This window comes from Drosophila willistoni, chromosome 3R (assembly GCF_018902025.1).
Source record: "Drosophila willistoni isolate 14030-0811.24 chromosome 3R, UCI_dwil_1.1, whole genome shotgun sequence".
In the NCBI taxonomy this organism is placed as follows: domain Eukaryota; kingdom Metazoa; phylum Arthropoda; class Insecta; order Diptera; family Drosophilidae; genus Drosophila; species Drosophila willistoni.
In genome coordinates, this window is record NC_061086.1 from 31,844,373 (window position 1) to 31,980,888 (window position 136,516).

General features: G+C 36.9%; 10 protein-coding genes across 20 annotated transcripts; 4 read left to right on the forward strand and 6 right to left on the reverse strand.

The window, feature by feature from the left end:
• Positions 1–5,052: 5,052 nt before the first annotated feature.
• Positions 5,053–5,404, reverse strand: LOC6649509 (metallothionein-3). The gene is made up of 2 exons (XM_002072182.4): positions 5,354–5,404; positions 5,053–5,287 (listed from the first exon to the last, which is right to left on the reverse strand). The coding sequence occupies exons 1-2, from the start codon at positions 5,376–5,378 to the stop codon at positions 5,175–5,177; spliced, it is 138 nt and encodes a 45-aa protein (XP_002072218.1). The 5' UTR covers positions 5,379–5,404; the 3' UTR covers positions 5,053–5,174.
• A 15,036-nt stretch (positions 5,405–20,440) lies between these two features.
• On the reverse strand, positions 20,441–25,357 carry LOC6649510. Its single transcript, XM_047009426.1, has 10 exons — positions 25,283–25,357; positions 24,996–25,213; positions 24,784–24,937; positions 23,457–23,914; positions 21,933–22,065; positions 21,695–21,875; positions 21,396–21,632; positions 20,966–21,338; positions 20,773–20,904; positions 20,441–20,715 (listed from the first exon to the last, which is right to left on the reverse strand). The coding sequence occupies exons 1-10, from the start codon at positions 25,332–25,334 to the stop codon at positions 20,506–20,508; spliced, it is 2,148 nt and encodes a 715-aa protein (XP_046865382.1). The 5' UTR covers positions 25,335–25,357; the 3' UTR covers positions 20,441–20,505.
• Positions 25,358–36,097: 10,740 nt separating this feature from the next.
• Positions 36,098–37,727, reverse strand: LOC6649511 (NAD-dependent protein deacetylase Sirt2). The gene is made up of 3 exons (XM_002072184.3): positions 37,465–37,727; positions 37,194–37,388; positions 36,098–37,127 (listed from the first exon to the last, which is right to left on the reverse strand). Exons 1-3 carry the CDS (start codon positions 37,538–37,540, stop codon positions 36,247–36,249), a joined length of 1,152 nt encoding a protein of 383 aa, XP_002072220.2. The 5' UTR covers positions 37,541–37,727; the 3' UTR covers positions 36,098–36,246.
• A 357-nt stretch (positions 37,728–38,084) lies between these two features.
• On the forward strand, positions 38,085–41,343 carry LOC6649512 (zinc finger protein 501). 3 transcript variants are annotated; one of them, XM_023179614.2, is made up of 3 exons: positions 38,085–39,260; positions 39,385–39,879; positions 39,971–40,102. In XM_023179614.2, exons 1-3 carry the CDS (start codon positions 38,570–38,572, stop codon positions 39,979–39,981), a joined length of 1,197 nt encoding a protein of 398 aa, XP_023035382.1. In that variant the 5' UTR covers positions 38,085–38,569; the 3' UTR covers positions 39,982–40,102. The 3 variants fall into 3 exon arrangements, with proteins under 3 accessions (XP_023035382.1, XP_002072221.1, XP_023035381.1); XM_002072185.4 differs by having other exon boundaries at positions 38,087–39,260; positions 40,037–41,343; XM_023179613.2 differs by lacking the exon at positions 39,385–39,879 and having other exon boundaries at positions 38,087–39,260; positions 40,037–41,343.
• Positions 41,344–44,171: 2,828 nt separating this feature from the next.
• On the reverse strand, positions 44,172–59,582 carry LOC6649513 (oxysterol-binding protein-related protein 8). 7 transcript variants are annotated; one of them, XM_015177037.3, is made up of 10 exons: positions 58,984–59,582; positions 52,743–52,844; positions 48,810–48,859; positions 48,182–48,328; positions 47,248–47,479; positions 46,951–47,187; positions 46,061–46,236; positions 45,816–45,994; positions 44,575–45,756; positions 44,172–44,500 (listed from the first exon to the last, which is right to left on the reverse strand). In XM_015177037.3, the coding sequence occupies exons 1-10, from the start codon at positions 59,438–59,440 to the stop codon at positions 44,275–44,277; spliced, it is 2,988 nt and encodes a 995-aa protein (XP_015032523.1). In that variant the 5' UTR covers positions 59,441–59,582; the 3' UTR covers positions 44,172–44,274. The 7 variants fall into 7 exon arrangements, with proteins under 7 accessions (XP_015032523.1, XP_023035615.1, XP_002072222.2 ...); XM_023179847.2 differs by having other exon boundaries at positions 46,579–47,187; XM_002072186.4 differs by lacking the exon at positions 52,743–52,844.
• A 6,047-nt stretch (positions 59,583–65,629) lies between these two features.
• Positions 65,630–67,214, forward strand: LOC6649860 (thioredoxin domain-containing protein 9). Its single transcript, XM_023179699.2, has 3 exons — positions 65,630–65,694; positions 65,875–66,078; positions 66,147–67,214. Exons 2-3 carry the CDS (start codon positions 65,902–65,904, stop codon positions 66,618–66,620), a joined length of 651 nt encoding a protein of 216 aa, XP_023035467.1. The 5' UTR covers positions 65,630–65,694; positions 65,875–65,901; the 3' UTR covers positions 66,621–67,214.
• A 1,161-nt stretch (positions 67,215–68,375) lies between these two features.
• On the forward strand, positions 68,376–73,492 carry LOC6649861 (nascent polypeptide-associated complex subunit alpha, muscle-specific form). 2 transcript variants are annotated; one of them, XM_002072189.4, is made up of 2 exons: positions 68,376–68,512; positions 71,185–73,492. In XM_002072189.4, the coding sequence occupies exon 2, from the start codon at positions 71,204–71,206 to the stop codon at positions 72,932–72,934; it is 1,731 nt and encodes a 576-aa protein (XP_002072225.2). In that variant the 5' UTR covers positions 68,376–68,512; positions 71,185–71,203; the 3' UTR covers positions 72,935–73,492. The 2 variants fall into 2 exon arrangements, with proteins under 2 accessions (XP_002072225.2, XP_046865217.1); XM_047009261.1 differs by lacking the exon at positions 68,376–68,512 and adding an exon at positions 70,925–71,030.
• Positions 73,493–74,243: 751 nt separating this feature from the next.
• On the forward strand, positions 74,244–77,976 carry LOC6649862 (serine/threonine-protein kinase greatwall). Of its 2 annotated transcripts, XM_002072190.4 has the most exons (6): positions 74,244–74,647; positions 74,717–75,580; positions 75,642–75,803; positions 75,868–75,984; positions 76,107–77,121; positions 77,183–77,976. In XM_002072190.4, the coding sequence occupies exons 1-6, from the start codon at positions 74,477–74,479 to the stop codon at positions 77,446–77,448; spliced, it is 2,595 nt and encodes an 864-aa protein (XP_002072226.1). In that variant the 5' UTR covers positions 74,244–74,476; the 3' UTR covers positions 77,449–77,976. The 2 variants fall into 2 exon arrangements, with proteins under 2 accessions (XP_002072226.1, XP_046865218.1); XM_047009262.1 differs by lacking the exon at positions 75,868–75,984.
• Positions 77,977–78,142: 166 nt separating this feature from the next.
• Positions 78,143–86,918, reverse strand: LOC6649863 (ectopic P granules protein 5 homolog). The gene is made up of 15 exons (XM_002072191.4): positions 86,769–86,918; positions 85,993–86,708; positions 85,368–85,659; positions 84,834–85,300; positions 84,552–84,779; positions 83,272–84,492; positions 83,069–83,212; positions 82,824–83,001; positions 81,792–82,759; positions 81,272–81,725; positions 80,456–81,212; positions 79,690–80,401; positions 79,316–79,636; positions 78,681–79,256; positions 78,143–78,625 (listed from the first exon to the last, which is right to left on the reverse strand). The coding sequence occupies exons 1-15, from the start codon at positions 86,796–86,798 to the stop codon at positions 78,313–78,315; spliced, it is 7,377 nt and encodes a 2,458-aa protein (XP_002072227.2). The 5' UTR covers positions 86,799–86,918; the 3' UTR covers positions 78,143–78,312.
• Positions 86,919–87,726: 808 nt separating this feature from the next.
• Positions 87,727–97,360, reverse strand: LOC6649864 (sodium-coupled monocarboxylate transporter 1). Its single transcript, XM_047009263.1, has 10 exons — positions 97,183–97,360; positions 96,854–97,068; positions 96,639–96,786; positions 90,456–90,630; positions 90,256–90,391; positions 89,525–89,684; positions 89,241–89,459; positions 88,802–89,180; positions 88,617–88,732; positions 87,727–88,550 (listed from the first exon to the last, which is right to left on the reverse strand). The coding sequence occupies exons 2-10, from the start codon at positions 97,062–97,064 to the stop codon at positions 88,091–88,093; spliced, it is 2,004 nt and encodes a 667-aa protein (XP_046865219.1). The 5' UTR covers positions 97,065–97,068; positions 97,183–97,360; the 3' UTR covers positions 87,727–88,090.
• Between the last annotated feature and the right edge of the window lie 39,156 nt (positions 97,361–136,516).

Consider the following 136,516-nt stretch of genomic DNA (forward strand, 5'->3'; position numbering starts at 1 on the left):
ACACAACAAAAAATATATTTTAACCCCATATGTTCTGTTTTTAATGACTCTGTATAAATCTTTGATGACCCTCAAGTAGTTTAGGTCTGAAAGAGTGAGAAATCTACAATATGCTTTCTCTTCCCTTTTAAGGACTACATAATTGACGTATTATTAGAGGAATTTCAAGATAGAGTATATTCATGCAAATACCTTAGTAGTCGAGACGAGGTACTTTAAAGTTACCTTGGCAATTAAAAAGGTCAACTTCTAATGATGTAACAAAAAAGGAACGAAAAGAAAAACATAAACTTATGTACTTCACACACACACACGCACGAAAAGAAAGAGATAGAGACAATGCCTGGAGCATCGTCGGGCAAACGAAAGGGAAATTTTCATAAATGAACAAGGGGGGATTGAGCATCAATTTATGCCATAATGATGTTTGAGTGGGGCAAATTGTGTTAGCCCGACGACCCCCTGACCTTCTCATGGGCCATGGGCAAAGCCAACCTTTTTGATATGCTTGTCCCTGCCTTTCGAATCTATTTTATGTAAATTATGGGATTATGTTGTTGATTTAGCATCGCTTACAATTGGCTTAAGCCAGAGCATATTAGAGGCATCTCTTGGCTTGGCTATTATTGCATTTACTGTTGGACGTTGCCGATAAGGTGTTGATGATGATAATGTGTGATTGTGTCTTATATATATTTGATTGTGTGTGTGTCTGTGTGTGTGTGTGTGTGTAGGATTATATGGTTATGGGAATGTGCTACGACGATAAGGTTTAACCATTAAATTGAACAACATTCTTTTTGTAAGCCACTAAATTCGCCACAATTCCCCCGAGCACATTGCTGGCCACAATGTGATTAATAGCTTAAAAACTTGTTTTCTAATTATTTAACACACGCCCCCGAAAAACTACGACAATTAATTATATGGCTCAACAATGAAATGCTCTGATGGACATTGTGGGACACACAAACACACAAACACACATACACAAATTACAACAATTGCAACTACAATAATAAATTTTATTGTCCTATGCATCTACATAGTCGTATGCATGTGTATGTGTGTATGTTTCTATGTAAGTGTGTGTACAAAGATGCATATATTCTTCTTTAGGGTGGACACAACCAACTAGAATCCATAATATACACACATTCATTCATGTAATATCTGTTGGGCATAAAATTACGTATACAACATGTTGACAATATTATTTTTCATTCTAAAATAAATGTTTTTTGCCATGCTACCAAACTCATTGAACAAACACTTTATCAAATAGCCTTTTTAATTCATATAAAACAATCAAATCGATTCACAAGACCAACAAGATTTTCAACTATTTTTAAATCAAAAGTTATGCAAATAATTATTATTTTAGTTTTTATTTTTAAAGCTTTGATGCTTTAAATTTGCATTTCGTGCAACAAAAAAGAAACAGCCAAAAGGTACATACATATGTATGTAGATACATACAAATTTAGTGCATTTTGCATAGGAAAAATGTTCGGCTCTTGTTATGGGACAGGCAAATGAATTTCTATAGCCCATACTAAATACTAAAATCCACTATATGGCAATGGGAAAAACCCGTAGAAACACACTGAAATTAAATTGTTTACAACAAGTATTTACAAAAAAGAGTCATGAGAGAATCAAAGTTGCTCAATTAATTTAAAGTATACAACTCATTTTGATATTCCTTATAAGTCTTTTCTGTTCCAGCAACACTTTAAATCCTTCATTTATCAGAGCCTTCCAGAGCCTTTTTTGATACCGAAAACCTAATATTACTTTGCTCACAAGATCCCTCCTGAAATGGAGCTTCCAAGTAAAGCACTTTTTTTTTGTTGGCTTTACATTTATATGGTATATAAATATTTGTATATATATAAACGTATGTTTATGTATGTTGCAGTTGTGTTAATTATTTCCTAGGCGCATGGTCATTGCCAGACGAAAGAGACTCATTTAATGGCATCACACATTCATTTAAAACTTTTTAATTAAACACCATGCTGTGACAAATTATTTTAACGAGATTCCCCTCCCCTCTGTGTCCATAACCCTCAAACGAATTGCCAGAATATAAATAGAAATCAGCTTTAAGTTAAATGTTAAACACACCCAATAAACTCAAGCAAAAGTATATAAAACTCAAAAAAAAAAAGTAAGAACAGAGTCGCATAAGAAATCTGCTTAAAACAATTATTAAAGCATAATTGGCTTTAATTGCTGGCAGCAACGTCATCACCGTTTTGCCATCGTAATACCCGGACAGGGAAAACTTATGCCCAAGTGTAGGTCATAATGGCATCTATCAGTGGGCGACGACAACCAAGGAGTAGGCGGAAACGGAAGCAAGTAATTTTGTTGAGCAAAGTTACGAGTGCGACACAGACAACAGACAACAGAAATTTATATATACGACCAAGAAGAACCCAAGAAATATATGTTTAAAGTGTACAACTTTTATTTCATTCTAGTCAACAGGTTTTACATCTTGGTTGGTTGTCTTCACAATTAGATTGAAATGCTTGTCACATAAATTTTAAAAAACAAAGAATATATATCATGTTTCACATAGAATTTAGACTATAACTCTATATTCTTATTTGGAAGAGATTAGATTTCACTTTGTTTGTCTTAAATTACCTTTAGCTTGAATTTTTAATTCATAATGAACTAATTTACTTGGTGGTAAGTTGTTTTGATTCAAGTCCAAAAGAATATTGAAGAGGACTATAAAAGGAAAACAATCCAAATTTGATTGGCTCTTAGAATGGCAAGAAAAAATTGAAGCACATAGAAATTGTTTAATTACAGAAACCTTTTTAGTTAATATTTTAAAAAGTTGAAGTATTTAAGCTTGGACCCTTTAACAAATTGTGCTTTAGTCATGCAGTGGATAAACCACAGAGTCGGAGTCAAAAAACAGAAAATGAGAGCTGAGTAAATAAAATAGTGCTTGGAATGGAAGGGGCATGTGGGGGGGGGGCTCATTAAACTGTGGCTGTTGGTTGCCAAAAAGTGTTGGGTTGAAGTGTTGCAAGTGCGGTTTGTTTCTGTTTGTTTGCCTACCCAACTAGATGTTGAGATAATAGCTTGATTGTTGATCAAGTAATGGAAACCACCAGGCGGCTGAGTTAACTTCATTCGTTGACTCAGAAGTCGAGTAAATCTCAAGTTGAATAATGAGGGAATTATAATTTAGGCATTGTTCATGAGCGGAAGGACATGGCACTTAATTAAAAATGTTTGCCTAAATTATATACAGACAATTAGAGAGGCAGACTTGCCACAGACACCGACTTTGTGCGGCGGGAGGGAGACCAAACATTTCCTTCCTTCATGGCTTTTCATTGTAAGTCTCGTTTTTTTTCCCCCTCTCTCGCTCTCTCTCACTCATTTCTACACATAAATACAACCTATTAAGGATCTGGGGCTTTCTGTAGAGCTCTTCTCACTGTTCTTCTATTGTGCAAAGTTGCAAGTGGCCAGCACTTTATATTCCTGTTTTTTTGTCTAACATCTTCATTGTTGTTCGCATAAATGTGGTGCGCTCGAGCACCGCTAATTAATTGTTTAAGCAATTGCGCTCTAATGGGCAACATCACCACCATCACATTGTCAGTGGCCATAAAAACAACACAGGGCCAACAGAAAATTGTTTTACGCGCATAACACACACACACACACAAGTGTCACAACATCAAGTTTAGTTTTGGTGTGCGGATTGGGAAATGGGAAGGAGGAGAAGTAGAAGCTCTCTATGCCAGCCAAATGAGACCGCATAAATTTTGCACTTCGCCATGCCACGCGCTTCAGCCTGATGCAATAATTGCGCATTTGGCCCTAACCCTTTAATATGTGTGGCATTCTCTACGCACTAGGATACCAAAACCAAGTGTCACGTCCTGCCAGTTAGCAAATATTTGCCTGACATATGTATGCGATAGTTCATTTTTGCCCTTTCAAACACAATTGTAATTAAGCGTATATCATATCTGACTGCCCAAGACAGGCTAGCGTGTGGGGAAATTGTGAAAAACCATCAAGGACTTTTTGCGATTTTCAAGAATTCAGTGCACCAAAGTGTCACAAATTTTTGGTACTCTTTGAATTTACCATCAAGGACGGTTATGTCACAAGTGCAGACTATTACAACTTCTCTATATTACTTCTACATATACAAAATATAGAATCGTAGATTAAGCAGTTTGTGATTTTAACTTTTGAGATTTTTCGAGATAATCGATTAAGATACTCGTAAGTTGGATAAGAAGATTCTTCTGTTTTATGTCAAACACCTATCCATTTCAACAAGTTTGAACAAACAATTTAATATTGTATTCAAAAATTGATGAAACTTTACCTATTATTGAAAACTTCACCATTCCAGCGAAATAAAAACAGTTGTCCTGTGGTCCTTTGGTCGATAAAAATTCACTTCAAGACTAACACTTATTCATATTAAATTTCATATTTAAATATTCTACCATCCAATTTGAATATTGAAATCGGAATCTATCATTTAATGTGGGACCCACAAAAAAACAATTATTATTATAAGAGATCCTTATATAAAGTATTAACCCTCTAATGCTCGTGAGTTTTTTATCGATTGTCATAAAATTATGTAACAAACAATGAACACAAACTATTTTGAAAAATTTGAATTTCATTAAAGTTGGGAATAAACAAATGAAACTTTTTAACATAAATTACCTTCAAAATGGTTTAAAAAATGGTCAGTATCAATGATTTTATAAAGTATCGATATGTGTCTTGAGACACTCTTGCGCATTAGAGGGTTAAACATTTTTATTCCATTCTAATTTAATAGACAAATTCTAGGGGATGAAATTCGTCGGTTTTAGGGAAATGAATCTTTTTAAATCTACTTTCTTCACCATTTAGATAGGTCAATAGTTTTGACGTACTATAAAAAGCCTTAAGTTGGCCTTAAGTGCATTGAATTTCTAGTTATTTTCTCTCTAATTATTGCCTCTGAACACAAAGAGACACAAATAGAGACACTGAATTGTATCAATTTCCAATTAGTGAAACCTTTGTTTTGTTATATTATCATTTCATTAGAATTCGTCTGACATCAATTCCATTTCTAATAGGAAAAGCATATATATATGAGTTTCCACTTATTGTCAACTTTATTTGGCCTTAGTGGCGCAACATTGATCCTTGGTGCCAGTTTTGCAGACACATTTGCAGTCCTGACTACATGAGCAATTGTCACCGCATTTGATTTCGCTGCACTTGCAATCTATAAAAAATTAGTTTTATTTTAAAATTAAATTAACATGTTTATAATTAAATTATTACAACTTACTGGTACCACAGCCCTTGCAAACCATTTTACAGTTGTTGGTTAATAAACGAATACTTGTAACTATTGAAGTGAGCCAAGTGTTATCTTGGTATTTATAGGTCTAACCGGCAGCCAAGTGCCTTTGGCGTAGAAGATTTGCACTCGGACTTTTCGATAACAAAAATAACGTGTGCAAAATCAACAAAAAACAGACGAACCGTCGGTTAATTGAGGTCGTTGAGGTAAGCTGGCCGAGATAAGATAACAGTGTGGTCACTTTGTGATGACTCAATTGTTAGAGTCTTGGGGCTTACCTCTTCGTAGGAGGAATACGCAATGGGTTAAAGTCAAATTACCGCAAATTGCCAAAGTTTTTAATTGTTTATCTCTCTGTAAGCGAAACATAAAGGCAACGTGACTGCGATAGACCGAGACCAAAAGATGTTTGTCTTTGTGGCAATCAGCCAACCCAAATCTTTTTAAGCGGATGCAAAAATTAGCCTTCGGTTGAAGAGCAGCAGCAACAAACAGAGCAATGGGCCAGCAAGTAGCAGCTTGCAGGATGAGGTCAAATTATTAATTTAATATGCATCCGCTTGGACTTTGGACTTCCGTTGCCGCAACAGCGTCAACTGTGCGGTTTTTTGATTTTGTTTTTTTTTCGGATGTTTTGTTGGGAAAGTTAAGCATAATTCGTAGCAGCCGACTCTCAAAAACACACACACACACACAACCACAAAACTGTTGCCATCAGAATCTATGACACAGAATGGCCACCATTTCCGTTGCGCCTGGGCCACTTCCTTTCTTCCGTTGCTGCTTGGTGCTTGCTTTTTGGCCTGCCTTTGCCTGATTAACGTTTAAACTCATTAAGATAACGCAATTTTTGGCATTCTGCTTAATTTCTAGCATCTTTCCAGCGGCAGCTGGACCAAACCCTTTCCCCCCCACCATACTCTTCATGGACATTAGGCATGGCTTGTCCACAATTGCTGCTTCGGGGCCAAAGGTCAGCAAGCTGGAAGTCTGTTGCCATTGTTCTGTTTAGTTCTCCCTCTCTTCCTCCGACTGTCTCTGTCTTTGGACTTGTAATTGGTTTGTAAACAATTTCGCCGTTTTCTTTGACAATTTGCTTGGCCATTTCATTTTTGGCTAATTGCAAATTTGAAACTTCCATTACGAGCTTCTTATCAAAATCAAAATTAAAGTTCGCACTGGAAAAGCAGCCTTCTGGCGTGTTCACGCTCAATTAAAGTTTGCGGCTGCTGGTACATTTTTTCGTGTGCCACTTTTTGGCTGCTTTTGGCCAACTGTACTCCGTGACTGTTTGCACGGCTCATTTGGACGAGTCGTAGGCGGAGACCGAGGCCAACGGTCTGGCGCGTGTTTACCCGCCAATCAATTCAATTTGTGATTTGTTTGCCCGCGGCTTGGTTTTCATTTCGATTTCGTCAATAGCCAACAGCCAGCAGTTCGTTTATTAAATGAGCAAATATTTTTTTTCCCCATCTCACCGCCGTTTTATTAGATAAATGCAGTTATTATTTTGGCCTAAATCATAACATGGTTGAAAATAAAATCGCACAGACTTCTGTATGTAGGCCTTGAAATTGCACATTTCCCATTAAGTTACTGGGCTTTTGATTTCAAAATTGATATTTCTCTTGTCATGAACACAAAAGACTCAAATTCATATTACCAAACTTTCAAGTTTTAAATGGAACTAATCAGTTAAACATATTTGCTTAAATCTTCTTTAATTGGATCGACTAGACAGCGCAAGGACTTTTTTACTCTATTTTGGTCTTGTTAATTAAAAAGGAGACAAATAATTTTCATAAATTTAAAAAGAGTACAAAAACTTTAATTTGCTAAAAGTTTTCACAAATTTGATTATTTTTGAATGAATTGAATGAAAAATAAGAAGTCAGTGCTCATATCCACACAAAAAAGAGAATAGTTTTGTATATATGTATATATAGAAAATAGTTTTTCATATTTATCAAATAGTTTCGTATGTTTTCTTCATTATTTAAAAAAGTAAAAATCTTCAAATAGTTTTTGGAGAGTTATGATTTTTTTCTTCAGAAATCTTAAAAATTTGTTGAGAAACTTTCATGTAAAGTTATTTAGTTTTCCTTTAGAAGAATCTACCAGCTTTATTATTAAAATTCTGGTTTATTTTTTAACTTTAATCCCAAGAAGAATGTGCCAATTCATAAATTCTTTTGAAAAATCAATTCACCGAAATTGTAGGTATTTTTGTTTTATGGAGAAAACTATGCAGATAGTTTTGTGATTTTCGTGCCGTTCTCTAAGCCTTTGGGCATTCTGCTGACTACTTAATAATTTCAACAATAAACCATTCACACATGTAAAATCGTATTCAAAAATTTGCTAACAACACTAGAAACGGTTTCGTCCATATGTACATACGTACCTACCCTACTAGGCCGTAGGCGGCAGGGATATCAGCATTTTGGACTACGACTACGTCATGTGGCCGAACAACGGACAATGGCAACGACAAATGGACGAGTGACAAACGGACAAGCAAAGTGACATGGAACTTCACGCACAAACCGAGAAAAAAGGCAAAACGTTCAAACATCTGCCACCCGTTTTCTCTGGATGGGCATCCGACTGCCTGTTCCTGTGCCTGTGGTTGCAGTTACCAGAATCCGAATCCCAACGACATACCAGTATTTGCAGGAGACGAAGTGAAGGTGAAGGGGAAAGGTCTGTGAAGAGAGGCGTTGAAGCCTAGGCCGAATGGACCCAAAAATGTTCTGCAATATGCGTCGAGTTGGAAAATTCATCATAAATTCCATGCGACAACATGGGAGCCGAACTTTTCATATGCTGTTCAAAATGCCGCAACCATTCCATCCATCCATCCATCCATCCATCCATCCAACCATCCAACCAACCAACAGTCCGTCTGTCCAAGTGTCCGTCTTCCCTTTTGTCCGACAGCTGCTGCTGGCGATTTTTATTTATACATGGAGCAGATTGTTGCAGCAGCTCAACAACTTGACAACACCACGTCCCTCTCTTGCCCTCGCCCTCGGCCCTGCCCCTGCCCTTGATCCAGGGGTCTGGGGTGTTAAATGCACATTTGTAAACTTTAAATGACAATAACTGGCAGCTTGGTAGGAAAATTTTATTTACTTTCTGTCTGGAAAATGTAGTTAACCTAAATTTTGATTTGCAAACAAACAAATATAAATGTCATAGACAAAAAAAAGGATTTCATTGTTTTTGTTATTTCTTTTTGTGGTTTCTGCTCGTAACTTTTTTTTTATCGGGACTTTAAAGTTGAATAACTTTTGCAGTTGCAATTACAACTCTCCGTTGAATACTTTACGACAACTCTTTAGAGACATTTTATGAATAGTAAAAGGGATTTGCATTGGGGCAAAAATGCAAACTGATGCAACCATTATGTCTTATCCTTATGGTAATTGCTATCATCGTCGGTGTCATCAATTGAAATTGCTTGGCATTAAAAGTTATAAGTTTTCATCACTTGCTGTCGTTCGGATATATCAAAAGTTTGTCAATCTGCCAGCAAATGACAAGCATTGTGGGGCAAAGGGATGATGCCACACAGTAGACTGTTATGCAACGCGATGCTGACGTGCCAATGTCACAATTATTTAGAGATACCCTTTCCCTCTCCCTCACCCACCCCCTTCACACCACCTCGCATGAGGTTGCAGCTGCTGCTGCTGCAACTTCAGAGGTGAAAGGTTGACGGAAATCACTCGAGTAACTTTTTTAATGGAATCAAATCAAATTGTTCGGAAGCTATAAAAACCGATTGCACGGAAGCATTTTGAGTTGTTGACAACCACCTAGCACAGGTGCAGAGGAGTAGGTAGTAGGCAGCAACCATATCGAGTCGAGCCGGGTGACAGGCGGCATCATCGGCTGTCATCGAGGTGCAAACACAGAAAACTTGCCAAAGTAACAACAACAAAAGGAACTAAGCTATAAAAAAGTGGGAAAAATTTGAAGAAGATGACATAAGTGCACTCTGGAGAGGTACCAGCTCCGTTGCCATCAATGGAGCTTCAAGTGAGTCCTTGTCCACGCCCATTTAAAGCTCAGCCCAGCCCACCAAAACCAAACAGAGACTGCAGCAGCAGCAGCAGCAGCAGCTTTGCTCATGTAATTGGGCAAATGACAATGTGCATAAGGTGCAAAAAGTTTGACACTGTGCAGAAATAAAAGAATTCACTAAACTAAACAGGCAACTAGACAAAAAAATACTCTATAAATCAGCCTTAGATGAGGAGGACAAATTAACCTAGAAGATGAAAACCTTCAGAGAAATCATAGCTTGGGCTGAAAATTATAAATCTATTGACATCTATATAAGCAGAATCATTGATTTCATTGTCACAATCTTATATAAATTAGTTTAACTGGCACACTGTGCGTATACTTAATCTGACTGAAAAATAAATTTGATTTCAGCCTTACCAACTTTGTCCCAATTTAATTGAAAGACCTTCCAATCCAATCAAAAGATAAAGACAAGTTATTCACATCGAATATCATATCATATCGATTTTGAATCCCTTAGTGTACCCAATACACCTATATACCTATGTATTTACAGGGTATACCAAGTTGAAGACTTAAAATTGCCAAAACTGTGGTTATATGGCGCATAAGTTTCCGTTTCCGTATGCGCTGCACTTGGAAAGTTGCAAAGGCCTCATAAAAAATCGACCATAAAGAGCCCCACGAATCGACCGAAGGGAGATCGAGAAAGAGAAGAAGCAAATAAACGTGCAAGAGATAGAAAAACTAGAGAAAGACAGTAGACAGACAAACTGGTTGTAAATCAACTTAACAGTCACATCCTGCTAATAATTCTCGTTGACATCACAAGTTTGAGCATTTTCCCATTGTTTTCGAGGTAGCGGGGGGGGGGGGATAAAGAAAATTAAGTTAATCAATTTAGGGACCGCCCTTAAGTAGCAGAAGCAGCAGCAGCAGCAGCAGCATCGGTAACGAGGAATGCAAGTAGTAAATTGCAATCGAAGGGTAAATGGAATAAATGTTCACTCCACATTACATTTGTCTTTACCAGCAAACAGATTAATTGCCAATGAGAGTGTACAAGTTCGAGCTGAAAGTTTTTCAGTGAACACGCTTTACTTCTCTTCGTGCTCCATTGCGTCCTTTTTGTCTCGAGCAAAAAAAAAAAAAAAAGACAGAAAACCTATATACAACCCACAACCTCGTATCCATTCCCACTCCCCCTGCCCCTTCTTCTACTCTCGATGCCATCTCATTGTGTGTGACACCCAGAACGGGGCCACGTACATTTTATCTCTCCACATGCTGCCCAGACCGCCGTCCCACAAAACTCTCAACACAATTCGAGGTTTTTGAGGTGAAACAAATTTCCGGTGACATAAACTTAATTAGCTTTTGTTCGGGCTTTTGTTTTATGGTTTGCGGGTGCAAGTGCCTCTGCCCCCGCCCCTGCCCTGCCCTGTCTTTGTCTCCTGCCGCCTTATTTGCCTTTTGGCAGCCTGCTTGTCCCGACTTTCTCTGTAGCATCGTTATTTTTTGTCTCTGCTGAAAGGCAGCATTTAGTTTTGATTTAATTGCAGCACTTAACAGATTTTTATCTTTAAGATTCATCTTTGTCTCATTTGTGGAGAAGAATATTTAATTAATGGTTAGCTTATATAAAAGCCGATTAAAACTTTACCAGCAACTTGCTCTTCAAATTTAATAAAAGAGAAAACATTTGCCGATGGTATCACAAAACACAATGTTAACAACAACAAACAAAAGGATGCTCACAGCAAAGCACATACATGAGTTATATACCTACCTATATTTGTTCTCAATATACACACAAACACACACATAAGTTGTAGTTGTAAGAAAACCAGCAGGAGAAAAAGTAATGAAATTGAAAACTGAGATGACGGTAAACATGCTGCCGACTTCCCCTCTCCCTTAGTAGGTAGGTAGAGGCAAACTCAAATAAAAGCTAAACAAAACAAAAGTGGTTTTTGGGATTGCCAACAAAAAAGGGTATTCTTAAGCATGCAAAGGATACGGTAGAAGTATTGCAGAAATAAAATGAATGCTCCAATGGGTGGTCTTGGAAAGCAAAAGAAAACTGCGTACAACAACAACAACGGCAAGTCAAATGGCAAAGAGCAAAAAGAGAATTAAGACCCGTAGGAATTGAAGGCACCCCATAAGAGTGCAAAGTTTATAAGCACACTTTTTCAACATAACTAATAAGAAATGAACATATAAATGAGTGTGTCTGTGTGTGTGTTCTTAAGTGTGTTGTGCTAGATTGTAATTGGATTAGTTCAATAATTGCATGCAAAAGAAAAGAATTGCTTTAGATGCAAAATAATAACTCTCGATTGACAAAAGTTTAAATTTAATGAAATAAAATTAATAATTAACCACTTTTATAACCATATTCTTAAATTTTCTACATAAATAAGTTAAATAAAATATCAAATGAGGAGGTTTTGCATAATAAATTCAATGTAAACCAATAATAAGTATAACCAAAACCTTTTTATTACCATTTATATAGCATACTTTTTAGGGCCAAAAGTATCAAAATCAAAACTTTCTTATTATTATTAAAGCCTATTTCAACTTATTTTTTGAGTTCCCTTACTAATGTTTTTCCTTCGTAAGCTTAATTATGAAAATCCCTAGAAAATTCCTAGCCTCCTACAACTAAAAAGAGCTGCCAATATCCGCGTGTGAATGTTTTAGTGTGTGTGTGTGTGTGTCTCATAAATACTTTAGCAGAACACAAGACGCTGGCTAAGACGTCAAAAGGTACAAAAACTTTTGTATATCAAGGCACAAAACCAACGATGATAATGATCTCCCCAGAGTGTCAGGGGCATAGACAGACACACGCAGAAGATACAAAAGAAAGCTGATTAGATACCGAATTGAGATTCCAATAGCATTCCTTGGCATCACCTTAATCGGCTGACAAAGTAACTTATAGCTGCCTCTGCCGCATGCAACTCTTACTCTTACTATACTTCCCGGACAATATTAACAGGAAGTGAAATCAAAAGGTTGCCTTTTACTTGATTTTCTCAATTCGAAAGACCCAGCGCGAGTCCGGAGTCTGGCAAACCCACGAGCCAACCAACCAACCAACCAACCAACCAACCAACCATTGTTCATGCCGGTTGTAGTTTAACTTCATCATCTTCACTTGCTCATGCTCGGAATGGTGGCTGGATGGGGATGTAGGGATGAATGAGTGAGTTCTTACCTCGACTTTGGGATGGCTTTGGGCTTGCCTGACTTTATTTCTTTCCCCCATGTTTGGTTTCCGTTCGTTTCAATCGTCATGATTTTCTGAGAGTCTGCAGAGTTGGTAAGTTGTTATTGTATAAGCTGCTCATCTGCGGCTGAGCACATTTTATTTGCTTCAAATTGAGTTATGCCTAATGAAAATCAAATAAGCCGCAATCGAGCCGGAAATGTTTTATCCGATCTCTAGAGATGGGTAACTCCATCAGCCAACATGATGATAATGAAAATAATCATAACGATAATGATGTTGATGGCCCTTCATTTTGGCCACGATAGCCTTTTGTGTCTACATTAGCTTGAGTAAGCTTCAATTCTTGATTATTCACACTGCATATTTTAGGTTATTCCAGGCAAATACAATTGTGAGTATCGAAAAGTGGCTGATGATACTTGAAAATGAAAATCAATTAAAATAGCTTTGGATGAGTTACCACTTATGAGAGGAGTTGGAAACCAGAAGAAACTTTAACATTTCATTTTGTACGCCTTTTTGGCCCACATCCACTTAGCCAACATTGGCTGAGTGGCTTCCTGTGAGTGAGTGTTATATACATGGAAATATGCATATTTCATACTTTAGTTGCTTCTCATCTTCTTCTTCTTCTCTTCCCTCGCACCTTCCCACTGTGTGTGTTCCCTGTATGAAATTGCTTTTGCTCTACAAGTATCTGTTTCTGTTTAAGTTAAATTCTCTCCTTCCTCTCTTTCTCTCTCCATCAAACCAGCACAACGACATGTTGAGTGCAAGTGTGGAAAATTATTTAATGACTTTTCTGAATTTGAAACGGAATATGTAAGTGCGTTGCGGCAGTGTGCAAAGTATCGCAATGATGAGGCCAAATATTTGCATAAACAAACATGGCCCAAAGAAGCCAGAAGGCAAAAAGGCTGCCAAGCGGTTGAGTTGTTTACAACTGTCAAGTGCCAAGTAATTTGAACCCCAAACACCCCCCACCTAGCCTACCCTAGCGTCTAAAAGCTCTGCATTTAGGAGAGAGAGAGAGAGAGGGGACCAGGGTGAACAGGACTGACGTCTCTGACTTCTACTCATATTTTTTTTGCTTTTTACAACAATTTTATTAATTATTTATGCGTCTTTGAAGTGCAATGCAGGCAAAGCGTTGTCCTCCACTTGGACAGAGCACGTCTTCGTCTAATGAAGCCGCACTCGAGCCTCAACACCACCACCAGGAAGCAAGGACGAGATGTCAACATTAATTTGTGTTCGCAGCGACACTCACAAGACAGCTGACAAGCAGCTCAGCAGAGAAGCAGAAGCAGAGTCATTGCCGAGCAAGCCGTGTTACAAGCCAGCAGCATATAATTTGTAATTAATGACCAGTTAAAGAGAGAGCAAAGCAACCTTGGGTCAGGAGTGGAGTGAAGAACTGCAAGACAGAGAGACTTTTGCGATTTACAGTGGCAAAATGGGTGACAGCCAAACGCTGATTTATGGCAAAAGACCGCAAAATTTATATGCCATCCACCATCGACTAGGCAAAAGTGACTTGACTCCTAGTGCTACCCGTTCCACATGCTGCGCCTGTTTGTCTTAACAATCGTATGTATGTATGTATGTATCCTACCTACCTACAAATTTTTCTGATTTTCCCAGGGTACATTCAAATAGAAATGTTGCACGAAACAAAGCAATAAACTTTAATATATTGAAGAGATGGACCAAGCGGAATTGCTTTAATTAAGTCTGCCAATTAATCTTCCCTTGTTCATAGAAAGAAGTTCTTAGAATCCGTGAAATAATTTACTGATCTTAAGTTGACTACAACTAAAACTAATCATATATTTTTTGGCATTGGCTTAAAAGGTTTTGAAACAAAGTCATATTAATATCAAGTGTAAACTATTGTCGGTTTTGTCTATTGTATTTCCCATAGAATTTTTTCTATCATTTGAATGTGAAACGTCAGCAGCATTTCGACATGGCTTGCCTCATCTGCCGATTTCTCTCCCTCTCTCCCTCTCTCTCTCTGTCTTTCGTGCAATGAAAGGATATGGAAAAAATTGGTCGAGTCGAGGAGCTCTGTTTCATTTTGTAGCCAAACTCGTAGATCCCAACCAAAGCGCAATTTGTCTTGTGCCAGAAGCTTCGATGCCTTCAATGCCTGAGCTCGCTTACATTCATGTTGTTACGGTTGCTTCCCAGTTGTTAGTAATCGCCTTGCTGGTCTTATTGTTGTTGTTGTAGCTAGGCAAATCCATATATACATTTTTTTCCTCTTTTCTTCAGCATGTTGTGACTTTGTCTGTGGCTGTTGTCACTCGACTGACTTGGCCCCTTTTGGAGTTGGCACTTTAAGCTGGATACTCAGTTCCCAAGACCATTCAAATTGTAATTCCTCAATTACACGATTGTCTATAACTTGCCTATGAAAACAGTTTGACAAAGTTTTTTTCTATTCGTTATGTTTTGCCATAGCTGACGACATTTTCATGCGCACAGTAAGCCGATGTCGCTCAATCTTTTGATTAATGGCCTCGATTCCGATACGAAAAAAAAACCTAACACCAAAAAAAATGAACAAAAATATCCTCAGCTAAGTGAAACACAACAAGCGAGATAACACTAAAAGCTCTTTTTCCACTGTATTTATTTTGAAACCAACTTTGAGCTAAGTGAAAAACAATTTACCCAAATAAACCGGCATATAAAACCTCCAGCCTCGCACCCCCGCTTCCCATACACACACACACACACAAATGTACATATATACGTTTGCCTAATTGTTCCAACGATGGTTACCCCCTAAAGGCTTTCTTTCTCTTGCCGTTGCCATTTTTCAAAGGGTGTGTGGTAGTTTTAGATGGGTGAAATCTGTAAATCCAAACATTTTATGTTGCCTGCATGATGAAAGAGTATATTCCGTGGAATGCATACGAATTACTCAAGTGACTAGTCAGTGCCCCCAAAAAGTAGGCTACACAATTTTGCCAAGCACTTTAAATATAAAATTTTCTGTGGAATAGTTAGGCATAATAGTTTTCTAATTGATTTAACCACTAACATTTCCAAAATGTGGAAACAGTTTTATTTTCGAACTTCAAAAACTTCAACGTTTAAACTTTGCATTGAATTTTGAAGACAAAATACTTTTAAAGTATACACAGAATACTGAAATATGTACACTCAAAGAATTTAATACTTAAGCATTAAATTGAAGAACTATTTTGAGATGCTTAAACTAAGTATTATAAATCCAAAATGTCAGCTTATTGGGCGAAATGATATACAAAAGTTTTCAGAGACAAAGTCTAAAATTTAAAGAAAGTATTATTTAGATTAGATTTTAGATTTTTCATTGCTTTATTTCCATATTATTATATTTAGCTTAAAGCCATCTTATTGATTTTTTTACAGAGTTTAGACTTAATTTATGTCTGATCAGCTGAGATATTTTGTTTACATGTTTAGAAATAAGTTGTTAATAAATTTAGAATATTAAGTATTATTTATATTAGCATACAATACAATGTTATGCTACTTCCTGATCTTTAATACAATGTTACCCTATATAATGTTACCCTATTTCCTGATCTCTGTACCTTTATCAGAGGTAAAGAATAGTCGTACTTTTAACTTTACCCTTTTCCATCGTTGTTTTATTATGCTAATGCAGGCCACGTTAAGGCACCTGCAACATCGCCCCACATACACGTTGATTGGCCACGCCCCGCTCCGCCCCACTTTAGACATACATAAACACACACAAACACACACACACACGTAGACACACAAGAGGCAGAGTGGCGTTGAGGAACATTTTGTTGAGGGTAAACAACAATAGCAGTGTTAACAAGTGAAAACTGTGCCAGCAACTTTGTCGAACAGAATGCATTTGTGTAAATGCTTTTCTAAGCAGCCGAAAGCCGCTTAATGGATGATGTCTAAAGCCAATTCGCAACACCTTAACACGAAGCCCTAGGTTTGCCAGTGCCATTAAAGAAATGTGTATTTAAATTCAAAACAGAAAAGGCAATCTTAAATACAAACCCAAGTGACGACGCGACGTCTCGTTTGGCCAGGTCGTTGCCTGCTGCTGAGAACTTCAGCAGACTGTAAAATGAAATAATTATGAGCGATAAATTTGCCGGCGTCTTGAAAAATTGTAACGACGTTGATAATGAGCCTATGTTTCCCCTTCTCCCACTCTCTCTCTCTCTCTCTCTGATGTCGCTGGGCATGGCAACTGTCAAAGTAAAACAACAAAAATATACGGGAACCAGATTCAGAATTTCTAATTGGATCGATTCGAGGATGAACCTAAAAATTCATGGCATGTCATTAAAAATTCCAAAAAGAAATTCTCTCTTTTTGTCATTGCCATCATGGCTAATTCAATTTAAAGGCTACTCCACTACTGCTTCAGTGAAGCAGCAAATCCACTTGCAAGCCCAAACTCCGTCTCCGGAAAGACTCATATATTATCAGTTCTGTCGCCGTTGTCGTCGCCCCGGTTGCAGTTGCACGTGCCAATCTGGTCCGCACGCTTTATCAAGGCGCATAAATTCCACCAACGACGCCAACAATGCCGTCGCCCAGATTTATTTTATTTACAGAGCCCCAACTCCAACTCCAACTCCAACTTTGCTATGGCATTACCCTTTTTCTATATAATTTCAATTATCGCCTCTTGGCTGTTGGCCATAAATTAACTAAAAATTCTGAGACGTTGCTTCCGTTGCACCGATTGCATGTGAAATATTCCACTTTGTCAGCAATTTAATTAAGAGCCAAATACGACAAATATTTAAAATTCAAATTCTTTAAACTTAAGCTTTGTCATCGCATGAGATACCAGGAAAATATATGCAGTTTAACTTGATTGTTAGACTGACCAAAAATGTATAATAAACTGACTTCAAATATAGGCAATTTAGTTTTTGTTCATTGTCTTGGCCTAATAACAAAAGCAGCTAATATGTAGTTCTCTTGAGGCTCGAGGTGAACTTCAGACAATGTAAGTAAATTCTCTGTATATCTTTTTCTATCATCTATTTAGTTGAAGCCCTTAAAATTGCAAAGATGTAACAATTTTTCAACGTTCAACTGGTTGAGAATTACAACTAACCGAATTGAATTGAAAAAAAAAATATCAAAGAAGCTAACATCGGCTATGCCGAAGTTTATATACCCTTGCAGTCCTTGGTAATAATAATTTTACATGTTCAAAATTTGTTTTCTGCTACTCAATTCATCAATATACAAACCAAACAATTTTACTCTCCATTTTACAATTATTTTACAATCACATATGCAAATTTCATAGCATACTCCGATTTTTATGAAAATGTTTCTTCTAGTTCTTCGTGAGCTATATGATATAGTGGTCCGATCATGATGGTTTTCATACTTTATTTTTCCCGGGTAATAAAAAACCCCGAAACAAAATTTCAGCCCGATAGCTCGGCGGCTGAGTAAAACGCATTCGCACAGACGGACGGACGGACGGACGGACGGACAGGCGGACAGACGGACATGTCTATATCAACTCAGCTTCTCATGCTGATCAAGAATATATATACTTTATGGCGTCGGAAACGTCTCCTTCTGTGCGTTACAAACATCTGATTAATTTTATAATACCCTCTGCAAGGGTATAATTAAACAAAGATCTCATGAATGAATAATCTTGATCTCATGATTATGTGCATCCGAAAATCCCTTAAAGTCAAATCAATGATTGAAAGACATTTTATATAAATAAGTATATAATGTTACTTTAGTGATTGGCCATCTATAAGCCTTAAATCCAACTAACAATAAATTACGTCTATAATTTGACTCATTTAGCTAAACATAAGTGTTAAATATGAATTGAATTACCACAACAAATTATGGTATTTTATCATAAGCAGCTTTTCATTAAATTAAATGAAAAGTCAGCAATTCAATTTCGAACTGAAATCCCAAACTTCTGCTGTATTTATGGTTTGGCAATTTGGGGGATAATATTGAACACTGGCCACTTATCTTTATGGTTGGCCGCAACAAAAGCAAAAGCGCATTGCATAAACCAAAACAAATCTCTTGCTCACGGTTCACTGACAACTTTTGGCCAGCAAAACAAAATCTGCAAATAACAAGAACACAGAACGAGGGGGGGTCTGGCTGGCTGGCTGGCTGTATGACAAACGGAAATAAACAGCTGCATTAGCAGGCACAAATCAGCAACAACACAACGCAAAAAAAACACAGAAAAGTTTAGCGTAGTCACTTAAAAATTCGAAACACAAAACGGAAATATGCAAAAGCTTTGGTCCAACACACACAGAACGACAAGGCAAACCAAAACCCAACCAAAAAAGCAACAAAAAAAAAAATGAAACACAAAACGGAAATGACACAGCCGCCATGTTTGCCATATTGGCCACTTTGTTGTTGCTACTTCAGCTCTTGTTCCTGTTGTTGTTGTTGTTGTTGTTGTTGTGGTTAGATCCTTTGAAACGGTCTGTTAACGAGCATAGTAGACGAGAATGAGGACAACATCATTACATACCTGAAGACTTATGAAATGCACTTTGATTGCGCTTAAGCCAAAAGGAAGTTCAGGTGAGGGCAATTCTGCCAGGGCCACTGGCAATGTTGCTGCTCTTGTTGTTGTTGCTATTGAATTGCCTGACTGCAGCTTATATGAGTGCCAACTTTGCTGTTGCAAATGAGTGATAATGAATTATTTTTCCAGAGATAATTAAGTGCATCATTAAAACGTGTCTTAGCAACGAAATTGAAGCTCCTCTGCAAGCCACCTGAGACTCACCTAGCACTAAACGCTTTTCCCAATTACCAGCCAGCAAGTCATCAAAGTCTAGGGTAAAAGTCATTTTCTGCCAATCTTTTCTATGATTACGCCTAGGCTTGGATTCATTTTTCACTTGGTGCATCCCCAAAAAGCCCAATAACAATGCCATCTAAAAGAGATTGCTTTCACTTTTCTGGTCCCACAGAAAAGCCTGCGGCTCTTTTGGCTATAGGCTAACAAAATGTGGCTCATGTGCACGTTCGAAAGTAGTCTAATAGAAGGACCAGATAGTTTGCCACATGATTACTCCACTGCAAAGCAAAAGCAGTTTTTAAAGTGAATTTTAAATAGCAAATGGGTAGATATTGTAGAGTGTCAACTATCACCTTTTCCATATGGAAGATTTGAAACATTTCTAGAGCTGAAAATACAGCAAAAACTTTGAAAATCATAACACAAAATTGAAGGTAATGCAAATATTGGTATACCTTCTGTATAAAAAGTACCGGGAATTTTTAAAAAAACACCGAATTTTTTATTTATTCTTCAAAATCTATTTTGTCGCCTTCAAAGTAATCCCCATTGTTGGCAATGCACATGTGAAAACGGCGAAACCAATCTTTCATGCACTTCTGGTACGCCGATTCTGGTATGGCCTTTAGGACCTGCTGCGAATTCCGTTTGAAAAAGAATACCACGGAGTGGCAATTTCATTTTCGGGAAAAGAAAGAAGTCGCACGGTGCCAAATCAGGTGAACACGGAGGATGGTCGACAGTTTTGACCGAGTTTTTGGCTTTGTAATCGGCCACAATCGTATTCCAATAGATTAAGTCCTTAACTTTGAACCCATTTGAATAATGATCTTGTGAATTAAATACTTTTTAAGCAAATTATAGATCAATCGAAATTGCTTTTGATAAAGTAAATAAAATACTTTTTGACTGTAGAATTCACTTATTAAGCCACATCGACATCAGATATAGATTTTTCCTCCCCAAAGACGTTATATTTATGAATTGATTTCGAAAAGATAGTTTACAGACTAGATCTCTACATAAGATAGAACTCAATTATTGGCTGTGCCTTGATGATAGAAACGTGTTCCAAAAAAGCTCCAATGTCATTACAACAGTGGCAAAGGTTAGACCAAAGGCCAGTACAAACATAGCACCAGATATATCCGGAATATTAAGTGGTTTTGGCTCCTCCTTTACTTTATGTCCATTGTTTAGATCCAAAAGAATCTCTTGAGTCTTTTTATCCAAATATTTCACAATGCTCTAAATGGTGAAATCAAATTAAAAGGAGCTACTAAATCAAAGGATAGGTATTGTTACCTCTAGTTCCCAATGTACATAGAGTCCAGATTCCTGGCAGATGCGTATATGCTTGTTCAAAATGTCCATTAAAGTCCAACCTCTAATGGAAACGGCTCTTGTCCAATCGAAATACAAATCATCATGTAAAATCTATAGGAAATGACTTGCAATTCCCTAATAATTGGAATTTAAAATTAAGTGCCAAACTTACTATACGATTCTCAACTGCCGCTTGGGTCACATAGTCGCCAAAGGAATATGCCCCCGAGGCCAAGCGCTCAATGCCCAAGCCATAGTTGGGTAGAAAACTGGCATTATACAAAAAATCATAGTCGCGAACTTTGAAATTTCTGGCCATTATTTGCTCGTTCACCAAATCGGAATGCTCCACAGTGTGAACCCAAATGATGGAAGGTGCTGCCCACTTCCATTGGGCATGAGCCCATTTGGCAATCGTGTCAATGGGAGCACTATAAAATGGAATCGTTAGCAGCGATTTCAGTTGGCCGCTGTAGATATTCTCCAACGTGATGGTGGCACACAGAAGGGTGGCCAAATAAAATCGTGCTGCAAACCGATTGAACCTGAAAAGTGGAAACTTGCCCCAGATTTAATTTTCTTCGCACTTACAACTCTCTTACCCAAGCGGAGCCGATGGCTGTTGTATGAACAGGGCAAATGTATCTAGCAAAGATTTCTGAAGTTTCTCTCTATGTGGAAATTTCATTGCATTCTGCTGACCCAACATTTCTTGAACATAATAATTGTAGTATTCAATTAAATACAATATTAAGCTGCAAATTAGTACGGTGAAAATGAGTAGAAGCCAAGTGCCAGAATTGAATGGTAAGATATTTGAACGCCACGAAGGTAAGGGCCTGAAAAAAGAAGCAATAACTGATGTTAAGATGGTAAAGTTTTGTTTTGAAATTTCACTTACGCCGGTGCTGGACCCAATATGGTAACCGAAGAACGAGCAATCGTTGCTGAGGTCTCTGTAATTTGATCATACCAATTGTAGATGCAACCAATTGCCAATTCAACGCGTTGTTTATAAATATCGCCCAGCATTCCATCGGCTGTCCCATTGTCATAGATGCCGCCCCAATTGTCAGCACCATCTAAAGAAATTAAGCTCTGAAAAGTATTGGAAAACAAACAATCCTTACTCTACTCACATGATTCCACACGCAGGTGACAATTATGCACCGCACAAAAGGACTTCATCAGATTCGCCTCGGAACCGTGAAAGGCAATCGAATGATTGGCCTTATGAGGATTAATTGGATCAACATTGCCTTCGCCAGCTGCCTGATGAATTGAAATGTTATTAAGTTGCATCGAACCCGGAGGAGGGCGCGAACAAGCTGGTCAACCATTTATTGTTCGGTGCCCCCGTCAAGTGTCTGTGCTAATTTGAGTAAATGGCCTTGTAATGGCCACGCCCACGCCCACATTCATGCTCATGAACATTGACACTGTCTATGGGTTCTTGTTGGAGCGGCAATTAAATGGAAACACGTAATTTAAATCAATGTTGTGCCAAAGCTAAGCCCCAAAACAAAACCACATGCACACGCCTGTGGCCAACTACATATGGGTGAGTGTATGGCGAAAACATGTAAGGATGCCAACTGGGTGAGAGTATGTGTGTGTGTGTGTGTGAGTGTGTGTGGGCTTGTGCGTTGGTTTACAAATGTGCAAAGGTCCTTAAGGCAAACAATTGAGTGCGAACAAAACTTTCTCCAAGTGACAACAAAAGGAAGTTTTTCATCTGTTTTATTGTAGTTTTAGTCAATGGCTTTTGGGAACCAAACCGTGGTGCAAGATGAAAGGACAATAAGTCCTTTAAACAGTTGAGAATTAACATCAAATAAAGCTCAGGTCTTCTTTAAGACACCTCAAAAGAGGATAATAAACTTTGTTTTAACTTCTAAATTGTCAGTAAGGATTTCTGTAAGTTTCTTCCGTAACTATTTTATAGAAGATCTGGGAAACGATCCTTTATTTCAACGTTATTCAACAACAGAAACTGATTAACTTAAAAATCAGTTCTAATAGTCTGTAGACATATAAAACATTATCAAAATATAACTTACTTTCATATTATATACCGCAATGATTAAGAAGCTTTGTAATACCCCAAGAAAAGACGCAATTTTGGTTAAGGTCATAATTTGCTAACAACTGTGACAACTTCTAAGCCGGACTGTCACATAATACTTAACTATATTAAACCACTGTGCAACAGAATGGAGGGTTGGCTTGAAGGGCTCTAGAGTCAGTTGCCACCTCCCCACAAAATAAACATGGCCCAGAACATGTGCTTACATTTTAGTTACCCAAAGCGTTGGCCGCAACTACAATAGCAAATAACTAAGCACCCACACAGACACACAAATAGACACAAACAGGCAAACACACACACACCCACACTTATCCACACACAGACCGATAGACTGGCCATTTATTCATTCCCTAATACTGAGACAATCATGAGCATGAGGTTGATGAGAGAAGAAGAGGGACAACGACCAATTGGCTTTTGCTTAATGTTGGCTTGCAAATCTCTCCAGCATTACTGGGTATGTTTGCCAAAGATTTGGGCGTGCCGACAACCACAACAGCAACAACAGCAACAACAACAACAACAACAACACTAACAAGAAGAATAAATATAAACTTAACCCACAATTACTTACCACATAATTAGTAACTGTATATGGCACATAAGTAATGGAGCCCATTCGCAGTGTACGCTGCTGCAGATTGAGCAACTTGTTGGGATAAAGTTCAACTGGAACTGAGTTCGTGTGGAGTTCAGATTGGGAGTGGTTGTGGGAGTCATTGTAGTGGGAACGAGAACTGACAAAAGTTTCATTCGGCAAGAATGCGTCCAGGCGTATAGCATCCAAATTACCAAAGGCACCCAAAAACTTTTGTGTCCACAGCTCGAAATTGATGTCGCGGTGTGGCAAAGTGGCTGTGGTAACCGTATCCGCATGGGCATCGGCATCGGCAGATGCCGAACTGCCATCCCACTCCATACCCAATCGCATCGTCACCGTGTCGACTCGACGAGGCGTTCCTGTCGCTGCTGGTCGCCCGAGGGCAATGGCAGCTGTTTGCTCTGGTCGCACCATCAGATGGTGTGGGTAGACTAAAGCGCATTACAACGATTTGCCGTTGTTGGACAAGCAAGAGAAAACAAACAGGCACAACAAAAAAAACACACAAAAATATATAAAAACAAAAAGAACAAACAAACAAACAGAAATGAAATTAAGTCGTGGCAGGCCACATAAAAAACTTTACAATTGAACAAGACGCCGTCGAGCGTTGAAATTATTGGCAAGTGCTAAAGTTTGATCAACTGCCCTCCCCCCTCCCCGCCTTACGGTTGTTTTTCTGGCCATGTTTATGTTGTCCTCCCTGTGTGGCCGTCGGGTTGTGTTAGCAAAGTTTTAAGTTTGACTTCAGTTAGTTGTATTGTACTCCCTCTCTCTCTCTCTCTCTCTCTCTCTTTTTGTCTTTCTCTAACTGCCACCATTCTCTATATGGCTTTTAAAAAAGGATTTCAGTTTTTTTCGTGAGACTAGCGAAACATTTCTAACTAGGCAAAGGCTTGAATATCTGAATCGGCAAAGGAAGTGAGTTTCTTTTGTTTCAAAAAATATTGAAGTGACTCTCTGGCTAATAGTGTTGGATTGATTTTGAGTGAGTAAACAAGATTGAAAAATATCCTTTAGTGAGTCAGTGATCATGTTCACTAAACTTCTTAGACTGTATTTTTGTCAATTTCTAACCGCTAACAACTATCTTAAAGTAACCGCAATTGCAAAATAAATATTAAAGCAACACATTCCCAAATTTAGTATTTTTCAAGAAATTCTGCAAATAATTTTTGATGATTCTAACTATTTTTCTCAGACAATTTCTGATGGAAAGTACATGTATCTCAATTTAAAGTATTTTAAAGTCAAATCTTTGAACAGTAGAAAAATATTGTAAGAAAAGAGATGCACTTACACTGCAATATTTCCATACCAAGCAAAACTCTAGGATCTTCGTGTTCACACAGAAATAAATAACGTTTGTCCTTAAGCCTGACATTGGCATTCCGTGTGGCAAAGTAACGAGCATGAATGAAGAGCGAAGTCTGTGGTAAAATTGTGATGAAACCCTTTAAGAAACCCTTTAAGATAAGAAATTGGAAATAATTTGTTATATTTTATACAGACCTCGGTCACAGTATTATTGACAGCTTTTAATATCTGCAACTCCAAGTCATTATAATCGAGCAAAGTTGCCACATTGATCCATTGCAGCAAAAGAGGACGACTAAGATTTCGCAGGGCCAATTGCAAAGAACTGAGATACTCCAACTGAAGAGCCGAGGTAAGCAAAGTGTCATTGTAGACAATGAGCACAGAGCTTAAAGAGGCAAAATATTGGGTAACTATATGAAAGGGGAAAAGAAATGAGAAGTTACGTGTACAAAGTATTATTAAGCCTTTTTATTTCATACCTATAATGTGAAGCAAATGGCTTAGATGACCCAGCAGCGGTTGTATCAACATTGTGAATGGAATTGGAACGAGAAATTCGTGCTTTTATAGGCCAAACGGAATGTCAATTGACGGAGAAATTTAATTTAATAATGTTGGCTGTAATTGATAAGCTTACCTCTAGCAAATTGTCCGAACCGGAGGGAGTTTATTTGTTTGCTTTGACATTAGTTTAATTAAGGGACATATTTACATGGTATTCTGAATAAACAAATAGGCAAATAAGTAGGTAAGTGAAACTCTTTCAGGTGACTCTTTCATTAAATTCAGTAGGTGGTTCTTATTCTCAGATGATGGCCTAAGCTCTCAAGATTGTAAAGCCGAACTGCGCTCTCTGATTTCTTGAAATTGTTGGCTTTGCTTTTGACATTAAATTAACAATCCATCAACATGGCCAAGCAAACCCTTGCACAATGCAAAAGCTGTCAGCCACCAACACAATCCAAAAGCTGGATCAAATCCCTTTTGAGCACCCGACTTAGCCATCAGTCAGTCACTCGGGCCTGGCCAACGCGTTAAAGTGAAATCAGCTAAATTACATAATACTGAAAAGCCACATTAACTGAGACATGAGCGACATGAAGTTGCAAAGACCTAAGCTTGCCACTTCAGAGCTAAAGACTTACAGACAGGTACATATAAGGAATAAGCTTGTTATGGTAATTCAATTTCCTCAATTTAAGCTTTAATTATTAGTCAATTACCTAATTTACTCTATCTTAGGATTCCATTCTTGACGCAAGGTCAATTAACCTCCACGCCAGGAAACCTCGACCATCGAACACAAACAATTTGCAAATAGAGCATTGACTTTTAGCATGAAATGCGAACAGACCAGGCCAATAAGCCACAAAGAAGGAGAAGAGGAACTCGAGTCCAGTCGAGTGTTTGGTGGGCAGAGACGAAAACCGTGCCAGAATGGCAATTGAAACAATTGAATTGGTCAATTGAACGAGGCTGCTGCTGCCGCCACCACAGACGGCAAACAGACCAAACAGTTTGGCTGAGTGCGAGTTTGAGTGTATGTGTGTGTGTGTCTGTGTGCCTAAATGTGCGAGTGCTTAACCACTGGCTTATTTGAAATTGAAAGACAGATTAAAGGATTTGCTCCAGGCAATGATAAAGCACACAGTAGGTACAATAAAAAGAAAGAAAAATGTCAATAGCATATGTTGGCAACTATGGAAACTTCTTACTCTAACCAGTAAACTGTTGCCTTCTGGCATCAGACTAATCAAGATATATGTTGTGCGTGTGTGTGGTGTGGGTACAATAGAATTTACACACCTCACTCACGCAAATATCGAAACCGCATTCAAGTGGCCCAGGCAGAAAATCACACATATACACGTGCCATTGATCTTGGCCACAATTTTAGCCGCAACTGTTGGCCAAACCATGACCAGATAGCTGTCTAGTTCAGCAGATTCAAGGACAGAATTTATCTTTCATGTTTCTGTCACTGGTTGGTGTGACATTTATTTCAAAATATTTTAAATATTGGCGCTAAAACTGCCTCTTATTACGAATTAGAATAGATAAGCTAAGCTAAGCTAATAGAGAAATATAATTAGACTGGAACATAACTAGTTTAAGAAACCAAAACATATACATATATTTCCATTTGTATCTATCCAATTTCACTCTGAATAGTTTATTAAAAACTATATGGGCAATAACTATCAGATATTGATCATTTAAGACACATATTATCTCAAATCCAAGTGTTTTCTTAAATGTTAATTGAATATCTTTTTGTTAGAAAGTGGAGCATACATCTCTGATATAAGTTCCTTAAAGTATGCTAAGAAAAACTTGCTAAAATGTGTAGTGAAATGGATTTTGGAGATTGAGGAAACAAATGGAATTTAAGATCCAAAAGGTTGGCCGAAAAAAATCTTAAAATTCTTTAAAAAAAATATTCTTGCATTATATTTTAGAAAAATAATTTGGCTTATTAAGGAACTGAAGTCCTCATCAAATAAAAAACGAACATTAAATTATTATACCTTTGTATTTGTATGTAGATATATAGAGAGAGAAGACACAGCAAAGGTTTTTTAAAGGCATTTATCATTCTGATATATTAAAAATATTTACGATGCTTGTAAAGAGTATAGAAAAAGTTTGCCCGACTTAAATTGTTTTGTGTTTTACTGACTTTGCTGGCATCTCCATTGCCTGGCAGTTGCCACAAAAACTTTAAGCTGACTTGCCTCACGCCTGGCCAGCCACATTGGCCTGTTGGCTGTTGCATGTTGAAGTTGAAATTGCCTGCTTGTAATATCAGAATAATAGTTGATTTACATATAAATAATAATCAACGCTTGTATGCTGCATTAATGAATACTACACACAATAACAATAACAACGCCAATAACAAGAAAAACAAAGAGTGCACCAAACAATACTGGATGTGTGTGTGTGTGTGTGTGTGTGTCCTTGAAAAATGAATGAGAAACAAAAAACAATGAATAGCACGCTCTTATTTAGTGTACGATATCATGCTATGGCAATGGTACACAGCACCAGCTGAAGGGCTTCATAGTAAAATTGTGCCACTTCATTATGGCTCAACAACAACAACAACAACTAGGACAAGTGCATAGCAGAAGAATGAGTTCTCCCTTTTTTTTTTCTAGCCAACTTTCACTTGACTGATATTGAATTCACATCCTATTTTTTCGCATATATGTAGACATTTGATTTGTAGTTTCAATTACTGTTCATGCGGCGTATACTTAATGCATTGTGACAGTTAATATCTGTCAAGTCATACATACGATAAGCCATGCATAGCAAGTGTGCATAGTGCGAGGATAACCTTAATAGTTTGGCAATAAATAAGCTAATTTTCTAATCACAAATGAGCAATAAGACTCTAGTCTCGACTTCTCTGGATGAGCTGGAAATAATCCCTTCTTCTACCAGTTTCAAATCTTTTTAGAGTTTACATTTTGTTATTTTACTTTATATAAACCAAGTTTTGGGAGTATGAAAAGGCCATTTCTTTCTTATCCTCTTTTAATTTCAGAAAATAAACATTTTTTAATCAACAAAAAGTCTACCAAATGTGATTTCTAAAACAAAAAACTTGCAAATGTTAAGGATAACTCTCTCATTAAAAAACTATTCAAATCAAAAGTAAAATAACATTGATTGTCACTAACTTTTGAAGTTACTCTCTCATTTGATTGCTAATTACCTGTCATATTAACATATTTCCAGACTTCAACTACAAAAGGTGAGCACTGAATATGATTGCATCATATGTAGGTCTATGTTTCTTTTTTTTTTGTTCTTCTTTTTTGTCCCACACACAATTATGTAGATTGGCATGTGTTGAGTGGAACAAATATTTGCCATTTGCTTGATGTGTCTGACTATTTTTGATGTATTCCACTTTGGAAATATTTCTATACCCTTAACCAAAATTGAATATTTGTTATTGAGTTCAATTTGCAAATATTTTTGTTATTTTTTAAGAGTTGGTAGCCAATTCAAAATCGCATTTGTTGATTATAAAGTGAGTGATTAGATATAATATTGGTTCAATAAATTATTCATAAAAATGGGCTAGGGTATAAAAATTATGGTTGAGCCGAGTAAAGACCTACCCTTTGATTTCACATTGATTTGCAAATAAACTAGACTTTGAGTATTATTTATATTTGGTTAGTTTTTTTCAAAATGAAAGTTTCCTCTGTATGTTTGCTATTTTCTTGCTTATTTTTTGTTCATTTTTTTGCTACTAGCAAACACTTGAAACATACAACTAAAATAGAAACACATTTCATTTCCGTAAGACCAGGCAGAGTGGAAAACGGAAAATGCAAGAAGACTACAAGTAGAACAACTGGCAAACAACAAGAGCAACATGAACCAAGTGGAAATAAACTTGGCGATAAACCAACGAAATCGATTGGAAATATTTTAACGAAATTGCAGCTTAAAGTGTCAAGGCAGCATGAGCATGTCGTTGCCAAACGTTGAGAAACGGCTCCATAGAAGGATATGGGTGGATCTAGAGAGGGAGGGAGGTCGATGGCGATGCAATCATTTGCTCTGACGTTGAGATGAGAGCTCGTTTGATTCAGCTGTCGATGATGATTATGATGCAGCTGCAGCTGTATAGCTGGGTATTTAGATAATGCCCAAAGCCTGAGCCCAGCTCTAGATCTCAAGTGTGCCATACCAACTGGAGCAGGAACAGTTTAAATGCTAACAATGCAACAACACTCGGTCTCGGTCTCCGTCTCGGTCTCGGGTCAAGTGTTTAGCGCCGGAAACGAAGTGTAATGAAAGCGTGTAAAGTGCAAATCGAAAAGGCAATACAAGTAACGAGTACAAAATGCTTCTGCTGGTTTCTTTCTCCTTTTCATTTTCTATTTTTCTCTAAATTACCAATGTCGAGCGATAAGGTAAGGTAAGGCAAAGTGTAAAGGAGCTGCAGGTACAGGTACACCAAAGGCATATCCTGAAGCCATGGAAGCACTGAAATTGCTTTTGCCAAAAAATAAGGTAAGAGGAAAACGGAAATGTTTCGCAAATGTACTTACATTTCTTTTTTTTAAATGAACTTTCCTTACCTCCATCTCCATCTCCATCGCCCACATGGAGCAAAATTATTTTCTTTAATTAAATGCATTTAATTTTAATGTTGTCGAGCTTGTGACTTGGCTTCTAAATAGCCATGGCACCATGCTGACTTATCAGTTCAAATAAAAATACAAATTCTTGGCAAAGTATCTTAAATGTGTGCACAAATTGTAAAAAAATCGCTAAACAACAAATTAAAAGGTTTGGGTCAAAGAGTTATCTAAAAACGCTAGAGTTAAAGTTTAGTCCTAGTAAAGTATATACCTCACATAACTGATCCACACGGATTTGTCATCTATAAACTGATTACGTAACTTCTTTGAGTCGATTGGTTTTTATGTAAAAGAAATTGTTTTTAAGGACTTTATGTAATTTATGTTGTGATTTTTAAGTAGAATTTAAGTTTTTTAACTTCATGAATTTCTTAACCAATTGCTTAATCGATTTCTAGGATATGATTTTTGTTACTAAATTCCAAAAGGTCTTCTTGCTATTGTTTTTTAAACTTAATGTGCAGTATTAGGAACAAAATTGAAGTTGTTTTGTAAGTGCAAAGATATACATACATCCAGAAGGTAAGTCATATTGAAGGACTGAAAAATCGAAAGATCGAAGTCGCTAGTGATTGAGAAGATAAACATATACTTCCCTCAGTCATGTCTAACATAAAACAAATTTGCCTCATAAATGGCACCTTTTACCTTATCTTTAACGTATTTTTATTATCATTATAGAGCCCTCATTATTTTTTCTATTATTTTATACTCAAATTAAGAACAAAGCTTGAAGTAAAAGTCTATAAACAAAACAATTTAAAAATGGAATCAAAGAACGTTTAAAAAGAAATATAAATTTATTTTAATATTGACATTTCATGTCATGTTTAACGTGTTTGTGCTTAAACATTTTTAAAGCCTCGAAAAATCAGAATGGTTTTTGAACTGCAAACTGCAAAAATAACCGCAGACGATTAAAATATTTATTTATTGACCGATTTTAATTAAGTTACAAATAAAAATACAATTTATATATTTTAGTGTACATCAATTTTATGCAATTATATAATCCGGATTCACTCATTCAGAGAGTTTTTTTTTTTTCATAGATTTATTGCATATTTTCTCATATGTATATGGCTCGCCTGGGAATTTGCCATAGGGCTTAGAATTTGAATTTTCCGAATGCATTTTAAAGCCAGAATGCATAGGAAAACAGTAGGATGAAAAAAAAATGTTTTTCAATTAACCACAAAAACCGTTGGGAGAAAACCATGGCTAAAACATTTGTCTGTTGTGCTTACGCTGCTCCGCTTTTTCCTACTCTATATATCTGTGTCTTTTTTAAATGACATTTTTTTCTATTGCTTGTAGGTGGTTGGGACGGATAGGAAGGACGGGAAGAACTGTTGGGGGAGACAAAGCGAAAATCCTTTCTTTTTTGCCACTGACATGCAGTGCAACAATTAAATGCAGTCCGCGCTACCATTGAAACCAATGACGAACCTGATGATGATGATGATGATGCACCTGACCTGCAACTGTTCTACTATACCTACATGTGGCTGGACTACTGGCTTTCATTTATTCATCGAAGATTGGCTTTGGCAATCAATTGACCATATGCCATGTGTGTGTATGTGTGCTTGTGTGTGTGTGTGCCAAGCCTATCCATCAGCTATAGTTTCCTGCACTAAATCAATGCAACATGCGGTTAGGCTTGGTTTGAGGTTGATGCCAGGATTGGGCCACGGAATTGAAACCAACCAAAATCAATGCGAATTATTTGGTTTTCCAATTCGTTACACTTTTACCAATACCGTTCAGTTAATTAATGGCCTCGTTGCTGTTTTTTTTTTGATATTTTTCATGGGATTTTTTTTTTTAGCCGTGATCTTTTAATTGTTTCATTTCTGCATCAATTTCAATGCCGTTTTTGGGTTATTGTTCATCATTCAAATGGAGTATCAATTGTTATTTACTGCTACAACTACAAAATTATTTTACCCACCAAAACCGCCAATTTGGCAGAGTTTTCCGAGTGTTGGTTAGTTGAATTGGTCGAAATACGGCAAATGAAAATTATTATGAAATAAAAATAAAATGTGAAATTAAATCAAGTAGCCTTATCGCACTTAAATAATACACAAAAAAAAAAAGAAAAACACACACATTTAATATATAAATAAATGTACGTACGTACACCCTTCCCTTCGCACCCCTACTCTAAACCCTGAGGAATATAAAAATTTATGCTCATAAAAGTAGCTATACAACATGCACATAAAATGATTATGACGATTATATTGTGTAACTGCTGCTGCTGTTGCTCTTGGATATTATGAGTATAAGAACAAGAACTCACCCAAACACACACCACCCACACACACACACACACACACACATATATGTATGAATGGGTGTATGTGCAGCCACATTTATTGACACAAATTGCTTTTTCAGAAGGGCATTTGGCAGCCTTCGTCGTCAACTGCTGCAGCTACTTCAGCTAACATCCTTTTCTCAATACCCTTTCATTAGACAAAAATGTTTGAGCTAGTATTTACACTGAAATTGGATATTTATCTATATTTTAGATGATAAATATCATATTGTTAACACTTTAAAGTCATTAAGCAACAAATTATTTAGACAAAAGATTCGCTCTGGACTAGCCAAGTCTTAGGGTCTGTAAGTGGGCGGAACGCCCTGAGAAGTTTAACTTTGTCCATACTAAAGAATGCACGATTTTAGATCATTATAGCCACAGAAATAATGAAAAGAAGCAAAGTAATTACTTGACTATAGTATTGGGAAGAACATACTAACTTTGGAAATCTGTTACTCCGACAGTTTCTAACCGTTTTTCAAAGTTCATAACTCTACTTTCTTAGTGAAAAGCGACCTCAAACTATATTTTTTTCAATTATTGCCAAAAATTATGATGTACTATAATATATTTAAAGAAAAGGAAAGAAAAAAATGCAAAATTTCAATGTTTTGATACCAAATTCAATAAATCGCGATAAAGCTCAGATATATGTTTTTAAAATTATATTGGCCAAAATTCAGCTGGAGAAAATCAGAAAGTTTAATCAAAATACAGTAAAAAAGTTTTTTAAATTTCAACAAATTCTCAATCGTTACAGCCAATCATCTTTTGCTATTGTGGAATAAGATCTCACTGATCAATTTGGAGAATTAATTACAAGATTGAATTTCACTATTGTTATTTCAAAATTTGCCCAAAATGAAACTTATAGTTGGTTTGATTTCATTAGGTAAAGAATGAATTGAATGATGTAGTAACAAAATTGAACGAAAACATAGAAAAAAAATGTTCTTCAAATGTTTCTCAAACTAAACTATTTGAAAAAAGTTAACATTATTTGGAAAGGGTATAAAGACTATGTCACTATTTGTTTTTTGTTAGCCTGAGCTTTGGTTATTCTTTTATTTTAAGCAATAATAAAATATTCATAAAGATTTAGACTATGTTATGACAAAATTTTGAAGCATATATGTTACAATAAGTTTTCATCAAACTGTTGTTTTATTTCTTTTCCCAACGAAAAACTACAAAAATTGTGAGTTATTTCTGTGTGCGTGTTTGAATTGGGTAAGGATTTCCCTTTTCCATTTTGTGCTTTTATTTCTAAATATTCTTTTTTTTTGTTCTAAATATTGTAGAATATCTTCATATGTTGGTATTACATAACTAGAATATATTCATTTCAATGGCAACATGGCAAGCTGTGTCGCGCAATCATGTCAAGAATTCAATAACAAAATTCGCGCAGCTGTCACTGATGCTGATGACTGTCATTGATGAACTGACTCTCACCCACACACCCACACCCACCCTCTCACACACACACACTTGTATAATGTGGATACACATATTCAAGTAAATATCAAAATATAAAGCATCTCAAGCATCATCAATTGCGTGCGTATGGAGTGCGCACTTAATGGCATTCGCCACATTCTGTGGGTCTGCATGAAGTCAAGTTAATAATAAACCAACTTGTGCCAATTTTAGAAATATGTGGCCAATTTTAGAAAGCGCGGTTAGAGGGGGGCTGACATGGTTGGATTTCCTAAAACGTATTTCACATCAGCGTGATTGCACTTTGATCATTTATATTAATGAATCTAAAACCAAAGTCCATTAGTTTTAATTACCAAAGTTTTCGTCGCGCTCTATAACACTTTAAACTTTCAATATTCCATATTTGTTATCTAGTTTCATTCCTGATTTGATCTACTAATGTTATAAATTTCCCGCAGGCAAACTGCAGACAAAGTTTCACATCTATAACTTGAACATCACCGTAATTACTCTAGATGGAAGGGTTGAAATCAAATTTCGAAGGTTTGCTCATTCAAATCATTAGACAATTGCTTTAGAAAATTGTTACAAATCATTTAGATTGATAGTTTAAGTGTTCAAAATAAGTTTTAAGAACTCATCAGATGAGTCTGAAACTCTTTTGGTTAATATAGTATGTGACTCTATGTTAATCAATATCTTTTAGACTACTGCGATTCTTACATACCTTATAATCAAATTTATACACTAAACCAAAAACTATTTCTTGCCAGAAGTCAACGAAAATTAGATTTTAATTGTCTTCGTGATTTCAGTTGTAAATTAATTTGAAATCGGAATATTAAACTATCTAAAGGACAAATGATTTAATGTGCAAACTAAGTAGATTAAATTATTTGGAAATGAAAGAGATAGCAGACATCACTTCCGTTTCCGTAAAATGATATCCTGTGGATGGTGTGATATTCTCACCTTAATTAGACCAAATAAAATTAAATCACACATAATACATAAGTATTTAGATAATTAAATGTTTAAACAAAAAAAATACACAAAGAACTCACTATCTTGAATTAAAATTTGATTCCTTTACAAATTATTTAGTTTTTGAGTTTTAAATTAAATAAAAGTAAATATGACAATCTTTTTGTATGTATAATGTTTTAAATTGAATACAGTTTAGTGTTAATGTGCAAAATCAAATCTAAATACTTAATAATTTTACTTATATATAGATGTAAATTTACTTGGACTTAATTATATACGTTGTTGTTAAGAAGAAGAATACTGTAAGAATAGGTTGAAAACTAGAGAAGACCTCGAATACAATTTTCAAACTATCTAAGAAGATTAATACGTAAAAAATTCTAATTTACAAAATTTTGAAAGCTTTTAATTACGCAGAGTTGACATTTATTTCCTAATTTCTATTTTCGGAAATAATCCAAAATTAAGGCACAAATTATGACACTTTTGCAGGTTTGGCAGGATTGAATATCTACATATGTGCTGTCCTAGAATCAACACTTTATTCCAATACTAACACAGAATCGTTTCAAAAAAGCTAATGTAAAAGGGAGAGATCCAAGTTCGCCCAATACTTAATACTCACCAGATTAACTGAATTGTCCAACTTAACAATTAGACCGGTGCGACACAGTTCCAGTGTGCTGGGATCAGTGCTTGGTTTTAATTAGTGAAAGCCATACGATACATACACATGTACATAGATGAGGATGTATGGATGTATTTTCTATTGGCCAATTCACCGCAGAAGCTTCATTACGCGCCAACCGACCAGTGTTTGCCGGCGTGTGTGTGTGTGCGTGCGTATGTGTGTGTTATCTGAGGGACAGATTGTGAGTCATTAAGTTGATGCAGCATACCCTAAAGCCCCCACCCACACACACACACACACACACACACACACACACAGAGACACAAGATCCTGCAGTTAGAATGGCCACATAGAACGCCCGCAATCATGGATGGCATGGATGGCTGTTGCTATTTCTGCTGTTGTTGCTGCTGCTGCTGCTGCTGCTGATGATGATGACGACGATGTGTGTGTGTGTGTGTGCGGTTGGGCAAGCAGAAGCAGAAAAACAGTTACTGTAACAGGAGTCGAGTTAACCTTTGTTGGCGGTTTTGCTTTTTGTGTGCACCGGAAACAGCAGAGCAACTCAATCAGTTTTTGCGGTTTATGGCACACGGGGCTAAAATCGAGGGCATTGGATGAATGGGAGAAGGGAGAGGGTGGCACAGTGGCTTCAAGGGCCAAACGCTAATGGCTCCACAAATGGCGCTTGAATAATTGAAAGCCGGAAACAAGAGACAAAAAGATGAAATGAGATTAACCACCAAGGATTTAACATTCTTATTTCAAAAGCGTACAGATCACAAGTATGTACTATATATATATATGTATATGTAAATATTGCACTGCAATTGGGTACAAATTAACTAATGTTCAATTTACTAACTTAAAACATTTTTTCTATGACGACGACGACGACGATGGAGCTGCTTTATCGGAATCATCAGAAGGTTTAGTACTTTTCTCATCTTTTTTCTTATCCGCTGACGCCTCCTGGGTTAAGAGCTCCCGTTCTTTTTGTATCAATTGCTTCAGTTCATCTTCCCAGCCAAGAGCTTTGGCCAACGCCTCAACCCCAGCATCGCAATCTCCTAAATAGCCCACATCTCTTATATTATGAGGCTTGCCATAGCGCATCGAATCCTTGTCGTTCTTATCGAAAGCAGACACATAGCTTGCTCGGCCCACAGGTTCACGATTAATGAGCAATCGCACACATTTTGGCCCAGCATGACGGATTAAAGATGCAAATGGCTGCACTTCCAGAGAAGTTCCCATTATGATGAGCAAATCACAGTCCTTGAAGTCCTCATCGGGCAGGCTGTAAAAGCGATATGGCAGATTTTCGCCAAAGAAAACAATATCCGGCTTTACCACACCCTTGCATTTCTCGCATTTGGGCAATTTATCGGCAAAGATTTGCGCTTTCATCCATGCCATATCGTACTCCTTGCGACACTTCAAGCAGTGATTTAGATAGAAACTACCGTGGGCCTCGACAATCTTTTCTGTGGGAATTCCAGCCAATTGATCCAGTGTATCTATATTTTGTGTATAATGGCGTTGAAGTAGACCCTTCTCGTGCAGAAGTCGGACAAAATAATGAGATGGCGTTGGTTCAAACGAACCGGGATACAACTCTTTGGCCAAAGCAAAGAATGGTTTGGGATTTTTCATAAAATAATCTAAATCGAAAATAGCCGTAGGATGTGGTAGTTTATATTTCTTAAGGTTATCGTATAGGCCAGATCCAGGTGAACGAAAATCCGGTATACCAGCGGCTAAATACGGAGATAGTTAGGGTTTAAGTATACGATTTAGTTATGTCTACATTTTTGGTTACTTACAGGTGGATATGCCTGCGCCTACCATTGTAACAATCTTCTTAAAGCCATGCTCCCGCCAGTGCGCAGATAGACCCTCGAATGTGAGATCTGGTATAACCTGCTCCACCGTTCTGCTGGCGTCTGTCTCATTATTGCTCTCAGAGAAATTTAATGTCTGTGCAAAGAAACGTCGTATTGTCTCCATTGTTGTTTTGTCTATGAGAATATGTGAAGCAATTGTACTTGTGACAGGAAATTCTATTACTATTGTTTTGATTCATTGTATATCTACCTTCTTCTTCCTCATTCTCTGACGTACTTTCTTCCTTCTTTGGCACTGCACCGTCTGCTTTATCCTTAGCGCTCATGATAACTGGAAAACGGTTATTAAACCTTACCAAGAAACGCTTGTTTCTAAAGTTAAATAATAATTTTGAAACTCCACAGCTTAAAGTCGCCGTGTTTGGTTATTATTATTGCGTTCCTCGTTGTTGTAATAGTGAAAGCAGCATTGCAATAATCATCGATAAGACCTATCGATAGTTCCATTTTAAAAAATAAAATCGATAGGGAGTCCATCGCCAGCTATTACGTTAAACGTTACGCAAAATGGCGATGCTTTAGTTTTAAACAGAGAGAATAATAGGCATTATATAAATTGCAATAAACTTAGCATCAGCTTAGGGCCAATAAAAAGGATAGTTTTGGAATTATTCTTAATATAAATTTGAGCTATTTCGTTTTTCGGGCCACCTCAATATTGCAGCCCTCGTTTCTGTTCTTTTCGATTATTCGATATCTACAATCAACCACCAAAAAGGGATGGTAAACCAATCGATAACTTTCAACAGCAATCGATAGTTGCATAAAATAGCGAAAACCATCGGTATAATCGATAGGGCCATCGATGGTTTTCCAGCCCTACTGAAAAACCACGCCAGACCAGTCATTTTTGTTTTGATAAGGATACTGGATACAAAAAGAGCGTGAAAAATTTTAAAATTTTCAGTGTAACAAACAATTGGGGACGGCGTGCAAAATAGCGTGTGGGGAATGTGGCACAGAAAAAAGTGCAATCATAAGTGTCGCTTATAACGCATACGTGGAACGCAGCAACGTGCACGGCGGGAGAAGAAGCAGACGAAATCGGGTTGTGGCGGGACGTTACGGTGCGGGCACGGGCAGAGCACGGGAGTAGTAGTATAGGGCAGACAGCTAAAATAACAAAAAATCCGTCATCAAATGGCTGAGGGGTTCCGATGTAATTGTATAACGTTAGCATTTACATCCTTCGATGTGTAGACAATAAAAATTGAGTTTGTAGAAGGCTCAGGCTGAAGATTTTCTCGAATACCTCAAGGGCATCCTTTTTGAACGCGAGCGAGCGTCTCGATAATATGCATCTAAATCATGCCACTGCTGCATCGGCAGCCATGGCAGCCAATGCATATCAACACTATGCACCTGCCCAGTTAGCCACACATGGTGGTGGAGCAGGAAGCGGCGGCGGGGGCGGTGGAGGAGGAGGTAGTGGTGGAGGCGGCGGCGGAGGTTCTGCTGCCAATAGCCTGCAACAGTCCACCACATTGGCTAGTCTGCAGCAGACACCGTTTGCCCTGCATCAGTTGACCGCTGTCCAGGCCATTCAGCATCCCACCCACCAGGCGATGTTGCATCAGCAACATCCATTGGTACACCTGCTCGATATCTCAACAACGTCAGCGAATAGCGGAGGCATTGGGGGTCTTGGTGTTGGTAACCATGCGCCCATGTCGCCAATGAAACAGGAGGTAAAGAGCGTCATCAGCGAGGAGGACGCGTCGGCAATTGATGATCCGCGCAAGAAGAAAGAGTGCCACGTGTGCAAGAACAAGTTCCGCCAGTTGACCACATTACGCAATCACATGAAAATCCACACAGACGAGCGACCCTACAAATGCAAGCACTGTGATCGCTCCTTCCGCCAAATCTCGACGCTGACCAATCACGTCAAGATCCATACGGGCGAGAAGCCGTTCACCTGTAACATTTGCGCCAAGGATTTTCGCCAGCAAAGCACACTAATTAATCACATCAAGACGCACAAGGGTAAGTCAAGAGTCTCTAGACAATCCAGTCACTAAAGTGTGTGCAAATGTGTGCCGTCGTTCATCAAAAAAAAAGGGCGTTCACCTTATTATTGTTATTATCTATCCCGAATCCTTTCACACAGCGGCAGAGTCGAGCACGCCGACATCGCTCCTCAACTATCAGCCCCAACAGCCGTCCACTGCCACGGGCAAGCGCAAATCCCTGGCAAGTCAAATGCTTTACCAGCAGCATCAACAGCGCGTACTAATCTCAAAGACCCTATATTCGGGTAGCTACACCTCACCGCAGGCGGCGGAGTTGGTTAAACCATATCAATGTGGCGTCTGCAAGCGACGATTCCCTCAGCTAAGTACGCTGCACAATCACGAACGGACCCACATTGATCCCAAGCCCTACAAGTGTGAGACTTGCGAGAAATCCTTTAGCCAACTGGCCACGCTTACCAATCACAAGAAGATCCATACGGGCGACAAGCCATACACGTGTTCCTACTGCCACATGCAGTTCCGTCAGCAGAGCACCCTCACCAACCACGTCAAGACGCACACGCATCTGCATGCCAGTTCGGCATCCGGTTCCGGAGCCCAACCGGGCGCCGGAGTTGGCCCAATTACAGGTGAGATGCTTGTGTGTTCGCCCTACAACTAAGCCGCTTTATGTTCTACACTGTGTGACCAATTGATCATTAACACTCTTCCCTAACGAAGCTTTTATTTAAATTTTCGCATGCATGCAACTCAACCTCGACCTCGTCCTCGAACCGGATTCTGCAGTGAATCATGCGATGTCCGCACCCTTGGCACCAGGCACCCAACAGCTGACCGGAGGAGGATTGCTGCCCAATAACCTTAACCTGCACGGCTCAACGCCCAATATTATCCAGTTGGATCATCATCCGCTCTTGCATTTCCTTGATGGCAGCACCACCGTGAGCTCAGTGGTTGCAGCTGCGGCAGCCAACACCAAGCTGGAACAATTTCACAACTCTTCATCGCCGGGAGGAATGGGCATGGGATCGGGGACACCAGGAGCGGCGGGTGTACCAGGTGGCGCTAACACAACCAAGCTGGAACAATTTCAGAACTCTTCACCCTCACCGAACACAAATAGCGGCGTAATGACCATGGTGGGCACGATTAGTATGCTGAAATGTGAGAATCCGGATAAACCGTTTGGCTGCAGTGTCTGTCGACGATTCTTCTCCCAGCAGAGCACTCTGGTCAATCACATCAAGACGCATACGGGAGAAAAGCCATATAAATGCAAGATCTGTGATGTCAATTTCCGGCAAGTGGCCACGCTCAATAATCACATGAAGATCCATACGGGAGAGAAGCCATATAACTGTTCCTATTGCCCCAAACAGTTCCGGCAAAAGAGCACGCTACAGAATCATCTTAGGGTGCACACGTGTTAGAGAGTTCCGAAGAGTCCAGAGTCAGTGAAGTCAGCCATTGAGGAAATAGTGCAATAAGCATGCCACTTACCACACACACACATACTGCGTACAGTCTATATATATATATATATGTATACGTATATATATATATATATACCTTCTATTTCAATAATATACTCAAGAAAAATTGTTATTTTACCTGCTGTGCAGAGCGCAATTGTATGTAAACTAGAACATATAGATATATATGTATGGGTAGGATGAGATAGAGATATAGAGCGCCGATTCAATGATGATGATTGATCCACTACAGTGCGTGCGTGTCCAATTGTAAATTAAGGCTACACATAATACAGGGTGTTTTACCTACATAACTATGTCTACTTATATTAGCTTCATAAAAATGCCTAACCCAATCCAATCCATCCCCAATCCCCGGTTTTTATGTTGCTGGCCCCGAGATTCGAGACTTTGCTTCGTGTTAAAAGAAATGAAAAAAACAAAACAAAACATACAAAAAAAGAAAACAAAAACCATAATGTAAAACTAGTTATTGCTATTAATCTGTGTGTAATCCCAGCCAGAAACTACGGTAACTATTTATCCATATAAGTGTACTCTTAGCGCATAATCTAGCAACATCTTCTACTCACACATGACGAACAGAAACAACAACAAACAGATTAGCAATGATGAAACGGAATATGCAAACATTAAGAATATATATATAAACCTATATATAATATAATCGAAAACCGTGTTGCTTATACATAGAACAAATAAGATGAAACACACACTTAGAAAACGATGACACAAAAGTCGCGTCCCTACAATAAGTGTAACAGACACACATAAAACACGTAAAACATCTATTAAAGCAAACGCTGATGGACGAGCAAGAGCAGTAAATGTTGTAGAGAATATATAGTATATATATATATTATATTAAAAAATATTTGTAAATGTAAGCCAAGCGAAATGCAAAAAAAAAAAAAAGAAAAACAAACAACAACAATAAAAACGTATGCAAAAATATGAAGAAAAAAAATTACTTGGAGACAAAACCACATTAAATTAATGCGAATTCATTGCATTGGAAGGTCGAAACAGACTACAACTTGTTTCAGATACCCAGTGAAAAATTAAAGGCATCAGGGGATTCCCTTGAATTTATGTAAACTCATTTTTTTTGAGGTTTTCCCATGTTTAGCGATTAGATTTCTTAACAGAATGATGTCAAAGAAGATTATTATGATCACAAACATGTCAATGTGGGCCCAAATAGTAAGCCAGATAAATTTATCTGCTATCTTTTGTATTTAAGATTAACTATTTCGTTCCAGAATATGATACTCGTATGTCTATATGGTTACTATAATCTAATTTCCTTTCAGATCTAAAAGCCCTTCTTTTTAATAGTTCGCCTTTAAATTGTTTTGTTCTAAGTTTCTACTTTTACAATGTAAAGAACTTTTTAGAATTGGGAATTATAAATTTAGGAGCAGACTTAAATTTATATATAGACTTATTCCATTAGAATCCACTTTATCATTTACTGATGACTATTAAATTAGATGTTAATAGTAAATGTTTTTCATATTCGACTTTCTAAGATTTATGAGAACAATTGTTATAATTCGCCTGGCATTTGGTTCCTAGAAAAACTGAATAATCTAGTAAACTTCAATATTGTCTGAACTAAGCAAAGAAGCGGTCATTCTAAAACTTTTCCAAATTATTCTACAGATTTTAATATGCCAATGAATCATTAATTGTGATTAAAACAGATAACATTTAAAAACCGAATAAGGCATAATTTTCCCGTAGAATTCTAGTACTCAATGCGGGCATTCGACCAAAGTATAAAATCACGGTACTTACTCGTTTTAACAATAAATCACTAACGAATTTAGCACATTTTACAGAATTATATTTATATACTCTTGTAGGGCAGGTTGCATGCGTTTTTAGACCAGCAAATAATATAAACTAAAACAGCCGAATTTATTTTTAGAGCACTTCATGCTTATTAAAAACCTCTCGTACTTAAATGTCTGACATGAAGTTTTATGATATTGTCGTAATTTAGAAGTTTGTTGTTTTTTTGTAAGCTAAACTTTTTAAATGTGTCATTTAGGCCATTTCTAATCCATCGCCTTCTTATTTGCCATGTTAATTAATACCAATTTAGATTATTTCTGAGTTGGATTAAACTTCAATCGTTTTGGCTTTGTATTAATAGCCAAGGCCTACTTTTTTTAGAAGCACATTTTACTATTTAAGTTGAAGACTTAAACCTTGGAATCCAAGTCTTGTCTCATTACACATAGTAAAATGGAATTTGGATATATCAGGTAGCTTTAATCGTTTCGATCATAAGTTTTATGTTTTTAGCAACGTCATCTACAGGAAGTGCAAAGTAATTAATCGACAATTTGACTGGATTTCTTGGAAAAATAAAATTTACGTCCTTATTTCTCTCTAGAATATTATTTTAACATTCGTGTAGATCCAATTAGCCTTATCTGAAATACAGTTCATCCCAAATTTAACTAGCAACTCTGGTAAGATTAACATCTAATTGTAAGATTTGAAAGGGTTCAAGTATGGAATAATGAAATTAACAGAGAATACTCCAATTTAAGGTAAGTCGAACCTCAATAATCTGTTAACAATAAGAACAGACGACTATAATTGTATGTAGACCCACAAAAACAGATTTATTTAACATAAAGAAAAGGTAAATTTCATCAAGCTGAAGACACGACATCTACAAATAGTAGTTTATTACATTAATATTCCACCTCAAACATCATTTTTATAAATAATCTTACCAAAGTTTGATTTCCTATTACCATTATCAAAAAGAAAACTTTCTTTTAAATCGAAAAGGGAACTTTTTAAATAGTTTATTTCAAAAAAGTGTTTACAAGATTGATTATAATCAATAATTATTAATTAAAAAAATAAAGAAAGAGGAAGGAAAACGATTGTGTATTAAATTTTTATTTATAAGCACTTCTTGCATTAATTTCAATACGTGTATATATATATTTATATGTAATTGGCGAGCCAAAAGCCTCCATAAATATTTGTTCTATCATACGAATTACACTTAAACAAATCAAAAAAAAAACGAAAAAACCATACGAAAACAATGAACATATTTTTGTTTTTAGTTCGATCTAAATTGTAATTAATGTCAGTGACTTGGAATTTTTACGAAATCTGGTGCGCGATGTCTAAACCTAACCTACCTGAAGAGAGTGATCTCAGTTGTTACAATTGTTATTTAAATAGTATTATCTTTTCGTCTTCTTCTACTTCTTCGTCTTATAGGAAAAGGATTGGGTAAATTGTCTTGGATTGAATTGAGTACCTATGAATTAGTTGAAGCTACGTGCCGTTTGGAAATTTCCTTCTTCGGGCAGCGTGCAAAGGCATATACGTTGGACAAAAAAATGTACAATACAATAAGTATATATACTAGGTGTATATATGTGTATATGTATATGTATATATATGGTTTGTATAATCTATGTATATGTAGCTCAAAAGTTTGCTTAAAAGTATACAAATTACAACGACAACAGATAGGCCCGTCCGAAAAATTTACTTGAACAGCCAACGAAGGAGTAGACTGACGGTCAGGCCGATCAAGGCATAGATTATGGACTTGTATACCGTGGATTGGGCAACGCCACCGCCGAGCAAATGACCACTCATTGTGTTTGGTGTGGGAGCATATTGCATACGTTCCAATCGCTGGCTAATTTCATTTAGTTTCCTCGTATGGACATCCAGAACACGATTGAGTTGATCAACAGCCAACGTGAGCCTGCCAAAAAAAAGACGAAATGTGTTAAGAGAGAGAGATATAAAATGAGATTGTCTTGCTTAGGGCAAACATACTGTTTGATGGAGGAACCACGCTTGACAGCTCCCTGGGGCGATTGGCTGGAATCGGAATTGGTGTCGCGCGGTGCTAAAACTAGACTCTTATTTTTAGCTTTGGCTGCAACGGCGGATTTGCTTCCACCCGTTATCGATGATTGTCTGTGTGGGCGAGCCACCGTTTCGAGGGAGGCGCGCAGCGGATGTTGTATCTCGGCCCCATGGACAATGGGCACGGATTTGTGGCGTGTCAAAGTGATAACTTTGTAATCACATTCATATTGGCGCACATCGTTGCGAGTATCCCAAGGACGCAGATCGGCGTACTTGTAAACCCATTGGCCATAGCTGTCCAATTCGAAGAATGTTGGATCGTAGCTAATGTCGTTAGCAGCCCGTTCCTTGGCCGCGGCACGCTGACGTTCCTCCAAAACGGTTTTCTCCTCTGTGGCCGCCACCTGATCTTCGCGGGCAATGGCATCGGAAACACGACTCCACAAGCGCTGTGACTCGGTAGGCAATTGCAAGTCGACTGGCACCAGATGCCGGATGAGACGCTTGGATCGCATTTCAGCATCCGCTTTGAATAGCAGCGATTCCTCGCCCGTTTTCACGTCTTTCAGTCGAATCTCTTTATCCCAATGGCCCTGCAGGGTGGCCAGTGTCTCTTTGCCTAGCTTGATCTTACCCACAACCACATTGGTCGCATCGGAACCGCCGAGGAATGGCTTCAGCTTGAACTCTAGCTCCGTCCTGTAACCGGTGTTCTCGCATTCAATGTTGATTTTGCCTCCCAGTTCCATGGACAGCGTGCCCATTAAAATGCCCTTGCAATGGGCATAGGGCGTGGATGCTGTATAACATTCGCCGCGCGGCAATAACGTCATCGTGGCCGCCCCCTCAAGGACAGCCGATGTGCTATTGCCGTAGAACTTCGATTTCGCCAGAATGGAACAGGTGATGCTGAAGCCATCCTCGCGGTTAGTCACATAGAAAGCCGACACGGGTGGATGATGTGACACTTGCTCGGCAATGTAAAAGGTCCGACTGCCACTAGGATGCTGCCAATAGCAGCGAAACGTTTCACCCAATATGGGATTATATGGTTTCTTCAGTCCCTTGGGCTTCTTATAGAAGCTCGAGAGATACCATTGCACAATTAGTTTCATTCTGGTGAAGGCATCATCTTCTTGCACTGCCCTAAAAGTGGACACAAGTAAGTCATTTGCCTAAGGGTAGTTAATTATTCGTTCACCCACTTTGAGAGTATGTCCGCATGGTAATAAGAGTCAGAAAGCTTGTCCAGAAACGAGCGCGGTTCCAAGATAAATGTGGGCAACACAACTTTGCTTAAATCCATCCCAGGACGCACCTGTTTGACAATGCACCAGATAAGGCTCTTATTCTCATCCGCCAGCTCCTCGACCTGCTCTCCTTGCTGTAATGATGATGGGGATGATTGTGAGTTAAAAGAAATGAAATAGGAATCAAATAATCTGCTCACCTCGCCAAACTCCTCTTCGGTAAAGGGCACATAGGTAGTCTCTTGACAAGGCGTCGCATTCACATTCTCATCCTGCTGCACATCTCCATCGGGCTCCGCTCCATCCGTATCGGTATCTGACTCCAATCCCGACATGGTGGCATTTGGCGCCTCATTCTGACTGTCCGCGTCCAGATCTAAACAAATTTTGTAAAAAATGTTGATTTAGTCAATTTGTAAATTAGAAATTTAACAAACGTCTCTCTAGCCTTAGGTCCAGTTGCCTACGATTAACAAGTTGGTCAAACAGTTTGTGCCTTATGGGATCGAAAGCAAAGTGCAAGCGGGGTTTCAACATATAGATCTTGCGATAAACCATAAATATGTCAAATAAATGAACGAGAGGAGTTGCCTCTCCCTCTCTGGTGAGACAAAATCATGAATTTTGTACAACTAGCTCCAAAGCTACTATGACCGATCAATACTAGCAGCATCTGGTTGATGTTTATGTAAAGAACAGTCAAGAACTATTGATTCACCCTTCACATTCAGTCGGAAACGTGGACGCAGCATACAATCAGGCGGAGCACTGACAGGCCGGGAACCAGGATTACTAGATGGAGCACGCAATACGCGGGTATCATAATCCTCATCATTGTCATCTTCACTGGAGCTACTCTCACATAGAGTTCCTCCCAGGGAAATGGACTTACTCATTGCATTTCGACCCGAGGCATCGCTTTGAGATGTTCTCCGCATTTGACAGAACTGAGGCAACCGCTTGGTACGCTCCCAATTGCTCACCGCGCTGGTGTACAGCTGCTGCAGCAATGGCAAATTGCTATCGGAACGCGAATATTCCATGTCGTCTGCCGACAAGGGCGCCAAATATTGTCGGGGATGCCACTTACCCTGATCATTGAAGTGTTTCTCATAGTCCGCCTCCGACCATTGTGTCTCATGCGAGACGGGCAATGGTTCGCCCACAAATGTATTAGACGGTGCTGCTCCAGTCCCACTATTTGAACGCAACAACAAGGCCGAACAGCGCAATGACAATTCTAGGGCATCCATCCAACATTTCCCAGCTGCCTGACTGGGCGCTCGGAATATTAAGTAAGCTGTTGGCAGCGGTTGCACAACGGCTCCTACGAAAGACAAAGTGTAGTTTAGTTTACTTTCGATGGGGAAAATATTGAAAATCTTACCCAAAGTTTCCTTATCTGGGCCACGTGGTGCCCATATGGATTGTTCGAGCGGATGAAACAGTTTAAAGCAGAAGCCATCCTTTTTGCTGGGCCTCTCAATCACCTGACATGAGGTTAACATGACTGTGCCCACCCAATGACTGCTCTTGGTCTTTTGACTCTTGTAGATCAACAGCAATCCTGGCTTCAACACACACCAGAGCTTTGTCCATGACTTGAGTGTGCCGCGTACCTAAAAATTCACATAAATTTTCATTAGTTAAGATTTATGAAAGTAAAGTTATTAATCCAGGATCAAAATAGAATTTCGCTACCTACGGAAGGCCCTAGGAGAGTAGGAATATATAGTTCCTAGAAATTTTAGTTTTTTAATCTTTACCAAGATTCTTAATCCTATTCCACTTCGAAGTCTTTAAGTGGAACGAAATATAAAGTAAAACAATTTTATCTACAATTCCATTTCCCGATTTAAGCGGAATATTTGTACGATAATTTGTTTTGATATTTTATGACTAAACTTTGCTCTAAGCTTTAATTTTACACGTTGTTGGAAGTTTAAAATTTCATTTACATTTGCTTCATCGTTGAGTCAAAAAACATTTACTTTTACGTCTTACAATATACACACTTGACTAATTCCATTTTACAGAGCTTAAAATTAATAATATTAAATAGCCTAAAATTAGATACAAAGTTTACAGCTCAATACTTTCTATCCATTCATCAATTCTTAGGTCACCATTTGGATATATAATTACGCTAATTAGTTACTGAAACAGGATTTAGATAGAGAGTTTATAGTATTTGCGACTTGATTTTCTGTATCTTATACAAAGTCTATTCATGTCTTTAAGATTTTTCTACCCCTTGTTTAAGTAAACCCTATCTTTGATGACTAATAAGAATGAATGAAAGTTAAAGTTTATGTAGTTACCTTTAGCCAATCGGCCAGAACAATCACAGCCGGATCCTGCAGGGAATTCATCAGCTCACTGGCCACACGTTTCTTTTCTCGTCTATAGTTTTTACGCTGTGCCTTGTAGGACTCCTTTCGATTGAGTTTGGCAGCATCGGCAGCTGACTATAAGAAATAGATATATGAAACGATTAGATATTAGATCTTCAAGTGCTAAACAAGTTGTTATATATATATATGTAGTTTTTCCAACGTTGGGAGACCTGTAGACGATGACAGCAATTGAAGATATTGAAAAACTTGAAATGCATGTGAAATAAAACCAATTTATATACTATATACGACTAAATGGTATGACTTCCGCTCATATCAAGCTCTCAGCTCACTCTAAAGCAATTTGCTCAACTTATTTTCAATAGTGAATTCAGAGGAACGCATTGTTAATCAAATTAGCGTTTATAATTTGTTTTGGCTCACAAAATAAACCAAAATTTGTCAGATATATGAGAGGTTTTTTTTTGTTTCTTTTTTTTAGTTTTTACTTAACGTTTTGCACGTGGCCTAGATATTATGATAACTATGCATGTACGAAGAACAAACACATTAAGTAATATCGTGTTCTTATCAATGAAATACTTATACTTGCCTTATCAGCCAGGTTTCCATCACGGTTATCTGAGGCCCAATTGGCAATCCCTGTAAAATGTATGGCATATATTTAGTAAGAAATTAAGCATGATTTTAAAATGATTTTGAATATTTCTGTTTTCGAAATCACACAATTAAAAGTAGAAAGAAAAACAAAAACCCGAAAAAGAATAAGAAACGAATGAATGTATTCCTTTTTTTTTGATTTGGAAACTTTTCCATCGCCTAGCCTATTAACGATCAATATAAAATAAGAACCAAAATGAAGAGCACGTATGGTAAACTTGGGGTGTAGCCGACAATTTGATATCCTGTAAATGGTAAACATTGTTTTCCTTTTTCGTTTTTGAGGTAGAAACAAGTGGAAATACAAATGGAGAGATAAACAAAAACTCCCATTGCTTTGTAGGGTATACAAAAAACAAAATTAAAGACCTAGCACCGATGAAAACACAACAACACAAATTAAAACAAATGCTCAAAAAGTAAAAGATCAACAAATGTCTCAAGGTAACACCGGGAGGGCAAATGGCGGGCCAAGCCAAACGAAGGGAGCCAAGGGCAGGCAGGCAGGGTGGGTGTGGGAATCCAGAAGCGGGAGCAAAATACAATTTATTTTATTTTACGAGAATATTTTAATTCATTTTAAAAGACCCACAAACAGAACGAAGATCGTGGCAATATACACAGAGAGAGTGGAAATTCGGCCTGTCTCTCTTGTGGCTAGTTAAGAAACAGTCAAGTGTCTCGACACTTGCACTTTAAGCATCACATTCTACATATTATTAATATTCATTAATTTATTTTGTTTTTGCACAGTCTAAAAATAAAACACACACACACACACACACACTCGGCGAGTCTCAACAATATAAAAATTCATTTCATAATTGGCTATATATTCTCTTAAATTCGTCTCCATTTAATTGTCTAGTTAATTATTTCTTTTTTGGGACACTTGCTTTGTAGAAGATTCATCACAGAAAACACTTTCTTCCAGCTCGAGAATTATGCGTCACTTCTTTATCTTATGCTGGTTCTTGTTGTTATTGTTGTTATTGTACGATTTGCATATTTTTTCATTTACGATTTACGTTTTTACAAGGCAACTGAGGTAGACGACGACGACGAAGACGAGGAGAACGGGTGACAGCAGCACTACATGGCGTATGCGTTATGCGCCAGCAAAAGAAAAACCCCGAAAACAGAGACGCCGACGACTGCGTGTTGCGGTGCTCCTCGCTCGCCAACTGATTGAGATATATTGAACGCCCATGAGAGCCAACAACAAACTGAAACTGACAGCAGTGAAAAGCCCCTCGAACACTAGATAGCAAAACCAGCAGACTGACTACCAGCTGTAGTAGTATGTAGTATCATCGGCGCAGCGGCGATGACGCTCACTCAATGATGATGATGATAATAATGATGATGATGATGATGACGACGTCGACGTCAACGCAAAAGCTGCCCCAGTCCGTCTACACTATACTAAGTATATATATAATAATATACACAGATGTATTCTCTATCTAATACAGCCAGCCGTTCATTATTTATGCTTATAAGTATATCAAAACTCTGGGACACAAAACTAATAGAGAGAGAGAGAGAGAGAGAGAGAAAGAGAGAAACCCTCTAACAAACAATTTCAAAAACAAAAACAAGAAAACTAATATTTTGAAAAAATATTTGCCAAGTCAAAATATTTCAAAACACCAAAAAAGAGAACCCCCAAAATATCATGCTATACACCATGAAGAAGTTTCTATACTCTTTTTTTGGGATTTCAGCAATCAATGTTTCATATATAGGCATTAATTTTGTATTTTTCCATATATTTTATTTCTGAAATATTATTTAAATTCAATTTCTTCTATACTATAGTTTAGATTGTGATATTCGATACTTAGGTTATACCTATAATTTGAAAATAAAAATTCTACAGATATAATTTAAAGAAATAAAGTTATAAGTCTTATTAAAAGTATTTTAAATAATAGTTTCATAATCCAAGAAGCTATTAATAAGGTGGAAATATAACTTAATAAAGATATTATGGATGTCAAAATTAAACTAAGAGTATAATTTTTCAAAGTGTGCCAAAAAATCCCTAAAGATATATAAATATTTAAAATATCACTACATATTATAAAAAATTTATTTTAAGTTAGCCAATTTGTATTATAAAAAATAATACTTTGTTAGAAAAGATTAAAATCATTGAAAAATAATATTTATCCTCAGCTTCTTATGTTGAGAGCTAAAAACATTTCCTACAAAGCGAGAGACATAATGTATGCACCCTTTAAGCAAGAGACAATAGATTGAAAGGGTATGAGAAACGCAACAAGTATTACAAGTTGCTCACTCGGCGTAGATACATAATGATAATATTATGTGTAGCTTAGATAATGATATCAGTAACTGAAGTTCTCTCTCTGTTTGAAATTCTCTCACTTAAAAAATGCCTTATCGATGAATATTTTAAAGCAAATGTTGGAATAACTATGTTGAAAAGAAACAACAAGTAATTTGTTTACGTTAATAATCTTTACGGAGAATTCTGAGCCAAGTTTCTAATTCTAAAGTTTCAAATCTCAGTTTTGGAGGTTTTTTTAGTCGTATTGTTTAGCCTTCTCACACCTTTGTGTATTTCACGCACGCTTTTTGTTGTTTTCTTCTCTTAACAACAATCTGTTAACATTGAATGGACGCGAAAATATTCAAACTCACATAAACACACACAGATACGCAAATAGACTATCAAATAAATATAGATATAGCTTTTTTTTTTGGAACACGTGTTAACTGCTGCATAATTATTGCCTTTGGATTCTAGGCCAATTGGGCCAAACAGATGTGCGCCCATCTAATCGAAAGTAAAGGGAATGGCAACCGATTACTCATTCCCGAAAATCAAAACATTTTGCTGTGCGTTAACTTTATGAACATTATAAATGAAAATGATAAAACATTAGTCATGAAAAATAGTTACGAAAAGTTCATAATGACAGGTTGAATGATTCAGTTTATTTGAATTCAACACTCGACTCGCAAACCTTATCAAATCAAAAGTCAAATTCTAAATACAATTTCTGGCAGGGCAATTGATAAGAGCAGTGGCTTTTGATATCAAGGATTTTTCAAACAATAAAACAGAAAGCATATCTAATAAAATAGGCCTAGAAACATTTTAAAAAGTAACTATAATATTTTACAAGTCGTTCATTGAAACTATATCATGAAAAATTAAATATAACAACAAATAATTCGACAGGATCATCTTTAAATTAAAATTTGAAGGAATTTTAAAACAAAATGCATTAGTTTTCCCTGTAGATATTCATTATGTTTAAGAAATTAAACCCAATCCATATGGGTTTGTGTTTGTTGCCCGCATATTTTGTTTTTTTTTTTTTTTGTGGCTTTTTCGATCCATTAATTGGGCTCTTATCAGAGTGCAAAACGCTTGGCCAATAAATTGTAGAAACAACTTAAACAGAATTTTATAAAGATAAGATATGATATGGCTTGGCCCCAGGGACACATACATATGTATGTATGTACATGAAATAAAATTTTATCCAGCTGGCGAAAAAATAAAAAAAAGAAAATTATACACTTCCTCCTATGGCAATTGGAAAGGAAAGATTAAAAAGCGCATGGAATTTTATGAAAATGGCAAGCGGAATGCGTCAGAGAGTAAATAATATGGCAACGCCGTCAAATGCATACAAATTCGATTTCAGATCTCATTTTAGGAATAATGAATATAAGTAATGATGATGATGATAATGACAATGATGATCATGACAATAATATTAAAAAATTCGTATGAGATGTTAAGGAAATTGCGTGCGAATATGTGATCTTTGGTTGTTTTTTTTTGTTATGTGGTGTTTTTTTTTTTTATTATTTTGAACTTCACCTGGCGATGATGGCGCCGGACTGTTGCTCAAACTATCTGTGGAGGGCAGTTTTGTTAGGAGCACTTTCAGCGAGGGTCGCCTTTTGAATTTGAAATCGAAAACTGCTTAGATATTACATAGAATGAGACAGAATCGGTTTTTTTTTGGTGGAGGGGGAGAAAGAGAAAGCGAGCAATATACAAATATGGTAGATATATATTCACAGTTAGGTAGGATCTATACAATATTACATTTCTTACAGATACATATATACCAATATACACACATAGATACAGGGGTACATACACACACACAGACATTAGAGGGCATATATATTCATAGGTAGGTAGGATCTATACAATATTACAGTTCTTACAATATACACACACACACACAGATACAGGGGTATATACACACACATAGACACAGGGGTACATACACACACACACACAGACATTAGAGGGAATAGATACAGACCGATTTTACAGATTTACAACAATCACAAAAGTTTTTGATTTACAATACACAACATAAAATTGATCAAAATCGAAATAAAAAGTATTGTTTATTCGAGCAATAAGGAAAAGCAGTTTAATAACTAAAGAGCCTCGACTTGGTGTTTATCCTGTACCACAAGACTTGTTTGTTTAATCTTTGATATCTAATCTAGAAATTTTTAGTAATTGAAACACATTTCAAATCAAGTAGAAATAAACAACAGCAAATTATGATAGACTTAAGTCAGTTTTATTTACTCGTCTTCTATAAATAATTCGTTTATTTTTGTTCCCAAAACATTATCAAGCAAATCTATTATAGATCTATCTACCTACATACATATATGGCCGATCACACGAATACGCGTTTTGTTTCTTTTTTGACGTAAGCACATATTCAACGGCTATCTCATCCAGAAGCTACTTGAAAACGATTGACTCTTGAGATAGAAAAAAAAGAATTGTCATTGCGAATTATTTAAATCCATTTGATAATTTTGACTAAGAATATACTTTATGAATAAGTAAATACTTAATATAAAATTATTTGTAATATATCTTTATTATCCAGAGCTGTCTGATCTTTAAGTTTTCATTAAGAGCTTGAGAACTTATTTTTTGATCAACTTACGCAAAAGATTTTGATTTTTAACATTATAATTTTGTCGAAATAAAATTCTGTAATTTTTCCAGCATTTAATACCATTTCAAAATATACTTTAATATCGGTTAGAAATTGCATAAAATGCAGTCTAAGTAATTTAGGTAGAATGACTAAAAATTATTTTAAAAATGTCTTAAAAAATCGTAGCATTACGGCCAAGTCGAGTTGGCCAAAGCAAAGAATATGTGAAAAGATTTAGAACTTTTAATTTTATTAAAAACTTTTCCAGTTATCTAGAAAAATTGTAACATCTGAAATATTTTAGTATTAAATTTGATTACTTTTAAAAGCATATTAAAGTTATTTACTTATGAACGGAAAGCAATAAAATTGAGATTAAAGCGGCAATATATTGAACACAAAGGTTTAACCCAAAAAAAAGTAATTTATTTTAAGAATATTATGGACATTAAAGATTTATGATAGAAGATTATAAAATCTCGATAGAAAATAATAAAGAAAAGTCACTTAAAAATCTATTGTAAGCTACTTTAATCAAATCATTGATGGCAAAAAGAAGATTAAGCCATACGAGTTCATCCATTATTATAACACGTTTAATTAAATACGCCCATCAATTGTTTATGACCCGCCTCACACTCCTTTGGGAGCGGGGGAGGGGTTATTGGAGGGGCGCCTGCTAGGGTCATTAGAAGATGTGGGCCGATAGGCGACACATGAGACAGAACAATGCATTGATTGATTTTAAATAAAGCCAGCTCTAGTTATCTTGCTCTATTTTATTTCCCCCAATCTCCCTCCCTTCACTCCCTCGGCCACACTCTCAATGATTGGAGGGCAATCAATTTACGCAATTAGAACACGCCTTGGAGCCAACTTGATGGCTTCGAATAGTGCAAAGTTCAGACCAATGTCTTGGCGCAAACAAAATGTTCGAGAAAGAGAAGAGTTATGGGACTAAGTGACGCTGCATCTACACTTTTACATATGTAAGCAGGGGGGCCAAACACTTGGACACAAACAATATGTACATGCATATGTATATGTATGTATGTATGTAAATAATGTGTATGTATAACTATGTCCAACTAAATGACGTCACTTTCTCAACTGCAGAAAATGTGGCCCCATTCGGTGTAAATATTTCTTTTTTTCATTTTATGTAATCCAATTACATATGAATATACATAGAAGACAGAGAGAGGTGGAGAGAGAGAGCGAGAGGGAGAGAGTAAATGCAGGGTAAGTGGGAGGAGAAGAAGGTCGGGCCATTTCATAGTTGACCCCTCACACTGGGAGCCTTTTAGGCAAAAACAAAACTTCAATTTCAGTTGAGCTCATTAAATATTCAAACGGACGCTGTCAGGTGGCCAGGCAATCAATATGTCCATAAAAGTTTTTTCTTTTCGTCTCTCCCTCCCTCCCTCGCTTGCCCTCTAATTTATTGCACGTCAATTTGCCCAAAAGCATGCTATAAAATATTCATCGAACCTCGGCAAGAGAGAGCAAACTGATGATGATGACGATTTAACTCGTTCAGTATGCAAATTCAGATGTAAATTTCGCATTATCATCGAGCTCAGACACTAAAGTCCATCTATCTTGCATTGCATTGCCGCTCTCCGCCCCCTTCACCTCTCACCCTCTCTCATGAAAACTTTTGACCTTTTCGACTGACTTTTGGCCTGTACGTCTGCGGTACGAGAGCTTGAACAATCTGTAAGCAATACTGAAATAGCCACATGCTCGAGATCGGAAAGGGGCTAGGTTAAGAGTGAATCAGCAAACAAATGTTGCACTAAAAATAAAGCATTCTCCGCAAATAAGCTCAGTTTCACCTCAATTTCATCTCAAATTGCAAAGTCATTCTCGCTTGCTCGCTTCTATACTATAAATATCGGGTAAAAATGAAATTAATGCAATAATGGAACATTTTATCGAATAATATGCAACACTCCACAAAAAATTCGAATTTTTGGCTTCTTTTTTGACATTCCAACAATCCCAAATACTTTCCTTTATAAGCAATCAGTAATTAGTAAGTTAAAGCATAAAAATGCGTTTTAATATACCGAAATTCTATCGATTTTCATAATATAATTCGTATTGTGTTGGACACAGGATCCAATAGAGAATATTTGGGAATGAGGAAGGTGTCCTCTCTAAGCTATTGATTAAACTTCAGGAACTAATTGATATAATCTATCCAATGGAGTTTTGTGACAGAAGCTAAAATATAAATTTGCAGATTTTTAGTCAAAGTATTCGGTCTTATACAGAGAATTTTATTGAATAAATCTTTTGAAATTTGCAATAGCACAATAATCGTTTTACTTCTAAAAGTTTAGTTATTTTAAATAAATAATTCCCTAAATACTTCGAATTAAGGGAAAACTTTGCTTATGAAGATTCTTGTTATTAATACTTATTTGTGAGTGTTTGAGTAAAATTTCCCTTTAATTTGAAATGATTAGCAGCCAGCAACAAAAAAACAGCTTTAAATTTTCTTCTTTTCTATATGACGTTATATATGTAAGTATTGCTCATCGAACATATTTATTTTTTATTTGAACGCTTGTTCACATCCGTAATTGGAACCATGCTGATTTAGCTACTCTTTTTTCCATGTCCCAGTACCTTATGGTGGCTCTGGTCACATATGGAGACACAAATGTCAAAGTATTAAATAGCCAATAAGATGTGCAGGATAAAATGCGATGAATCATGGATTAACTTATAAGCTGTTTGAGGATAGAAAAGAGCTTATGTTGAACATTTCAAGACTTCTCACAAAATTAAATTTAAAATTTGTATTCATTTTGCAATTTATGCGGTTGAACGATGAGTAATCTAAAATGTGACAAACTAACAACAAGAAACTAAGAGCTATAATAAAACTGTATTTAATAATAATAAAAAAAACTTATTAAATTTAGCTCTTTACATATTCTAATCCTACTAATAAGATAGATGGATTAAAAGATTTAGTATTTGCACCGATTTTTGTTTCCTTTTCAATATGATTAAAGCATTTTCCCCTTTCGTGTGTAGGTGAAACTGATTAGACCTGTTGGCGTCTTTTTTTTTAGGGTCGTTAATCTGAATGAAACTGCTTCAAGTCGTTAGAGATATAAAGAAAAGAAATTCCAAACTTGATAACAACGGAAACAATAATTATGATGGATTATAAAAATATATATATAATCTACAGTGCAAACACATATATCGAAGTACATACATACATGCAAACAAAAAACTTTATGACAATTGCATATAATAAAGCGAATAATTTGTGTTGTTTTTTTAACACTAACGATGGCAAATGGTAACCCAAATGTAGGAAGGGAAAATTAAGGGAAAAATCGTGCGTGTGCAGCAGAAAACAAAGAAAAAATAAGGAAACTTTGTATTTGTTGTCCTGGTTACCACCTGTGTGCCACATGCACACAACCCCATGCAATAGCAAAAGAAAGCAAAAGTCAAATGCAAATCAATAAAGCCCCAACCATGGCGACCATGGGCAACCAGGGAGGGAAGGGAAAGGAAAGGGACACGTTGCCAATAGCAGGGGCTGTGTCATAAAAATTGTGGCCAAACTGATTGGGGGATGGATGCTCCTCCTCCGTCTCCGCCGCCGCCTGCCTTCAGTCTCTGTCTCTCCATCAGTCACACACAATCACACACTCGGAATGTATGTAAATCAATTAACGCTGCATGAATGAGCCGACGGACAGAGCGGAAGCGTTTTAAATGCCACAGAAAGCAAAGTGTTAAGCGATAACGTTCTTTTTTTTCGCTTCTTTTAAATGGTTCGGATTACTGACGAGCCCCAGCTACATTTAGGAATGAAGATGAGGAGTACATCGGGTACACAGCACAGACCGAGGGCAGGAGGGAGCTACTGAGGCAGGATGATAATCATATAAATGAATTTGAAATGCGAGAAACGAAACGAAACCAAATCAAAGGCAGCAAAACACAAAGAGTCTGACACAGTGATATTACGGACAAATAGCTAATCACACACAGTGTGAATTAGTGTGACAGAGACCACACTAACTACAGGCGAAACCACTTAAAATGAACCAAATACATATATTTCAATTAGCTTTATGAATCTACAGCTTCTTAAAGCGGCAGCATCAATTATTTGACTATTTTCTATCAAAACGGACCAAGTTTCAGTTTCTATCTATTTCTATTTCTAGTAAATTATGGTAAAACCAATAAAGATTCAATGGAAAACAGTTACAAAATGATTTACTTTGCGGGAAACCTTTTTCTGGGATTTTCTTACCCTAATTTTTAAGCATTAACCCTATTTCCTTTAACTAAACATGGTATTATTTCCATCTTTCCATAGTAAATAGTTTGGTTAAAATATGTATGTTTAAAATATTCGTACTTATCATCATTTCTGCCTGTTTTAGGCATTCTTCCAATCGATAAGGAAACTCCATTATTATTCAGAGATAAAACCCTGGATATCTCAAATTAAAATTGACACAAATCTTGAATATTTGTTTTTAATTACATATGTTTTCATTTAAAAATCACAGTAGCATTGAATACACAACAATTTTGAATACAAATCTGTTTAAAGCTCTCGTAAAATATATGAGAATATATAATAATGTTTTATTGGCCTGCTACATATAATATTAAAGGCATTAATAATAAGGAAAATGAGTAACCATTCAGACAATCCATTAGATTTACCCAATAAACGTTTTTGAAAGAAACTCAGTTACAAGTAACTAAAGTGGTGCTATTTGCACGCCCGCAACTGTATCTCTTTTTGAGAAATCCTTGTCCCTACGGCGCTGGTACTGACAGATCTTTACGGGTTTTTCTACTTTGAAGGTCATTTTAAGTGGCTTAGACTGTACTAAAAGAAGAAAAAAAACAGCTAGAACATTGCGCAGGGTGGACACAAGTGCTGCTTCTGCTGCTGCTGACATTGAAACAAATCGACGTCAAGATAAACGCAAAAATAAAAAAAATTCAATATACTAATAACGAGACAGCAGCAAACGACATCAAAAACGAAAACAGAAAATATAAACCAAGTAAACAACAAATGACCAAAGAGAGAGCGAGACAAACGACCGACCGTCAGACTCTAACCAACTCACTCACCTGTCGCCGTTTGACGCAGACCAGCACTATTCGGTGGCGTAATGCTGATGCCGCTAATACTGCTTCCGGCTCCAACACTGACGCCCAACGATTGATTCGATGCACCCATCGATATGGCCGAGGGCATTGCCTGCAATTGGAGATGGCTACCCGTGGGCACACTGCTCGATTGCTGGGGTGTTCCAGGCACCGAATGAGAAGTGGGTCCAGATCCAGATATTCCTCCAGTTACCGCTTGCACAGCAGCATCCCCTCCCCCGCCGGGAGCAGAATGTTTGGCACTGCCAATTCGAATGGGTGTACTACTGGTGGTCGGTGTTCCACTAACCGCACTTACTGGATTCGGTGTGGCACTAATTGGTGTGTGGCTGCCGCTGCCACTGCCTCCTGCTGCTCCTCCTCCTCCACCGCCTACTGCTCCAGGCATGGGTATAGGTAGGGCTCCCTGTGACTGCATTTCTGTTTGGATTTTGGCTCTTGACTCGCGTTCTACTTTTTTTCACTTGGAGCCTAATCAGCTTGGCATTGCTTCAAGTGGTCAAGAGGGTAAACTTTACACACACACACACACACACACACACACACACACACACACACACACACACTCAATCGCACGCACGCACACACACAGAACAAATTATTGATTTTGGTTTTTGCACATAGAATTTTTTGTTTGTTTTTCGTTGATCCTCCCCTTTTTCTTTAATTTGCTTGTTGTTATTTTTGTTTTTTTTACTTTCCAATGTGAATTTGTTTTATTTTCTGGTCTCAGCTGTTGCTGATTGTTGTGGAGTTTTGTGTGAGTGTGTGGAAGTGGGGGGAAATCGTTAATTAATTAAATATTTTTGCCGCCACGTAACATTTCCAAAAAGTCACCAATTAGCAGCAGCACAAGCGATAGTAAAGAAACAACAAATTATTCTTACACGCAAACATTCACACAAGCACACACATAGAAGAGTTTCAATGTTGTTGTCAATGATTGGGGCCAATTTTCCCGCCTCCGCTGCCACTTGCTAGTAGTCCGGCTTCGTTCGTGTCTCACGTCCAACTGAAAGTGAGGCTGGGAATGACACTGTGCCTTCGCTTGCCATTCCAAAAAAGCTAAACTTGTTTCACTTTATATACTCGTATGAGCTCATCCACCATCACGACGGCGGCTACGGCGACGACGACGACGACGACGACATCATCATCCAACCCCCACGCCAAATCTCCGCCCACTTCGCCCCCCATCAACATGAGTAAAACGCTCCAGTGCGGCAAAAATGACGGCGACAACGCTGGAAGCAAGCTTTTTGTTGTTGGATACCATGGAAATTGTGGGCATAAGAGGAAAGAAAAGTAGTTGTCAGCTGTTCTTGCCCTGTCAAATTTGTTTGTGTCGCAGCCCTGGCACCAGCGATGCCAAGTCTACGTATTTGTACGTAGATCTACGTATTTCGAAGGAGATACTAAAACTACGTACTTTTAAAAAATATTGAAAACAAATTTTAAAACCCAAAATTTTTGGGTAATATCAATATATTATAAATTAAATAAAAAAGATGATATGATTTACATTGGGTTAGCAGCACTAAATTCCGTTTCCGTTTCGAAAAAACGGAAATTCAACCCACATGTTTCCCATCTTGACGGAGTTAACCCAAAATTTGCTTGTTTTGCCACATAGCAGTGCTAATGTTGAGCGTTTATTTTCAGAAATTAATTTAATTAAGACAAATAATAGAAACAAATTAGACACGGAGACTTTAAAAGGATTGCTTCACACCAAAAGTGGATTATAGGAAAACTTAGAGCCATAAACCGCCAAGGCGCACCTGAGGTCGTGCTCGTGGAATTTTTCTCTTTCGTTTGATACCAAATTTATGTAGTTTAAGCGCGTTTTGGGCCCGAGTAGCTATAGTAAATATTTACCTGTAGTTTTTGTGCAATTAACAAAAGAAAAATCATGTTTTTAGCGGGATTGTAGCTAAAAGTAGCTTTTTCCGGCTAAAAGAAGCTGTCAAATTTTGAGATAGCGTTGCCAGATGCCAAATATCGGATACTCGAATACGCGCGCTTTTTGAAACTTGTGTTCGCACTATTCTCAACAATCGAAAATATTGTTGAGTTTACATTACTTCTTGATTTTAGAGAACAAATATGGTTCAGAATACAATATTCGGCTGCCAGAGCACCGGAAAATTCCTTAATTTTATAATTTAGAGTAAAATATTTATAGATTTCTATAATTTTGAAATAAATTATAATACTTATAAAGAATATTATAAACAGCTCCTCCCATCGAGCCGAGGAGCTCAAGTTCGGCCAAAGGGGCCAAAGAGAAAAATTTTTACTATATTTGTGAGAAATTGTGTTTAATCCGAAGGCGCAGCGAGGCGAGACCGGCCGTAAAAATAGGGCAAATGTTCGATAGCCCATGGTAGTTAGGGACTTCTAGCTAGGGCATTGAGTTGCGCAGGAGCACCCGCCGCCCCTGTCCACCTTAATTTATTTGTAAGCCAGAATCAAGGGAGACGTTTTTTTTGTTCACCCATCGCCCAGCATAGGAGCAGCAAATTTTTGGCTGACTGGGGGAAAAAATTTCGCACTCATCTACGTCGAATTTTTGTGCGAACTGCTCCAAAACCCCCAAATCATCGTCAAACTCCACCTGGTTGAAAAAAACAAATTATTAGTCTTTTATTCTTTTTTATACCCTTGCTGAGGGTATAATAAAATTGGTCAGATGTTTGTTACGCACAGAAGGAGACGTTTCCGACCCCATAAAATATATATTCTTGATCAGCATGAGAAGCTGAGTTGATATAGCCATGTCCGTCCGTCCGTCCGTCCGTCCGTCTGGGCATATGCATTTTACTCAGCCGTCTTAAGAGCTATCGGGCTGAAATTTTTTTCGGGGTTTTTTATTACCCGGGAAAAATAAAGAATGAAAATTATCAGGATCGGACCACTATATCATATAGCTCTAGAAGAACTAGAAGAAACATTTTCATGAAAATTGGAGTATCGCCATAAAATTTCCATATGTGATAATATTGGAAAAAAACAGATCACAAAATTTTAATAAGATTCGGTTCTGCTCCCAGCTCTGCCGGCAGCGCTGCTTGCTGTCTACTACGTCTTTCGTCACACACAGACGCAACGCTACATAAACTGTATGTGTATGCGTCATAGCTCGCAAATAACTGTTGACACTTTTCTATTGTCTGCAAATAAGTGTCTTTTACCCACACAATAAAAAAGACTCATACAGAAACTGTTTTTGTCGCGACTGACTTAGCTCGCTCGCGCTCTGATTGAGACAGTTATTTCTGTTTTCGTTTCGCTCAAGTCAAACACTGAGCAAATTGTCTTTTGCGTATGTATGGGTAAACACACGCGATTGATGCGTTCTTTCTTTTTACATTTATGTATATATATGTATGTATGTATTTACATGCACACGAAAGGGAAAGATCATTTCTGTTGAGTTTTTTCGTCAAACTGTCTTTCTTGAGACTCTTTGTGTGACCGAAAATCGTCGGTCTCGTCGGAAGCCGAAGCTTACCGAAGTATACACTTAACCAATAGAAACTCAGAATACTATTCCTTTCACTCGCACTTATTGCAAGCATACGTTAAGTGTATGTCTCTTGCCGACGGGACCACCTTATGTTATTTCATCATGGTGCGTTGCTTTGCTTTGAGAATGCGGGAAGAAGAACAAATTGTCAAATAGAGAGTAAAATTGTTTTGTTTGTATCAGCGAAGTAACAGCATCTGGGAGACGTTGAAATGCAAAATCATTAGAATTAATTTTATAAAAAATCGAAGTCTTGTCCTGTCGTCTGGAAAACTCTGGGACTAACATATCCAAAATTGTTCTCCCATTAAGAAGTTTTTACGAATCTTTATTACAATTTTAAAGACAATTTGTTTTTGTTATTATTACTTAAAGCTACGCATGAACTCTACCAAATCCTGCGGGTCCATCCTCACGACGTACAGCCACGAGTCTTTCACGCAGAAGCGTGTCCCAATGCTAGGTATAAAATAATTATAATATATTTTGTACAGCGTGTTCTCCACTGTGTCTTTATCATACGGCTTTCGCCTGTGTAGGACTGGCTGGTATGTTTTGCACACATAACGTTTTGCAATCATAATAATTTAAGGTCTCGCAGTCGGATCCTTTCCTGATCCTCATATTTCAGGAGGTACTTTTCGTACACTCCTGACAGATTGGAGTGTGCCATTGCGCCACAATTGCGAGCCACGTTATCCCAATTGGGTGAGTTGTCAAACCCACCCCGAAGCTCTACGGAAATATAGAGACTAAAAAGAGATACCCATTAGATGAATTCATACTCATTCATATGAATTACATACCTGAACATATCCACACCAGTGTCTCCGTCGACTGGCGGTATGGATTTGTAAAAATATTTCTGTTGGCCAGCCAAGCTTTTCCATTTGAGCCCACATTGGAGCTCCAATTCTTCAGCTGACTCTGGTCCCGACTCGATGGTCAGTGGTTGTTCTTGCGTTTGAATCTCCGACTCGATGGTAGGTATAGAGTCTTCAGAATCATCCAAGTCTTCTGATATCGGCACTGGGGCGGCGGGCTTCCCTGGTGTACCTGCCGTGTGCTTCCTTGCGATATGTTCAGGCAAATAACGCTTCGTGAATGTCCTGAAGTTGCAGTTGTTGAAGGTGCATTTATAGGGCCCTTCATATACCCTGGTGTACGTCAACAAGTGGCGTTTGAAACATTTTTGGATATTTGTTTGAAATCCACAAGTGTTGCATTTAAACATTTTGATCAGGATGCCTCTATCGCAGACAAAGCCACTGGGGATGTGCAAAACTGTACCGTTCTAAAAATCAACGGGGACAGCAGGTAAATGCGATATCGAGAAGAAAGAAATGCAAAACCAATTCATTTTATATAATCTTATAGACAATATGTTATTATTTATTTATTTACAACTTATAATTACTTAAAACTACACATAGACTATTTCTTATTATTAACATATTTACAACTTATAACTACTTAAAACTACACATAGATTTACAACTTATAACTACTTAAAATTACGCATAAGCTCTACCAGATCCTGCGGATCCATTCTAACTATATACAGCCACGAGTCTTTCACGCAGAAGCGTGTCCCAATGCTGGGTATAAAATATTTGTAGTAAATCTCGTACAGGGTATTCTCCACTGTTTCTTTCTCGTACGGCTTTCGTCTGTGTGGGACTGGCTGGTATGTCTTACACACATACTCACCGTAGTCCCACCAGAAGGGTATACTGCGCATTTTTAGGTGCCGCAGTCGGATCCTTTCCTGATCCTCGTATGTCAGGAGGTATTTCTCATACACTCCTGACAGATTGGAGTGTGCCATTGCGCCACAATTGCGAGCCACGTTTTTCTAATTGGGTGAGTTGTCAAACCCACCCCGAATCTCTACGGAAATATAGAGACTAAAAAGAGATACCCATTAGATGAATTCATACTCATTCATATGAATTACATACCTGAACATATCCACACCAGTGTCTCCGTCGACTGGCGGTATGGATTTGTAAAAATATTTCTGTTGGCCAGCCAAGCTTTGCCATTTGAGCCCACATTGGAGCTCCAATTCTTCAGCTGACTCTGGTCCCGACTCGATGGTCAGTGGTTGTTCTTGCGTTTGAATCTCCGACTCGATGGTAGGTATAGAGTCTTCAGAATCATCCAAGTCTTCTGATATCGGCACTGGGGCGGCGGGCTTCCCTGGTGTACCTGCCGTGTGCTTCCTTGCGATATGTTCAGGCAAATAACGCTTCGTGAATGTCCTGAAGTTGCAGTCCTTGAAGGTGCACTTGTAGGGCCCTTCGTAGACCCTAGTGTGCGTCATTTGATGACGTTTGAAACATTTTTGAAGGTTTGTTTCAAATCCACAAATTTGACACTTATTAATTAAAAAAAGTGTTAAAAAAGAAGTGTTAAAGGAGAAGTGTTAAAAAAACATCATGGCGATAGCGTCTCTAAAAGCTTCAGAGCTTTTACATTAAAAAAAGCTTTAAAAATTAACCGTTTAAAAGGAAACTTTTAAAACTCGGTATTAAAAAGAAGAAGAAAAAGAAAAGAGAACAATTTTCGCCGTGAAGAGAAAAAAAACTGTATTATTTGAACATTGGCCCTCTCGCCGTAAAATCTTGCCCTCTCGCCGTAAAATCTTGCCCTCTCGCCGAACCACCCGAAGCACATCGAACATGTTTGACGGCTTCCAGGCAAGCTTCCAGTTATCAGAAGGTCTTGCTTGTCAAATATGTGTTGCAGCCCTGGAACATGCATTAATCGATAGTATCGATACTATTGGAAAAATATACACTACACGAAATAAAGACTAACAATACATAGACAATTTGTCACGAATATATCTTAACTTAGAAATTGTATAGTCTTCAAGAATTGATATCGGATATGTGTCCAATATTATTACTAAATTCACTGAAAATTGTTTGCTACTAACTGTCAAGGTATATGTCTACAATTATTCATTTCTTGCGCGCCATAGCTATCGAAGTTCGGCTAACTTTACAGCTTTCGATAGTATCGATAATACCGACTACTTAATTTTGACAACACCATTTTGCAGCACTGCCGGAAACAACACACACGAAATATCAATCAGAAGTCGAATAAATAATTAAAATAAGCATAAAATAAATGTAAGTACTGTGTGAATAAACAATTTAAGGTTATTTTAACTTATATCTAATATTTTTATAAACTAACATGCAATACTTTATTGAATTTTCGACAAAACATGACGCATCTGCGGCGACTCCACACATACACTTACACACACACACCCACACGCACACACTCTCATCCACGCCCTCATGCAGTGCGTTAGTCAAGTGTAAAGAGTAAACATGGCCAACCTATTGGAAAATCAATTGTTCAATGCGGCCAAGACAATCGAACAGCAATTGGACCAACAACTGGATCGCTTGGATAATCTCGATTCGGATGATTTGAAGGTTCTGCGAGAGCAACGGCTGCGAGAGATGAAAGAGCTGAATAGCAAGAAACAAGAATGGATCAGAAATGTAATTGATGCCCCCCACAGAGAGTAAAGAGCGGAGAATAATGTTATTAACTTGTGTGTCTTTCACAGGGTCATGGTACCTACTCGGAGCTGGCCGATGAAAAGGAATTTTTCGAGATGTCAAAGAAGTCGCCAAACATTGTCTGCCATTTCTACAGAGATAGCACCGAACGTTGTCGCATTGTCGATATGCATCTAAAGATCTTGGCCACCAAGCATGTGGAGGCGAAATTTTGCAAGGTGAATGCCGAAAAGACACCGTTCCTTACTCAACGTTTGCGCATCAAAGTCATACCCACAATTGCCTTGGTGAAGGATAGCAAAACGAAGGATTTCATTGTCGGATTCACCGATTTGGGTAACTGTGATGATTTCTCCACGGAAATGTTGGAATGGCGTATTGCCCACTCTGGTGTGATTGAGTACAAGGGAGACCTGATGCAGCCGCCAGATGTTAAACGCAAGCCTTATATAAATCGCGCACAGAAGACCATACGCGGAGGCTACGATTCAGATGATTCCGACATTGATCTCGATGACTAACCTATTTTTTTCACCTACACCCACACCCTTTCTCCATTAATAATAATAATAATATTAATTATAATGAAAAATGGAAACATTTAAAAGAAATTCCCCATACGCAACACACAAAGACACTGAAAAATCAAAAAACAACCTTAGCACATGAATGTAAATCCAATTAGGCATACGTTAGCGTTATTTATTTAATTCCTCTTTCCGATTCTAATTTAGATTCTGAGATCAAATGAAACATCGTAGCATATAAGTATTATCCCCAAACCCTAACTGCCCCTCTACCATTATGTTGCCTCGATTTGCATTCGCCTTTGGCACAAAGTAGTTTTATAAACTCAAGCTCGCTCGTAAAACGCATCTGAAACTGCTAGAAGTTGAGGACCTCAAAAACCTGGCCTATGAAACATACATATATATTTTTTATTAAATTATAACAAAGACAGAGTTGTAATGCATTTCCTATGGTAGAAATAACTAACACATATGTACAAGTTTTTATATTTATTTTTGTAATTCTACAAAAAAAAAAAAAAAAAAGCAAACGAAATTAATGACAATTATATAAAAAATGATATTAAGCTGCATGTTCTAAACGCATACAATTTGTTTTCTTCGAATATTGATTGTCTTAAAATTTGCGTTTCAATATTTTACAATTGAGTTATCTTTTCCAAGTTAAATGTAAATTCGAGAGAGTTCTAAATTAAAACAATATAATTTGAAATCTAGACTTTAAAGAAGCTAGTTATTTATCGCGAGCCGTTATTTAAAAAATTTTCCCGCGTTCTCTTGTTACACTATAAAACAAGCCAAATTGTCAGCACTGATTGCAATCAGCCCTAGTCGATAAATTATCGTATATCGCAAGAGAGCAGAAATTTACGGCGAGGGCAAAAATTTACGGCGAGAGGGCAAAAATTTACATCGAGAAATAGAGCTGGGAATCCATCGATAGTCTCCCCCTTCGATCGATTTTGCAGCGATGGAAAAAAAAGTCGATAGTATCGATGGCTTGGACTTTTTCCATCGATGGATGAAACCATCGATATTATCGATGGTTCCATCGGATATTTAAAACTGTTAAACGTTAATTATGTTTTTAAATCCTTTTAATTAACTTTTTAGGCAAAATAACATTAAATAAAAACTTTTTCATCATACACTTATTGTGCTATAAAACAAAAAAAACTTTTTAAGGCAAATCAAACTAATACCAAATACTGTTAAACAGCTATATTGTTGCAAGATTCCGATATAACTTAAAGGATTGATCCAGTTCGATACATCGCCATCGAAAAATTTACATCGATCTATCGCACTTTATAAATTCCATCGATACTATCGATGGAGTCATCGATGGATTTCCCAGCTCTAGCGAGAAATGTTTGTGCTCTTTCTATCTCTTGTCGTTCTCTTTTGGTTGACGGACGTACTCTTTTGTTGCATGTTCGACTCGATGGTCGGAGTCTGACTCTTTTGCTCGACTGAATGGTCGGAGTCTGACTCCTTTGTCGGAGTCTGACTCTTTTGCTCGACTGAATGGTCGGAGTCTGACTCTTTTGCTCGAGTTCGACTCTTTTGCTCGACTCCATGGTCGGAGTTTGACTCCTTTACCTGATGTTGGTACTATTTTTCACGAATTTTACTCTTTTGTTCGAAATTTGGGACTCTTTTGCATGAACTGCGCTCTTTTGTTGCATGTTGGATGCTTCCATCGAGTTGCGAGTCCCCTTGCAACCAGTTGCCCGAACCTGTTTTGTTTGATTCGAAAATTATCGCGTCGGCATCGGCGGCTCCGCAATTTGTTTAAAATATTTGAATTTCCTTGTACAAAATAATATTTAAAAAGCTACTTGTGTGTTTGGTGTTTTTTTTTCTGCAAAAATATTTAAAAGGTTTGTGATTTAAATTTTATGTAGAAGCAAAACTTGTGAAGAAAAAATGTGCAATTGCACTATTTTCGCGCAGGCTGTGTTGGCGTCGGGGTAATAATTGTTGTTGTCGGGGGCTACAGCAGGCGCGCCGCCATTTTAAAAAAAAACGAATCGAACTCAACGACAGCCTGTCTAGCGTAGTACAGTGAGGGCTGTGCCTTAAAGACCGAATGCCTAAGCATCCTTTTTATTAACAAATGCCTAATTAAATATGCAGAAATGGTTTAAATAGTTTTGGAGAAAATAAAAAGAGTCTTGCATCTAACAAAGAAGACGCACCTCGCGTTGCAATTTCTTGGCGCGCACTGTAAGCCGCCTTTTTATCTACATGTGTGTGTGTGCGTGTGTGTGCCTGTGTGTATGCGCGTTTATTGAGATTTCGTTTTGTATGCAAAAGTTAAAGGGACTTAATGTTTTTGTTGTTTATTTTTTTAATGTGCCGATATGATCACACACTCACTCGTTAAAGTTAATTAAATGCTCACACATACACAGAAAAGCAATCTATGCTTATGTTTGTTGTTTTGAGTTTAATCAACTTTGTTATAGCATCCGAGGAAGAAGAAGAAAAGCAAAAACGGAGGGCTTGGCGCACACCGAGAAATTCGCTTCATTGCCCAAGGAAGGTGGAGCAAAAACACACTGAGCAACAAAATTATTGATCCAGCCGTTACATTTCTTCATAGAAAATTGTTGTGGTAGATTTTTGTGGCAAACTGTTGTAACGGCACAAAACGCATTCACATATCGTATTATCTGTTTGTGTGTGTGTGTATGTTTTTTTTTTCATTTTTTGCACTTTTGGGGCCGCTGCAGCAACCAGCCAACCCGTTCATGGGCCTAGCAAGCAGCAGCATCGTTTGTCGCTTGCAATTTTATTTTCCACCATTTATATTTTGCGCTTTCTAAAAACAAAAAAAAACGCAAAAATTGAATTTCTAAGCAGCTTGCCCGTGCCCCTTTCGCTGTTGCTCTCTCACTCATGCACACATAGTATCGCCTCGTTTCTGCTATTCCCTTTTAATTTTCCAATGTTGTTTATCTGGCATCACAAACAGTTGCAAACGGCGCAGGAGTTGAGGGGGGTCATGGCGGCATAGCATGGACGCAGGGTGGGGCGAACACTTGCGCATTCTTTTCTTTGTCTTGCCTTACGCCTTGTTGTCCCACTTGTCAGAAAAGAGACAACAAATACTAGAGAAGAGCAAAGAAAATTCAATCACTTAAGAAAAGACGCCTAAAGCATACCCTTCAATATGCAGGAATAGAACCAAAAGATTCCCTTTTAATTCTAACTTAACTGTTAAACATATTCAAATGCGAGTTCTTTGTTAACTTTCAATATAGCCCAATCTACGCTCTCTGACTACAGGGTATTCTATGTATTGTATATATTATTGTTTCGTACACTTGTAATTGTCATATTCTTCTCGCGTGTTGTACAGTGTTTGTAGTGTTTATGTTTCAATTTGTTTTGACTTTAGTTTAAATGCATTTTCAAGCGGAAGTCAGTCACACACAAGAGGAATAAAGACAAAATCATTGAAGCTGAACTTGACTTCTACGTCGTAGGGCTCGGCTTTTGGTAATGAAACCTAGGAACAGAAAATGTCTGAAGCAGTGCGATTTTTGGATACCCTTTTAAGCTACTAGTTTCCCCTGATGAATTGGTAGATAGGAAGAATGAAATGGGGTATCAAATAAATTGTTGATGGTGGTCAGGGTTATGCGTTGACATGCGTAGTACGAAAATCTGGCCTATTTCCGTTTAAACTTCTACAAATTCAAGGACTAATCAGCCTTCTGTGCTTAGGTTATCAGCAGTTAATAGTATACACAGCCTTACGGTGATTTATATTAACTATCTTTAGTAAATGTACTTGTAAAACTACTTTCCTTTTAACGTGAAAATTCACTGGATCTCATGGTCTTACCTGTTTTCTTTTTTCGACTGAGCACCTTTAAAAAATGGGCTAACATCTGTCTGTAGAGAAAAACTGCCTTCAAGTTCCTTTTGGAAAATCTTCGAGTCAATATAAACACATAAAATTTCCAACTTAATTTCAAATTAGCACTTTTCGAATATGTGTAGTAATTTAGGATAAAAATGGATATATTCTCCAGACGGCTAGGTAAATTATTTCGCGATGCCGCATATGGTAATAAAAACGCAGCTGTCAGTATCCATTTACCTGCTAATGTCCTGGCTACCTGGCTACATTTCCATTTGAGGATTTCACCTACTTAAAGGCTGTACATTCTCATCTGTCACTTAAGATTAATCCCAGAGCCCAAGCCGTCAACACGTGATAAAAGTGACAGACAAAATAAATAGAAAAAATATTGAAAAAAAAAAAACGCAAAGCGTCCATACAGATTAAGTGAGAGAAAGAGAGAGAGAGAGAGCCCCCCAGTCAGCCAATTGTGATTGAATTACTGCAAAGCAGCAGCAAACTAACAAATAGTTTTGAAACCTGTGGTAAGAAAGGTTACAGGGGGAGGAGGGGGAGAGACTAGGTCCAGCCGGTTCCTCTGAGGAATGCGACAAACCGCAAAACTAGTTTTTATTGCACTTGAGAATGTCTATAGAAAGTAATGGGAAACTAATCAAGACTATTTGCTCTTTCTTTCAGAGATTTGAGCGATACCCAAATGCTAAGCAAAATGTCGCAACCAAATAATGCAGCTGGAGGAGGAGCTGCAGGAGCAGCTCCCTCAGGACGTCGCCTACCCTTAAGTTTGAGTGGTTCTGGTAGTGGTGGTGGTGCCAGTGCAGTATCTCGTCTCCAGCAGCCGGGATCGGGCGGCACCAATGGTCGTTCAAATAGCCCTCAAACTGGCGCCAAGAAGGTGGCAGAGCAATCTGCCTCCGTTGCAGTAGGAGCTGGACCAATTGTGTCACTTAAAAAGACCAGCACAAGTCAATTGCGTTCGTCATCATCGTCGTCGTCCAAAGATGAGGATAAAAACAATCAAAATGGTGTTCAGAAATCATCTACAAATGGCAAAGAAAAGACACCACAAAATGGTGGTAACAATGCCTTTACCACGACCAAGGAACAAAAAGAGCAAAAAACCAAGGAGAAGGTGGATAAAGTAGCAGAGAAAAAGGAAAGCGCTAAACCATCAAGCCAGGAGGTGGCCAATACAAAGTTGTCCTCATCATCTCAAAAGGACGCCAAAAAATTGCCTATGGAGACTGAGATCCCAGCTGTTGCTCCTCCAGCTTCAAAACCTGTGAGCGATGATGTGATCGTGGTATTGGAGGACACAAAGCCATCACAGGTGCCGGCTCCGTTGCCCACCACTCCCACCAGTGAGCGAAAGTCCACACGAAAGACAGCTAACCAGAAATCTCCAGTCTTGCCCAAGCAGCAAGGATCAGGATCCATATCAGCTTCACCACAGCAACAAAAGAAGCAAGAACAGCAACAGCAGCCGACTGAATCAGATGTTGCCGCTGCCGCTCTACCCATGGATGCAGATGCAGAGATGGAATCGCTTCAAGTAGATGCTTCACCCATACGGAAAAGCATCGAAAGTGTTGGTAGCCAAAATGCTCAACCGGCAGCCACATCCACGCCGGGACGCAATCTTTTCGGCTTCCGTGCCAACAGCAAGCAGATTAATGAAGTGGAACTGGCCGCCCAGCCATCCGTTTCGCCGGCCACTGCTCCAGCTCGTACATTTGCTCAGATTAGTGGCAGACGGAGCATACGCCCAATGAACTTTACCCCATCCAAGGCAGGAAGCTATCGTTGTATTGCCAGCGATTTGGATACCTCCAACTGCACCAATGTCAGCATGAATGCCACTGTGGGCTCTGAGATCCCCAACAATTCATCATTCTCGTTCTCATTCTTTGGTCGTGGTCGCAAGCGAGAGCGTACTCCACCACCACCCTTGTCTGGGTCCCAGTCGGCCAACGATTTGGCCCAGGATGTGGATATGTCGCCACCAAAACGTGCTCGCTTCGAGTTTTTCAGCTTGAATTTGGCCTCACCATTCAGTTTGTTGCGTTCACGTTTCTCCAAGACGACCATTAGCACACCCACGACACGCTTGCATCTGGACGAGGACAATGGAGAAGTGCAAAACGTTTCTGGCATTATTGTTGAGGAGGAGCAGCAGCAATCGAAACTGAACACCAGTAATGAGGAGCAGCCAACTATAGGCCAAGAGGCTGGCCTGGAAACACCTAAGAAGGGTGGTTCACCGATCAAAGAAGATGCCACTGATGATGAGAAGAAGCAGCCGGAGCAGCAAGACGAAAATCTTGATGAGAAAGACCTGGCCAAGGGTGCTATTGAACTTGATGTCTCTGCTGCTACTGATGATTCGGTTGTCGAGACCGAAGGTCGATCTCGTTGCTCCATAATGTAAACGAACCTTCCGTTAAGCTCTAGAATTTATATGTCAATCTTATTATTATGTATTTGTCCCTTTTTGTAATTTGTGTTTCGAAAGAAATTACTTGTAAAGGAGACCAAATCCCAAGCCAACAACTGCCACTTGGCATTCGATCGTCATTCCAAAAATTTGGAAATACTTTGCCAAGACTGGTTGCTGGTTGCGTTGATTCCTCACTGGATGGTTGTGTCCCTCCTGTATTAAGGCCACGCATAGCCATCCACTGACGAATCGCTTTTATATTAAGATCAAACATCAATTAGAAATAGATCAGTACCCAGGATGAAGTGGGTACACAATACACAATATTACAACATATACAGATAGAAATCCCAGCAAACCTGTACAAGAAAAATGTTTTACTCAACGTCTCGATTTTTTGTCTCTTATATTCATGCGAAAAATATTGTAATTTGTTGTTTAAGTAAAAAATAAACAAAAATAAGAAATTTATATCAGCAAAACATGATTTTGTAAAAATGTAACGCTAACATCATTGATAAATAAAAGGCATTTTATAATAAACATCAATCACAATATCAATTTTTGGAATGCATTAAATACAATTGTGTTATAGTCTATAACTTAAAGGTAACGGCTAGTAAAAGAAATTGATTGGAATAAAAAATGGAATTTAATTAATATGGAATTAAAAAAATTATGGAAATCATACTTCAAAAGCTATATAAAACGTGGCACGAATTTCCCATTTGCTTTGAGTCTTAAAAAATCAACTGATTGACGTAAGGGATTTCAATTTAACGCCATCATGTGTGTATTATACAGAACACTGTGGGGTTTCAATAATTTTACCTGCATTCTACTTAATCAAGAAGGAAAAACTATTTTTGTGGACATTTTTTCCATGACTTAAAGATATGTATTTATTCAACTAGCTTCTTTCTTCAGAATAAAGTAAAAAATAATCATTGATTTAATCATTTTTTTTTATTCACAATCTGCTCCTGGACAATAAGTAAATTTGGAGATACATTAAACAACTATTATATATAAACTCAACGATGTTTAATCTACTTTAGTGTTTATACAAATGTGTGTACCTTATTACGTATATGCATATAGATATATAAAACAAAGGCTTAACCTTATCTTATCTATCTGGAAGATATAATATATGTAATCTTTTTAATAATTAAAATATAAATTTTTAATATGTTCAACTTTAAAATTAGTTCTGTGTAGCAGAAAATATCGTACAAATGTCCATCACTATCTAAGCCCGATACTTGAACAGAAATTCCATCCCTAGGAGCGGCCATGTGAACCAGAAATTTCACCAATATTTATCGACGCGTTGCGCTGTTTGAATAGTTCTTTTAAAATTGTTTGTAAAAGTTAAGAATATATACATGCATTAACAATTCGTTTAATATAAATTGAGTGAACTTGTCCTATATTCATTATCACTCTAATTGCGAAATAAATAAATTGAACAAATTGGCGCGAAAAGAAAAGGCCAAAAAAAAAAAAAATAAACTGACTTGCAGTGATAATATGGATAACGCTGAAACTGCTTCAAGCGAGCAGCAGACAATTGAAAATGATTACAAGACCCCCAAGAAACCCAATGCCGCTAATTTGCTGATTGATGGAGAGCAATTGCTGGACAAGATCAATATCCTAACCACCAAACCGGACCATGAGAATCAATCGCTCAACACTAAGGTATGGGGCACGCGCGTTTACAGTTAATTTTTGTATTCTCTTTTTCGTTCTCTCTTCCTCTGCCAGCAGCTGCCTACAATAAAGGATTTTGTCATCATCAAGCCCATAAGTCGCGGAGCCTTTGGCAAGGTATTCCTGGGGTACAAGAACAATGATTCCAACAAACTGTATGCCATCAAAGTGATGCGTAAATCCGAAATGATCAACAAGAATATGGTGTCCCAGGTGATCACGGAGCGTAATGCCTTGGCCCTGTCCCGATCTCAATTCTGTGTAAGCCTCTTCTACTCCCTGCAATCGCTATCCTATGTCTATCTGGTTATGGAGTATATGGTGGGCGGTGATCTCAAATCCTTACTCGCCATGTACGGCTATTTCGATGAGATGACGGCCCGTTTCTATGTGGCCGAAATGGTAATGGCCTTGCAGTATCTACATCAGCATGGAATTGTCCATCGTGACATTAAGCCGGATAATATGCTGCTCTCTGGCACGGGTCATGTTAAGTTAACGGACTTTGGCCTTAGCAAAATTGAAATGCGTCGTGATTTGGAGATATCAGATTTGATCAATTGCTCACCGAATCTGAATGCACGGACACCGGGTCAACTATTGTCTCTCACTTCGCATTTGTCATTCGGCTCAGAGAAGAAACTACAAGATTATGGTGTCAGTGGGGGAACTGCCGGAGTAGTTACTGTAGGAGGTGCTGTAACAGTAGCTTCCCTCATGCCCACTGGAACGGGTACCTCTCATCTATTGCAGGCCATCAATAAGCATAATTCCATAATGGAATCGTCGGACAGTGAGACCGATACATCTCTCACTGATGCAGAGAAGACTAGTGATAGCAAGATCTCTGGTGTTTCGCCATTTTTCTCAGCCGAGGAGATGAACGTCTCCATTACTCATACTTGTACGGGAAAAACCAAAGTGGGTGATAGATTAACGAATCTTTTTTTGAATGAACGATATTCACAATTCTCTTTAATAGCTAATGGACAGTTGTTCCTCAAGTTCATACCACACCTGCAATTCGGCCGATTTAAGTAAAGCTTCTCCTCCATTAGAACCAGTCGTAGAAGGAGGAGGAGCTGCGACGGTAGCCACAAGCAAACGGCGGGTAGAGTTTGCTTTGGACACGGTTACTTGCCAGGTTAGTATTATGACCACTTTTACTAAATGCTAAACACAAACCATAAACGCTTAAATCTCAAAAGGGCTGCAAATTGGTCGAGCAGGACAACAATAATAGCGACAAGCATTTAATCAAGTTAGAAAACGCAAATGATGCCTCATTTGAGTGTTCCATGGTGCGTCGACGATCGCTTGACGAGGTTCGTCTTTGTGTTTATGTCCATGTGTGTGTGTGTGTGTGTGCGTAATGTCCTCCAGTTGTCGCCAACATCCTACATTATCTTTCACAATCAATTAATCAACTTCTCTTTGTTTTCTATAGCGCATACGGAATTCCAAAATGCAGGAAGATTCTGGCGTTTCTAGTCGAAAGGGTGACGACTATTCATCGAATTGTCATTTGAATCTAAATAGCGAAAGCACTGCCTCATCCATTGAGAAGAATGCTGAGAATCTCAGTCAATCGAAAGAGGATTACAGCTGCTCTGATTATTCGCGCAGCTATAACACCACAAACAATGCTACAGAACTAAGTGGCATACGCATGAATTCGCCATTTCGTAATCTATCAAAGCATTTCAAGCGACCCGATTTCCTACGCGGAATCAAGCGAAAGATCAATTTAGTGAACCGTTCGGATAATACATCGAGTGCAGAGGGCGATGGTTCTAGTTCGGGCAATGGAAGTAGCAGTACACACACTGGACTGACCCAAGAAATCGAAATTCTTAATATAGGAAGTAGTACGCCAAAAAAACGCAAGGCCCGTTCCTCCTCCCCATTGCGTGGTGTCCTTAAAGTACGATCTCTATCCGATGAAGAACTTCCCATGCAGCATCTCTTGGGTCCGGAAACTGGTGTGGCCAATGTTGTCTTCTCTACGCCCGTCTCCTCGCAAAAGTTACCACGCCGCGATGGTGGACTCTTGGGTAAGCTAAAGGCCACCCGATTTGCCTTGCCTCTGTCCATTGAGAACAAGAAACGTGGCCATGCGGTTGCCGAAAAGATGTCGGGTGTGCAGTATTTAAAAATGGCCGATGATCCCACCATGTCACCCATTAATCATGGCACAGAAAATTTGCCTAAAACTCCAAAAAATATAAATATTAATACACCGTTTCGTACACCGAAATCGGTGAGAAGGGGAATGAGGGTATCGAGTGAGCGGATATTGGGAACACCTGATTATTTAGCTCCGGAGTTGTTACTAAGGCAGGGACATGGCGCCGCTGTCGACTGGTGGGCCCTTGGCGTTTGCTTCTACGAATTCATGACTGGTATTCCGCCCTTCAACGACGAGACGCCCCAAAAAGTATTTGACAACATTCTCAATAAAAGTAAGTGATTAGAAAGTAATTAGACATTTCAGCTTAGATCAATGAGCATTTTGTTTTTTAGATATTGAATGGCCTGAGGGCGAAGAGGCATTGTCCGCGGATGCTGTGGAGGCCGTAGAACTACTATTGACTATGGATCCTGCCGTCCGTCCCGCTGCTAAGGAGGTCCAACAGATGCGCCACTTCGCATGCATCGATTGGGAAAACATTGGTTACATGGATCCACCGTTTGTGCCTACTCCTGATAATCCCACCGATACGGGCTACTTTGATGCCCGCAACAATCTGCAGCATTTGCAACTGTCCAATTTTGCGTTGGAAGACTGATTTTATCCATTTTATCCAGCAGAGTCTGGTAGTCGTGTGCCAAGTGTTATTTATAGCAATAATATGTTCGTTCTGTTAGTCTTAAATGTTTCCATTGTTATCGCTTATATTTCGTTTAATTCTATTTATATATTCTAATTTATTTGTAATTACTTTTCGTATTTTATTTTATATGCCAACTCGAAAAAAATTATATTCATACATCTTTAGAAACCGATTTTATTATGCGGCATGTTTCGAAACTAGAAATATTATAATAAGAAATGTCTACAAGATGTATCAATTCTAAAATCAATTGTAAATTAAGGGAAAGAAATTTATATATACATATGTAGTTATATTATCCTTTTTTTTTTACTCCATTAAAAGTATTCCTTGGGTAAATACGGAAAGACAAGTTCTAAATCGGAACCTGCTTCAGATATAAATATTTTATCATACAAAATTTATAAAAATTTATCAAGAAATTAAATTTTGCCTAGGAATATAAGTTTTCCAAAATCTTAATCAAACAATACTTCAATGAAATTTGTGTGTTTTTCAATTTATTTTGTTAAATAATGATATAAAGTACCGAGGAGTTCTCGGCTGGAAATTAGGTTACAAAAATATATAAACTGTTTCGAAACAGTAATTTAATATCAAAGAGAAATAATTGTTCATTACAATTAATAAAATGAAAAAAAATGTTAGGTACAATATATATAATTCGATAATTTTTAATTCAATTTTGAAGTGGGAAAAAAAATAATGATTATCACTTGTTTTTCTTTACACAATTTGTATGTAGGAATATTCTTCATGTATATAATTAGTCCATATAACAATTCACTGGTGTCCAGTACTTAAATTAATTAATTCATTTCATGTTGCTTTTAGCTTAAAGTCACAATCCCAAACCTCGGGAATAGTTGCCAGGTAATTTGGGTCGTAGAAAATGCCAACCAGGCGACAAATCAACAGTGGAATTCCTCGTCTTTCTGGTACTGTCTGCTCCTTGAGAAGACTTACGGCCCTTACAATCATGGACTTCTCATCGGTAAACTTTTTATTGGCCAACAGCATATTCAACTCTCGCATGCCACTTTCGTACTCCTCACAAGGCAAACGAAGGTTAATGTTGGCCGGGAAGAGCGAGAAAATTACACAAGCCAGGCAACGGGTAAGAATTTTACGTCTGTAAACAAAAAATTGATCAGAATTTCAGTTAAAACTATGCGATAGTTATTTACCTATTGGTAATGACTTCGGTCTTAAGACCAATGACCCCCAAAAGACCATCACTCCAGCCCTCTGCTTTGGTCGAGGCCAACTGAAGCTGTCGGGCCAACATGTACAGAGGTTTCTTTATAAGTCCTGAGACTTCGATTAGCTGGCTGCCGCGTGAAATTATAAGACCCCACACTAAGGCCAATTGCGGCTCCGTTCGTGGCGTGGTCTTCATATCCTCCATCAACTGGGTAACATCTTGAAGAAATGTTATCTTTTCGCCACTAGTTGCAATTTCCTCCAGTTTGTAGAGCACATAGACATGCAGTGAGAAGAAGTTGTTACCGTTCATGACGGGCATTAGTTCCAGCTTTGGCAACGACATTTGCAGTGCCTCGAACAGACCCTCCCAACTAGGCGCATGCCATGGGGCACTTTCTGGCGAGCTGCGGAAATAAACCTCAATGCTAGTCTCCAGCAATCCATAGATGCAAGTGATATAGGTATTTAGATGTCCAATGGCCGGTAGAGCAGCACACATAACCAGATTGCCTGGAGGACATGTCTGCTGCCAACGTATCAACGTTTGAATGTGTATACTATGGATTCAACACAAAGTTTAAGACGGTTTATCAACGAAAAGCAAACAAAGACTTACTTGGAGATCTCCTCACTTTGGGTCTGTGTTGGAGCTACCAGTTCGAGCATCAAATTGAGGGCTTCTCTACGCTGTTCTTCGGCAGTGCGTTGCTCGTTGGTATGGCTAATTGCCAAATCAATCGAGTTCAAGAGCTCCAGGAAGGCATGTGCAAATGCTCGCTCTCCTTCCTTGGTGGCCAGTAGTTTCGTATGCTTGGCGCCGCATGCCCGTTGCAAGCGCACAAGTGATCGGGTATATAGCATACGTTTGCCCGTTGCCTGAACCACTGGGGTTTGACCATAGCGTTCAGGAATCATGGCACACGCCACACGGAGGAGACTGTTCGAAGCATAAGTTTTATAATCTGTTAGAGTTTTACTTAATTTACTTACTCTAGGACGGCGCGATCAGCGTAATTGCTTTCGTTGGGCAGCTTTAAAACAATTGCCGGCTCCACACTAGCCACAAACCACTTGAGCAACTTCTCGAGTTCACTGTATTCCACTAGATGCCAGGGATATTGTGTGGCTCCCTCGAGGATTTTGCTCGTATTTGGATGAATGTGAATGTTCGGTTCGAAGGCAATCTTTATAAAGACACCAAAGAGACGCGATAGAATCGCCACGGGCTGCGGCATTACCGCAAACCAGTTATTCCAATCGATTCTTATGAAGATGTGTCCCAACATGGCATGCGATTCGGGCGCATAGCGTTGAAGGCTATCGTAGAGTAATTCAATGTGCTGGCCAGGCGGCAGGAAACGATCCCAGGGCAACTGGGCAAGTCCCTCGTGAATGGGAGCCAATATATGGCCAGGCATGTTGGGCTGGGCATAATGATGCACATACCAAGCGAACACATGCTCGAGAACTTTATTCGATGAGGGCAGATACTCGAGCACTTGCAGAAGGGTAGTAATAAAAGATCTTATCATGATCTTACTACTGCCCACATGTGGTTCACTCCATGGGAGTAAAATTTTATTTTGTCCTGGGGTCAGCTGCCGTATCCAATGAGCCACATCACCCACGCCGCTTTGCTCAGTGTATGGGACCAGCCATGGAGCATGTGTTTCCACAATGGAACCAAACACAATGTCACTAACTGTCAATCAATAGAATTAATTTAGATTTCAATTAAGAATGAATTGCGACTTACTTTGATCAGCTAAGAGCTCCTGGTAGCTGCATATCGCTGCCGATAATAATACCTGACCAAAGCAAGTGAACCACATCACCAGAGCTGGACAATATTCCTTATGCTTTGGATACAATCCATGGAGTCCATGATGAAGCCGCTCTTTCTGAAAGTGTCTGGCCAGTAGCAACAGGGTATCGGTGGATGCCTTTAAAGTGAAAAGCTTCTGACGACGGGCAAAGTCCAAGGATATCTCGTGCAAGCGTGCTTCAGTACAGTCGAGCGTAAGCATGCCGCCATTCGCCCGCTCAAATAGGGCGTTTAGCAAATCGACCAGCACCAATGGCATTAGTTTCTGATCCGATATGCGATCTAGCACCAACTGTAATACCTCGCCATAGTGCTGTGGGAAATCGTACCCAAAAATGTGGACCAATTGACGGCGAAATTGGTCCTGGAGCAAACTACTATCCGGCTGTGACCATGACTCCAAGCCCTGCAGCACCAGCAGAAGCAGTCGATTGATATCGCTAAGCTTTGGTTGATACGCTTCCATCCAACTAAGCAAATCAAATTTGGAGAGTAAAACGAAAAGAATTTTCGTATCGCAGCGTTTCAGATGCGAGTCTATGAGGAACTGGTACATAGGCAGGAAATATTCGGCATCGGTTCGACACGGCACAAAGACACCAGCCAAAAGCTCTACGAGATCGGGACGCTTTAAAGCCAATCTTAATACGGGCAGTCCTTCGGATGCCTGTTCGGCTTGAATATAGATCTAAGTAAAGATGAAGAATTAATAGTCAAGTCTAGTTATCTATTTAATCGACTACTTACACCCAATTCGTCGAGCAGTTGCTTGTATAGATCATGGGTAGCTTGGAATTTCATAGTTACATCGTTTAGATTGTCCACCACATAATAGAAGAAATTGGTGCCAATTTTGGTAACCATTTTATCTGGCGGCGATTGTAATAAGACACGAATGTAGCTGCCCAGTTCCTCAATTGTCTGGGCAAAGCCATCAATATTCATCTCCAACATCTCATTCACAATCTTATCGTGTTGTTCCCTGTTTTGGTCCTGTTTTTGTGAGACTTGCTCATTTTTACGTATATGCTGTGGAATCACTGTGATTTCCGCTGGACGCGTGCATCTCCGATTAAAAAGTAACGAGTCACACTGTTTCCACCTGGTTTCCTGGTATGGTACCATTTGATATAATGCCGGCACACGTTCAAGATAATTCAGATTCAATGAATTTAACTCTGAGGTTTTATAATGAAATTTGCTAGAAATAGTAAAAGATTTGTTAAAAAACAATAGGATCCAAAATATTATGTGGCATATATCTTACTTGGCTGTGGAATTGAGGTTATTAATGGCCTTCTTAAGTTCCGGCAAAGTGTTTTTATCGATTGCCATCTGTTTGATTGAAGTAGCCCGAATGTACTGTGGAGCTGGCAAGCGTTTGTCATAGGTTACCAAGTGACTCTTGATGCGCTGTATGGACGTCTGACGAGGTTTGGATTGTACTGGAGTCCTTCGAGACAGTGGCTTTTCGATGCGATATATTTTGTGTGACCATTGGTCGGCTTGATTTCGTTGTTCTTTGCGCAGAGCGGCGAGGCATAGATATTCCGTCCAATGTTCAGTATGTCCACTTAGCAATTCGCGTAATTTAACATTATTATATTGAGCTGGAAGTTGGTCCGCATCGCTGGAAAACTTATTTATCTGTGTATCCTCCAGCCAGAGAGCACAATTCTGCATAAGTTTGGCGCAACTGTTGTAGAGATGACCTACACCTTCTTCGTTGCTACGTTTTCTGGACAAAGACGTGTAATAAACTTCTGCACTTTTCAGTTGACCCTTAAGCGACTTCATTAGGGTCACATTGTACTCATAAAATCTATCCGATACTCCAAAATTATATGAGAAATTTTGTGACTCAACCTCTGTAGGCACACGCCATAGATAGAGCTCAAAGAACTTTTGACAGATGATGGGGAAAAGAGCATGAGTGGTCTCCATGCTGGCCAATAGTTGGGCATACTTGTAGATGACCAATTGTGAAGCTGAAAATGCATTGGTTTTTTGGATAGCTGAAGTCTTCTTAAGCGCCGCCTCAACGGGTTGTACAGCAATCTGACGCAACAACTCGGGCCAAAACGACATATCCTGCAGACGAAATTCAATCTCCAAGAGCACCAATGTAAGCCAGCAGTGTTTTTCGGAAACTGCAGGAACCCGTGATATTGGCTGACTGCTAAAGAATGACTTAAACGCCGATGTTTTGGTCGGTGTCTTCCATTCAGTGCCACTCTGAAAAAATGCGTTAGTCGTAATTTAAAACAATTATTTTCTAAAAGAGCTTATAACAACGTACTTTGTAATAGTTGTAGAAGAATTCAACAGCTTGGACACGGCAATCTGCAAACTGATAGGCAATGCGCAACATTTTATCCAGCAGATGCAAAACATTTTGGTTTTGTGACCAATCCGGGAGAGCCGTAAAGCAGTTTAGCCATACATTAATTAGATTTAAAGGCGAGCAGAGACCATAGCTGGAGAGTCAATGAGACAATGAGACATGAACACAGTTTGAAGCCCAACTTAATGGCTATTACTTGCCTTGTATATGAAACAATCTGATGATGCAGCATGTTGTCCAACAGTTCAAGAATTGGACCCACAGAATTAACATTGACCATGTCTTTGGCCATCTTTAAATATGTTTTGTCGGCACTCAGTAGAGTCATCATTACCTTGCTGAAGCTGGAACATACAATTTAAATTAAATAAATTCCCTGTCAAGGCAATTTGAAATTATTTACTTTTCGCAGCTGGCCAGAGTTTCGGGTGTCTCAAGAAATAATGGCACTATTAATTCCAGACAACGAATCACAGCTGCATGACGATGATCAATGAGTAGCTTCTGTAGCAAACTAAAACCATGCTGGCATATCAATGGAATCGAATGACCATGCAAACTAACTAAGAGTCCCACATATAAGGCGATGGGTCGCTGATCGGTTACACCTTGATGTATCATATCCAGACGTTCAAGTTCGGGTATAAACAGCAAAGGTTCTGTAGGATGCTGTAAAGTTCGCTTAACCGACTCGACACTTTGGTCCATCAAGTGCAGACGAAGCGTGGAAATCATGCGCCAACACCAATTGATGAACTGCTCCCTGATCGATTGACTTGAATCAATAAGGGCAGAAACTTGACGCACACTTTCCGAGATGCCAGACGCTCCGATTACTTCCGGTGCATGTTTGGTCAGCGCCTCAGAGACCAAGCATGCCATCCGTACGTGTATATTGTGGGGCAAAAATAGACGACTCTCTTCATCGAAACCCCAATTAAGATGTCCAATGATTAAGCGTGCAAGTTGACTCTCTGGCGATTGATACTCAAAGTGCAGCAGCCAATTGGAAAGTATTTCAAAGCTATCCATACTGGGTCGCCAGTTTTCGAGTGGGAGAGCTTTGAATAAGTAAGCGGCCTGTTCAGTCTCTCCAAAACGGACTTTCAACTGCAATAGCAGGCAATCCAGAAGTTCTTCGTAGGCCAATGTGATATTTATAAGCATATCGCGTGCGGCCTTATAACACATTTCTCTGGTGGTCCAATGGATAAAACCAATTTGATAGATATGCAAACAGATGCCCTTGATTAGATTCCAGTCTTTGGTGCGATCCCGATCGTTGGCCATTTCAAAAAATGCCTGCAACAGGTAGTACATATCTTCGGGCGCTATATCACTGTATGCAACGTCGAACTTTTGCCAAAAGTCTTCGGCCTGAAAAGCTCCCTCAGGATCCTCAGTTAATTGGGTCCTCAAGTCCATAGGAAAGCCCACATTCAGATAATAAAAGAGATGCCAAATAAACTCAGTATCCAGTGTGGCATAGGGAAGCGTCGAGAAGTATTGCCAAGTGCCCAGATTATGGGTGCGATATATATAACCGCAGGCACGAATAAGCAGGGCCTGAACCTCGACCTCAATGCGTTCACAAAGATCGACAGGCTTGTTTAAATTGTTGTGGCTAACGAGTAGGCAAGTGGATTATTTAAAATTCTACAAACATGAGGTTAAACAACTTACAGAAACAGATCATGATAGTCGGAGACATATTGCAATGTATGCCTCACCAGACGACCCAGGCGTTTGGCCAACTGTTTGTATCGCTCATTGTTGTAGGTCAGCATGCCTTCACCGAAAATCTCAATCAATTGTGCCAGAAAGGCCACCGAGGATAACATTTGTTGAGCTGTAATCATGTCCGGTTCAATAATATAATCCTGCAGAAACTTCTCTATGCGCAGCGCAGAGCTAGAATGGAAAACTTATTATTATTTTTCAATGCATTGGTTTTCTTGCTCTAACCTGAAGATCTTCTCAAAAGGAAGTTGATTGAGTAAAGCAATAAGATCGTTATCTTTTAGTCCCAAGCATTCGCCGGATGGAGTATGTGCATCCTCGCCATCGGAATCTACGAGTATCCAGCGGTCTTCTGCCACCGCTGTACCCCCAGACAGTTCCCTATGGGCCTGTGCGTGGCTCTTTAAATATTCATTGCGCTTCTTAATGGGCAATAAGAGAATTTGCAATGTGGCTATGCAGTGATTAAGCTCGGGCGAAGTTAACTCCAACGGCATCTCGTTGGTCTGTAGGCCTCGAACTTGCGTTGCATCCATTCCTGGCAGCTGAAGAAACTCGGCAGCCCACAAACCGACGCCATTGGGACAACGTAGAATATTGAAAAGTAAAAACCAATGATCCTCTTTGGTTGCCAGCAAAATCTGTAGGGAAATTAGCTTATTCATCCATTGCTTCAGATCAGAGTCGAAATTCTGTAAAAAAAAAACGTAAAATATTACATTATTTTGTAATCTTTATGTGTTAAAATCTAAATTGTACCGTATTGGGACTAGGTCTTCGTGCGAATCCAAATAAAATGGCAATGGCACGTCGCAGTCTGGCCACACATTCCAGAGCTGCTGCATCCAGGTCGTTGTGTAGTTTCAAATTATTTGAGGACTCATCATCTGGTTGATAGTTGGTAAGTAGCCCATTAACTATTTGATCGATTTTCACTTTGGTTATCTTCGCGATGATGGTATTGGTGGTGAATGTATGGCACACCAAATTATAAAGGCGCGTCAGGGAAGCTGTAGCGGCCTCCAGTTTGACTTGATCCACTTTAATGCGACTGTGAAGAAAAGAAATTTAAAATATTATTGTATAACCAAAAATTAGGAAATAATTTCGACATTAATCCTTCAGAGAATCATCAAAACTTAAGAAAGACTTGTTAGATAATTTCAATTAAATGAATTAATTTTTGAACTGACTGGACTTTGATCAATAGATTTAAGACTTAGACAACGTATTAAGACAATGGTAAGTTTGAATGGCTTTTACATAGAAAACTCTGAAGAAACTAATAAAAGGAATATATTTCTATTTTTTTGAAGTTAGGACTCGAAAAATTTATTAAGATAATGTGTAATTAAATAAAGAAATAACAATATCAAAAACTCACTCGTAGGTAACAGTTTCCTGCAATTCGTAGCCATCGCCGCAGGCGCCACCAAAGCTTTGCTTCACTTCCTCTTTGGTCCAGATTTGGTTTTGTGTTGCTTTACATACTTGACGATATTTTTGGACATCATGCAGATTCGAAGAGAGTTTTATTTGCAGATTATAGTACTCCAAGAGAGCTAGATAAAGGGGATCTGATTCACTGTTCTCTAGCAACGAGTTCATTAAGAATTCCAATTCAAATTGTTTGGCCCGCTCCAAATCGGGACATTCATAGATTTGCTTTAATTGTTCTCCGCTCAATGGCTGTATGTGACTGCGGGTCAAGGCGAAACCCGGTGATACTGTCCTCTGGTGATAGACAATAGTGGATTTTTGTTCTTCATTGCTACTGTTAAGTCGCAATGGCTGAAGATTTGGATATTGCAATACTTGAATAGTGGTTGGAGGAGGGGCACAGGGCGCAGTGGGTTCCGGTTCTGGTTCCGCCGGCAGAATCGTGTCACTCGAAATGCAGCACTCATGGCTGATGATGGGCTCAGTGCTACTACTGCTGGCCAGGGCAGCGACTCTCTCCAATTCCTCCATAAGCGAAGCATTTTCACTTTGGCTTGGTCTTTGTTCTTGTGGCGCAGTGGCACTACTTGTTGATAACTCATCTTCGCATATCTCTTCCTCTTCTCGTTTGCTTTGTGTAATTCGGGACTTTTTCGTTTTCTTCAATCGAGATTTTTTTATAATATTTTCAAGTATGTACAAGAGAACTTAAAAACTTACCTCCTTTTTCGGCTTCACTAAGGTGGCCATTTTTCATTTCTGTGCTAATGCAATTTATTTTTCTTTTTCGCCTTAGTTTATCTTATTTGCGTTTTATTTTACTTATTGCACTTTTAAGCAGTATGCGGCAAACAAAAGAAATAATGCAACACCCACAAGCGATAAGCGCGAAGTCAGCTGTTTGCATTTATCGTTATCGAAATGTAGCAGGTGGAGCATACTCGACTAGTGGGAGCTTGTGCTTTTTTAATATAATCTCATTCATAACATTTTCTGTGATAAAATTAGTAACGAAAACCAACAATTTTTTGGATGTTAATTTAAACTAACACTGGTCATCTTTGTCAATATTTCCAACGATAATTTGTAACTGTACAATAACAAAGTGAATCAACAAGTCAATCTAGGGCTCTGCTATTGCAGGGTGTTGGTAACAGCTGTTTATATATGTAAGTAGGGCAACACTGGCAGCTGCTGATAAAAAGTAACACGGACGTTAAATATTTAAAAACTTGTCTATATTGAAATTGTTTTTGTTCCCAAAATGAAAGCTCAGATGAAAACTGACAGCAAAGAGTTTCGTTTTTAATTGGACGTTTAAGCAAAATAATAATTAAACGAAATCGGCACAATCATTTTAAGTATTATTACTCATACGACGTGGTGTACAATATAAAAGGCCATGGAGCTTATAATTTCAAGTTTCATTTTCAGATGAAATCATATAAACACGAATGCTTTTATTATTGATTTCAGAATGAAAAAATCTTCCTAGCGAATGCAGCATCCTTTTCCATTGTTAATAGGCTTAATGAAAGTTTTTTTCTTGTTTTAGAGGGTAAATTGTGTTAACTGCAACTTAATGGAAACTGTCACATTTAAATACGATGGTTGGTTGACCTAAAAAAATACTGAAAGCTGCCCCCTTCTTTTATTTTCTGTAGTTTGCAGTTTTATGTACCTTAAATAGAAATACATGAGCTTTATTTATTGCACAAAAGATTAATAGATAATACAAAATATTGTCTTTGCTTATAAACATAGAAACATACATACAGACATCCACACAATAAGTACACATAAATAAAAATCGTCTCTTTATAATATACGAGAGACTTCTCGATATATTGCTCAACAATATATAACTCTCTCGTACAATAATCACAGCATCCTTGTAGACTTCATACGGTTAAGTTCTCTCAAAAAATTTGTCTAGAGTCTAGACTAATGCTTAGCCTACGAACTAGTTAGTATATTTGACTACGCTAGGTAAGTACGGTCTGGTGTTGATGGTGGGGTCGATTTATGAGGTTCAATTTCACTCAAAGAGCAGACTTATGTCCCTGAAGCTGTCGATAGACGCCTGTCTCGCCGGCGGGTACAGTGTCCAGTTGAATTTTGCTGCCATCACAAATGGATTGTGCACGTTCACCCTCGGCGGTGGTAAAGACCACGGCAATGGGATTTACCTTCTTCTCATCTGGCGTCGACTCATACGCATGATTGATCTTCTCTTCCTTGCATGTCGTTGTGGTGGCCGAAGAATTACTGCTACTGCGTCCATTTAAACCGGATTCCTCCTCATGTTTGACATAGTAGGGTTTGGGCCCGCTTAGGCGTTCGTAACAGCGGAAAATCAGAGGATGTAACAATTTTGCATCGTATTCATCATCTGGATGTTGGGTGAGCAAACTAATGATGGTCCCAATAATAACTGTTAGAGCTGTGCCAATCAAACTATAGTACATAAAGCTAATCGAGTAAAATGTCTCCAAGGGAGTTCTACAAAGAAAAGAATACACATCACTTTAATTTAGAAATTCAGGAGATTTCTTGTGGTTAACTCACCGTTGTGTAGGTGCCACATAGGTCTGATTATTGACAGGTGTGTGACTCATAAGCCAGGATTCCTCTGTATAACTGGGCTTGGCAATGCTATCCGAGAAGGTGTAATTTGAGCAACCCTAAAACAGAGATTGCACATACAAAAGTTTACATTTTGATTTGTTTAAGTTTTAGTTTAATAAACATACGTCTGTTGAGGTGGGCAATTGAAGTGTGCTTTTGTCAACGGTCATGCCACCGGCAATAATCCATACTACAAAAGCACAGGCACTGATCATGCCAGCCGAAGTGCCCTTCCAATTAGCCACAGGCACCATCATGGCCAGCAGGAAGCAGCCCAAGAGAGGTCCCGATGTTGCCGAGAAGACCTGCAGCGATGACTCAATGACACCAGAGAGCAAACCAACTCCAAAGGCCACACACATAATGATGAGGCCACAAATGAAAGTAACCAATTTGATAATGCGCAATTGTTGCTTATCTGAGAGTCCCTTAAATTTGGGTAGCTGTGACACGAAATCCTCCCAGCAGACAGTGGCCAGGGAATTAAGATTGGAGACCATAATACTAGAAAATTTCAATTGTATTAGAGATTAAAAATAAAAAGAAATATCTTTTAGGACTTACCATAAAGCAGAGTTAAACAAGGTGGCCATAAAGATGCCCACAAAACCGGGCAGGAAACCCAATTGATCTTCCACAAAGAATGGCAATATTTCATCGGCTTTCTTTATATAACCCTCGGCAAGGGGATCACAATTGATGTAAGCCGAATAGATGACCATGCCAGAGAGCCAAGAGAGTGAGAAGAATAGAAATACCAATGGCACATTCATAAGCATCACACTGGTAACGAAAAAGCGATAATTAATATAAACGTTCAAGCCGGAAATACCACAATTGTTACATACTTTCGCACTTCTTTGAGGCTCTTAAGACTGACATAGCGCTGCATAAAGTTCTGTTGGCAACCAATCTGTGAGAGTGACATGAAAAGTTGACCCAACCAGGCGGAAAGTGTATCGACTCGCACTGTCATGTCGCCGGTAAAGTTCCAGAAATTTAAACGACCTAAAGTGCAAGTACAACAATAAGAACAAAAGAATTGTTAGCAAAGACAAAAATATATAAATCTCTATTGCAATCACATACATACAAATACATAATACATAACATATATGTAAATAGATTGCATGCAACTGCCATGTGGGGGGATTCCCAGGCGTGTTTGACAACCAAACGCAACTCAAATTCAAGTGACAAACGCTCTTGCCGTCAGACATTTATTACTGTCGTCATGCAAGGCATCCATTTCCCATCATCCTACCATTGCCTATTCTCCTCTCTGTCTCTCTCACTCTTTATCTTTCTTTTGCTGCTGTTTTATGCCGCTTTTATCATCATCATTTATGTGCATAATGAGCCGACGCAGCAGCAGCAGCAACAACAGCAACACAGAATGGATGCCATTTTAATAGTCATCATTCGTCAGCATAAATGTGGAACAGTCACAGGACATAACCGACACACACACACACACACACACACACATAACTAGCTGGCATCATTTGACAGCATTTCCGCTAATAAGCTGCTATGATCAATCGAAAGCCAAGCAACCTTATCTCTTCTCCCCACCTACCATTGTCCCGATTCAGTTGATAAACCTTCTTGGGTCCACCGCTTGAGATGGTTCCTTGAATACAAACGGCCACTGTGACCACCAGAATGGTGACAGTTTGAATCACATCCGCATTGATGGCCGCTTTCAGACCTCCCTAAATCAAAAAAAGCAAAAGTCATTGGAGAAATAACAATAAATTTGCATTTAGAATTACTTACCAAAATCGTAAAGAATATGCAAATGGCTGACATGCCCACAATGGAGACCCAATAGGGTATACCAATGACCGTGGCTAATGCCACACTCGGTGTATAGACTGTAATGCCCAGATTGCAGATTTGTCTGACAATATAAGTGGCCGAGGCCAGGCATCGCACCAAGCGACTCTTAAATCTGAAACGAGTTTCAAAATGAAATGGAACAGATGAGTGCAAGCTGGCCAATTAAGCACGAACAGTAGCTAGTGCTCTTCCTGCAGGAAGGTCCCTTGGAGCAACAGCAGCAGCAGCAGCAGCAGGTCCTAGCTAGTCAAGGTGCTGGCTCTTGCATTTTATTTATTTATTTTTATTAGCTGCGTTTATTAAAGTTTTAATGTGGCAGTTCAGTTTATTTTCATTTATGATTTACTGCAGCAGTAAAAGAGTTATGAGTGGAGAGGAGTCAGAAGGAGCTTCAAATAGAATTTACGACAGCAAAGCAAGGAAGAAAAAAAAAACAGCAAACAACACAAAAATCATCAGTTCCACAAATGAATAGTCCTTTTTAATACCCTAGATAAAAATTTGGGTAAACTAATTGCTAATACCCTGAATTTTCTTAAAGAATATTACAAACATTACGAACAGGGAATAATTTATAAATCAGTATTTCAAAAATTCATTATTTTTCCTGAAAAAAGTTACTATCATAGAGAATTTTTTATGAATTTCTGTCTTTCCTTTCAAGTATAGGGTATTATATAAAAGAAAGAAAGAAAATCGTATATATGTGTATAACAAGGCAAGAAACCAAAAAAAAATATAAACCTAAGAAAATTGGCGGCTGTGTAACTCGTTTTGATTGTTTTTATAGTTGAGAGGTTGGGCCCCGGTGGTTTTTATGGCCAAGGGTTATAAAAATTTGTGTGTTAATTTGATGCAAAAAAATTGCGCGACACGACTGCGAGTAGCCAGAACTGGCATCAGGATGGAGGATTGGAAGATTTTCTGGGCCCTTAATGATCGTTTAGAATGCGTTATGTGGTGGGCTAAGAAACTGTGTTACCCCAATTTAAGTGCTTTAATACACGAAGTAACCGCTGGTTGTGTGGAATTGGATTAGCCGAAATATAACTTAAGTCTAAGGAAATTTAAGTTTGTTACATAAATAACTAGTAAGGCTAGTTGGGGTTCTTGTCATTAATTTAAGGCTCAAACTAAGCAAATGACAGGACTACCGCATTGCAAGGCTCACAGCGGCCAGAGATATATTGATTTGCCAAGTACAAACCGTTTTCAATCGGCATAATCCTTAGTAATATTGAGTTTATGTGGTGCGGAAAAAACTGCTGCATACGTTCAGGCGTCAGTTGAGTTATTAATGATGCAATCCAACAGCATTTTCCTTTTCTCTCTTTCTTTCTCTGTATGTGTGTGTCAGTGTGTGTGTGTAAATCAATAAGCAAATATCAATTTGTGCATGTAAGCTTAACAGTATTTTTCAGTCTATTAAATTGCACTGCAGTTTGCCTTAAGCATTTTAATAATTGTTTTTTATTTTTTAGAGAATTTATTAAAGTGTTTTATCTGACCCGAACGAAATTGGCCAATTTGCTAAATTGATATGGATGAGGCGTATGACAAAAAACAAAAACATTTCTCTTGATTGAAGAGGCGTGGCATGGCCTCCAAACATTTTGTTAGGCATTTGCACATGGCTCTCGTCATCATCAGTTGCTTGTGTTGTGGCTAAGCTTGTAAGGGAAATTGATAAAGAAATATTATTGTAGCACTCACAATCACACACACACATACACAATAGAAAACAGTATATTGCTAGGCATGTGTGTGTGTGTATGTGTGTGTGTGCGGGTGTCCACATTCCTTTTGCTTGCGGTCAATTTTTGCCTGATATGTCAATTTAATATGATTTATGGGATTTATTGTTTTTGGGCCTTTTCTGTCTTTACTCTCAGTGCTATTGCTCCCAGTCTGTCCTCTCTCTCTCTCTCTCTCACACTCTTTTTCCTGCCTTTTTTTCGTTGTTGTTGTTTCCTTTTGCTTTTGTGGCATTTGTTTCTCATTTAGCCTGTTAACATTGTGTCCATCACAATAAGTGCTGCCTTTGTGTGCGTCTGCTGTGTCTGTGTGAGCGTGTGAGTAATGACTTGGGCTTGTCACTGGCTGCCAGTTGATTGAACGTTCTTCCTTCGTTCGGCATCTACAATGCTCCTTTATGTCTATGTCCATGTCCATGTCTATGTATGTATATGTATGTTTACTTTGAGCCAGTTGTTTCAGTTTAATTGATTTGCCTAGCTCGCCGCAACGAAGCAATCTCTAAAGCCTTCACAATGGTTTGCCTTAATAACTTTAAATTAAATGTAAGTACCTCAAAGTATGCAATAATTATTGCTAACCCTATTCTACTTTACTGACTGAGCGCACAGTAGTTGAAAATAAAGATAGCCTTTTATTATGTAAAATATTAAATCAGTTGCATTATTTTTAAGTACTTATTTTCGGTTCTGTCCCATTGTATTTACCAATTGACTGCATTATCGTTGGCTGCTGCTTTGCATCAATTTCAATACGAATAGAGTTTAATAGTCCAAGAACTACTTAAGCCTACCTCAAATCGGCTTTGAATCGACCGCAAAGCCAACTTAGTGGGCCAAAAACACAAATTAATGCCAATATGATGGCGCTTAAGTTGGTCCACATAATCGGTATTTAGGTAGCTGCAGTCCTAGCCAGCTTCCAGTTCATTTTATAATTAAAGGTGGCTAAATCACGGTGGTTACCTTTTGATTGCATTAAATGCCATGCATAAATAAACATAATGAGCCATCAGGGGAATGGAATTCAGAACTTACACACACACATATATGGGGAGTGAGTAGTGAGATGATAAGTGCTTTATTCCGTTCTTCATTCATGGTGAGATGTGGCGGATATCTGCTTCCATTAAGTCAATTTAACATTAAACTCATTGACTTTTGAGGTATATTCGAATAAGACTAAGATTGCTTGAAAGTTTGTTTCTAACCAAATTATCTTATATTTATATTGTCATTCTAATTTTAGTTTCAACTAAACTTTTGATTGAGTCAATGGAGTTATTGGTTTAAAATTGTTGGCCAAAGTTCCTTATATACCTTAAAACAGCTAATGGGTAACTGTGGGTTATGTATGTGTCACATTTAAATGGGTGTTACTCCTAACAACTTGCTTCTTTTCTTATTTTTGTGTATCTGGCCCTCTTTGAATTGCAAATCATGGTAGCACTCACTTTTGCCTGCCTCGAAAATGTCTTTATTTATGCGTATACTTCCATGTTGGCTTTACCCTCCTTTTAGTCTCTTTTTTTTTACCTTTTTTTCTTGAACTTTGAACGTTGAAACGAATTGGGGGAGCCAATTGGAGTGGGGTGTGGGGTTCTGTGCACTTTGGCCATCTCTTGTTAGTCGTAAATATTCAAGCGATATTCAAATGCATTTGTTTGGTTTTCGTCACTCCATTTGCTAAGTGCTAACAATTGTCGCATTGATATCAATTTATTTACATGTAATTGCCTTCAACACAGAAACACAGAAAGTTGGAGAAGGCAGCACAAGGATGAGAAGGAGTCAGAAGAACAGGATAACCCTGCCATTGACCATTGAATTCAACAGTTCTTTTTTCCGTTTGTGTGGGATTGGGTGAGGCCAAATAGCAAATCAAAATGTTCGTAACAAAAATCTTTCCCAGCAGATAACACTTGAGTTTTCTGCGAGTCAAGGGTCATGTCTTTTGCTCTCCCTCTCTCTCTGTCTCCCTATCTATTTCTATCTCTGTCTTTGTGTGTGATGTTGGTGCTGCTGCTGCTGCTGAGTGGTAGACGTCACTTGCGACAGACGTCTGACAAGTAAGAGAATCCATGCGTGCCTGTATATAAGAGTATCTTTGGTTTTTCTTGGTTTTTTTTTGTTTTCGTAAGTTTTTCGGGTGCTGTAAGGTCCTTTAGGGTGAGGGCCAAACTGTCAACGCCGACTGCTTGATGCCGCATGCCACATGCCCCTGATGCCACTGACAGGCAGAACACGCGCTATTTATAAACATTATGACACAAACGAATTGTCATACAATTTGTCAACAGCCGCAGCCCGAGTGGGCTCTTTGTTTTCTCTATGTGTGTGTGTGGGTGTGTGTGTGTTGATTCAATTTTTTTTCTTTTTGGTTTTTGGCTTTCCTTGTTGTATTTATGAATTTTGCTGGTTTTTGTGTATTGTCATCTTGTTGTAGCAGTCAAGGCTTTGTCTCCTTCCTCCCCTCATTCTCAATCTCTTACTCTCACTCTCTGTCTCTCTTGTGCCGCTGATGGCCAAGTGGCTTGGCAATTTGTAGCATATTCACTTATCGGCCTATGCCTAAGCTTTCTCTTTGCCACCAACTTTTTGCCAATTTTTGATGAAGTTGTATGCATAAACATGTCGCGAGACGCCAGTTGTGCTGACAAGAAACCAAAAATAAGGCGGCTTCTAAGAAAAATGTTGTAACAACTTTTTGTTTCACATTCCTCACCCTCCCCTCAGCTTGGCATCTCAATCTCAACCATTCTTAACGCCCCCTCCAAAAAAAAAAAAAAAATAGAAGACTATGTGCGAAACTTTGACATTCACTGCTCAAAGGGAATTTTTGAATGGGTGAAACTAAGATTGATGACATTGAATTACAAGAGTCGTCTTTCTTTGCTTCAAAGTACCTACTACATATATCTGTATATATGTGTGTTCGATTGATTTTAGTGTAGACTTTGAATTTGATTAAGTGCTTCATTAGAAAAGTCAAACATCTGGATAAAAATCCATCATCAAGTGTGTGTCCCAAATTTATCAAATGTGGCAAGTGATCAATAATTAAATATTTGTATTTCTATTTGACATATTTTTATTTATTCAATTTAAAAAGTGTTTAAATTGATATTAGCGTTACTTTTAGAAAATTCTGTTGAAATGAATTACTTGAAAATGCTGGGACTGGGGTTTGTAAGAAAAATGTAATTAAAATGCTTCCCATTTTGTGCAGAGCTAAAAAGCTTTGAATGTAATTGAAAAGTTTCTAAAATAATTAACTACATAATTACATGGAATCGTTTTGACAGTAAGAGAGAGAGATTTATAGTCAATGATAATCGTGGTAATGAACTGAGCATGACAAAGATTTATATGGCCAGCTTCAAAATATATACTTTGAGTAAGATGTAGATTAATTCAATCATTCAATGCCAAGAGCCGCATAACTAGTGACACTTTGTCACTGATTTAGCTACAATGAGTCAACTACAAATTATGCTAATTTTTCCAATGTCGTCTTATGGGAAACATTTAAATAATTTCACAATTTCGCACAGCTTTCGTTTGCTTTCGTTTTCACTTTCCATTTTGACCATGTCCCTCCCATTCCTTAGTAAAAGGAAGAAAAAAACGACATTGTGCCTAGAAGCGTATCTGGCACGGCTCGGCTTCTGGCCTCTCCGCCTACGATGATGCCAATTAAATTTCAATCAAATTATGCCAACACAATTCCCCGGACTTGCCACTCCCTTGGCAGCGTGTTGAGCATTTGTCAGTTTTTGCAATTAATTGAATTTTGTTGTCGAAACTGCAAACATTTGATAACAAATTTGTTAACTAATTTCGAACTTAAAAAACAATTAGGCGACCAGTGCGACGATGACGACGACAACTTGCGACAGACTTGGCAAGTCGAGCCAGTCGAGTCGAAAGTAAAGTCCAATAACTAAAAGACCAGGCCCAGCAAGGACAAATATCTAGATTATTTGCTCTGTTTGCTTTGCCTTTGTTTTGGCCATTTGTTGTTGGAGAGTTTCTTGTTATTCCTTACTTTTTGTTTCGTTTTTTTTATTTTGTTTGTAAAATGTAATTCAAATTTATTTAGCCAGCAGCAGCAGCAGCGAAAGCGACAACAGCATCAAGCTGGCTCTGTTTAGTTTCATTTGGCTTTCTTAATGAAGAATAAAATTGTGTGCGCTCTGTGCGACGGTCATTTGTGAAATTAAAATGAATGTTTAAATAAGAATTTTCCATGTTGTCGTCGTTTTGCCGTTTTGCTAATTGAACAATGTTGCCTTAATGGTGTAAGAAGGGAAGAAGGTGATGTGGGGGGGAGGTGGATGGGAGACAAATGTCGAGTGAAACTCACCTTAGATCAATGTACTGATAGACAGAGGTGATGCCCAGATTAAAATAGACTGGCACAAACATAAAGCATACAATTGGATAAGCACTCATCATGCCATAGATTATCTCCCACATGGATGAGCCGCGATAAAACAGCTCACTAGGATAGCCTTAAAACAACAACAACATAAAATTAAGGTTATTCAAGGTTAAACTTATAAGTAATTTAATACTCACCTAGAACCGATCGTACACCCAGTGTTCCACGGGCTATGGATATCATAACGGCCACTATGGATACTCCGCCCGTGGCAAAGACATAATCTGCCTTACTGCGTTGCTTCTTTTTGCCAAATATGCGCTTCCAGAGCGGAGCAAAGACTGTTAGTGCTATAAACAACACGAACATGAGATAATCCCAGCCCAAAGTGCTTAAATCCTTGGCCATGTTGCTGTAAATATACACATATAGAATCCAATACCAAGTTGGTTAGAAAAAAGGCCAGAGACAAACAAAAAAACAATAGAAGTAAGAATAAAAATCGACTTTTTAACTTTATACTAACTCGGAGTGCTAGATGTGCGACACGTGACGGTAGAGAGAGGGAAGAGTGGGCGGGGGGTGTAACATTTTTTAGCACAGTTGAACATGTGCATGTTAGTCACGCCCGGTGCACATAATATGCCAACAGAGGGAAAGTTGACTATATTGTTGCATATCCGCAGGCGCGTGGGCTGCGGTTGCTTAAAACACATACACAAACAGACACACATAACCATACTCACACAGAGACACTCTAGATAGAGAACAGCAGACCGGCTAAATGAGGAACAAAACCAAAGCAAAAATGTTGCAGCAAACTGTGAAAAATTTATGAACTGTGTCCTTTTTTTTCACCCCCGACTGACATTCGTATGCAAGGAAAGGCATTTCCTTTGCTTATATAAGTGTGAGTATAAGCCTCCTAGATGTGCTTCTGTGTGTGTGTGAGTGAGTGTGGCTATCTACCTGTGTGTGAGTGTGTACGTGTGTAAGCTTAGGTGAGCGCGACAAGTTGCAAGTGGCCCACAAAGTGAGCAGCTTATATATGATTTTGGCTGCGACTTTGTGTGTTTTTATAGTCAAACAAACTGTTGAGCTAGAGGGCAGTCGAAAATGTTCAACTCCGACCTGAAGGTTACCAGAGCTTGAGACTTTTCAAGCCCAAACACTTATCCGATATTGTATACTCTGTAATAAATTAACCCGCCTTTTGGTTTGTTTCTTAATTCTGAATTAAAAAAGAGAATAATTTTGTTATCTCTACCTGTTTAGGTAGAGACTTGTCTGGCCAATCAAATAATAATCAAGAAATGGTAGTCCCAATGACACAAATTAACTGACAAGAAAATGTTTGTTTTGAATACTATACATATCAAATTTTAAGTCAATCGCCCGATAAGACCTTTAGTTTTCAAGTTTTTTGTTCCGATGTTACTACTTGTTGGAATTAGAACTACAAAAAACAGTTTTTAGGGCACTTATTTATAGAAAACAGTTTCTAGACTTTCAATTCCTAGAACCAAATACTCTCTTAATCATATTTACCATAACAAATTAACCTTAAAGCTGAAAATGTAATTATAACTACAAAGTAAACAATATATCATGGGAAATATAATGGAAAACTTTATGCTTTATTTGGAATTGTTTACATTTCATAGTTGAAATGATATAAAAATAAAAGGCAATTATAGGAACTTGTTCAAATAAAGCTGCTAAAGATTGAAGAGCAATTGCTACAGTATTATAGAACGAGTTAGTCTTCCTTAGCTCAACAAATTTCTAACTTTATTCGAAATGTGATAATGATAATTTCAATACCTGTTTACGAATTTTTCTATGCCTTTTGGTATACCCTTTGCCAAGCAAAAGAAAACTAAACAAAAGACAAGTGTGTGAATGTCACCAAGATGTTGTGGTTTGACTTGAACTTAAAGTTTTTTGTTTTTATAGTTTACTGAAAACTTTTTGGCAAGGCAATAAAAGTGCCAAAAATGAACCACAGGAAGGTGTTTCACAAATATTTATTTTCACAAAACCGAGAAGGGGGAGGGGAAGAAAACAGTGTAGAGTGATAAATTTCACAGGAAGAACATTTCAATTGCTTTTGTGTGTAATTTAAGCTATTTAATAAGAAAAAATCTCAACATTTTTCAGAGAAAAAATGATTTACTATATTGAGAATTAATTTAGTTGCTTCTACTGGGTGAATGGCCCTTGGGAACAGCACTTGATATTCCCCCCTATATGACATGACGTCAATTGAAATGCTTGCCCCGTCATTCGATCTTTCTCATCATCATCATCATCATCAGTCGTTTAGGTGTCCACTAATTGAGAACGTTTAACATGCAGTTTGTCTCTATGACATTGTTGGCAAACTTTTAGCTTTTATCTACATGCCGTTTTGCACTTTGTTTTGGCCCTGCTCAACGAAACTATTAGTCATTTTGTTGTTGTTTTTGGCATGGTTTGGGGTTTTTTTTTTCTTTTGAGGATTTGGTTTGTATAGAACTGCACAACTGACTTGTTAGTGGATTGAGCTGGAACTTTGGGTGGGGTCAGGTTGCTATCAGGCGATATGATAAAGGGGCCATGGCCCAAAGGTCGTGCATAGCATGTGCGAAAAATGTTATTTTCTGCTTGCTGAGCTTAACTCAATTATCCGTGTGTGTTCCCCTTCTATTCCCATCATATACGAAAACCTACCGCAACAAGCCAAAGCACCTGAAAGGATGCCCTATTTAAGCTTTTATTTTAGTGGCTTTTACTTCAATAGATATTTTCATCAGGTTTGGTAAAAGCTCAAGCCACACGTGTGCATAAGTAAGCAGGAAATCGCGAACTACATAGGAGAAAAAAATAAGGAAAACTTTTATATGACACATAATAAAACTAACAACTGCAGAGTGGAGGTGGTAAGAGAGGTAGAGAAAGAAGTTGACTTCTTTTTCTGGCACTTGCAGTTAATATTCATGCACTTTTTGGGCCCAACTTGAAAGGCTGAAAATCATCATCCAGAAGCTTGGCGACATGTGTGTGAGATGAAGGCGATGCCAAGGCATCATAAATTATAAAGCAGCTTGTTGGAGCAGCAGAAGCAATAACAACAACAAATCGTTGACATCTCGTGAATCTTGCCAACATTGTGTATGTTTTTATGTGTGCGTGTGTGTGTGTGTGTGTGTGTAAGTATGTGTGAGCCTGACAGCCACAATGGAAAGTTATTAAAAAACTGAAGCGTGTGTAAACGCCCGTTCTCACTCCCATAGCCACAAAAATTTATGACACTCATGAAATATTCAGCACATCTTTCAAGAGTCAAAAATCTGCCAAGATCCCTAAGCCATTGAAAATATGAAAAATACTTTTTAGCAAAATAAACCAAACAAACAAAAAAATACATAAAAATGACAACACCGTTTGAGCGATACTCTCGACCAGACAGAAAGTTAGTTAAAGAATATTCTTAAACCAATTTAAGAGAAATTCTTAACAAGTTTTCATTTGCATTTATCAACACTTTTAGTCGTCTTTTGCAAATGAGTCTAAAAAAGCGGAATGGCACAAATGTCGAGAGTGTCGAGAAACTTAATTTGCCAAACTAATGGCACTAGTCCTGAGGCTTGTTTTTCGGCTCACTTTTTCATCTGTCTCTCTCCCTCTCTCTCTCTGTGTTTGTGTCAACTATTTGACTGTCTACTATGTTCTATTTTCTCCCATGGGCATAGTCAACTTCAGTTTGGGGTTGAGATTGTGAAGTGAAAAAAAAGAAGAAAACAGTTGTAAGTAGCCTCATGAAATTAATGGAGCTTAATTTAGATTTGAGCATATACATATACATATGTATAAAATTTAGATAATTTATTCTGTGAGATTTCTAGTACACGTCCATGGCTCAGCAGACTCGTAACTGACATGTTCAAAATCTAATTTAGCTAAAGTGCCGAACCACTTTAAAGTGCACTTTATAGCATTTCCTTGTGCCCCATTAAGTATGCTATACATATGTATGCAGGTGGCTACTCTTGACCATCGTCAAACCCTTGTTATGCCATAAAGATGGTTCCATTTGATCTACTATGCTGTAGCAACACGTCTTCTTTAAGTTAGAGTTCTGAAAAGGTATCGATTTTCAGTTATTTCTCTAGAGCTAAATGATTAGTTCTGATCTTAAAGAATGAGACGATCGAAATAGATATTCAAACATACCCGACTTAGCTAATGTAAGGAATAAAATATATTAGAGTAGAATGGAGTAATTTATATTCTCTAAATATACATAGAGATAACTTAAAAGCAAAGCTAAGTTCAATGCCCGCCTATATTTATCTATATTTTTTAAACAAAAGTAATTATCACTTGAATTTTTTCAATTAAAAATAATGATTAAGTCAATTGAAGTTTACTACTTTGTAAATAGTTTAGTTTTAACTAATAAACATTCAGTCGTTTTGTGATTGATATATGGCCATATTTGGAAGTTGCAAAAATATTTTACTGAAAATAATAATATAGATAAATACTTTTTTTTTTTTGCTAATGCATTGAACATTTTTAAACTACACTACTATTAAAATTTATGAGTCACTGCGTCACTTAACTGAGTCCCTAAAAATACAGTTAACAAGGGATAGCTTATCTTGGCTAATCTGGGCTACTAGGTTTAGTCATCTAAGCATTAATGTCACTCGCAACATAATTTGTAATCAACATTGAAATTTGAGTATAAATCAACATATAAACTTTTACAGCGAGTGCAACAATGTTGCAGAATTTTCCATTTTGAAGAGCATAAAACTTTTTTAGTGCATTTGCCTAATTAAAGTGCTTGGGGAAAAGTATAAAGCAAATTGTTGCTGCAAGTTTGAAATGTTGCAAGGATTTTTGTTTGTTTTTCTGTTTTGGCCATATGTTTTGTATGTTGTTTTTTTAGCCAATAATCAATTGTCGCAATTAATTTACATTGGCTTTACATGTGGAGGACTCTGCACCTTTTGGCCCTTGGGTCAAGTGCCCAGAAGTTATTTCTACTACTACCACTACTTGAAACTTTAGCCTGTTCATCTTTTTCTTGGTTTTGAGTTTTACTGCTCGGCAGCTAAAAGTTGTTAAATACAAAAAGTTTGCCACTTAATACCAGTTCGAGTAATGAAATACGAGTCAAACTGCAACGTTCTGGGTTCTCGTAACAGCACAAATTGAAGTTGAAGCATTGTGGTTGGTAAACTTCTTCCTGCCATTTGCCAACATGCAACTGTTCTCACAACTGGCAATTGTTTGTTTTGCTTTAACCGACCCTCTTTATGTATGTATGTGTGTGTGCCTTACACATGTACTATGACTAACCCCCTCTAACCCCAACGTTTGTGCTCAAGTTTAGTTTGATTTCTTTTCGACCAAAAAGCTTAATGAGAAAAGTCATTGGTAGGTGAATTGGTGATGGTTGCGGTTGGCTTTTATTTTTTGCCATTGGTTTCATTTTTTCAATTTTTCCCTCTTTTGTTTCCAGTTTGTTTTTTTAGTTGCTCTGGTCAAAGTCATTTATCAAAAGATGACCAAAAAATATAAATTCTTAGCTTAAGTTGCTGTTTATTTATCGTTTCGGTTGCAAAAAGAAAACCAAAAAAAAAAAAAAAAATAATGCCAATTTTTCCAACATGCTGGAAAAGGGGTTAAAGTTTCAATTGCAATCATTTATAACAAGTGCACACACACAGAGAAAGGAGAACTCTGTTGGAGTAAGGAAAAGAAAAAATAAAGATAAGAACTGGACTGGAATGGGAGGTGAAAGAAAGTAAGGGAAATGGTAGGTCGACAGCCGCCACTTTTGTCGCTTTGTCATGCTCTGTAGTCCACTCTAATTTTCCATTGGAAATTTTTGCAGCGTGACTTGTATGAAATGTGGCAAGAACACAAACTGAAACTAACTGGTCACGCACTTAATAAATTTCCAAAAAAAGAAACTTTTACTCAAAATAAGAGAAAACAAGAAAAAAGACAATAAAACAATTGCAACTTGTAAAGTCGTTTCGTTGTCAAACAATTAGATGGTCGCGCTTTTTCTATGTCGGCAGCTTAAGCAATTTGTGGCCAACTGACGACGTCCATTAGGGAGAGAGACCAGCCACTTGGCCGTCGCCACATGCTGTTAATTTGATCAACATCCTTGTCCCGTTTGGGTATGGCTACAGGTCTGAGTCTGGGGGCCAAGCAGGAGTCTATTGCAGCGACTTTAGCCTGGCAATTTAGTGGTCAACTGTGCTTTCGTCCTTTCTACCAGGCTACAGACACACTCGGCTAATGCTTGGGTTTTCTGTTGCAAGGATGCACAACTAATTTTGCGTTGTCCAACAACAGAAACAACACTCGACACCATTGAGTGCTACTTGGCTTACACCACCCAGCCCCTGGGTGTCGCCCCTTTCTGTTTCTCGTTTTCTACCATTCTTTCTCCCTCTTTGTGTTGCCTTGCCATAACTAAGTTTTCATTATGCGTGCTCGACACTCACCTGCTGCTGCTCTGCTGGGTTAGAGACAATCTGACTGCGGTTTTCCTCCTTTTTTCCCCGTCCGTTTTCACATTTTTTCTACTCAAATAATTAGGTTAGTTAGTTCGAATAGAGCATATTAGCTCGTTAGCGTCTTTGCTTAATTCCAAATACCAAAAGCTGGCTCTAATTCTAATTCTGTTTCTCTTTTTTTTTCTTCTCATTTTTACTGCTACTCAATTGTTCACTGGAAATTTTTAATTTCCCCATAGGCCAGTCAGTTTGTCGTGTAGAAAGTTAGCTTTTTACTAGGACAGTAACCTAAGTGACCTTGCCTCCCCATCTGCAACACCCTGACCTCTCCTCGCCTGCACAATACACGTGTCTCGTTGGCATCCTTGGGGCATTGGTACTGAAAGATTAAATATATACGTTTTGTGTACATTCATTTCACATTTCGGAATTGGTTTTCATTCTGTTTGGTTTTAAGCCTTTTTCTCTTGGCCATAAATTTGCATTTGCAAGTGATGCTAAATAACCAAAAAGAAAAAGCAAACTAAAATTTATCTTATATTCGAAATGACACAGTGAAACAAGAGTCCACTAATTATTGTTTAAAAGGTTGTCAGGAGAGGCTGTCTGGTCCCCTTCTCCGTTTGTCATCCTAACGTGTCTTTAAACATGAACCCAAATGCTTTAGTAACCCAGCACTCTTGCACCTGTCCAACCAACTAATTGAACTAATGAAATGTTTTGCTCTCAAAAACAAGAGACTGGCTTTTCCATGTTCACCTGTTTGGCCCGTTCCTACTACTCGTTGCTTCTTCTAGGAGAGTATTCAAATTAAGAACCCCCTTTTATCCCTCTTTATGTCTCGGTGTCCCTTTTGTTTGCACAAGAGCTGTTGATAATAAATTAAACTTGCTACATTTTGTCACCATGGAATTGCTTCAAATGGATATTTATGGTTTGCTCCTGTAATCCTCCTTTCCTTTCCCATTTGCTCCTTTTTTCCCCCCTCAGGTGGGTAAGTAAGAGATAGCTGCTCCGTTTATTGGCCTCATGATGGTGATTTGTTTAAGTGGCTTGTGTGTGTGCGTGTGTGTGTGCGTGTGTGTGGGTGTGTAACTGAATCTGACCGGAGCCATAATGTTGTCCAGTTCTGCTTAATTACATATTTATGCAATTAATACGCATATGCCAACGTTCCAACTGTTTAATTATATATTTACATGAAGAACTAAGAACCAAAAACTATGAGCCATAAGTATATGCCACTTGGCCTTTCAATTGAATAGCCCAACGGCTAGAGAGTGAGTGTAGTTTGTGTAAACAAATTAACAATTCAACTGGAATATTAAACATGTAGGTAATTGGAACTGTATACTTATAATTTAAGAAGGATTAAGATTTTCCATTGCAATCTCACAGACATTAATCAACTTGAAACAGAATTTTGTGAAAACATTCTCTGCATAAAATTGTCACTAAATAAATAATTACTTCTGAATTTGGAATTTTTCAACAATAAAAAACTATAACTCATTTACTAGAACTTTGATGTTTACTACTAGAAAATTTGTTGAGTTACCTTATTAAATACTTCAAATCCCAAGCAAAAACGCAGCGACAACAAGTTAATCTAAAGTTAAAAGTTGGCAAAAATTGATTTTCTTTAGTCACGACTACTTAAAAAGACTAATATGGAAGCAATGCGCTATCTTCGAATGGAACTTATTATTTCTTTAATAGCTTCGTGTTATACTTTTTACCAAGTTTAGCTAATATAATGACATGAACAGTTCAATTTGCTTGTGTTCATGGTTAAAATCTAAGATTTGGGATAGCAGTTCTTGGGAATTCAATAGTCTTAGTAGAATTCCCCAGCAAATGGATCAAGAAATATTCATAGATGTTATCATATTACTCATACGACATGTTGTCCAAGAGATCACAATCTTTTTATATAATTTAATTAAATTTTACAAGTTTTTAACTAGAATATACCAAGTAATAATGGCTAAAGCAAAAACCGCTACTAAACTTAACTAAAGACACCAAGAAGAGAATTTTCCAATTGATTCAGTTTGTTAAAGTTCATTTTAAATAGATACATATTCATTTACCGTTAGCAAACTTTACAAAAACCACTCTTTTGAGATTCATGTTTTTCTTCTCTTTTTTTTTTTTTTGTGATTAAGATTGACTAACAAACTAAAAATAATTATGGACGCTTATATATTGCTGTTGCTCTTGGATTTTTAATTAACTTTTTATTATACTATGTACTTTTAGTAGCAATATTGGCCAACGTGCGACCGGATGCCCTGCCAATGTCAGTTATTAAAACTTTAATTCACTTAAGTTGCAAGAAAAGGTAGAAAGATAGAGGAGGATAGGACGGGGGAGGGGGGATGGTAGTAGAAGTGTAGTTTTTCATGTCAACTAGTTGGTGCCACGGGCAGCAAGCTACATCATGCCAAAGCTAATCGACAAGAATTTCGCCATGACAGTGAAGAGAAGAGGGTGGGGGGGAGGGGGTTGGGTGGTTGTATCTACACAGGTAAAAATGGGGCCAACTTTATTGCAACCCCTTTCTGCGACAATTTATTGTTGGCTGGCGTTCCGGGAATGGCGGGAATGGAATCAACAACAATGTAATTTATTTAATTCTTGTCTGCAAATGAATTTCGCAACAGTGGCAAGAGCGACAAATAACATTGTTGATTCCATTTGAACTTATGCAAAGTGCGAAAAAAAAGTGTTTGCCATTTGAACATAACAAAAAAAAAGGAAGAATAATATTGTTTAGCTTTGGTTGTTTTCGGCAACAAATTACAATTTCAAATTGTGCAATCAGTACTAATTAGCATATTTAATTATATTTATGCATAAATATTCATGACTCACACATACAACAATTCAACAATTTACATGCTGGAAAAGTGTCGACTAATACGCTTACGAGTGTTGGGATAACAATTGAGATCAGGTCCGGAACGAAGAAGAGGAGAACTTTCCTCTCGTTTGTGACTGAGTTTAATTGATTGTCAGTCAGTTGAGACCTGCCAACGGCTACATTGGGGCAATTTAATATTGCACAAAGACAAATAAGCCAATAATCAAACAAGCCAAAACAAACAAACAAACACTATCAATAAGTAATTAATGTCATGTAAATGATATTTAACCCACCCACAGCCCACCGCCCACCTTCTCTATTGCCCATTGCTGGGCTTAATTGACAGGCAAAAAGTATGCGCAATTAGCCATGGCCATCATCTGCACTCGAATTCAATGACTGAATGGTTCTTCTTGCTGAATGACAGTTGTAATCGATAAGTCATTATGGGCCATAGCAGCAGCCACAGCAACAGCAACAATTGACATAAGTCATACGACCTGTTGTCCAAATGAAAATTGATAAGATAATTTGTTGCCTCTAAAATATATTAATATTAATTAATTGCTAGAGATTTTTTATAGTATATTATTGTATATAGCATTTCAATGAATCTTACATGAGATTTACTCGCTTTAAATCATTATGAATCATAATGTATATAAATTAAATCTGAATTTTAAATTTTTTTTTCACTTTAAGCACATACTAGGAGCAATACCAAAAGCAATACTAAAAGCAATACTAAGAGCTATGAATAATACTGATTTGTATATGATTTTAATAGTTTTATATCCATTTAATTTATTTCAAGCTCAGACCAAATGGAAGTTGACCAGGTTGACCGGCCACTATCAGATTATTTTAGAGCGTATAGCCGACCAAAGTATATTATATCCGACAGAGGCAGTTGCTTCACATCAAAAGATTTTGAGGATTTTGTGAATGAAAATGAAATAAGACATGTTAAGGTAGCAACTGGTTCACCTTAAGCAAACGGACAAGTTGAAAGAATTAACCGGAGTTTAGGATCGATGATACCAAAATTGCTAGATACAGAGAGAAATTAATCATTAATTAAAAGATGAAACTAACTAGGTTAATTCATATTTTGTTGGAATATTTTTAAATTAACTTATGCTTAAATAAATGCGATTGTTAAAGTTTTTGCCAGATGTTCCCTGTCTTTCATTAATAATGTTGACTTGGCACAAAGATGCAATAAACTTGATCATTTGTTCTCAATTTATGTTTATCAAATATGAAATTTCGTTAACTACAAACGAATAACAGCCTTTGTAGACTTAGCCAATGGCTCAACATAGTTTTGTATGTACATTTATTTCGTAGAATACTAATTGCTACTGCAACAGTGGCGAAATCTAAATTAATTTGCTATATCCCTGACGAAAGTAGGCAACACCAAAATGTATAATAAAAGTTGCTGGCTGTGCCGGGGAAAAGTTTTTCTTACCATTTGAAGTGGGCAAAGGCAAAAGTTTTATCCATGGGGTTAATTTACATTTTTGTCTCTCTCTCGACTGACAGAGCGAGAGAGAGGGAGAGAGAGTGCGATAGAGAGGGAAAGAAAGCCAACTGGATGGGTGGCAAGTTGGCATAATCGTTAGATTATGTTGCAACAACAAGAATTACAATCACTTAATAATAAGGCAGAAGCGTAACAGCAATTACATGACAAGAGAACGACAGTAGGAAAGCAGCAACAACAAAGACCACAAACAGTAGCAACTACAACAACAACAACAACCACAATAAGGCAAAGTGTGTTAGCGGCAAAAGCAACAACAGTAACAACAGCTTGTCCAGCAACAATGTCACTTTGTGTTTTATGCTAAAAATCTTGTTCATCTTGATTGACAGGAACAAGGGGCAACACAAGTAGCCTTTGTGTGTGTGTGTGTGTGTGGGTGTTTGGCTACTTCATATCTGCCCCCCTACACACTATGTGTATGTGTGTGTGTGTGTGGGAATGGAGGAAGAAACATCTTGTCATAACTAAGGCAGTTTTGCTAGCTCCTTAAGCCAAAACCTCCACGCATACATAACGAACTCAAATGAAGTTTTTTTGGCAAGTGAATCAATTTGCATAGAGAGAGAGAGTTTTCGGTTAAGGCTCGTTGTTGCTTGTTGCTTGTTCGCTTTGTAACGAACTCATTAAGAACATTCTGTCTGTACACTTCCGTTCACTTCTGGCAGCAACAGCCTCCAAAACAACAAGCTAAATCTTCCGGTTATGAAACATTGAAGGTTCTTACCCAGCATATGGCCACCATGTGCCATTCACAACATATTCCAACCGATTAATATAGTGATACATAGCTTGAAAACACTTGAAATCATACTGAAATCTCTCTGAGCATTACGGTAAGTGAAATGAGTTAACTTGAGCCAAAATGTTGTATGTAGGCCAATAGTTTAATTAACAAAAGGAAACTCAAAACTCAATGGGAACAGCTGTGCAAATCAACTGGAGACGCACTGATAATTGTAGCAAAGTCAAATAAAAAATACAAAATTACAAAATAAAATTCACTCACTCAAAAGTTTACTTAAAATAAATTTCACTGACAGGAATTGAAGACACTTTGTTTGAGAGTTCAGAGAGCAAGTAGTAGAAATGCCACAGATGTTAAAGGCGATGGCATTTTTATAAGATTGAGAGCCACAAAATAAAAACAAAATAACTTTATGAGTTATAGTGAAACAGAGCAGATGTTGTTTGTTTTTGGTTCTTCCAATGAACGTGTTAAACTGTTTATTTACCTGCGTCTGAGTTGGCCTTTTATTATTTTGTAATATTTAGTTAAACGGAATTGTGCTAGACCCTAGGACAACAAGCAAATGTTTGCCAGACACCCATAATAAGCATATTAAATCACTTAATCTTACAGCATTTTAGCCCTATCTCTAACCCATTCACGTCAGTCAGTCAGACAGATAAGTCTCAGTGTCAGTGTCAGGCAGCGGTCTCTACTCGGAACGGAAGTGTTTGCTCTGCCCTCAAAATGAGGTGGTGGTTCCTCCAGCGGTCTTATCTAAATGATGCACTCATTAATCATTCTCTATGAGAAATTGTAGCAACAACTAACTATCCAAACTAATTGGTAGTCGTCGTGAGTGGTTTTTGTCATCTACGCTTATAATGCGCTTTGTTTGTAGCTGCATTTGTCTCTCTAACTGCCTGCGATATGATTAATACCATTTGCATAAAACATTCCAAAGAACTTGGCTCCTTCTTTTGTCTTTGTATGCATCAAGAAAAGATGCCACTATATCTCTCTATATGTATAAGTTGCATAATTTATGACGTTCAGTACTATATTTGAGGACTTTTTGTGATATAATGAGGCATAATTTTCATTTGTGGCCAAGCTGAAAAAACCTTCTCAAGTTCTCTTTGTTTGTGGTTGACTTTGAATCTGCTTCATAAATTTTCATTTGGTTTTAAAATCGCAAAAAGCAACAGCTCCTCCTTCCCTTCCCCTCCCCTGGCGTCAGCCTAGTCACTGTTTAAGTATGCTAAGCTTAATATTGTGGCCTGAATTTCATTTATGTTACATATTTTTCACACTCGCCCACAAAAAGGTGCTCCACAATGTTTATGCGCCCATAAATATGCAAAATTTATGCGTATATCATCGCCGAATTTTGCCGGCTTAGCTACAAAAAAAAAAGTTTCAGCTGTTTACATTTCAAATTAATTGAAATTTAAGGCTGTGTCGAAAGGTTTCGTACTTTTTTGTTTTGTTTTTGAAAGTTTTTTGGGTTTTTCTTATTTTGATTACAAATTTTTCACTTTTGCATTAGTTAATTTTGTAGTAAGTAATAAAAGTGCAGACAGTCTTTGGATTATTTTTATTCGTTGTGAACAAATGACTACAACTAAAGTTAAAAAAAGATCGAAAATAAGCTCAACTAAATACAAATAGATTTTAAAAAACCTTTGTTTAGTTCCAATTCAGGGAAATGTTACACAGGGTTTGGAAAATTTAAATCAATTTAATTTATTTTACAAATACATATATAATTAATATATAATTTAAAGTAAAACAAGTCAAATCTCAAAATTTGAATTTAAATTTAAATTGCCAAAAATAAGATATCAAAAAATAAATAAACCTAATCGAAAAACTACAGCTATAAATAAGCATGAATAATGCAGAATAATAAAAAAATAAATAAAAATATATAAAGAGTCATGAAAAATTAAGCAAGCAGATTCAGCAGAAACTCATTTTCTCTAACTATTTGCATGAATTGTCATTTAATTTTAGTTGTGAACAAATATGTATGTATGTATGTATATATCATTTTTGCAAAATAAATCAATTGGCAAAAAGAAATCTCTAACCAAATAAATCATTTTCATTTAATACGATTGCATTTTTTTTATATACAACTCAGAAATACAAACTTAATACTCCCCCATCGAATATCTCGTTCTGGTTCCTCTCCTGTCTGCAATCAATTATAAATTGGCATTAGTTGACTTTTATTTTCATTACCAATAAAAGTATTTTTTTTTGGTACATTTTTCATTTTTATGTTCAAAATAGTGAAAGAATTTTTAGCCTTTGGCTTGGTTTATCTAATCTTGGCTTTTATTTATTTGTATAATAAAACCTTTCATGGATTAACAGGTACATTCAAGTCGTATAATACAATGTAATTGTAATTATTATCTGAAAAAGCCTTCAACACATTATAGACCCAATTAAACACAAACAAAGCAAATCAATAAAAAAACAACACTTTTTTTTTGTTGATTTTAACATGTTTTATTTGCACATTGGACTAAAGTGTAAATATGGAAGTAAAACAACATTTTTTCATTATTTTAGATTAACTAAAAGTTTACATAAATAAAATCATGTATATATGCATTATTTCGACAATTGTTTTTCAACTGTTTATATTCTACTTAAATATGCAGCATTGAAAATGTGATCAAAAATTCATAAACTTGGCAAAAATATTCAATTGCTGAAAGTTGGCTCAAATCGTTGTTGTTCCTGCTCTCATTGTTATGCTTGGTTAGAGCCAACAAGGCACAGGGAAAGGGGTAAGTGGCGGGTTGGTGGCGGAAGGATTGAATAGATGGTTGAAATGGGGTTGGGTCAGCATTTCTGATGGGCTGAGATGTCCAGAGGCCCTATCAAATATTATTCTTTGCTTCTTTTTTTTTGTGTAGAAAAACCGCACAAATCAATTTTGCTATTTCGCTCATTGTATGCGTATTGGAAAAATGCAATGCAAAATGTTTTTATTACAACACAAAAATAACAATTCAAGCAACAAAACAAACAACAATACCATAAGTTTTCACACACATTGAGTGGAAATAACGAATAATAATGCTATCTCTCTCTCTCTCTCCATCTCTCTCTGCCTTTCTCTTTCGTTGTTTTATTTAAAATTTTTGCAGCTGTTGAAATTATTTCACCAGAAAATAAAAACCCAGCCTAAACTTCTATATGAATCAATTGTTTGCTCATCTTATTGTTTGTTCTGTTTGCCTAATTGTGCAGGACAATGGAATAAATACATAAATGTATGCATACACTGTAAGAAAAATTGTATGGCACATTCCTGGTCGTGAATTTATTTACTAAGATTAAGACTCAATGTACGAAAACATGAAAAAACAAAGATGTATATGAAGATGACAGAAGAATGCATTGAAAATCTAGTGAAACCTCAAAGTATTCTATTTATTTATTTTATCTTCCTATAATACCTTAAAATACTTAAATAGAATACTTCTCTTGGTAGTGAAAAACAGTTAAAAGAACGAGCTTATGTAATGATAAGGTAATAGGTAATGGTTTTATTGAACTTATTGATAACGAGGAAATTTTTCTACATTTTTCTAAATTTCCTCGTTATCAATAAGGTCAATAATCAATATTATAGTAGCAAACTTTTAACGTAAACGAAAATAATGTAATTAAAAATTGATTATTTATTGTTTTTTTGCAGCGTGTACAAATTGTGTTAACAATTGAATTTCAATACACTTTGAACAATTATTTACTATTGTTTTATTGGATTAATATATGTATCAATGAGTCTAAATGTTTTATGCAAAATTAAATGCAGTATTTAATTATGGCAAGTAATTAAATTTTAATGCAAAAAACAAAACCCTTTGACAGGTCTGGAAACTCTATACCAAATCTACTTATCATTTCCCATAAATGTTTAATTGAACTCGCGTCCAACTTGAGTTGGCAACATCATGTTGTTGTTTTTGCTGGTGTTGTTGTTGAATATTTATCAAATATCATTAAAAAATTAACACATGATTGTGAGCTGGCGCTTCAAGTTGGGCCTTAGAGCACAATCTGAGATCTTAGGGCTTATTTTGCTTTGCCGGTCGTCAGCACTTTAACCTTTAATTAAATGATTTATGCTAATTTTGTGCCGCGTTGCCGTTAATTAAATTCCAGCGGTTGCTACTGCTCCAGCACCTCCTTCAACTACCTTCCACCTCTCACCTCCCACCTTCCTTTCCTTGCCTTTGTGTCTGTGTCTCTGTCTCGTTCTCTGCCATTTTTAGGTATATTTGTTATCTGGCTGGTTTAGTTACTTGCCATTTATTGGCACTTTGAATCTGGTTGCTAATTGTTTTTAGTCTAGTCGTCATCAAGTTATTGAATGGCCAATATTAAGTGTTAATATTTGTCTAACATACTAGCAGCAATTGTTAAATAAAGTGCAAATGCATTCAATGGAATCAATTGCATTAGGCAAATATTGATCCATTTAATTGTTACTAACTGCCATTTGGCATATCAAAATTTAATTGCTTTAGTCCCCCGTCAACCCTCCCCCCCATTAAAGACACACTTCAGTTCACACAGTTTTGGTTTGTGGCATCTTTCAATTACAAATCAACCAAAATCCCTTTGACTTCTCACACTCTGACAATTTGTTTCTATAAATAGTCATGGAAAAACAAAAACATTGAACAACAATTGTTGAAACAATAAGCAATCAACTCTGAGTATTCATTATATACATATATATTTGGTCTGTTTGGTGTTATCTTATTTGAACCATCAGCATTTGAACCATTTGCGTAGTTTTTGCGTGTAAAATGTCACATAAATGTGACACAACAAACACAACTAGAAGGGTACACCCCCCCTTGTGTATCTGTTTGATAAAAGATGTATAAATATACAAATATGTATGTGTGTGTACTGATATTTGTACGGACATATGTATATGATAATAACAAATTGTCAGACTTATCACGTGAATTCACTTATTCATGTTTTTTTTTTGTTTTTCATTCACAATAAGAGAAGTGGGTAAACAAAAAACTCTTGACTTTTAATTTTCTCTAATTGCAATCAACCATCAACATTTTGTTTTGCTTAATTATATAGTATGTTTTAAATGGAATTTCCCACACCTAAACCTGGCCAAAAGGCAAAGATAGAGTTCTCTGACTCACCAGCCTCAGTCGAAGCTTGATAAAACTGTTCTGAATAATCAAAAAACAATTTAAAAAATTGTATTCATATATATATGGAATCTCGATAATCAAACAAGCTGACCTACGGATTTTAAAATCTCCATTAACTAGTATTAAATTATATATAAACACGTCTGGTATATAAATCTAGTGGAATCATTGGAAATAACAAAAATTAAATGGTGTATCTTGATTGTAATATGATCGTAATTAATTTTTACTATTGTAAATATTTTCAAATTTATTTAGACTGGTTTTAATATTTCTGTCAGATATTCTGAATGAGAGTTATTTATTTTTACTTTTTTCAGAATTAAAATGACCCATTTATATTTATTATTATGATTAAAAATAGTTGATATAAATATAGATATTGGGTTTTTGTTATATTTGTAATAATAAGAGCATTAATATTTTGTTTAAATTTTATGATAAGAACCGTAAATAATAAACGTTACTTGCGATTTCTAATGTATTTAGCACATTTAATAATTGTTTTAGACTTTTATTAAAAAAATCCCAAACTAACTTTAGTTATAACATTTTCTATACAAATTGTTCTGTTTAAAGTTGCCAAAATCCAGATAGCAGGCAGAAGAAAAAGAAGAAGCATCACTAGTCAGGTCGTTCAAGATATGTCCCTCTGTCCGTATGATTACCTAGATTTCGGAGACTCTAAAAGATAGACTCCCCAAATTAGCTATATGACCTCGTATTATGTGCAGGCAGATCAAGTTTTTCTCAAATTGTTGCCACACCTTTTTAGCCCGGTTAATTAAATAAAACTATTTTCTTGATGACTAATAGCTAATAGCCCCAAATTTTGTTTGATTACCTACAAATTGAAGTAGTTTATAGTTATTTAGAGTATTTTTCTTAATCATGTTTTGCATGATGAGTGGTAAATCTGACAGCGATTTCAACTTAAAGCTCTTCAACCTTTTGATTCTCTTTCAGTTGGACTATTTTTCAGTAGAATATCTGTCTGAACTCCGAATACATATCCAAATAAAAAACATTTTCATATGCATTTTCACTTTGCACACAAACAATTAACAAAACTATTGAGAAGAACGTGCCTAAGATGGTTATAAACTTTAGTGGTCTTGAATTTATACCATTTCACTCAATTTACTTTAAAGAGTTTGTGTAATTCTAAATGTTCTTGTGACAGAAGTCGGATCGGTTTACCTGGAGACCTACTAAATCCACAATTCCCCTGATGAAGCAATACTAAAAAGTAGTTCCGTCGGGGATAAAGGAAACGATTGTGGATAACGAATAATTTTTTTACTATTTTTTATACAATTTATTATTCCAATTAAAACATCATTCCACAACAGCCTAAAAAGTTTCCAATGATCTTTCTCACCTTCTTCTTAGTGCAGGGTATGTGTAAATCGGTGACTCATGTTCTTTGTTACAATTTTCGTTTTTTCCTGCTCTGCTATTAACAAATTGAATTCCCATGTTGTTCAACAGTTAGTGGGTGTTCGTGTGTGTGTGTGTGTGCGTGTGTCTGTGCGTGTGAAGCTGTCAAAAATGTGTAAACTCTGTGGGCCAAGATATTTCGATCAAGAGGTTGCCGGCAGGCGAGAGGCAAGGGCAGAGGGCAGAGAACCGAGTACTTGGAGTAACATTGCCAATGGCGTTACTATAACCGACAAGCCCGCAGAGTCCTGTCGAGGCTAACGAAGTGCGGCCAACCGCCTTTGTGGTGCAGTGCATTTTGTTGGATCTTTTTGTTGATGTTGTTGGAATGCACTAGAGTGATTTTTATTGTGACACGCGCATGCTGTGCAGCAAATTAAATGCTTCTGCCACAATAACAACTGCAACAACAACAACAACAACACGAACTAACCACTTGGTCTTGGGCTATGCGCGCCATACTGACAAGCAATTAAAATGCGTTGCAAATGCGGCCAAGTAGTAAGCCGGGTCAGGATAGTTGATAGGGCGAGGATTGGCGTAAACTGGAGCAATTGGTAATTGCTATAGATTTTAATTGCAGTAGCTCAAGTAGGACGTAAGGGCGGGGCGGTGGCGCATGTTGGCCAATGTTTACGCACTTTGCTGCTGGGGCCAGTTTCAATTTTCACATTTCTCTCTCGCTCTCTCTCTATGAAATTTGTAGTTTTTTTTCCGTTCATTATTAATTATCTTTAATGGCCCTACGAGAGATACGAGTGATAAATGAGACACATAGCAGCGCCCTTAATGAATCAATTAAAAATTACTCATATACATTTCTTTTACTGTATAATCTATAGTTTTTTTGTGTTAATTTAACCAACGAATATTGCCAATATTGAAATATTTATTCAAATGGTTAATGGTTAATGCGTAAAGTATGAATCATAATATGCAAATATTGACATTGAATCCGCTCAATGAACTTGGCCGAAAAGCTGAACTTAATATTTTCGTAACCAACTCATGTGATTCCCCATCCCTTGCTTCTGCAGCTGTCCAAATATGCACGCAGATATATATAGTTGAAGTTGTTAATGTATAAGATCTTTAAATATTTATCTCGCACGTGATCACGTGAGACTTTTTAGCAAAACAAAAAAACCATGACACAATTCTTCTACAATAAACAGTCATTGAATGGGGCTTAAGCTTAACTAAAATAATAATAATAATAATTTAAATTTTATGGCTTAATGTGATTACAGATATTAAAATTCGAAAATCACTTAATGCCTGGCGCTCATTGTGGTTGCATTAAGAATGTTATTCATTTAAATTCCCTCATGTAAATAATTTAAATGAATTTTAAATGCAAATACCACAAGAAAAAAAAAACAATATAATAATAATTAATTGTTTGTATTGTTTTATATAACATTGCAGTGGCAATGCCAACTGTCCGTTTCAAGGAGCAGTTGAACAAGTTCCGGAAATGGGCGTGGCTGGCCTCTCTTTCTTCTGTGTGTGTGTGTCAGTGTGTGTAGTCTCCTCATTATTTATATGCAGCGCCTACTGTCGGAGCAACGAGGCGCAGACAAGGATTGACATAAATAAAACGAAAAGACCAAGAACAGGCCAAGTGCCAGCATGATCGAGAAGCTTTCGAGTTAAGTGTGTGAATGGGTAAACAATTGCATACACTAACCATTTAAAGCATCACAAAGTTTATAAATATTTACTCAATTCCTTATACTATTGACCATTGGGTTCACTGCAAATTAATTATCTCTATATAGAGGGAATTAGAATGAGAGTAAAGAGAATTGTCGTTAAGGAAAAATGCAAGTACAAAATGGAGACTTAAGGAATGCGAAATTATTAGAATCTGTGATGCAGCTGAAAGGGAAATAGGATAATTGTTTAACAGGGGGAAAAAGAAGGATTATGGTTGAAAAAAGAGAGACAAAAATGAGTAGATATATGCAAATGAAAAAGTGTCTTTTAATAAGGGAAAACTAGAAAGTCATTGCACGTTTGATGGCAAGTAAGTGAACATAGAAATACTTTACTCTTTTGCTCACACTTCTATACAATGATATTAAATTCTATTCTCTTCATATAAATAATAAGGAAAACAAAGAATAAGGTCCTTTCTTGAAGCATCTATTATCCGATTACTAAACTTATAGCATGCAATCTCGTTTTCTTTTAACATTGGCTTGTCAAATGACTTAAATTATTAAAGTTAGCAAAATAAAATGGCTTGAAAATATAAAAAGTCGAGCCCAATTGAAATAATTAGCATTAGATATGTTAAAAAAGAATGCAAACAGCAATTCTTGGTTGATTGCATACAAATATTTTTCTTCTTTCGATTATCCCATGAATAGAGTACAATTTGTATTCTTTTTGGAGTTTGTACGATTTTCCCTTTTCAACATTAAATACTGCTAGTTTTTGTTTTGTATATTCAAATTTTAATGTTTTGGGATAGCATACTAAAAAATTGAAATAACTCAAATACCCTTCTTCTTCGTCCAGGTTACATAATAAATGTATGTACATATTTCCTTCTTGCAAGCCAAAGGGCAGACAAGACCGACACAGAAAGGCGGACCAGAGAGGAACCGAACCGGACCGGAGCAGAGCAAGTAAAGGCAAAATGTAAACCAAAAAGCGAAAATTTATCTGTTGCGATTTATGGGAAGCATGTTTTTCTCTGGGCAGCATGTCGAGCGCTAACGAAAGGCAAGGCGTTCTTGTTGAGTTCATAAATAGCAATGTTGCATGCAACATGCACTTGCCCAGGCTCAGGCTTTAATTTTTATGAGAATGTGGCGTGCAAGAAGAGCCAAAAGCATAGACACACACACCACACCACACTTATGTATGTTTATAGTATATATAGCATACTTCAAGGCGTTGTCCTGGCCTCGCTTGATGGCGACAAGAACAAAAAGCAAGTAAGTTGCATCACACATACGCCATGTATGCACTTTTCTGTGTGTGCATGGCAAAAAGAAACTCAAATTATGCCACATAATGGGACCACAGCAGCCAAAAAAAAGAAAAAGAAAAGAAAACGAAAATTGAAGCAAAAAGAAACCAAACCACCAACTCAAATAGAGCAAAAGAAATGCTGGTCTGATGGCTGGAAGAGGACTCGTTCATTTTTTCCTCTATGTCTGTGTGTGTGTATTGGCTTTGCTTTGGTAAGTTTGTTTGTTGCTATTATTGCTACTGCTGCTGCTGTGGGAGAATGACGAGGAAAAGAAAAGTATTGCTGTCCCAGTTGCTTGTTTGATTTGGCTTAGCTTGATGCGGTTTGGCTTTGCTTCGTTTGGTTATTTGGCGTGTTGGCCAACAAAATTGAAAGCCACAAGAAACTGTTCTCTGACTTCCGACTTAGTTACTCTCATCCTGTCTCCCAATCTCTCTGTGAAATGCACTGGCTCACGCAAAGGGGTTGGTTAAATGGGTTTAGTAAAAAGTGATTTCATTTCAAATATTCACATATAGTATTGAAGTGGCCAACTTAAGTGGCATTAAATGTGATTGATTTCAACAAAACAATTTTTGCAGCATCATCGAAATTCAAAACAACAAAAAACAAAATTCATTGAAGCTTTTGAGACTAATAATATTTGCAATTGAAATAAGTAAATAAGCCAACAAAATAAATTTAATAAAATAAATGTCAAAATTTAATGGAATTTAACATCACCATGAATCAGCAGTGTTCCTTTGGTAAAACATTGTTATAACATTTAATTATTTGCCCCTTTTGATGGCCCACGCCCATGGCAGTTCATCATTGATTACTTGATAGATTTCGTATGCGATTGATTTTGCCAGCGATACCAAATATCCTTTGATTTTGGCAATCAGAGCTAACGAAATGGTGCCAGAAATTTTTATTTTTCCATTCAACCAATTTCATATTCAATTTGCGCATTGGCGCATTTGCTAAGGATCTTCAATTGCATCTCAATTGTTATTCATCAATCAAAATGCGCGAAATTGGAGCTAAAAAAACTCTCAAAAAAAAATCTCAAAATCGTTATATAATTGATATGCGAATCATGACAAAGTTTTTATTTACCTATGAAAAAAGTGAAGCTAAAGTGAAAGATATCGATCTATTCGATTTTATGCACGTAGCGTGGCTTTAACTTATTCACGAGTACGAGTATTCAGCAAGTGTCGCTTAAACGGCGATGCTGATATGCGAGACAAGTTAACGGCAACGGCAACAGCAACAACAACCTGAAGATGGCCTATAGTCCATGGGGATAGGGCACTGGGAACTGGGCACTGTGCAGTGGGCTATGGGATTGGATGTCTGCACTTAAGCGAAAATGACTGCAGCTCAACTTTGGCCAAATGGAACTGAAATGACAGCCGCCTGGACCTGAGTGGTACTCTTGGTACTCTCGGTAAGGTAGGACAGAGTTGGTTAAGGCAAGTTTGGTTGCCAGTTGTTGGTCTGTTGGCCTGTTGTTGTCACATTTATCATGGCTGTCTGGCTGCGTAAAGACGCTGTCGGCTAAGATGGAGGCGTGGTCAACACAGAGAGAGAGAGAGAAAGAGACAGAGACAGGGAGAGATAACTTGCTGCAGGTCAGGTTACAAAGATTTTTTAATCGCATACTCAAGCCGTTCTGTGAGTTTCTTAATTTGCTTTTGGTGTTTCGTTTGGGCCTTGAACTGGACCAGGTAAAATGATAAAACTTCTTACTGATTTCATGTATGTATACACACATAACTTACATATATACAAAAACATAGGCAGGTTCTTATATGTAAAGGGCAATGACCCGTTGCCAGTTGTGTCCCTTAAAGGTAAATTGTGTGTGTATATATATATGTATGTACATATATCCATTGATAGATGACTGCAACATGCATTTAGTTGTTTGTTCGATTACTTTGTTGCATGCCTGAGAATAAGCATTTTGGTTTTTGCTTTTATTTTTTTTGTATATTTTTTGGCCCAAATGCAATCTACATAAAGGTAATCGAACTCTTCGAAAAGTCATTCAACTGTTTATTCGCTATTGATTTCATTCGATTAGCCAAAAGTGGGTAGCATTGAGAGTCTTCGAAACTAGTTTTCAATTTTTTTTTTCTTCTCTTTTTTTTATGACATTTCGATTGGTCATAAAAAATTGAGCGAAACAAAAAATTTAAATTAAAAATAGTTAATTCGCATCATGTGATAATCACAATTAATCACCGCGGCAGATTGAGCAAATTGACTTGGCAAATAATAATGTATATGATCCTAGACTAAATATATCTCTCTGAATGTTTCTGCGTGGCTTGTGATGAGGCGTTTTTTTTTAGCACCTCCGAAATCAACGTGGCGGAACGTGTTAATAGATTATATGACTCAGAAATTCTTTCTGCCTGATTGCAAACAGATTGCCAAATAATTAACAACAACAAGCGCAAACACTTGACCAATATATATAACGACCACTTGTAAGGTGTCAATGCTAATGGGATTTTCATTAATTTTACATTCCCATAATAATTTTTTTTGCATTTCATTTTCTGAATTGAATAGTTTTACCAAAGAAGAAACAAAAAAAAGAAAAAAAAAAAAACTCTAGCATACGTTTTGCCTGTCACGCGATGTTATGGCACGTGCTTTTGGTTTTTGTTTTTGTTGCTGTTGACATTCTCAATCATGGATTTGACTCTCAGCTACATGCAAATTGACTATTTAGCAAATTATAGTAATTAAAATAACAAAAAGCCAGACGAAAGACAAAATTTGAATACACTAACAACAACAACAACAACAACAAACAATGAAAAGATTTAGCAAAATTTATAGTTTCAAATAAGCAAAGATTTGTTTTTAGAAAGGAACTCATTTAATGGGGTTAATCAAAATCATGATCCAAATGTTTCAGTTACGACATAAAATTTGGGAAAAATTTGAAATCGTTTTTTAAATGAGAACCCATCGAATGTTGAAGGCTCTTTTTGATCAATTTTGTCTTAGATTATACATTTTTTTAAGGACTGTCTCATAATATTGAAATTTTCTTAGGTCCTTGGCTGAAATAGGGATTACAGAATAGTTTCAAGACCACTAAGAAGTCTCTCTTTCCAAGGTTTTTATTTGTATGGATAAATTCGAGTATGTTAGAGGTAAAAAGAGGCCTTTAATAACTGCTTAACTTAATTAATTATTATCTAGAATTTGTGTTATTGCTTCTAAATTGATTTTGGCTACGATCTATTAAAGCAAAAGCTCTTAAGTGATGATAAGTCACACATAGATTGTCAGATGTATTCAACTTAAAATTTATTACAGAAAATGCGATGAGCAAATACAAAGGGTTGTGAATGTTTGAATTAAAGTTAAAGATGCCAATTAAAATGAAAATTAAATAATGGCTCTAAAAACAGAGGAAGTTTTTGATGTAATTAACAGTTGCTACACATTTTTGGTGACACATTCTAAAAATGATTGATTTTGCTCAAATTGTGAAGGCGGAAAGAGTGTTCTATGCCTCTGTGTGTTATGTCTACTACTCCCATTCATCACTTAATATAACTGATCAAATATTCATGAATAATGATGCGGGTGTTTATTTGAGTATTTGACTTCATTTGGTTTACGGGTTTTAGTGGTCGCACGTTGTGGTTTTGGTGTCATTTTGCTTTGTTTGTTGTTGTTGTTGTTGTTGCTACTGTCATATTTGCGATATGTTAATGCCACCTCGACAGTGTGTCAGTTGCGGTACCGTGTTTAATTAGTCAATCTATGGCGCTATTGAATTTTCCACACACACGCTATATAATCAAAATGAGAGTGGGCTAGGGCCCCCCCCCCCCAATCTTCAATTTGACTATTATGGTCCCTTCTCTAAAAACGAAAATAATAAAACAACATGAAGCAAAATTCCAATTGCTGCATTATAATGCTTGGCCATTTCATTTCGACAGCAGAAATATTGTTGCATATTTCACACCAACATAGCGCGAATATTTATCAAGTTACCCCAAGTCCTAGTGGCCATGCCATCCTTCTCTATAACGACAAGCGTCGTCTTTCGTGGTATGGCAAAAATAAGAGAAGGCAAAAAAAAAAGACTAAGCCAGATGATGTTTCAAAATGACTTTAACTTTGGATGATTTCTCTATACTCTTCAAGAAGATATGCTGAATTTTCATACAATTTGTGAGTTATAATAAAATCCAGAAGGATCCTTTTATTTTTAATTTTAATGAATGTTTTCTATATGCGGATAAAAATAAGAACAAACGTGAGTTGAGAGAATTTGAGCAAAAAGTAATTGTCATTTGGAATCAAAATCTAAACATTTTATCCATTTAGGATCTTTTCCTAATATACCAACTTTTAGAGTGTCACAAACCTAAGGATCGAGTCCATGTTGCTTTCAATTCGTGTAAGGGTATTAAAAAGTATAGATAAAATGTAGATTTATGCAAATGGGACGCGTAGCAAAACTCGCTTCTTCTGGCATCCTGTCGCATCTCGCATTCTCTGTATGCCAATGTGTTAGTAGCCCGCCAGGCTTTGGCCCCTTCTCCCTGTCCCCTCCTTTTTTCTAACCCTAACACATTCCCCTGAATGCCTCACCCTTTGCTCCCCCATCATCCTTTTTTTTTTTTTGCTTTTTCCCCTTTTTCTCGCAAGCTCTGTTGTCTGTCTGTGAGCGTATTGAGTGTATTGCATTTAATATTTATTTGCTTTTATTTTTTTGTCTTTTTTTTCTACTGTTGATGTTGCCGCTGCGGCTGCTGCTGCTGCTGTGCACATTTTTCTTTTGGCAAAGAGCAGAGAAACGACAGAGGAGAGGCAGAGGCAGAGCAGAGCAGACCAGAACTGAGCATCGTCGACATTGCCGTCAGGTGAAAGAGGAAGGAAAATTAAAAATGCAATTGCGATTAAAATTGCATGACAAATGCGCGTTGAAAAAAGAAGAAAAAGAAGAAGAGCTCATTCATCTTGAACGTTTATCGACTCTAAAATACCTAGTATCAATTTATTGAAAGGGATCTATTTTAGAATCTGGTTCTGTCTTTAGGATGAAAGAATTAACGATTGCTTAGATAGACTTACTACTTGTCACCTTTTAGCAGACATTGCCGACTAAAGTTGTTGGAATTACAATAACTTGCCTAGGATAGTTTCTCTCTTTCTTTTTGCTACCCTTTTTGTAAACATGTGACTTAAAAAATTTAATGATTAATCAACACATTTGTCATTAGGATGACAGTCTTGAAGATGGTGTCTGGGAAAAGGGGAATACAACTATTGTTTGTAAACTTTATAACAAGTTTTTAGAAAAAATAAACATTTAAGGGGGTTTTTTTTTTTAGCCTTAGTATCCATCTTTAAAGTTGTTTGCATAAATTTTTATATAAAACATCTATTCGGTCTTTACATTTAGTTAATATACTATATTGTGGGCAATAAAAAATTGTCGCATTAAAACTTGTTTTAATTGCCTACAAACAAATAAATTCTAATTAGAATATGTGAAAGGTAAGGGGATAGCAATGAAAGCTTTTGCCTACACGTGGTTAAAAATGTAACAATTTCTAGCTTGTAATATACCCCTTTTTAGCTAACTTATGCAGGGTATTACATAGAAAAAGAAAAGGAAAAATTTGTCAAGAGCACTAGTCATGGCATGTTTAGAGAAGGGGTTAAGGGGGGTTCCCTCTATCTTTTCACATGGTTTGTGTATATTTCAATTTAATCAAAAATATAAAAGCCTATATATATATTAACTACATATATATACATAGATTACTATATGTTTGCATATAGAGGAATGTCGCGCAGCTTCCCTTTCAATATTATCATATTAATTTGCACTTACCTTTCGTTTCAATTTCTAGAGAAATGTGTCACTTTTTCCAAAATTAACACCGATTTCGATATGTTGTGCTGATAAAAATACAAAATTAAACACGGTTGATTCATTAATTAACGCCACTAGCATAGATAAATATATAATTTTTAATGTCGGATATACTCGAAATAAATTTCTCGTCCCCCAAGGGTCACGTGAGATGAAATTCCACTTATTTAAATCGTTTAAATAGATAATTTCAATAATAATTTATATACAAGTTTATCAGCTTTTTTTGTAAACATATTTTTTGTTTTTGGCCATTTGCCCAGTTTCTCTCTGCGAGAGAAATGTCTAGAGACAGTCAGAGAGAGAGAGAGAGAGAGTCTTTGGCGGGGAAAGGAGGCAAATATTACAATATATATAGTGTATAGATCTTGTGCCAATGGCCGACACACGCGACACACAGATAGCCCCTTCTTTCCGTTTTCTTTGTTGGCTGTTAACAAGAAACAAGGAACTTTTTGCCATGGCAATAAAGCGGAGACAAAGCAACAAAAAGGCAAAACCGATCGAGAGGCAGATCTCGAGTTGTTTAAAACTTATTTTTCTTTCTTAATTTTTATTTTTTTTTTGTTGGCGGTGGGAATGAAATATGAGTTGGCTCATCTATTGGCTGATAATCACGTGACCAGTGAATGATTTGATAATTTAACGCGACGCCAAAGCTTAATTTGTTTTTTATTTCGCTTTTTTTTTAAAGTATTTTTTGTAATTTTTTGTTTTTTTTTTTTGTTTTTGTGTTGTATTTTGTTGTAGTTGGTAGTTTTACTTGTTTGTTTTGTTTTGTTGTTGTTGTTGTTGTTGTTGGTTTATTGTGCTGTTGTCACTCTTTCACGTTGTAGTTGTAGTTGTAGTTGTCGGCTCTTGCGAGTCTGAATGTCAAATGATTTGATTTTCGAATGCTTATGCTTTATTTATAACGACGGACTAATTAATTTCAGTCTTTCAGCGTTTTTTTTTTGCTTTGCTTTTAGCTATTGCTGACTGAAATGGGCTGAAATAAAATTGATGTTGATGCGATTCTGATTGTGGGATAAGTCATACACAAAACACACACGCTGCCATACACCCACCGACCATATACACACACACACACCACAGACACACAGGTTACTGTTATAATTTGCGGAAACTGTGACTGAGCAGCATCAATGTGTCCCATGTAATTGCTTTTTGTCTCGTTGTGTTTTTTTTTAAATAGTTATTATTATTAATTTTTCATAAACAAAACGTGGAATGAATACAAAACGAGTATACAAGACCGGAACCAGACTTGAAACAAAAAACCGCAAAATTCAAATAATTCAAAATCTCAAAAATAATAATGGCCATTTACATACTGGTCGACAACAACAACCACAACAACAACTACAGCAATAAAAATAACACATCTTAAATTCATATTCAAGATGGAAAATCTATGCTATAAACATAAACATAAAAAAAAATAAACTATAAATAAACATTAGTCGTGTGACTTGTAAAAGATTCAATCGCTTGGAAACCAGTTTTCATATTTGACATATTTGAAAAATCTATATACAAAAACAACACACACAAAATAGGGCCCAAAACAATTACAACAACATCGAATTCTCTATGCTCTATAACATTTTATATGTCTCATTACGGTAAATAAATTGAAATCGGGTAAAACGATTTGATTTATAGACTTGAGATTTGGAAAGTTTTTGAATGCGCTTGGATTTGCCACACTTTGGATAAATGATAACCAACTGGTTTAATTTGAACATTTTTTGAAATTATGAATTTATTTTTAGATTTATGGTTTAACCATGAGATCGTAAATTTGCAAAATATTAGACAAAATATTTTTCGACTAAAAATTGGCACTGAATTTATAATAGAGGCTGGATCTAGATTTTGTCTTAGAATCTGTAATCTGTCAAACATTTTTGTTTATTGAATAAATTTAACCATTTTTGCATTTTATTTTAGTCCCTTTTTTATGGGTTTTTCTTGAATTAAAAACATTTTATTAAGTAAGTTCCGAAAATGAAATTCCCTCAGTATATACACAGAATAAATTTCACCCAGTCAATATAGTTTGATTTTGAATTTAAACAGAATAATTTTAATCCAGATAATATTTTTTAATTTTGCAAAGTCTTTTTCACGAATTTTATGATGAGAATGACATTTCTATAGAGTTTTTTACCTTTTTTTAAATATTGTTTTAAAGGTCTTTCATTTTTTGAGTGCACTTCATCTACTTGAGATTGTGGCTAAAGACTATAAAATGCCAAATAGTTTTCAAATTTTTTCACTCATTTTATATTATAGTAAACTGATTTCTTTGAAATTTAAAATGCACAACAGCACTTAGTTGATTTTGTCTAGATCTAAATTAATCACATTACGATAATTGAATAACAAAACTTGAGAAAAACTAGACAAATAATATAAAGAAGCCTTTTAACTTGAGCTAAAAATAGCTAATAATAAATGAATCATTAAGAAAAAATAAATTCACCCTATAAATGACCTAGTTAACTTGTTTTAAAATCATTTGTATCTGTCTAAAGTTCAATATATTGACTTAATAAAGTTGTTTTTAAGATCTCAATCAAACTTTGGCTCAAAATATATATACAAAACACTTTTTACATTATTTGAAAGAGTATTGGGAAACACAAAAAACAAAAAAAATCAACAACGCAGACACAGAGAATTTTGGTTTTAAATATTTTGGAAACTCGTTTGCATTGCTAATGAGGCAAAAAAAAAAAACAAAAAAAAAAAACCCCTTACACGCCCTCTCATCCGCCATGTGAAAAGCTAAACATTTTTGAATTAATTTGTAAAACTTAAAGAATTAAAACAAAAACACACAAATACACACATAAAAAATTGCCGTTTCATTTTTGTTTTTTGATTGTCACGTATTTAAAATTACATTAGAAGACGAGGGGGATTTTACGTATTTTTTGGCTGTTTGGTTTTTCTGTATTTGTTTTTCTTGTTTGTCATTTGTAAGACAAAATTTTCCACTGCAATTTATTAGTTTGGGCACACAATTTATTGAAATGAACGAAATGTTTTCCATGGCCTTGCCGCCAGTCGGCCAGTCGGACACTTTGGTCACGTCTACGAGAAGAAGAGGGTAACCCAAAATGCACTTGACTATTAATTGATTAAGGTTAAACTATTGCGTGATTACTGGGCAAAAATCGTTGTCAATAAAAATTCTATTGATTATGACACGCTAATGGCTAGGTAAATAAAATTAAAATGAAAATTACTTTATTATTATTCTTCCGTTTTTTCTCTTCACTTTTTGTGATTTTGTTTGTTTGATTTCAAGTTGAAATTTTCACTTTTGCTTGGTTGTTTCGAATGTGGGGGGATCGTTTCGGTACTAGGTACTAGACGGCGGCGGAGGCGGCTGCGGCTGCGGGAAGCTTTTAACGTCTTGTGTCTGCGAATGCCACGACGGGTTTGTTTTCAACGACAGTTGCGTTTGCCTCTTGGGCAGCGTTTTTCTTGATGGTTTGGCTCGATCTCGTTCGCTGCTGCCGCTGCTGCTGGCTGCGAAAGGTTTTGCTCTGCTCTCTCATTGTAGTTGGCAGTTGTCGCAGTCGCAGTCGCGTCTCGGTTGCGTCTCAGCTGCATTTTATTGTACAATAAATGACGCTGAGCATCTTCTGGCCGTTGCCAAAAGGCAAATATTGTAGATTTGTTTATGAATTGTCCAATGTAAGAGCCGGTTTTGTATTTTTTTGTTGTATTTTTTGTGTGACTTCTTGTTTTTTCATATGATTTCGGTTTACAGCAGTCGTATCGATATCGATTCGATGTCTCTACATTAAAAGCAAAGCTTAAGAGTGCACTGTAATGCTGAATAATTAATTAATAATTAATTTGATGTAACTTGCTTAGGACGGCAATTGTTACTCACCGTTGAGTCAATTGCCCTTTGGCCAATTAAATGCAGTTTCAACTTGTGTTTTATAATGCAGTTTGATATATGATTCTTTCTCTCTCTGTGCGGGGATTTCCCATTTGGCATGAGGCCAAAGGTTACCGGAGATGTAGCCGGCATAATTTTGGCTCATTGCAGAAAGAGAGAGAAATAGACTCAAAGTTTTTGAGTTGCATACCGCAAAATACTTGCTATTAATCGCTTCGTTTGCCTCTCCTCGTCATCAACAACAGGCTGTTTGTATGTGCGTGTGTGTGTGTGTGTGTGTGTGTTATGTTGTTGCCTCTACAAAACTTTTGCAACTTTTGCTATAAACTTCCGGCAACAATTTCCATGCCGGCGAGATACAGAAAGAAGCAAACGAATATAAAGTTTTTGCATTAAATGGAAAATAGTGTTAAATAATTTTAGCTATTTTACGATCATTTCTCCTTGGCCTCGGCCTTCTTTGTGGCTTCTTTAGTGCAAGTCGGCATCTACCGACACTACACATAATCATCATTCGGCGGAGCGGAAGTGTTGTCTGTCTGGCTCGCCATTTACTTTATGGCCGCCAAGAAGTGGAATCAGGTTTGCATTGCTTGCGAGTTTGGATTAGGAGAAAGGGGAGGAGAAGTGGCCAAGTGAATTAGCACAAAACCGCATGTAACATTTGTTGATAACATGCCCATAGCCCCGGCGCACCCACCCACCTATACAGGCTCTGTTTTAATTACACTATGCAACAAAATTCCGTATTTTGGAACGATACGCAAGACTTGCTTAGCTAAACATCCTGATCAAAAGAGTCATGGATTTAAACTATGACCTTCTAAAAGCATCTAGTTTGGGCTGCAAATGAATTAAGGATTAATTATAGAATCATTTGAGAAAACAAAACAGGAATAAAACAATGAAAATCATGAAAAAAAGTGGAATAAAATCACATTAGAAATGATTTTTAAAGTGTCATCCCTAGAAAGGGTTTACAGGATTTGTTGATATGTATTCGTTGCTACTTACAATTGGCAATTGAAAATTTTGTTGTTTAGTGTCTTTGTTATCCTTGAAGTTGCTGCTTGTTGTTGCAAGCCTCGTCCTTAGCCCATGCAGTTAGATGCTGTCAAGTTGAGAATTTTATGCGAAATGTTTAGTAATTAGTTGCATCCGCAAGGGGAAATTACTTAGCACATCTAACCGCAAAAACACCCCCACCCCCCCCACTCCTCCTCATTTCTCACACCAAAGGCTCTGTGTCCCTCTCACTCTACCATCATCATCCATCGTCTAGTTAGGGCAAAGTTCAAGCGTTGGCAAAATGTTGACAGCTTGAAGAAACACATACATTGTATGCGGGTAATGTGTATGAGTGCGTCTGTATGTGTGTGTGTGTGTGCGAGTGCTCATTACTCATACGCAGTGTTGCTGCCTGGCGGTAAATTAACTAATTAAAACTTGCACAACTCATCTAGCTGTCTCGCTCACACGCTACTGTGTTAACCCTTAGGACTCATGACAATTATACGTGGGAAGCCTTTTTTTCATTTCGCTTAAAATTCTAAAGGTATACATATATATATATTCTGGTATTTGGTGAACTTTTTGCTTAGATGCTGATCTGGTCTAGTTGATAAACGCTGCCAACTTTAGAGGACTACCGCACACTACAAACTGAAACAATTAACACACTGCCTTGCATTTTGCATTGCACTTGCAGCGCTTTTCCCTTTTCCTTTTATGCTTTTCCATCTTACTTTTTTTTTGTGTTTTCTGCGGCGTACAAACCTTTTTTTGCACCTCCATGAGAACGAAATGGTGGGGGCCACGTGTGTAATTAGCAAGCGGCGCCAGCTGCCCCTTTCACACCCGCCACGGGGCAAGCAAACTACCTTGACAAACTTTGCTGCTCCTGTGTGTGTGTGCGCACGATTGTTTGTTGTCTGTACCTGTGTGTGTGTGTGTGTGATTAATGGAACTGTTGCGGCTTTGTGGCAGCCTTAAATGCATATACAAAATTGTTCTTTAAAAAAATGTATCTTAATTCCTTATGAAGAGACAAGCCTCAGATAAAATGGTTGTCATCATTTTAGATAATTAGCCAAATAGAAAATGTCACTGAAATCATAATCACAACTTGAAGATTTCTTTAAGCGAATTTTAAGGGAAAATTTCTAGACTTATGCCCTAGATCTTTATCATCATTCGCAGCGAGGGAATTTTTAGGTTTTAAGCCCTTTGTTTTCCTTACCATATCCTTTTTTGAAGCTTAATTTTAAAACTATATTCTATATGTTGTCAGTTGAAAAATATAATAATAATGTAATTACTTTGATATATATTAACTCATGTCTACTTTTTCTTAACTGCAATTATATTTTAAGTATTCTGTAGGTGTCCCATTAGTAGCATAACGTAATCAATTGTAGTTAGTGCTTGTGAATATCCTGGAAATATGAACAATCTATCAATATTATGTCTCATCATAATGAAATATATTAATAAGTATTAAAATTTTTTGATACTCATTTGTTAATATTATTTCACTTTCATGTCCATAATTACCTTTTTGGATATTTAATTAAAAAACTCACTTTAAGTATTCTTATTAATTTCTTCTTTGCTTTCCATGAAAAAGTTTATAATGCTGACAGACAAAAAGCACCCCGCGCTGGATGCAACATAAAATTTGGTTTTATTTTATGTTAAACGCTGAAAAGTAGGCAGTGCTTTTATATATTATTCTCAAAGCTTGCGCCAAATTGGCAACTCTGTTAGCAGATGTTTGTATATTGTTTATTGACAAACCTCTGGTGGCTGGTAAAAACTGGAAGCCATTGAAAAATAGACAATACTTAAGTAGGTAAAATTAATATCAATTAATGGAACAGCTTTTTTATTTAACTACATAAATATTTATATATATAAGTGATTGAATTTGAATTAGTATATTAATATTTTAGACTTTGGTTTCTCTTTGTTACCACAATGCCCTTTTCTGACTCAGTTTAATCTTTATAACATAAGAATTTGTATTTTCAATGTCTGAGATGTCAAAAAATATCTGTAAATAGAAAAAGACCTATAAAAGCTGGCTTTAAATTTCCTCTCTAAGTTTAATAATTATTTGTAATTTAAGTGCCTAATCAAATCATTTTGATATAATCTATATATGTACCTAGGCTCTCCAGGTTGAAATGAAAATGCAAATATTTTTAAAGAATTTAAGAATACTTTTCATTTTATTATTCGGTAATTATTTTATGGGGTCATTTGTGGTTTAGTTTGCTTGTTTTTTTTGTTATGTTGAAGTTTTATTTTGTTTACTGTTAGGATTAATTTTAAAAAGTTTATTTTTTTTTTGCTGACTTTTGTCTGTTTGTTATTTCTCAGTGTGTATTTGTTTTATTTTTTGTCTGATGAATTTAAATTAAACCTTAAGGTAATCGTATTGGATCTAATTGTTTTTTTGTTTTGTTTTTGTTGTTAGTTGGGCTGCATTTTGTTGAGTTTTTATTGTCCGTTTAAAGTGGACATATACACATACATTCATATTATTAACTTAGCTAATAGTTTAAGATTTTTGTTGTTTTGTTTTTGGTTTTCGGTTGGTATGTGCCTTAAACTGCTGGCATAGTTTAGTTTAGCTTAGAGACTAAGTTACAAGATCATTTAGGAAAACAATTATCATATGCGCGTTTATTATTATATATAGTATAATAATTTTTAGGTTGCTCAAACTCAACTGGTGTAACATATATATATATATATATATATACGTACTTTAAGATCTGAAATATGAAAGGTTTCTTTTTTTTTTATAACAATTAAAACTCAAAGTTCGTAAATGCGTTTTTTTTTTCTTCTTCGAAATGTACAATAGTTTTTGTTGTTGTTGTTGATGTTTTTTATTTGGTTTTTTCATTTATGTATTTAGTGAGTGAAGAGTTTTTGTTGTTCTTGTTGTTGTTAATACTTATTTAGTTTAGTTTAGTTTTAGTTGAACTATGATATATGATTGCCTAAATGCTAAAACTTTTACATTAATCTTTGTAGTTTAAGTTTAAGTTTTTTAAACTGTATATAACATTATAATTCTATCTGGTTGGGCTCTGTTTACGCTTAAGGTTAAGATTTTCTATCATCTTTTTCATTTGTTTTTTGTTGTTTCTTTGTTTGACTTACATGCAAAAATTCAATTCTTTGGTGGCTTCAATTTGCAAATTTTTTGTATTTTGCACAATTTACATTTGGTTTGATTTTAGTTTTTAGTTACGCATTATAGAGCATGGGATTGTTACTATAATTATTTACAATTTCCAATTTGCTATATAATATATATATATGTATGTTTGTATGTATGTATATATAAGTTAGTTGAATAAGCTGCATATTGATTTTTTTGGTTTTTAGTCTCAACAAACTTGAAAATTTTGATTTTAATTGTTGTAATGATGTGAAAATGAAAATGTTTGCTAATTGCTGCTGCTGCTGCTGCTTTCTGGTGGACGTTAAACGGGGCTCTCATTTAAACGTATTTTACCAGCATTTTATGATGATTAAATTGTGATGGATGATTTATGAAAATAATATAATGAATGGAACGCATTCTACATATACATACGTAACTCATAGCACCATGTTACTTCGTTGTTAGCTAATTTATGTGTAAAAAAAAAACAGTGGAAAAAATACAAATTAATCGACAAAATGTACATTGGCAACAGCAACAAAACAACACTCAACTCCAGTGGCAAAAATCTCAATAAATAAATAAATGATTCAATGAATTTATTGATTGATTGATTGATGAATGTAGGTAATAGTCAACCCTTAACTATGATTAATCAATTACTTAGATTTCTAGTATGTAACTAATATGCAATTTGTGCTGCATTTCTACATTTAATTCTAGACTGGTTTGTGCTTATTTTTTTTTGTTTTTTTATGTAGTTTAAGGGATGAGGTTTTGACGGGGGAGGGGGCGATGGAAGAAACCTTTTTGGAAATTACCTACACATTTACATCGTATGTTTTCTTTTCATATGGACAAAATAACGTCTCTCTAACATTTAGAAACTCGTTGAACTGTCTCGTTTTTTATTTTTGTGTTAACTATTTCACTTTTATATATTTTATTTTTATTTTTATTTATGTTGGGTCTTTGGATCAAGAACGTAACGCAAATCTAAATTTAAAATGCAAGTGAAGCGCGTAATTGTAGTGGAAGACTTGCGCTTAGAATGTAAGATAGACTTTAAGTTTTAAACAATTCTCAGATTTGATTTTCCATTCCATGCTCTTTGGTTTTTTCAAATACATGTATTTACACATATTCACATTGTGGTAGTCAATAATTAAATATTACAGTTAATATACAAGATAGGACATTGAAGTATGCTCCATAACATATACAATATATATTAATATTTATAACTATAAGTTAAAATTTCTGCTATGCCATTTGTTTATACGAATTACAAATTAAGTGGCTAAACATTTTCCATTTTGTAGCTAGTAGAATGCGGCTAATTGTTAGTATTTTTTTATGGCTGCTTTTGTTTTCTATTTTGTCTAATTTTCAAAAATTCAACTTTGAATATTTTTATTTTTTTATGGTATATATATGTGGTATGGTATATATATGTATGTATATCTATAGGTATGTATAATTTGTAACTAATTTTAAGTTTACATCGTACAGTTATTAGCAAAAAGTGAAATATTGAAATATGTTTTACAAGTTAAGTTTTGTTTTGTTTTTTGTTATGTGGGGGGTTTGTTTAATTTTTTATTTTTCGTTTTACAATGAAATTATAATTTCATTTAAGTATTTCAGTCAGTTCATCATATATATATTTATTTTTATGAATTAAGATGGCAATAAATTCATTCGTTTTAGCCGCGACAGGCGAACGATTTGCTTGGTTTTTTATTTTCGAATCGAAAAGCCATAATCAACTTAAAGGGAAAGAAAAGGGTAGTAAATCAAATAAACGGCCCATTTCCACCACACCCCACACACAATTTCCACACTCTCCATCTATCTATCTATCTCTTTTCAATTTTCCTAACTTTTCCAATTAATCAACAGGGCGCATTTTAATGGGCTGTCTTTGCCGTCATCATTGGTTCATAAATATTCATGCTGTCAATGCGCATAAATTCCAAAGTGCATATTTATGAGTCTAACATTTATGGTAAGTGGCAAAAATAACAAACTGAAATCGAAAAACGAAACTTCCTTCGACAGATGTAAAGCGCACAAAGAATGAAAATTGCATTAACCTAATAGATGAACATCTCATTTAATCATCTGTAGACCATGAAATTTTAATTGCCGTGTGTGTATGTGTGTGTGTGTGTATTGGCCACGTTTATGGCCATTGCAATTCGTTGCAATAGAGTTTGTGTGTAGTGTGATTAAGTTGTTAACTGTTTACAAAAGCTTCTAAGCTGCCAACTTAATTATGACTAGAAAGTTACGCATAAATAAACAAAGCCATCATACAAAAATGCGATCAAATATTTAATGTACATTTAACGGCTTTGACAAATCCGCAACCACAAAAACAAAATTTCAATTAAAAACCGCATTTATCCTCTTCCTCCCCCTCCCCCTTTTATTTCCTTGTTTCCTGTCCTGTTTGTCCCGTAATTTGTCAAGTAAATCAGGCATTAAATTGGCTTATGGCAAAATGCATAGCGGGCTAAAATAATTGTTGACAGATATGCAAAAATTCTTAATTTTTGCACTGGTCCCATTCGATAATATGTTTTGACATCTACGCATAATGAAATTAATATTTTTGGTTTTTACAGTTTGTGCATTTGATTATTTTCATGTCAGCTATATAATATTTAGATTTATTTGAGGTCAAATTATAAAATAATGAATAGTCAAAGTTAATCGCTGCTTTAAAATTTAAAACACAACAACATGAAAATTCTAAATCTTTTAAACAAAATATTATGAATTAGCTCTGGGATTTCCATTAAAAAGGAAAGAAATAACTATTTTCTATCCAAAAATTTTGACTAAACGACTGAAAATAGTTTCCCTTGCATATAAGGTTTAGGTTTGAATCATTCATTAGAAATATCAATAGATTTATCGAAAGACACCACCAAAAAAGTTCTGAATCCAATTTGGCATAAACAAAAAAGTTCAAAAATCTCAAACGGGGAAAAAAGTTGGACTTTGTTTAAAAACTTATCTGATATACACAGTCGAAAATGCTTCAGCTAATTATGAATTTTTTATCGAGGGTATGCAAAATATATGAATAGAATGTACATATTTTCCACTTAATTTCATTATGCAGCTGGAATAATATTTTTTGGGAAATTATTTCGCATTGAGTGAGTAAACGAATTTGCATTAAAATCGTGGATAATAGAATTATGATTATTAATGTAAGTGGACTTGCATTGTTTGAACGTTTGTGTTTTTGTTTTGGTTTTGGTATTTATGAAAATGTTTGCTTGTTTTTTTTTTTTTTGGCTATTTGATATAAGTAGTTAAAAAATAATGCGTTTTGTGCATTTGCTGAGGCATTTAATTTATGATGACCGCTAATTGTAACATTAATTGAAAATTCGACATGAATTGTTTTGCTTTTTTTGGGTTTATATATGTAAATGTAATTGTAATTGTTGTACATTGCGCATACGTCATGTGGGCCAACACTTAATGTGAGAATGACTTGGCCAACAAAGCAACAAATGCCGTTAGTTTGTTCATTCATTCGACATTCATCTGGCTGCCGCACCTAAGTGCAGTTAAGTGCTGCTGTGGCAGAGAGTATGTATGTGTGTATGTGTGTGTGTGTGTCGCATTTTAATGTCGTTCTGCTTCTGCTCTTGCTCCTGCCAGCTACATCCTGCCAAGCCGTCGATTTCAATTGTTTTCGATTTCGCTTTGTGCTTGTCCCTTTTTTTTTGTTTTTTTTGTGTGTTGTGCCATTTTTATTTTATGTTTTTACTATACGATCTGACGTTGTTCAAATTGTCATTTAAGTGCAGTTGTTGTACACACATCGCTGACAATGCCAAACACAAACACACTCACACTCACACAAAAAACAATGAAAAATGGAAAAATGGAAAAATGCATCCAGCCAGGGAGAGAATTTTCTTTTAGTTCTAGTGCCGCCTGTTCCATTTATTCAAATGAAACACTTTTCGGCAACGCCTCACACACATTTTTGGTCGCATTATTTATGCGCTTTTAAACACACAATCACACAATTTTTTTTGCCTTTTCTTTATTTTCTTCGTTTTTTGTTGAGAAGGGCCAACCGCAAAGCAAGGCAAAGCACTTAGCCAGCCTATTCGAGCGACCACACAGAGACAAATGGCCAGCGTAATAAATTTTCAACATCTTCGCTAACTACTTAGCATGTGTTGAGAGGTCAAGCAGAAGGGCAGGGGAGGGCCTAAAAGGTGTCATAAATTTCATAGTCATAGAACGACCAGATAACAGATTGCAGATATACAAGATTACAACAATATTTCAACAGTTGCAGAGTCTCTAAAAATTGTGAGAGACACAGGGCATCAACGAAAATAAATTGTACGTAAAATTTATGCATATTTGTTTAACAAAGAGAAAGTCACTGCAGTGCGGGGGGGAGCTATGGAATCTAGAAACCGAATTGTTTTGGCTGCCTGCCAAAAAAGTGTCTACTCCCCCCCCGGTTTGATTGTGTGTCTGACT

Bases quoted from the DNA above. Each gene is read 5' to 3' on its own strand.
- LOC6649509 (XM_002072182.4), bottom strand. From the start codon at position 5,378: ATGGTTTGCAAGGGCTGTGGTACCA. The intron at 5,288-5,353 runs GTAAGTTGTAAT...AATTTTTTATAG, and splicing joins TTGCAAGGGCTGTGGTACCA to ATTGCAAGTGCAGCGAAATC.
- LOC6649510 (XM_047009426.1), bottom strand. From the start codon at position 25,334: ATGTTGATACAACCGCTGCTGGGTCATCTAAGCCATTTGCTTCACATT. The intron at 21,633-21,694 runs GTAAGTGAAATT...TTCTTTTTTCAG, and splicing joins ATATTGGGTCCAGCACCGGC to GCCCTTACCTTCGTGGCGTT. The intron at 20,716-20,772 runs GTAACAATACCT...TTCACCATTTAG, and splicing joins ATGTACATTGGGAACTAGAG to AGCATTGTGAAATATTTGGA.
- LOC6649511 (XM_002072184.3), bottom strand. From the start codon at position 37,540: ATGAGCGCTAAGGATAAAGCAGACGGTGCAGTGCCAAAGAAGGAAGAA. The intron at 37,389-37,464 runs GTAGATATACAA...ATATTCTCATAG, and splicing joins AGAGAATGAGGAAGAAGAAG to ACAAAACAACAATGGAGACA. The intron at 37,128-37,193 runs GTAAGTAACCAA...CTCCGTATTTAG, and splicing joins AGGCGCAGGCATATCCACCT to CCGCTGGTATACCGGATTTT.
- LOC6649512 (XM_002072185.4), top strand. From the start codon at position 38,570: ATGCATCTAAATCATGCCACTGCTGCATCGGCAGCCATGGCAGCCAAT. The intron at 39,261-39,384 runs GTAAGTCAAGAG...CCTTTCACACAG, and splicing joins TCACATCAAGACGCACAAGG to CGGCAGAGTCGAGCACGCCG. The intron at 39,880-40,036 runs GTGAGATGCTTG...CGGATTCTGCAG, and splicing joins CGGAGTTGGCCCAATTACAG to TGAATCATGCGATGTCCGCA.
- LOC6649513 (XM_023179847.2), bottom strand. From the start codon at position 59,440: ATGCAGTCACAGGGAGCCCTACCTATACCCATGCCTGGAGCAGTAGGC. The intron at 48,860-52,742 runs GTGAAGTTCAAA...TACATTTTACAG, and splicing joins TCCGGCGCCATCATCGCCAG to GGATTGCCAATTGGGCCTCA. The intron at 45,757-45,815 runs GTGGGTGAACGA...GTCCACTTTTAG, and splicing joins CATGCGGACATACTCTCAAA to GGCAGTGCAAGAAGATGATG.
- LOC6649860 (XM_023179699.2), top strand. From the start codon at position 65,902: ATGGCCAACCTATTGGAAAATCAATTGTTCAATGCGGCCAAGACAATC. The intron at 66,079-66,146 runs GTAATTGATGCC...TGTCTTTCACAG, and splicing joins AACAAGAATGGATCAGAAAT to GGTCATGGTACCTACTCGGA.
- LOC6649861 (XM_002072189.4), top strand. From the start codon at position 71,204: ATGCTAAGCAAAATGTCGCAACCAAATAATGCAGCTGGAGGAGGAGCT.
- LOC6649862 (XM_002072190.4), top strand. From the start codon at position 74,477: ATGGATAACGCTGAAACTGCTTCAAGCGAGCAGCAGACAATTGAAAAT. The intron at 75,581-75,641 runs GTGGGTGATAGA...TCTCTTTAATAG, and splicing joins CTTGTACGGGAAAAACCAAA to CTAATGGACAGTTGTTCCTC. The intron at 75,985-76,106 runs GTTCGTCTTTGT...TGTTTTCTATAG, and splicing joins GTCGACGATCGCTTGACGAG to CGCATACGGAATTCCAAAAT.
- LOC6649863 (XM_002072191.4), bottom strand. From the start codon at position 86,798: ATGGCCACCTTAGTGAAGCCGAAAAAGGAG. The intron at 85,301-85,367 runs GTACAATTTAGA...TTTTTTTTACAG, and splicing joins GAAGACCTAGTCCCAATACG to AATTTCGACTCTGATCTGAA. The intron at 78,626-78,680 runs GTAAATAACTAT...TTTTGTTTACAG, and splicing joins ACCGAAGTCATTACCAATAG to ACGTAAAATTCTTACCCGTT.
- LOC6649864 (XM_047009263.1), bottom strand. From the start codon at position 97,064: ATGGCCAAGGATTTAAGCACTTTGGGCTGGGATTATCTCATGTTCGTG. The intron at 96,787-96,853 runs GTGAGTATTAAA...TGTTGTTTTAAG, and splicing joins GGGTGTACGATCGGTTCTAG to GCTATCCTAGTGAGCTGTTT. The intron at 89,685-90,255 runs GTAGGTGGGGAG...CTTGCACTTTAG, and splicing joins TCAACTGAATCGGGACAATG to GTCGTTTAAATTTCTGGAAC.